Raw genomic sequence first — 144179 nt, forward strand, 5'->3', positions numbered from 1 at the left:
TTACGTTCCTCTGATTATTCAAAACACCCTGGAGATATCATCTAATTAGAGATATTACTAATGAGCTTAGGTGAATGGAGACAGACAGGACTGATTAATAGGCCTGCAGGTAATGACTCAAATCATCGTCCCTTGACTGGTCGTTGGCACAACTACAATTGTAGAACATCAGGATGTGAGAAGACTTCATCACAGCACCAATCCCTCCTCCAGTAAGTGACAACCCAAGTCATCTTCTCAACAGAGCAGATTATTATTGCTAAATGTACATTACATACTATGGGGAAAAGAAGTATTTGATCCTTTGCCGTTTTTGAAAGTTTCCACATGTAGACATAATGGAGCGGTCTGTAATTTTTATCATAGGTTTCATTTCAACTGTTACAGAAGAAAAAAATACCTGAAAATCCCATTGTATCATTGTATGATTCTTAAATAATTAATTTGTATTATATAGCGTAAAATAAGTATTCGATCACCGACCGGCCAGCAGGAAATCTCTCTCCCACAGACCTGTTATTTTTCTTGTAAAAAGCTCCTACTCTGCACTCATTATATTAATTGCATCTGTGTGACCTCGTTACCTGTAAAAAGACATCTGTCTAATCAGTCACACCCCAACCTCTCCACCATGGCCAAGAGCAAAGAGCTGTCTAAGGACACCAGAGACACATTTTAGACCTGCACAAGGCTGGGATGGGCTACAGGACAATAGGCAAGCAGCTTGGTGAGAAGGCAACAACTGTTGCTGCAATTATTATAAAATGGAACTACGATTGGGGTTATTTTTAGAGGAGACTAGGGTTATGGTTATTGTCAGAGAAGGCTAGGGTTATGGTTATTTTTAGAGGGGACCAGGGTTATGGTTATTGTCAGAGAAGGCTAGGGTTATGGTTATTGTCAGAGGGGGCTAGGGTTGTGGATATTGTCAGAGGAGCCTAGGGTTATGGATATTGTTAGAGGAGACTAGGGTTATGGATATTGTTAGAGAAGACTAGGGTTATGGTTATTGTCAGAGGAGGCTAGGGTTATGGATATTATCAGAGGAGACCAGGATTATGGTTATTGTCAGCGAAGACTAGGTTTATGGTTATTGTTAGAGGGGACAAGGTTTATGGTTATTATTAGAGGAGACCAGGGTTATGGTTATTGTTACAGGGCACTAGGGTTATGGTTATTGCCAGAGGAGACTAGGGTTATGGTTATTGTTACAGGGCACTAGGGTTATGGTTATTGCCAGAGGAGACTAGGGTTATGGTTATTGTCAGAGAAGGCTAGGGTTATGGATATTGTTAGAAGAGACTAGGGTTAGGGATATTGTCAGAGGAGGCTAGGGTTATGGTTATTGCTAGAGAAGACTAGGGTTATGGATATTGTTAGAGGAGACTAGGGTTATGGTTATTGTCAGAGGAGACTAGGGTTATGGTTATTGTCAGAGAAGACGAGGGTTATGGATATTGTCAGAGGAGGCTAGGGTTATGGTTATTGTCAGAGAAGACTAGGGTTATGGTTATTGTCAGAGGAGACTAGGGTTATGGTTATTGTCAGAGAAGGCTAGGGTTATGTTTATTGTTAGAGGGCACTGGGGTTATGGATATTGTCAGAGGAGGCTAGGGTTATGGTTATTGCTAGAGAAGACTAGGGTTATGGTTATTGTCAGATGAGACTAGGGTTATGGTTATTGTCAGAGAAGACTAGGGTTATGGTTATTGTCAGAGAAGACTAGGGTTATGGTTATTGTCAGAGGAGACTAGGGTTATGGTTATTGTCAGAGAAGGCTAGGGTTATGGTTATTGTCAGAGGAGGCTAGGGTTATGGATATTGTCAGAGGAGGCTAGGGTTATGGATATTATTAGAGGGCACTAGGTTTATGGTTATTGCTATAAAAGACTAGGGTTATGGTTATTGTCAGAGGAGACTCGGGTTATGGTTATTATTACAGGGCACTAGGGTTATGGTTATTGCCAGAGGAGACTAGGGTTCTGGTTATTGCCAGAGGAAACTAGGGTTATGGTTATTGTCAGAGAAGGCTAGGGTTATGGTTATTGTCAGAGAAGGCTAGGGTTATGGATATTGTTAGAAGAGACTAGGGTTATGGATATTGTCAGAGGAGGCTAGGGTTATGGTTATTGCTAGAGAAGACTAGGGTTATGGATATTGTTAGAGGAGACTAGGGTTATGGTTATTGGCAGAGAAGGCTAGGTTTATGGATATTGTTAGAGGAGACTAGGGTTATGGTTATCGTCAGAGGAGACGAGGGTTATGGTTATTGTCAGAGAAGACTAGGGTTATGGTTATTGTCAGAGGAGACTAGAGTTATGGTTATTGTCAGAGGAGACTAGGCTTATGGTTATTGTCAGAGGAGACTAGGGTTATGGTTATTGTCAGAGAAGGCTAGGGTTATGGATATTGTCAGAGGAGGCTAGGGTTATGGATATTATTAGAGGGCACTAGGTTTATGGTTATTGCTATAAAAGACTAGGGTTATGGATATTGTTAGAGGAGACTAGGGTTATGGTTATTGTCAGATGAGACTAGGGTTATGGTTATTGTCAGAGAAAACGAGGGTTATGGTTATTGTCAGAGAAGACTAGGGTTATGGTTATTGTCAGAGGAGACTAGGGTTATGATTATTGTCAGAGGAGGCTAGGGTTATGGATATTGTCAGAGGAGGCTAGGGTTATGGATATTATTAGAGGGCACTAGGTTTATGGTTATTGCTATAAAAGACTAGGGTTATGGATATTGTTAGAGGAGACTCGGGTTATGGATATTGTCAGAGAAGGCTAGGGTTATGGTTATTGTTAGAGGGCACTAGGGTTATGGTTATTGTTAGAGGAGACTAGGGTTATGGTTATTGTCAGAGGAAACAAGGGTTATGGTTATTGTCAGAGAAGGCTAGGGTTATGGTTATTGTCAGAGGAGACTAGGGTTATGGATATTGTCAGAGAAGGCTAGGGTTATGGTTATTGTCAGAGGAGACTAGGGTTATGGTTATTGTTAGAGGAGACTAGGGTTATGGTTATTGTTAGAGGAGACTAGGGTTATGGTTATTGTCAGAGGAGACTAGGGTTATGGTTATTGTCAGAGAAGACTAGGATTATGGATATTGTCAGAGGAGACTAGGGTTATGGATATTGTCAGAGGAGACTAGGATTATGGATATTGTCAGAGAAGGCTAGGGTTATGGATATTGTCAGAGGAGACTAGAGTTATGGTTATTGCTAGAGGAGACTGGAGTTAACCTCTTAAAAAATATTTCTTTATTATTTTAATAAAAATTAGGTACAAAAATCTGAATAATTAACATCAGACAAATACAGAAAGTGGTTGGTGCAAGTGAACATATAGCCTAGATAGGGAGTACAGTTAATGTAAACTAATTAGTTCTAATTTGTCAAAAGACGGTAGGGAAAGTGGAGATATATTGCCCAACTACATAGACCCTACCTTGCCCTTCCTAAAGACGGAGGGTATCCTAATTTTTTGGATATCCACGCTCCACCGATGACTGACTCTAATTAACCCTGAGCTCCACTAGTAGGGAACCACCACCAAATATTCTCCAAAGTGCTTAAATGGTGACATATAACAGAATAGACATACAATAGACAAGGGTGATGAACTGTATTACAATATAGACACAGTTCTAATAAAAAAACGCAAGATACTGACCTCCTGTCCCTACACAGATAAATAGGGCATAGGAAATAATTATCAATGGCAAAAAGCGGCATCAATTAATAGGTCACAGAAGAGGGGCGTTATTATACACCCCACCCATCTCCATCACCAACGCTTTTCACTCCCTCCTAAACCAGTAACCGTGGGCGATCATCAGGGGAATTTATTAGGAACAAGACCCATTGTTTAGTACAAATAGAATGATGTAATATCAGGCCTCTAAAATAGATAGCAAATGAAGGCTTGATGTATTCAGCAAAAAATAAACCAATAAATGGGGACTCTAATGACCTCAGCAAGGGGCTTAGATAGACCCAAATAAAGCTCACAGGTTGGCCAAGCAGCAGGAAACTGAAAACCTCAATCACCACACTCAATCGGCATTAGTGGGGTGTGCAGATTCAGTTGACACCACGGCGTGATTGTGCATCTGGACCAGTAAGGATACGTGATACTGTCACATTCGGGCTGAATTTCTAATGTGCCGGTTACCTGAATATACAAGGATAACTTGAAGTGTGGTGATTGAGGTTTTCAGTTTCCTGCTGCTTGGCCAACCTGTGAGCTTTATTTGGGTCTATCTAAGCCCCTTGCTGAGGTCATTAGAGTCCCCATTTATTGGTTTACCCAGATACCAAGTCTCATGGCAGCTGTCAACCCAATAACTTTAAGGTAGCCTTTAATGTTCCTGGAGTTCACAGCTGTTGGGAGAACTGGAGATTGTGAACTACCAGAGTTCACAGTCGCCAGGTCTTACCAGAGTTCATAGTCCCCAGATATTCCAACAGCTTCGATATTCAGGAACCTTAAAGGGCCTTAAAGTTACCAAGTTGACAGCTGTCGCAAGACCCAATGGCTGTGAACTCTGGTAAAGTTTACCAGAGTTCACAGCTACTGGGTCTCCTGGTAGCTGTAATGCCTGGAAGCTTTAAAGGAGGGAGCGTTTATGGTTCTTGGAGTTCCCAGCTGTTGGGACACCTGGAGATTAAAAACTCTGATAAGAGTTCTCATCCTTCATATGTTTCAGCAGCTGGGAACTCCAGAAGCCTTAAAGCTTCCCTTTAAATGAGCCTTTAAGGTTCCTAGAGTTCCCAGCTTTTGGGACACCTGGAGGCTGTGAACTCTTACCAGAGGTCATAGCCTCCAGGTGTCCCAACAGCTGAGAACTCCAAGAACCTTAAAGGCTCCCTTAAGGGCTTCTTTAAGGTTTCCAGGCCTCACAGCTAGTAGGAGACCCAGTGGCTGTGAACTCTGGTACTTTACCAGAGTTCACAGCCACTGGGTCTTGTGACAGCTGTCAACTTGGTAACTTTAAGGGACCCTTTAAGGTTCCTGAATATCGAAGCTGTTGGGATACCTGGGGGCTGTGAACTCTGGTAAGACCTGGAGACTGTGAAATCTGGTAAGAGTTCACAACCTCCAGTTCTCCTAACAGCTGTGAATCACACTTTCCTACTGAGAAGGATAATTCCACAGTTTCGGGAAATCTCCTCCTTCCAGTGAATGTCTGCTGAATCTCAAATCAAAAGTTACTGAGTGCCAGCAAAGAAATTCAGACCACACAGAGATAGCTGGTATAAACTCCTCACAGTAAGATCAGGTTCACACCCCTGTGTTTTACTGATACAAGCCTTTTTATAGACCAATAATGCGTTAATCTCTTTGAAAAATTCCTAGCAGTATGCCATAGGCTATTTTAGAAGGACATGCAGAAAGCTTATGATAATATTTATGTCCATATTTGGAATTTTACCTACCGCCCTTCCATTGCTCGCGTTGCCATTGTCATGTGGCACCTCAGTCATAGATCTGAACTTGCGTCATCATCCTTATCAATCTCTTCATTCTGTTCCCTTATATTAGACATCAGCTGCAGGCTCCATCTTGTTACTCATATACAAAAGAAAGCTTGGTTATAGAAAAGCATATAGAAATAAAAATAAAAAATGTTTTATATATATATATATATATATATATATTGTATTCTCACAGTAAAATAAGCATATTTAAAAAATATTTTATTCTCACAGTCCCCGCTAAAATTAGATTTGAATCGGACTGGTCCCGAGCGGGAAGGGTAGTGGAGTCTTCACTGGTATGAGATTTATGATCCCTTTTGGAGCACTCCCCTTTGTAGCCGGATTTCTAAGGACCAGAGGATTCCTATTATCCCTCTTAATTCCCTGTACTGTTATTGTTTTCCTATGGCATCAATATAAACTTCCCTTGATCTCTACTTCCCTTCTATTTCTATGTACACCCGTAGATTGTAAGGCTCCTGCTCCCTCAGAGGCTAAATGAACTGGCATAAGAACCTTGGCCAGATGTTTAGCTGGTGTCTTCACGATCCTCCCACATTACACGTCTGACAGATCTGACAGTCCTGTATAAGTTGGTTAATGATTGAAGATATCCCTGGTGCCAGATAGAGGCCTGTGATCGCCAAAAGTGTTTGGTTCCTTCCTCGACTCCTTGGTACGCAGACTTTCCTCCCTTTTCGCCAAATCCCTTCTGTGTCTTGCTGTGCACCTTTCTCTTTTCATTGAGTTTTTTCTTCAGGTAATGCCTTGTCTTACAAGATCTTGAATTGGTGTAGTCCTCAGACATCATCTTGTTTGTTCTGTTCATCTTTCTTTTGCTGTCTTGTCAAGACAGACTCCTGCTTCCTTTTGAATGTCATAGATGGCCACTTGTTTGGCTGCTTGATCTGCTAGTTGATTCCCTTTAGCTTCATCAGCTTCAGCGTTCTTTATGGGTGCTCCACTGGCTGTTTTGTAGCCTCATAGTGCCCACAGCGACGCATATCTACAGTCCGTGTAGATACTGTTCGTCTTTCATTCTACCAGTTCGCAGGCTTTAGTGAAGGCCTTCAATTCAGCTTCGTGTGCTGACTTGTGTGGAGCAATGGTTCCGCAATAATGATATCCGGAGGCGCCACAACAGAGTAACCTGTGTGAAACCATCCCGTTTCATCCGCGTATCATGAGCTGTCCATAAAAAAGGTCAGATCTGCATCTGGCAATGGTGTCTCTGTAACTTTGGGCAGGTGGGAGCACTCAGATCACATAGATTCAAGGCAATCATGTTCCTGGGTGTCCGGGTCTTCATAGTCAATGTCCATAGGACTGGAGGGGATATCCCATTAAGAGAAGTATTCCCCCTTGAAGAGGAAACAGAGTCAATGGATTGAGAATAATACAGTACTGGAGCATATCGTTGGAGAACAAGAGCAAAGCGCACTGGAGTCTTGTATGTTTTAGCGAGGAGATGCTCTTCTGTTGACTTTGTTAGAGGATAGCCTTGAGGTCATGTGGGGAAGGATCGTGACAGGGTGACCTACAATAATATCATTATTTTTTTCTGGTTCTCCCTTGGTTACCGGAAATAGGGGGGTATTGGCAGGAGAGACGCATCAGATCAGGGCACAGTTTGCAAGGAAGGATTAGATTTATTTCTCAAGGCATTTCTCTTGGTTGGTCTTCAGGGGATATTGAGGTATTCGAGGTATGGTGGCTCCTGGTTTTAGGAAAACCTGTACAGGTGAAACTGGAAGGTGTCCAATGGCATCTGGCCTTTTTGACCAGAGATCTGAAGGGATTTGATTGGAATAGTAATCTGTTATCGGAGGCGGTGCCGTGGCAACGAAGAGGAGTGGGGCGGCTTCGAGAAGGCAGGCATCTTCTGGTGTCAGAGAATCGGGCATAAAAAAGTGCATCCCATCTTCATTATTTACAATTGAAGCTCTAAGTTTCTGTAGGAGATCTGCGCTAAGTAAATGAAGTGTGCAAGTGGGTGAGACAATTCGCCATCAAATGACCTTTTGTGCTTGTGCAACAGGAATAGGATAAGTTAGTGGGGAAGAGACGTGCCTATTGTCAACCCCTACACAGGTCAAGCAATCTGGGGATATCAAAGATAAGTCTTCTAAGTCCTGGAGGCATATAACTAATCTGGCTGCTCCTGTGTCGACCAGGAAAGGCAAGGCTTGCCCATTAACATCAAGAGATACTGTCAATATGGGGCCTGATTTAGAAGAAGTATTGGTGACAATAATATTTGTAAAAGCATTTGACACAAGCTTGCCTACTTCCTATGGACTGGATATTTGTTGTGGATGGTTGTCGTAGTTGTTCTGCGGGTGCCCTCCGTTTCCGATGGGGTGTGGTTCCTGCATACGAGTCCTGCAGTTTCTTCTGACATGTCCATAGTTTCCGCATCTGAAACACATAGCATATTTAAGATTCCTGGGTGGGAGACGTTGTTGTTGCCCACCTGGATATTGTTGTTGAGGTGAATGCACTTGGAGAGGGGGTACATCTGGTGTTGGGTTTGTTGGTCTTGGTTAACAAGAGCATTGTACATAATCGGGGTAGTAGCAGGGGTAAAATTGGTGGAGGCAGATTTTTTTTCTCAATGGACTTAGCAATGAGGAGAACCTGTTTAGTGGGGAGCTCTGGGTATTCGGGTCTGGTGTCATCAATTTTTCGATCTGATAGAGTCCTTAAAGGGAAGGTATCGTAAAAAAAAAAAATAGTAACTGAAAAAATGAAAGTAATAATGTTTAAATGTTTTGTTTGTTTTTAATTGGGCAAAATATAAAAAAAAATTAAAAAGTTTGATATTTTCCACTGTTAAACACTAGGGGGAGCAGCTTCTGAAATCCTACAGAAATTCCACTGTATAAAAAGCTCACATTACAACTGCAGTAAAAGTGGGTGGAGTCTGCTCTCCTGTGTGTGATGGCGCCTCCCCCTCCTAATCTGGGTGTTTACAACAGATAACAGAGAATGACATGCAATGACACAGTGCAGAGCCATTTTGTTGGTGACCAGAAATGTCTAAAGTGTCACCAAGGACAGCAGAAGTATCACACAGGATAGGATGAAAGTGCACACTCCCAGCTGCAATATGAGAGTTTTCACATCCAAATCGGAGAAAGGGTTTAGGAATCATAGCTCTCTAATGCATAGCCTCCTCTTTTACAAGGGACCAAAAGTAATTGGACAAGGGACTCTAAGGGCTGCAATTAACTCTGAAGGCGTCTCCCTCGTTAACCTGTAATCAATGAAGTAGTTAAAAGGTCTGGGGTTGATTACAGGTGTGTGGTTTTGCATTTGGAAGCTGTTGCTGTGACCAGACAACATGCGGTCTAAGGAACTCTCAATTGAGGTGAAGCAGAACATCCTGAGGCTGAAAAAAAAGAAAAAATCCATCAGAGAGATAGCAGACATGCTTGGAGTAGCAAAATCAACAGTCGGGTACATTCTGAGAAAAAAGGAATTGACTGGTGAGCTTGGGAACTCAAAAAGGCCTGGGCGTCCACGGATGACAACAGTGGTGGATGATCGCCGCATACTTTCTTTGGTGAAGAAGAACCCGTTCACAACATCAACTGAAGTCCAGAACACTCTCAGTGAAGTAGGTGTATCTGTCTCTAAGTCAACAGTAAAGAGAAGACTCCATGAAAGTAAATACAAAGGGTTCACATCTAGATGCAAACCATTCATCAATTCCAAAAATAGACAAGCCAGAGTTAAATTTGCTGAAAAACACCTCATGAAGCCAGCTCAGTTCTGGAAAAGTATTCTATGGACAGATGAGACAAAGATCAACCTGTACCAGAATGATGGGAAGAAAAAAGTTTGGAGAAGAAAGGGAATGGCACATGATCCAAGGCACACCACATCCTCTGTAAAACATGGTGGAGGCAACGTGATGGCATGGGCATGCATGGCTTTCAATGGCACTGGGTCACTTGTGTTTATTGATGACATAACAGCAGACAAGAGTAGCCGGATGAATTCTGAAGTGTACCGGGATATACTTTCAGCCCAGATTCAGCCAAATGCCGCAAAGTTGATCGGACGGCGCTTCATAGTACAGATGGACAATGACCCCAAGCATACAGCCAAAGCTACCCAGGAGTTCATGAGTGCAAAAAAGTGGAACATTCTGCAATGGCCAAGTCAATCACTAGATCTTAACCCAATTGAGCATGCATTTCACTTGCTCAAATCCAGACTTAAGACGGAAAGACCCACAAACAAGCAAGACCTGAAGGCTGCGGCTGTAAAGGCCTGGCAAAGCATTAAGAAGGAGGAAACACAGCGTTTGGTGATGTCCATGGGTTCCAGACTTAAGGCAGTGATTGCCTCCAAAGGATTCGCAACAAAATATTGAAAATAAAAATATTTTGTTTGGGTTTGGTTTATTTGTCCAATTACTTTTGACCTCCTAAAATGTGGAGTGTTTGTAAAGAAATGTGACAATTCCTTCAATTTCTATCAGATATTTTTGTTCAAACCTTCAAATTAAACGTTACAATCTGCACTTGAATTCTGTTGTAGAGGTTTCATTTCCAATCCAATGTGGTGGCATGCAGAGCCCAACTCGCGAAAATTGTGTCACTGTCCAAATATTTCTGGACCTAACTGTACACGGCTCAGCAGACAGTATCACACAGGATAGGATTAGATACATGACTCAGCAGACAGTATCACACAGGATAGGATTAGATACACAGCTCAGCAGACAGTATCACACAGGATAGGATTAGATACACAGCCCTGCAGACAGTATCACACAGGATAGGATTATATACATGGCTCAGCAGACAGTATCACACAGGATAGGATTAGATACATGGCTCAGCAGACAGTATCACACAGGATAGGATTAGATACACAGCTCAGCAGACAGTATCACACAGGATAGGATTAGATACACAGCCCTGCAGACAGTATTGTCGCGGGCGGGGAGGAGGGTGTCAGCACACCGCGCTCACCCCTTCTGCTCGGGTCCGGCTGCTCAGTGGTGGCTCGAGCCGTAGGCCGGATCCCGGGGGTTTTCCTCGAGCGGCACTCCTCGCCCGTGAGTGAAAGGGGGGTTTGGGATGTTGGGATAATGTCCGTGACGCCACCCACGGTTGTGGTGATGTGTAGCACCACCGCTGCTTAATGCGGGGATCCCGGGGATGGTGATGGGGAGCAGCCAGGTGTTGTGTTGCCCCTCCGTGGGTAGGGGTTGGTGATCCCGGGGCCCGGTGATGGCTTGGGAGGTGCAGGGCTTGGTGGGCGCAGGGACGCGGGGTCAGCGCTGTGCCTTGCGGCACTGTGGTACTCACTCAGCCTGAGACGTGACACAGTTTGTACGGTAAACCAAACGGCTGGTAGGACGGTCCCACAGACGGCTGCTTTGCTTCCCCGGCAGGTGACGGTGATGTCTCTCTTCCCTGCACCTGTATGTACGGATGGTTGCGATGGGTCCCCACCGGTAACCCGCTCCCCGGCTTCAAGCTGGGCCGGAGGAGCACTACACTTTGCCCGCAGGCGCTGGCCCTCAGAGACTGGTGCCCTGGCGGTGGCGGTGCCTCTGTTGTACAGGTTGGACTGTTGCCTTCAATCGGGACTTGGTTGTTGGGGGAATCTACGTCCCCTTCACTGACGGATTCGGCAAATTTGGCGACTCCAAGCCTTGCCGGGGTCCGAGAGGCCCCTGCCCTGGTGCTGACTGTCTTTCGGAACACTGCTCCAGACCACCGGGCACACAGCCAACGGGGTCCTTCCAGGAACTTCCAAACGGTCCCCCTCCGGACAGTCACCGCCGTTGCTGACCTTGCTGTTCTAGCCCTACACAAAGCTGGGCTCTCAGGCTTGGCACACTCTCTGCTCTGTCACCACTTCTTGCTTTCCTCCTTTTCTACTCTTCTTTCCTCCACTTTCACTTCTCTTATCTGCTCCTCACTCAACTCCGTTGTTTACTCTTGCCCTCCCCGGGCTAATCTGCTGTTGACACAGGCTCACCCTGGGCTCATCTGCCTGGTACTTCCTGCCTCCAGAGCTGTGATCTCCTTGGTGGGCGGAGCCAACCGCTTGGCCCACCCCCTGGTGTGCATCATCAGACTCCTGGAGGAAGGCAACAAGGATTTGTAGTTTAGCTGTGATGTGCCTACCTGGAGTGTGGGGTGTGGTGGTGTTGTGACCTGTGACCCCTGGCTTGCCCAGGGCGACACATTCCCCCTTAGCAAAATGCAGACCGTCCGCGGGCTGCCGTCCTACACCGGTTTTATTTTTCTGTAAAAGGGATAACAGGGTTAAACAAACATAAGCATTTTTAATAAATCTTCCCAAGACGGGAGGCACATTTTACTTTTAACGTTTCAACGGTATACGGTTACGGTTTCCGCTCTCTCCCACCCAAGTAACCTGGCCCTGATGCTGCCCCTAAAGCCCAGGCAGCACCCCTTGACCCACAGTCCAGCACACGGTACCCGAGCGGGATCTGTCCTTCCCTCCAGAGGGTAGCCACCGGTTCCTTTGGTGGCTGGGCCCTGGCCTGCTCTGCTCAGGGCCCTCCCTCCAACCTGCCTCTCCGGAGGCGGCCTGCGGAAATGGTAACGGTACCCAACATATTTACAAGCCACTAACGTTTGTGGTTGCCCTGCAAAGTTCACGGGCTTGTCCATGGATAGTTCCCATGCATTTTTAAACGGTCCCCACGGGGACAACGGTGCCGGCTCCTGCCGGTTGCAAATCACACGGTGAATCAGGTGAACTTCGGATCATTTTCACTTATCATTTTCAACTTTCAAAACTTTGCAAAAAAACAACCACTCCTTCACATTTGCGGACCCCTTTTACTCATAGAACGGTCTCCCTGTACCTAAGTGGGGGTCTACCTAGGTTGGAACGGGTGGACCTTCGGGGCCCGGTGTCAGTGTTGCTAGACAGTGGGGTAGAGGGAACAATCGGTTCCTCCTCCCTGCTATAGTGTGGAGCAGGCGGAGGTGTAGGGGGGCTGGGTACAGGTTCATCCCTGGGCACTGGCACTGGTTCTGGCTCACGGTTAACCGCTTCCACTACTTCTTCATCCACGGGTTGTGGGAACAGTATCACTGGAAGTATCACCGCGCCGTTCTGTGTAGGCCAGTTTGCTGGGAAGTCACCCATTACAGTGTGGATTACCTCTGCTGCCTTCTCCACGGGTGGAGGAACCGGTACTTCAGCCTCTGCCTTCAACGCTGGGGGGCATTTTTTTAGATGGTCCCGGGAAACTGTGGCCAGGGTGCCCCCTTGGTCACGACTGATCTGGTAGGTCTTCCCATCTCCCCATTCTGTGGGTTGTATGACGTAAGGGACTTGCTCCCACTGATCATCCAGCTTGTGGGCTTTTCTCTTCCGTTTCAGCACCACATCTCCTGGCTGGAAAGGACCTGCGGGCGCCTTCTGATTGAACCGGTGCTCTTGCTGTTCTCGACTTCGACTGAGGTTTTTCTCCACATACTCCTGGATTTGCCGGTACTGTGACCTCCTCCGACTTTCCCACTCTGCCGTTGAAGGGAGTGCTTCCGGGGCCTCCAACCCCATCTCCAGATCCACCGGCAGGCGGCCAGGCCGTGCCCTCATCAGATACGCTGGGGTGCACTTTGTCGAGCTGGACGGGATATTATTGTACATGTCGACCAAGTCGGGCAACTTTTCCGGCCACATGTTCCGTTCTTCCAGCGGCAGCGTCTTGAGGAGCCCCAGGACCAAGTGATTCATTTTCTCGCACATGCCGTTGGTTTGGGCGTGGTATGGAGTGGTCCGGATCTTCTTGCAGCCGTACAACTGACAGAATTCATGAAACACTTCTGCTTCAAAAGCCGGGCCTTGGTCAGTCAGCACCTTCTCGGGGTACCCATGGGGTCGGCAAAAATAAGCCTGGAACGCTCGAGCAGCGGTTCGACCAGTCAGGTCCTTAACGGGGACTACCACCATAAATCTTGAGTAGTGGTCTACCATGGTCAATGCGTAGGTGTACCCACTTCGGCTAGGGGTGAGCTTGACATGGTCTAGGGCGACCAGCTCCAGCGGCTGATGGGTGACTATGGGATGTAACGGTGCCCTCTGGCTAGTCTCGTCCTTTCTCCTCAGCGTACAAGGACCGCACTCTCGGCATCAGGCTTCCACCGATTCACGCATCCCAATCCAATAGAACCGCTCCCTCAACAGCATCTCCAGCTTCTTCCACCCGAAGTGGCCAGCACCATCATGGTATGCCCGCAGTACAGTAGCGACATCAGCTTGAGGAACGATTAACTGGCATATTTTCTCATGGGTCTTCGGGTTGATCAGCTCACGGTACAGCCTCCCTTGGTGTAGGTAAAGCCGTTTCCGTTCCTTCCACAAGCGTTGGGCTTCGGCTGGAGCGGCAGGGTCTATTCCCATAGCACCTTGTTCCACCAGAGTCTTGACAAGGCGGACATCCGGTGCTTGGTCCTGGGCGTCCTGCCACTCTTGACTGGGCCGCGGGTCCAGATCCACCCTTTGCTGGCATACTTGTACCCTCTCAGTAGGCGGCTGGTGAAACGCAGGCAACTCGATCTCCTCGAGGTCGTCATCCTCGCACCCCTCTTCTGACAAATGGGGCATCCGGGAGAGTGCATCAGCATTTATGTTGACACGACCAGCTCGGTACTTTATGGTGAAATCATAGTTGGCTAGCCGGGCTACCCACCGCTGCTCCAGCGCGCCCAACTTGGCCGTGTTCAGGTGAGTCAGCGGATTGTTGTCCGTAAACGCGGTGAATTTTGCCGCCGCCAAGTAGTGGCGGAACCGCTCCGTGATAGCCCACACCAACGCCAATAGCTCGAGCTTGAAGGAGCTATAGTTCTCAGGGTTCCTTTCGGTCGGCCAGAGTTTTCGGCTGGCGTAGGCAATCACCTTCTCCTTCCCATCCTGGACCTGGGATAGGACCGCTCCTAGTTCCACGTTACTGGCGTCCGTGTGGAGGATGAACGGGCGCCCATAGTCAGGGTACGCCAGGACCTCTTCTCCGGTCAAGGCCGCCTTCAACTGGCAAAAGGACTCCTCATGCTTGTCCTCCCACGACAGCGGGGCTCCAATGGGTCTACCACCTTTGGTCTGTCCCACGAGGAGATCTTGCCTGGGGGCAGCCATCTTCGTGTACCCCTTTATAAAGCGCCGATAGTACCCCACCAGACCCAGAAACTGCCTTACTTCCTTCACTGTAGTTGGTCTCGGCCAGCTCTGGATGGCAGTGATCTTCTCAGGGTCAGGGGCGACACCATCCGCACTCACCACATGCCCTAGATACTGCACCCTGGGTTTCAGCAGATGGCATTTTGAGGGCTTCAACTTCATCCCGAACTTGGCAAGGGACGCGAACACCTCGGCCAGGTGCTCCAGATGGGCTTCATACGTCTGGGAATAAACAATCACATCATCCAAATACAGCAGGACGGTCTCGAAGTTTAAATGTCCCAGACAGCACTCCATCAACCGTTGGAAGGTCCCGGGGGCATTGCACAGCCCAAACGGCATGCTATTGAATTCGCAGAGCCCCATCGGGGTGGTGAAGGCGGTCTTCTCCCGGTCCTCGGGGGCCACGGCCACTTGCCAGTATCCGCTGGTGAGGTCAAGGGTCGAGAAGTAGTTTGCAGTTCTCAGTGCAGCCAAAGACTCTTCAATACAAGGTAATGGATAGGCATCTTTATGGGTTATCTGATTGATCTTCCGGTAGTCCACACACATCCGCATGGTACCATCCTTCTTCTTAACCAGTACCAACGGAGCGGCCCAGGGACTACAGCTGTCCCGAATAACCCCTGCCTCCTTCATATTCCTCAACATATCTTTGGCACACTGGTAATGTGCAGGGGGAATAGGTCTATACCTCTCCTTGATAGGGGGATGTTCACCTGTGGGAATGTGGTGTTGGACCCCCTTGATCTGCCCAAAGTCTAGGGGGTGCTTACTGAAAACCTGTTCGTACTCCTGCACCACCCTGTGTACCCCTGCCATGTGATGTGTAGGGGTATCATCAGTGCCTACGTGTAGCTGTTGATGCCACTCCTCTGTCTCCCCCCGGGGTGGGGAAGTGCTGGTGGTAGGTGGAAGTGTGGATGGACTGGCTTCATGGATAGTGTGAGGGTCCAGGGTGAGCAGCTTGGCAATGGTGGCATACCGGGGAAGCCTGACTTCTTCCTCTCCACAGTTCAGCACTCTCACAGGCACTCTCCCTTTCTTCACATCCACCACCCCTCGGGCGGCCATCACAGTGGGCCAGTGCTCAGAAGGCATGGGCTCCATCATCGCAGGGTAGTCACGCCCCTGAGGCCCTACTGCTGCCCTACACCAGATCATCATCTCACTCCTAGGGGGCACAGTCAATGGAGCAACATCCATCACTCTTACTCCACCAATCTCCCCTCCTGTTGAGCTTACATGCTGGCGGTACATCAGGGCTCGGATCTCACGCTGCACAGCCCTCTGCCGGCTCCCTGCTGCTGTGGCGGCTAGCTGTTGTAATAGGGTTAACACATCAGCCATGCAGTGCTCCATCACATTGGTTCCCAGCACTATTTTCGGGTTATGATCACTGGGTTCATTCATGATCACAATCATACCCTGGTGTTGCAGTTCGGCTTGCCCCACTGTCATAGCCACTTGCTTATACCCCACCTGGGTCAATGGGAGTCCATTAGCGGCAATCAATGTTATACTATTGTCTGGGGGCGCCAGTTCGTCTACGGCCCAGTACCGCTGGTACAACGTGTACGGTATGGTAGTTACCTGTGATCCAGTGTCCAAGAGAGCCATCACTGGTATGCCGTCCACAGCCACGGGGATGATAGGGCGGGCCCCGATATATTGGTCTCGCCAGTCCGGGGGGCCACGATGTTCTACTCCTGAGGATTGGCCCGGGGCCCCAGGGGTTGCTCGTTTAACGGGCACTGTCGGTAGTAATGACCCGGCTTACGGCACTTGTAGCAGATTGGGGGTCTGCTCCGCGGGTTGTCGGCACTTCTCCGCTGCATCCAAGGAACGTCCTCGGGACTGTCAGCAAGCTGTATCTGCGCCGGAGGCTGAGGTCTGGTCAGAGGTTGTAGGGCAGCCAGGATTTTGGCAAGGTCTCCGTCCATGTGACGGACCTGGGCTGCCAGTTCTTCCACTGTGCTGCTCGGGGCTGCAGGTGTTGGAGAGGTAGATTTGGCTGAGGCCGCCATAACGGGAGCCGTCTCGACGGGCCACGGGGCGGGTTCCAGAACTTCGGTTGCTGGAGGCTGTAGTGCTTTAATGGCCCGCTCCTTTAACACAGCAAAGTCCACATCAGGGTGTTCCAGGGCCCACAGCCGGAGTTGTTTACGATCCTCAGGGGACCTCATCCCCTGCGCAAATTGCTCCACTAACATCTTGTTGCTATCCGCCTCATTAATAGGGTTCACCCGCTTCAGCGTGCGGAGGGCGGTCTGCAGACGTAGAGCATAGTCCCGAATGCTATCCCCAGCTCGTTGCCGGCACTGGTAAAACTGCATCCTCAGCTCGGCTTCAGTCCGGGTCTCAAAGGCAGTCTGTAGCTTCTCAAAGATGGTGGCTACAGAGAGCCGGTCCCCCTCGGCCCAGGTCTCCGCCTCCTGCTCAGCCGCACCGGTTAACTGGCCCAGCACTACCGCCGCACGTTGCTTATCAGTCAGGGGGTACAGCTCTAGCAACGGGTTAAGCTTTTTCCGGAAGGCCTGTAGGGCATCCGGTTTCCCGTCATACTGCGGTAACAAGGCAGCTCCGGGCGCATAGGGCAAGGAAAACGGCATGACCTGAGCGAGCGCGGGGGCCGCGGCACCTCCCGCCGGTACGGCCGGGACCTGGGCAGGCCCATTCCCATCCGCGGGTGCCGCTGCGGCTGCGACCACCGCTCCTCCAACGGCTCCGTCGGGCGCAGACATCTTGTTTCCGTCCCCCTTAGCTCTTTCCGGCCCCTCCTCTCTCGGGGCGGGGTTCTGGCCTTCGCGCCTCTACTGCTCGAGAAGACGCTCGAGCGGGAACTTTTCGCGCCAAAGATGGCGGCTTCTGCAATTTTTCTGCCGGATACCTCCGGCGGTAACAAGGCGCACCTCTACCAGACGGCAGAGCGGTAAGATCCTGTTCGTGACGCCAAGTTGTCGCGGGCGGGGAGGAGGGTGTCAGCACACCGCGCTCACCCCTTCTGCTCGGGTCCGGCTGCTCAGTGGTGGCTCGAGCCGTAGGCCGGATCCCGGGGGTTTTCCTCGAGCGGCACTCCTCGCCCGTGAGTGAAAGGGGGGTTTGGGATGTTGGGATAATGTCCGTGACGCCACCCACGGTTGTGGTGATGTGTAGCACCACCGCTGCTTAATGCGGGGATCCCGGGGATGGTGATGGGGAGCAGCCAGGTGTTGTGTTGCCCCTCCGTGGGTAGGGGTTGGTGATCCCGGGGCCCGGTGATGGCTTGGGAGGTGCAGGGCTTGGTGGGCGCAGGGACGCGGGGTCAGCGCTGTGCCTTGCGGCACTGTGGTACTCACTCAGCCTGAGACGTGACACAGTTTGTACGGTAAACCAAACGGCTGGTAGGACGGTCCCACAGACGGCTGCTTTGCTTCCCCGGCAGGTGACGGTGATGTCTCTCTTCCCTGCACCTGTATGTACGGATGGTTGCGATGGGTCCCCACCGGTAACCCGCTCCCCGGCTTCAAGCTGGGCCGGAGGAGCACTACACTTTGCCCGCAGGCGCTGGCCCTCAGAGACTGGTGCCCTGGCGGTGGCGGTGCCTCTGTTGTACAGGTTGGACTGTTGCCTTCAATCGGGACTTGGTTGTTGGGGGAATCTACGTCCCCTTCACTGACGGATTCGGCAAATTTGGCGACTCCAAGCCTTGCCGGGGTCCGAGAGGCCCCTGCCCTGGTGCTGACTGTCTTTCGGAACACTGCTCCAGACCACCGGGCACACAGCCAACGGGGTCCTTCCAGGAACTTCCAAACGGTCCCCCTCCGGACAGTCACCGCCGTTGCTGACCTTGCTGTTCTGGCCCTACACAAAGCTGGGCTCTCAGGCTTGCACACTCTCTGCTCTGTCACCACCTCTTGCTTTCCTCCTTTTCCACTTTTCTGTTGTTTACTCTAGCCCTTCACTGGACTTCACTCTTCCCCTGCCCGGGGCTATCTGCCTGGTTTTCCCGCCTCCAGAGTTGTGAGCTCCTCGGTGGGCGGAGCCAACCGCCTGGCCCACCCCCTGGTGTGCATCATCAGACTCCTGGAGGAAGGCAACAAGGATTTGTAGTTTAGCTGTGATGTGCCTACCTGGAGTGTGGGGTGTGGTGGTGTTGTGACCTGTGACCCCTGGCTTGCCCAGGGCGACACAGTATCACACAGGATAGGATTAGATACACAGCTGTGCAGACAGTATCACACAGGATAGGATTAGATACACAGCTGTGCAGACAGTATCACAGGATAGGATTAGATACATGTCTCAGCAGATAGTATCACACAGGATAGGATTAGATACGCAGCTGTGCAGACAGTATCACAGGATAGGATTAGATACACAGCTGTGCAGACTGTATCACAGGATAGGATTAGATACACAGCTGTGCAGAAAGTATCACAGGATAGGATTAGATACACAGCTGTGCAGACTGTATCACAGGATAGGATTAGATACACAGCTGTGCAGACAGTATCACAGGATAGGCTTAGATGCACAGCTGTGCAGACAGTATCACAGGATAGGTTAGATACACAGCTCAGTAGACAGTATCACACAGGAGAGGATTAGATACACAGCTCAGCAGACAGTATCACACAGGATAGGATTAAATACACAGCTGTGCAGACAGTATCACAGGATAGGATTAGATACACAGCTCAGCAGATAGTATCACACAGGATAGGATTAGATACACGGCTCAGCAGACAGTATCACACAGGAGAGGATTAGATACACAGCTCAGCAGGCAGTATCACACAGGATAGGTTTAGATACAGCAACTCAGCAGACAGTATCACACAGGAAAGGATTAGATACTGTCTGCTGAGTTGCTGTATCATACAGGATAGGATTGGATACACGGCCCTGCAGACAGTATCACCGGTACACACACAGGCCGACAGGTGACAGGCGGAAGGTGTTTTTGGAGACGGTAGCAGCGCCGAGGCACACAGAGGTAGCAGAGGTGCACACACAGGAGCGGCGGCGGGGGGCAGAGCAGAGGGAGGGGGTGTCATTGCAGACGGTAATGGTGGGGGGGAGGGGCGGCGGTTTCAGCAGTAGCGGTAGCTGGGTAGAGCGAAGGGAGGGGGTGTCATTGGAGTCGGTAGCGGCGGTAGCGGGGGCAGAGCGGAGGGAGGGGGTTTCATTGGCGACGGTAACGGCGGGGGGAGAGTCCATACTCACACATCCCGGCGGTTGACAGGGGTTAAGTGGAGCAAACAGCATACGTTGTGAGCTTCACAATGATGGCACCGATCTCCTCCCTCTGCTGTGATCTTGACAGCCCAGGGGGCACGTCCAGGTCACAGCAGATGCCCACTGTAACGTTAGCAAAGGGGTCGGATTCCGACCCCTGTTCTCTATGCACAGGGGCTGCCATAAAGGAATGAGTTACTGTCGTTACACACACAGCAAATCCAGCATGGCAGCCCCCAGTGCCTCCAGTAAAATAAGAATTACATAAAAACTAAATAAGCTGCGATTTTCATTTTGTATTAGAAATACTTGATTTCATAATCACTATTTTTAATACAAAAATAAAAAACCACGACACCTTCCCTTTAAGTCCTTTGACAAAGGAAGTTATGAAATGAACATCTTGGAACGGGACAGACATGTCATAGTCTTGATCACCAAAGGAAGTGAATAATCTCATGTAGAATTTTTCAGCCGACACATTGTCTTCTTGGGATGCATTGGTGATATTGGTGGAGGAGTGCACCAGGCGATCTTTTGCCCATGCTTGGATTTTGCAGCAGAACTCAACTCCGGATCTGAAATCCTCCGTCGAATCCAGATCTGGTCAAGAGCAGATTGAAAGACTGGGTAAAAAAACAGTACCGGCTTTGATGCTGGGTAAGTTGGATAGATCCTTCCATGTTGCAGAATAGGTTGTACAGATTTACTGAAGTCTTCTGTAGAAAGGCATAGGTTGCTTCTCCGGGTCTGGTAACTGAGTGAGTAGGCTATTTATTTGGACTGGGGTAAAGGGAACATACTTGGGTTTTTCTGGTTTACGGTCCGGAATGTTTTCACCCTTTGGGGCTAATGGGAGCATGACAACAGGTGCTGGTAGGCCGGGCAGTAATTCATCCGATGCCCCTGGGGGTGGTGATGTGGGAATGCGTTCTGACTGCAGTAAGTGACTTAAGTAGTTAGGGGTCAAAGCTGATGGACGAATTGCTTCTTTGAAGTACCGTGCGGTGTCAGGACTTGTAGTGACCAGACAGATTTCGTCTAGTGAGTATATGGGACAGTGACTAATGATTGCATCCACAATAGCTTGTGTGCATTGTTTGACTGGGAAACCAAAAATCCCAGAGCTGATTGCAAGAATGCCTATGGATTGGAGGTGTTTCTTCCTGGTCAGCTCAATTACATGGGATATGGTCAACTGTAGAACCTCCACACAGCACTGGTGTTTGTCGGGGTCATACATTTGTCCGACTACATGTATGATCATATTACAAGAGAGATTTCCTGGTACTGTAACGGCCAGGTCTGTGAATTGGATTTTGCCCTATTTGCTCGGGAGGGGCAGCCAATAAGCCCCGATCAGGGACAGTCTCACTGGGTTCAATAACATCACGTCTTTTACGAAGAGCATTTTTAAAGGCAGGAGTATCAAGAACAACTTGAAGGTAAGTGTGGGAACAGGGTTGCTACATGTTCCGGAGGAATGTAGTAACTTCCATCAGCTGCCAGTAATGCATATAGGGGAACATGGCTGGGACTGGATGTATTCGGCACATAGGGTGTACCAAGATGGCGGCCTGGGGAGGAGCTTACCACATGGGTAACCACGTCACTGAGTGGAGGCAGTTTGATATCAGAAGGGGCGGAAAGTGTGGAAATACAGGTTAGTGTGGGTGAGGGGCGGGCTACCCAACAGGAAGCACAGTGCATGGCTGTGGGAGGGTTTTGTTGGCCGCAGTGTGTGCAGGTGGACCATCGGGGTAATTATAGGCCGGTGGTTGTGGCAGAGACTTGTAGTAAGCATAGCACAATACATTGTCTTTCTTATCACGTACTTCTTCCTCCACATAACCTTCTTTTACAATTGTGCAGGCTACGCTATACCAAGCTTGGGCTGTCCAAAATAATCCTGCATCTTCCAAAATCCCCTTCTGTTCTTTCAATGCCTTATTCCATTATTCATGTTGTAATCGACCCCATTCTGGCATGTTGCAAATTAGCATCAACTTTTTATTTTTGCACGTTTCTTGCCCTCCCGGTGGCTAACCAAATCATGGGCTTTCATGTGTCCGGGGATTAAGCCACCATCGGACACATGATGGTGGCTTAATCCATTTGTTGGGGAATTTTCCGACCAGTTATGATTCCTGAGACAGGACCTAAAACCGTGTCCACTCAGGGGGACATCCAACCAGGCCCTTGATTGGCTTTTTCCCACAAACTCAGAAGATGGCTAGTCCGAAATCTGTAGCAGGATTGTATACCTTATCTGGGCCTTATGACAAGGGGCACTTTGCACCCTACGACATCGCAAGCCAATGCTTGCGATGCCGAGCGCGATAGTCCCCGCCCCCATCGCATCTGCGATATCTAGTGTTAGCTGCCGTAGCGAACATTATCGCTATGGCAGCTTCACATGGACTTACCTGCCCTGCGACATCGCTCTGGCCGGCGAACCGCCTCCTTATTAAGGGGACGGGTCGTGCGGCATCACTGCGACGTCACACGGCAGGCGGCCAATAGCAGCGGAGGGGCGGAGATGAGCGGGATGTAAACATCCCGCCCACCTCCTTCCTTCCGCATAGCTGGCGTGAGCCGCAGGACGCAGGTAGGAGATATTCCTCGCTCCTGCGGCTTCACACACAGCGATGTGTGCTGCCGCATGAACGAGGAACAACATCGTAACATTGGTCCTTCCGAAATTATGGAAATGACCGACGCTACACCGATGATACGATTATGACAATTAGCGCTCGTTCATCGTATCAAAAAGGCTTTACACACTACGATATTGTCTGCGACGCCGGATGTGCGTCACTTTCAATTTGACCCCCACCGACATCGCACCTGCGATGTCGTAGTGTGCAAAGTGCCCCTAAAGCCCGCTTTACACGAATCAATATATCTCACAATACGTCGTTGGGGTCAAGTTGTAAGTGACGCACATCCGGCATCGTTTGTGAGGTATCTGCGTGTGACACCTACGTGCGATCAGGATTGAACGCAAAACCGTTGATCGCAAACACATCGTATCTTTGGCTGGAATTGAACGTTTTGTTGCACGAACCTAGTTAATTGAAACGTGTGACATCCCTCATACGATTTTGATGTCTGAGGCTATGTGCGCAGGTGTGCGCTCTGCACCGCACCTTAAAAAAGGTCCGCTTCAGAGCGCAGCTGAAAAGCTGCGTTCTGAAGCGCCTCACAATGTCTGTCATTCACTAATCTCTGTCAGTCGGTCACTATCTCTGTCCCTCTCTCTCTGTCCATGTCAGTCTATCCCTCTTACCCCCTCTCTCATATACTTACCTATCCCCGATCACCGGCGCGGCGCTGCACGGCATTCACACTGCTCCGGCGGCTTTTACTATTTTGAAAAAGCCGGCCGCTCATTAAACAATCTCGTATTCCCTGCTTTCCCCACCCACCGGCGCCTATGATTGGTTGCAGTGAGACACACCCCCACGCTGAGTCACAGGTGTCTCACTGCACCCAATCACAGCAGCCGGTGGGCGTGTCTACACTGTGCAGTGAAATAAATAACTAAATAATTTAAAAAAACGGCGTGCGGTCCCCCCCAATTTTAAAACCAGCGGGTAACCTCAGTGACAGCTCAGCTGTTCGCGCTATTCCCTTCATTAGCTGCATGGAGCTGACAGGAGCGGCTTTGTCTTCTGCAGGTCCGGTCACCTCCAAGCAGCAGAGCTGGAAGCGCCGCTGGAGCATCCTGGATTACGCCGGACATGGAGGGCTTTTTCGGGCTTATTAAAATGGTGAACGAGGGTATATGTTTGTGTTTTTTATTTCTAATTTAGGGTTTTTTCGGGTGTGTGTGTGTGTTTATTTACTGTAACTTACAGATTAATCATGGAAGGTATCTCGGGGAGACGCCTGACATGATTAATCTAGGACTTATTGGCAGCTATGGGCTGCCATTAACTCCTTATTACCCCGATTGCCAACGCACCAGGGCTAATCGGGAAGAGCCGGGTACAGTTCCAGAACTGTCGCATCTAATGTATGCGGCAATTCCGGGCGGCTGCTGGCTGATATTGTTAGGCTGGGAGACTCCCCATAACGGGGAGCTCCCCATCCTGAGAATACCAGCCTTCAGCCGTATGGCTTTATCTGGCTGGTATTAAAATTGGGGGGGACCGCACGCCGTTTTTTTAAATTATTTAATTATTTATTTCACTGCACAGTGTAGACACGCCCCCCGGCTGCTGTGATTGGGTGCAGTGAGACACCTGTCACTCAGCGTGGGGGCATGTCTCACTTTCACCAATCATAGGCACCGGTGGGCGGGGAAAGCAGGGAATACGAGATTGTTTAATGAGCGGCCGGCTTTTTCAAAATAGTAAAAGCCGCCGGAGCAGTGTGAATGCCGTGCAGCGCCGCGCCGGAGATCGGGGATCGGTGAGTATATGAGAGAGGGCTGCTCAATTCAGTTACTCAGGAGTTTAGCGGTCACCGGTGAGTCCTTCACTGGTGATCGCTAATCAGGACGCGGCACAGACAGAGCCGAAGCATGACAATGAAGTTGGGTGAAGTTAACCCGAGTTCATTCTGATCGTGCGGCTCTTTCTGTGTCTGCTGTCATCTACCATTCAGCTCTGCTACATGGCTGTCTGTGTCTGCTGTCATCTGCCATTCAGCTCTGCTACATGGCTGTCTGTGTCTGCTGTCATCTGCCATTCAGCTCTGCTACATGGCTGTCTGTGTCTGCTGTCATCTGCCATTCAGCTCTGCTACATGGCTGTCTGTGTCTGCTGTTAGCGGCCATGTAGCAGAGCTGAATGGCAGATGACATAGTAAAAACGCATCCCTACACATTGCACACGCTTGGCAAGTCAATAAATTAAAAAAATAAAAAAGGGTGCCCAATGCATACGTCACAGAAAACATGATCTAAAGGATCGCACACAAAATTGATCAATTTAACATAGACTACTGATGCACGTGTGACAGCAAATGAACGACCTATGTGCGATCTCATTAGATCACACATGCCATCTGGGCGTTTCACATCGCAAACGTGATTGCACAACAAATTGCAACGTGTAAAGCAGGCTTAAATCTGCCACTTATTACCAATCAAACATACCTGGTCTACACAATTCACTCTGAAAATCCAGCTTCAGAAAACACAACTAGCTAGATATATCCCCAATTTCACACAGAGAACAATTTTAGCAGACAATCATTTACAACCTTTCCGGGTTCTTTAAGGTCGCCCAGGATGAAGGGGATCCGGTTGTAGAGATAAACCCACAGGACCAACTAGACTACCCCAGGCTAACGGGGCCCGCCAAAGGACACAGATAAGAAAATTATTATAAATCAAAACTCTTACCATACTCCATTGGAGTTGATCAAGTTCCGAGTTGGGCAGCCCGCAGTCACCACATGGACGTCCGATATCGATCTCCGTTCCTTACTGGAGCAATATGAGTCACGGCACAAACTGATAAGGATAGTTCCACAGTTTCGGGAAATCTTCTTCGAGTAAATGTCTACTGAATTGCAAATCGAAAGTTACTGAGTGCCAGCAAAGGAATTCAGACCACACAGAGATAGCTGGTATAAACTCCTCTTAGTAAGAGCAGATGCACACCCCACATATTTTTAATGTGTTGTAGCTGTTCTGTTTTGTCACAAGTCAGCTTATGGGATCACCAGTGAGGTCCTCTGAATTAGGCCTCTTTAGATCTAATCAAGATCGAGCGCTCGGAGAAAAAGACCTGCATTCATGTGAGCATGATCAGTTTTCTGTTTATTTAGCTAAGGTACAGCTTATTTATACCATTTACAGATCAATGTGATATTGCAAAAAAGGCTTCTAGCTGGACTTTACAAGTTGCTCATATGACCTTTACGTTTTAGCAAAACAAAAAAAATGTAGAGACATGCCTATGAGATAAGAAGAAGATAAGGAGAACATTTAGAGACAATAATAATCCTTGAGCTTGTCTCTTATGCCGAAGGCTCCATGACTATGAACTACCACCAGATATACAGTTAGGTCCAGAAATATTTGGACAGTGACACAAGTTTTGTTATTTTAGCTGTTTACAAAAACATGTTCAGAAATACAATTATATATATAATATGGGCTGAAAGTGCACACTCCCAGCTGCAATATGAGAGTTTTCACATCCAAATCGGAGAAAAGGTTTAGGAATCATAGCTCTGTAATGCATAGCCTCCTCTTTTTCAAGGGACCAAAAGTAATTGGACAAGGGACTCTAAGGGCTGCAATTAACTCTGAAGGCGTCTCCCTCGTCAACCTGTAATCAATGAAGTAGTTAAAAGGTCTGGGGTTGATTACAGGTGTGTGGTTTTGCATTTGGAAGCTGTTGCTGTGACCAGACAACATGCGGTCTAAGGAACTCTCAATTGAGGTGAAGCAGAACATCCTGAGGCTGAAAAAAAAGAAAAAATCCATCAGAGAGATAGCAGACATGCTTGGAGTAGCAAAATCAACAGTCGGGTACATTCTGAGAAAAAAGGAATTGACTGGTGAGCTTGGGAACTCAAAAAGTCCTGGGCGTCCACGGATGACAACAGTGGTAGATGATCGCTGCATACTTTCTTTGGTGAAGAAGAACCCGTTCACAACATCAACTGAAGTCCAGAACACTCTCAGTGAAGTAGGTGTATCTGTCTCTAAGTCAACAGTAAAGAGAAGACTCCATGAAAGTAAATACAAAGGGTTCACATCTAAATGCAAACCATTCATCAATTCCAAAAATAGACAGGCCAGAGTTAAATTTGCTGAAAAACACCTCATGAAGCCAGCTCAGTTCTGGAAAAGTATTCTATGGACAGATGAGACAAAGATCAACCTGTACCAGAATGATGGGAAGAAAAAAGTTTGGAGAAGAAAGGGAACGGCACATGATCCAAGGCACACCACATCCTCTGTAAAACATGGTGGAGGCAATGTGATGGCATGGGCATGCATGGCTTTCAATGGCACTGGGTCACTTGTGTTTATTGATGACATAACAGCAGACAAGAGTAGCCGGATGAATTCTGAAGTGTACCGGGATATACTTTCAGCCCAGATTCAGCCAAATGCCGCAAAGTTGATCGGACGGCGCTTCATAGTACAGATGGACAATGACCCCAAGCATATAGCCAAAGCTACCCAGGAGTTCATGAGTGCAAAAAAGTGGAACATTCTGCAATGGCCAAGTCAATCACCAGATCTTAACCCAATTGAGCATGCATTTCACTTGCTCAAATCCAGACTTAAGACGGAAAGACCCACAAACAAGCAAGACCTGAAGGCTGAGGCTGTAAAGGCCTGGCAAAGCATTAAGAAGGAGGAAACCCAGCGTTTGGTGATGTCCATGGGTTCCAGACTTAAGGCATTGATTGCCTCCAAAGGATTCGCAACAAAATATTGAAAATAAAAATATTTTGTTTGGATTTGGTTTATTTGTCCAATTACTTTTGACCTCCTAAAATGTGGAGTGTTTGTAAAGAAATGTGTACAATTCCTACAATTTCTATCAGATATTTTTGTTCAAACCTTCAAATTAAACGTTACAATCTGCACTTGAATTCTGTTGTAGAGGTTTCATTTCAAATCCAATGTGGTGGCATGCAGAGCCCAACTCGCCAAAATTGTGTCACTGTCCAAATATTTCTGGACCTAACTGTACTTACTAATGAAATAAAATATCTTTAATAAAGAAATAAAGAAACTATTAACCCTTCTATATCAATTTCCCCCTTTTGTAAATGGTATAACCTTCACTACAGGGTCAGTAGGCGTCCAAACAGGAGCTGCTGGCTCATGGGCCTAGTACCCATGAGGGGTCTTACTACCACTTCACCCATCCACCCTCAGTGTGGACACCTACTCCCCGTCAGTAGAGGCCATTTGGGGTCCGTAGTAAACTACAGAGGGTTCAATACTGAAACTCTTAGAACATACATTATTCCGTAGTTAAGCTAATGCATATATCAATGCTTTTACAGCTATATAAAGCAATAGACAGAATAACAATATTTGCATACAGGATTGTATAATGCCAGAAACCCAACCTGCTAGGCCCTTAAACCAATTAGCTGGATTCATAAAAGAAAATGTATTTCCCCACCAGGAGTCTTCGCTGGAATCATCCATATATATACATATATACATACACATGTACAGTGCCTACAAGTAGTATTCAACCCCCTGCAGAATTAGCAGGTTTACACATTCGGAATTAAATTGGCATTGTGACATTTGGACTGTAGATCATCCTGGAAGTGTGAAATGCACTGCAGCAAAAAAGAATGTTATTTCTTTTTTTATTTTTTTTTTTAAATTATGAAAAGTTTATTCAGAGGGTCATTTATTATTCAACCCCTCAAATCACAAGAATTCTGTTTGGTTCCCCTAAAGTATTAAGAAGTATTTCAGGCACAAAGAACAATGAGCTTCACATGTTTGGATTAATTATCTCTTTTTCCAGCCTTTTTTGACTAATTAAGACCCTCCCCAAACTTGTGAACTGCACTCATACTTGGTCAACATGGGAAAGACAAAGGAGCATTCCAAGGCCATCAGAGACAAGATCATGGAGGGTCACAAGGCTGGCAAGGGGTACAAAACCCTTTCCAAGGAGTTGGACCTACCTGTCTCCACTGTTGGGAGCATCATCCGGAAGTAGAAGGCTTATGGAACTACTGTTAGCCTTCCACGGCCTGGACAGCCTTTGAAAGTTTCCACCTGTGCCGAGGCCAGGCACATCTGCACTTGCATTGGGATCTGGAATGGATGAAAAGACATGTTTATGCACCACATTAAGTCTTTCCTGTAAGGCCTGGACGTAGGCTGTCATAGTGCCGTGTTGCATCTGTAACACTTGTGGAAAGTAGAGACCTGTTTTTGGGGCACTACCAAAAAGGACTTCAAAAGGAGACAAGCCTATCTTTCTATTTGGAGTGTGTCTGACTGAAAAGAGTGCCAGGGATAAGCACTCTACCCAATTCTTTCCTGTCTCTGCCATGGCCTTTTGAATTTTTAGTTTAAGTTTCCCGTTTAATCTCTCTACTTTTCCACTGCTCTGCGGATGATAAGGGGTATGGAATGCCTGCTCTATTCCCAGGGCCTGCATAATGTCCCTCATTATTTCTCCAGTGAAGTGTGTACCCCTGTCACTTTCTATGGCTTCTGGGATGCCATACCGACAGACTAGTTCCTTCATCAGTTTTTCTGCAGTTGTTTTAGCATTTGCACATTTTACTGGATAGGCCTCAACCCATCCTGAGAAGAGATCTACACATACCTGGACGTATTCATACACTCCTACCTTGGGTAGTTGTATGAAGTCTATTTGCAGTCATTGAAATGGGTAGAGCGGTCTGAGTGTTGGTTTCTTAGGGACTTTTACTGTTTTATCTGGGTTGTGTTGTGCGCAGATAATGCAGGATTGTACGTGTTTGGAGGCTACGTAACTGAAGCCAGGAGCGATCCAGAAGGCATTCACCTGGTTACACATGTGACTTTTTGAGGCATGAGTGGGACCATGTGTTGCTTGTGCCATCATAGGGAACAGGGACCTTGGTGAACACAACCTATCCTTACTTTCCCATACTCCATTTGAGTTCAGCCCAGCTCCCATTTTCTCCCAGTGTTCCTTCTCTGTTTGGGCAGCCTGATGCTGGAGGGATTTCAGGACATCCAGACTCCCTGTGGCTGGGACTTGCTGGCTCCCTGCCACTATCCTCTGATCCCTAGGCCTCTTTGCTGCTGCTTTCGCAGCCGCATCCGCCCTTTTATTGCCCGCTACCTCCAGTGAGTCACCTTTTGTGTGTGCTTTCACCTTAATGATGCCAACCTGGACTGGTAACATTAGTGCCTCCGTTAACCGTTTTACCAATTCTGCATTTTTAATAGGCTTACCAGCTGACGTAAGAAAAGCTCTACTTCTCCAGATAGGGCCAAAATCATGACAGATCCCAAATCCATAATTTGAGTCTGAATAAACATTAATTTTCCTACCTGATCCCGCTCTACACGCCTCAATGAGCGCTCCTCCTGCGTGGACATGTGCGGCGGGAGTGGTTCAGCTCGGATTACCTCATGTGAGGATACTACTGCATATCCAGTGTAGAATCTCTCATCCAGGTGGTATCTGGAGCCATCTACAAAAAACTCAAAATCTGCATTAGGAATAGGTGTATCATAGACATGTGGAAACCTGCTGTCTCCTGACTCATCAGCTCTATGCAGTCATGCTCGTGCGTCATGTCAAAGTATTCATCCTCACTTGCTACCATTGTCACCAATTCCCCCTTTTCTGAATCTACTGGCAAAAGGGTGGCTGGATTCAGAACATTACACCTCTTGAGGGTGACATACTCAGGAATCAGAAGGGCACATTCAAGTCTGAGCTGTCTGGCCATAGACAGGTGTTTCGGTTGGACTTGCACAAGTATAGCATGGATGTCATGCGGGGAGTAAATTGTAAAGGGAAATGTCAATGTGATCTCGCAAGCTTTCCCTAGCAGTACTGCAGCAGCTGCTACAGCACGGACACACGTGGGTGACCCTCTGACAACTGGGTCCAATCGCGCTGAGTAGTTTAAGGGAATGAAAGGAATCAATAGCTTCCTGAGCGAGGTCAAAGGGGTCAGATGACAGACAATCATAGAGGGGTTGCATCATTTGCGAGGCAGACCTTATCCAAGGCCTGCAGTATGACACTAAGCCCAAAAAGGTGCGCAGTTGCCGGTGGGACCTGGGTAAGGAGAGATTTTGGACTGCTTGTTTTCTCTCCTCAGTCAGGTGTCTTGTACCTTCAGAGATACAGTGACCCAAAAATGTTACCTTTTGCTTACAGTACTGTAATTTTTCACGTGAAACTTTGCAACCATTCTCTGCCAGAAAACACAGCAAAGAAATTGTGGCTTCCTTGCAGGACGTCTGGTCTGGACAGCAGAGCAAAAGGTCATCCACGTACTGCAATAGCGTAACCTGTGGATGAGGCGGTTGCCACTGTTCCAGAACTCCTGCCATAGCTGTAGAATAAATGGTAGGTGAATTCATTCCTCCTTGCGGGAGGACTGTCCACATGTACTGTTTCCCCTCATGTGTGAAGGCAAAAAGATACTGACAGTCAGGGTGTAGAGGCACAGAGAAAAATGCCAAATCAATTACTGTAAAACATTTGGAGGTCCCTGGGATTTGTGACAGTAAGATATGTGGGTTTGGAACAATGGATGTTACACTCTGTGACAGCATTGACAGCTCTCAAATCATGCACCATTCTGTATGTATCAGGGAAATCTTTGGGCCCTTTTTTTCTTGATTGGATACAAGGGAGTGTTACAGGGGGAGGACCTTTCTACTAGAGCCCCTGCTTGCACATATTCTCTTATCTCTGGTCAGGGCCATTGATTTGGCTGGGCTTAAGGGATACTGTTTTGTCAAGGGAATTTCAGACACCAATCCCTCCAGTCCCTTCGTGGTCACCAGTTTCCTAGGCCAGAGGCAAAGGAGGAGGGAAGGAAGGAGGAGAGTCAGTCTGCTCCCTCTCCTATTTGGGGTTTTTGCACTGTCTGGCGTAATGTCCATTCTGTCCACAATTCCAGCACTGTACGGTCACTAGGTCACCTGGTGCCCTCCCTCTCTGCTTCCACTGTTTTCCTTGTGCTCTAGCATACATAACTGGTCGCTTGCATTTTGTCAGTTCAACCCCCTTAGCTACTTGCAGAAGGTCTGTTGGGTCCATGTTTCTCCACTCAGGTCTGGCTGTCTGTACTGTATCTCGTAAAACCTTATTCATACCGTTAACGAATATACTCATCAGTATTTTGTCATTAAGGGAGATTCTGACTTTGTACCCCACGTCTGCCACCTCAGCTGTAACCTCCAAAAGTACGTCTCTATACTCTCCCCTTCCTGCTGTATTACGTCAGTCAGGGAAAGAGGGAAAGGTTGGTCTTCAGGGTCAGATAACTGTGTTCTTTCCTCACCGTCAGAGTAATGTCCAGCTTCCGCCCCAAAACTCAATTCCTTCACTACCTCTGTCTCAGTGTCAGCGTCCTCTGTCATCACATGTGATCTGGTTCGAACAGGATTTAGTGCAATCTGCTTAGGGCGAGTAACATTACACGTAGCACAAGTACCTCTCCAGTCTGGGTTTTTCTGACTACAATGTTTACAAGTCCATTCATCTGGTCTGGGTTTCTGATCATGTGAAGGTGGGGCGGTAGCAGTCACAGTTTTTGCTTTTGGTGCATTAAAACATTTATAATACACTTTACATAACAATAATATAATAATACATCCCACTGTTATTTCTTTACATCCACAATGCTGCACCTCTTCCTTGAATCTGTGCCATTTCTCAACATCCAAACATCCGTACTCTGGCATGTCTGCCTTTCTGAGTATTGGTCTGATATTTTTCACTGCTTCCTTGCCTTCTCTTTCTTGCACTATCTGTTTGGCTGTTTTGGATCCCGCTGGAGCCCCACACTGCACACTGAACAAGTTGCCCATGGCTTCAACTTATTCCCACACAGCCCACCTTTCTGCAAATGCCCTCTCAGTGTCCCTGGACCTTGTCAACAGGCCACACGTCTCCTGGCAAGTCAGAATGGGCTCTCAAGTGGTAGCAGGAAGGCTCAATCAGCATTCACTCTCACCTGCTACACTTGTAGGGCGTATTGGGAAGGGTTAAAAACCTCTCTCACCCAATAGACCAGATGACTAAAGCAGGAAGGACCAGGTGTGATAGTTCTCTCACCTGCTAGACCACCTCCATGTAAGTGGGAAGGCCACATGGCTCTCTAACCCACTTAGACCTGATGTGCAGTTGGGTACCCCATGCTGGTCCTTTACAAAGTATTCCAGCAACGAACGTAAACTAGAGTTAAACCAAAACAATCCTCAGAGCTGACTTCTCACAGAGGGCAGAAGACAGAAAATAGCGCAGCTGTTCACTTGCCCCCTCCCAACAGAATAGCAGCGCACAGTTTGTTTAGCAAGAGTCTTATCTCGTCCAGATTCAGCTTTCAAAACGCAATCCTAGCAGAAAATTGAGATTACTTATATACCTTCACAGTACTAATATTCTACTTAAAGGGAAAAACTACTTTGCTATAAAACCTTCATCCCCATTTTGAGGGGAAGAAACACACAATATCTCACTATAAGGACAGATCCCAGGACCACTTGTCTTACTCATTCATTGATTCCAGAAACATATGTAACAATACACCTTCCAAGGATCAGTTAACCTCACATGCAAATAAAATTATCTAAACCGCTCTTGACACTGATGGGAAAAAATACATATGTCAGGTATCCACTCAAATACTCTATATGGCTATGCCCTGTGACGTTTCACAACCGGAACATCTTTTCACAGTCCACAGTATGACCTATAACCATTAGACTTATACATACATATTATTTCACCAAGTCTCTTATCTCAATTACTCATCACTTTGTTATTCAGAGGCTTCTCATCAATATACAACAACTAGTGATGAGCGAGCATGCTTGTAACTACTCGGTACTCGCACGAGTATCACTGTACTCGGGCTGCTCGGCGGGTACCGAGTAATTTTGCAATACTCGTGCTTTACTCGTGGTCTTCATCCCTGCATGTTGGCGCTCTTTTGAGAGCCAGCCCTCATGCAGGGATTGGCTGGCAGACCACTGCAATGCCACAGTCCTGTTAGTTGTGGAATTGCAGTGATTGGCCGGCCTGCACAGCGTGACCGAGCCTTTATACCGGCCGGCGCGCTGTGCTCTGTACACAGCCATCTCATATTCCCTGCTTTCCACGCCCACAGGCGCCTATGATTGGTTGCAGTGAGACACGCCCCCACGCTGAGTGACAGGTGTCACACTGCACCCAATCACAGCAGCCGGTGGGCGTGTCTATACTGTGCAGTAAAATAAATAAATAAATAATTAAAAAAACGGCGTGCGGTCCCCCCCCATTTTAATACCAGCCAGATAAAGCCATACGGCTGAAGGCTGGTATTCTCAGGATGGGGAGCCCCACGTTATGGGGAGCCCCCCACCCTAACAATATCAGTCAGCAGCCGCCCAGAATTGCCGCATACATTAGATGCGACAGTTCTGGGACTGTACCCGGCTCTTCCCGATTTGCCCTGGTGCTTTGGCAAATCGGGGTAATAAGGAGTTAATGGCAGCCCATAGCTGCCACTAAATCCTAGATTAATCATGTCAGGCGTCTCCCCGAGATTCCTTCCATGATTAATCTGTAAATTACAGTTAAAAAACACACACATCCGAAAAATCCTTTATTAGAAATAAAAAACACTAACAAAGTCCCTCATTACCAATTTATTAACCCCGACAAACCCTCCATGTCCGGCGTACTCCACGGACTCCGGCGTCGCGTCCAGCTCTGATGCATGGAAGTGACAGGAGCTGCAGAAGACACCGCCGCTCCGGTCACCTCCACGCAGCTAATGAAGACAGCCGTGCGATCAGCTGAGCTGTCACTGAGGTTACCCGCTGTCACTGGATCCAGTGACGGCGGGTAACCTCAGTGACAGCTCAGCTGATCGCGCTACTCACCTCATTTGCTGCGTGGAAGTGACCGGAGCGGCGGTGTCTTCTGCAGCTCCGGTCACCTCTATGCAGCAGCGCTGGATGCGACGCTGGAACATCCTGGATGACGCCGGACATGGAGGGCTTTTTGGGGCTGATTAAAGTGGTGAACCAGGGTATATGTGTGTGTTTTTATTTATAATAAAGGATTTTTCGGGTGTGTGTGTTTATTTACTGTAACTTACAGATTAATCATGGAGGGTGTCTCATAGACGCCTGACATGATTAATCTAGGACTTATTGGCAGCTATGGGCTGCCATTAACTCCTTATTACCCCGATTTGCCAAAGCACCAGGGCAAATCGGGAAGAGCCGGGTACAGCCCCAGAACTGTCGCATATAATGTATGCGGCCATTCTGGGCGGCTGCTGACTGATATTGTTAGGCTGGGGGGCTCCCCATAACGTGGAGCTCCCCATCCTGAGAATACCAGCCTTCAGCCGTATGGCTTTATCTGGCTGGCATTAAAATGGGGGGGACCGCACGCCGTTTTTTTTTAATTATTTATTAATTTATTTTACTGCACAGTATAGACACGCCCACCGGCTGCTGTGATTGGGTGCAGTGTGACACCTGTCACTCAGCGTGGGGGCGTGTCTCACTGCAACCAATCATAGGCACCGGTGGGCGGGGAAAGCAGGGAATAGGAGATTGTTTAATGAGCGGCCGGCTTTTTCAAAATAGTAAAAGCCGCCGGTCACCTCCACGCAGCTAATGAAGGGAATAGCGCGATCAGCTGCTGTCAGTCAGGTAACTCCCGGCCACCGCTGGATCCAGCGGTGCCGCGATTAACCTCAGTGACAGCAGCTGATCGCTCTACTCACCTCGGTGCATGGAGCTGACTGGAGCGGCGGTGAGTAGCGCGATCAGCTGCTGTCAGTCAGGTAACTCGCGGCCACCGCTGCATCCACCGCTGGATCCAGGTAACCTCAGTGACAGCTCAGCTGATCGCTATACTCATCTCATTAGCTGCGTGGAGGTGACCGGAGCGGCGGTGTCTTCTGCAGCTCCTGTCACTTCCATGCAGCAGAGCTGGACGCGACGCTGGAGGACTGTGGAGTACGCCGGACATGGAGGGTTTGTCGGGGTTAATAAATTGGTAATGAGGGACTTTGTTAGTGTTTTTTATTTCTAATAAAGGATTTTTCGGGTGTGTGTGTTTTTTAACTGTAATTTACAGATTAATCATGGAAGGAATCTCGGGGAGACGCCTGACATGATTAATCTAGGATTTAGTGGCAGCTATGGGCTGCCATTAACTCCTTATTACCCCGATTTGCCAACGCACCAGGGTAAATCGGGAAGAGCCGGGTACAGCCCCAGAACTGTCGCATCTAATGTATGCGGCAATTCTGGGCGGCTGCTGACTGATATTGTTAGGGTGGGGGGCTCCCCATAACGTGGAGCTCCCCATCCTGAGAATACCAGCCTTCAGCCGTATGGCTTTATCTGGCTGGTATTAAAATTGGGGGGACCGCATGCCGTTTTTTTTAATTATTTAATTATTTATTTCACTGCACAGTACACACACACCGGCTGCTGTGATTGGTTGCAGTGAGACAGCTGTCACTCAGTGTGGGAGCGTGTCTCACTGCAACCAATCATAGGCGCCGAAAAGCAGGACAGCAGGGAATAGGAGATTGATTAATGAGCGGCCGGCTTTTTCAAAAGAGGAAAAGCCACCGGAGTTTGAACAGCTGTGCAGCGCCGCGGCAGTGATCGGGGAACGGTAAGTAAGAGAGAGGGGGGGGAACTGACCGACAGACTGTGAGAGGGGGACAGACAAGACAGAGAGAGATAGACCGACGGACTGAGGGAGATAGAATAAAAAAAAAAAAATGACCGACATCGCTAGTAAAAAGCACAAAACGTGCGTTTTGGACATCGGAGTGCCACACAAGGTTTTCATGTAAAATCTTTCATGTATTAATCTCAAAAAGTAACATACACCAGCTCTATCTCACTATTGGGTATGTGCCCTTAACATTTCCGCCATGAAAATTCATTTTGGTGTCATTTTGGAAGGTTTTCTGGTGAGTCCGTAAAAATGGCGTAAAACTCGGACAAAATTGTTCACATCTGTGACTTTTGAGTGATAAATGCTTCAAGGGGTCTTCCCCATGCTGATGCCATGTCATTTGAGCACTCTTCTGAGACTTTTGTGACATTTTTAGGGTTTCTCCATGCTGCCGGGGGGTCATTTCACAAAAATACTCGGGTCTCCCATAGGATAACATTGGGCTCGGTGCTCGGGCCGAGTACACGAGTATCTTGGGAGGCTCGGCCCGAGCTTCGAGCACCCGAGCTTTTTAGTACTCGCTCATCACTAACAACAACCTATTGCCTGCCTACTTTATCTAGGCATTAGTATGGAACCACTTATGAACACATATCCCTAGACCAGTGTATTGCCCATCAAAGATGCAAAGATGGCCAAAGCAAAACACAAAACACAGCAACACAGCAAATGTAATTATACAGAGACTGTCCCAAATTCCGTGCTATGCAATCTATGCAATCAGTTAATGGACGGACAACAGATTATCTTATTACTCTATATTTCAACTCTTATTCAGACATGCATGAGAAAAAAACAATACTCACTGGTGATGCCAGAGTTCTTCAACCGTGTGTACAGCCTTACCCAGAATATTTGGGAAATCAGAGAGAGTGAAATAAAGTGTAAGAATAAAGCTTCTCACCTTGCTGCAGCTGAAATTTCACTGTCTCAAGAGTCCCCAAAACTTCTTCCGAATAGGCTGGTTGGCCACGGCCCCATGTTGGGCGCCAAAAACTGTTGTAGCTGTTCTGTTTTGTCACAAGTCAGCTTATGGGATCACCAGTGAGGTCCTCTGAATTAGGCCTCTTTAGACCTAATCAAGATCGAGCGCTCAGAGAAAAAGACCTGCATTCATGTGAGCATGATCAGTTTTCTGTTTATTTAGCTAAGGTACAGTTTATTTATACCATTTACAGATCAATGTGATATTGCAAAAAAGGCTTCTAGCTGGACTTTACAAGTTGCTCATATGACCTTTAAATTTTAGCAAAACATAAAAAATGTAGAGACATGCCTATGAGATAAGAAGAACATTTAGAGACAATAATAATCCTTGAGCTTGTCTCTTATTCCGAAGGCTCCATGACTATGAACTACCACCAGATATACTTACTAATGAAATAAAATATCTTTAATAAAGAAATAGAGACACTATTAACCCTTCTATATCAATTGTTACAAGCCTTTTTATAGAGCAATAATGAGTTAAACTCTTAACAAAATTCCTAGCAGTATGCCATTGGCTATTTTAGAAGCACATGCAGAAAGCTTATGATAATATTTGTCTATTTTGGGAATTTCCCCTCCAGCCCTTCCATTGCTCACAGGGCCGTTGTCACGTAGCACCTCAGTCATGGATTTGAACTTGCGCAGATGTAGCCCTTATATTAGACATCAGCTGCAGGCTCCATCTTGTTACTCATATACAAAAGAAAGCTTGCTTATAGAAAAGGATATAGAAAAATATACAGTATACATTATATTCTCAGTAAAAATGCATATAGAAAAATATAATGTATTCTCACACTGCCATCCTGACCAGTTGGCGATAACTGTCATGCTGCAAGTGTGAGAGCACGTTCAGACCAACTGATGTCTGACGCACAATGAAAAAACACACAACAACACCAGAAACAAGGGGGGGAACCGGGAAAACAGTTACAATGGTGGGCCCTAACACTAATGAGAGAGTAGATGGGGACACCTCCTATCCTCACCTGTAGCGGTCCCTACTCTCCAAGCCAGTCCCTATACACTTCTACACAACTGTTGCTGAGCAGCACCCTGAAGAGAAAACCTAACGATGCCCTGACTAGTGAGAGGCATTCCCACAGCCTCCAGGTATCCCAACAGCTGGGAACTCCAGTAACCTTAAAGTTTCCCTTAAAGGCTCCTTTAAAAGGGAGCCTTTAAGGTTACTGGAGTTCTCAGCTGTTGAGACATATAGAGGCTGTGAACTAGTACCAGTGTTCACAGCCACTAGGTGTCAAAACAGCCTGTAACTTTATGGGAGCCATTAAGGTTTCTGGAGCTCCTAGCTGTTGGGATATCTGGAGCCTTTGAACTCTTACCAAAGTTCACAGCCTCCAGGTGTTACCAGAGTTCACAGCCTCCAGGTAGCCAATCAGCTGGGAACTCCAGTAATCTTAAAGCTTCCTTTAAAGGCTCGTTTAAGGGAGCCTTTATGGTTCTTAGAGTTCCCAGCTGTTGGGACATATGGAGGCTGTCAACTCTTACCAGAATTCACAGCCTCCAGGTCTTACCAGAGTTCACAGCCTCCAGGTGTCCCAACAGCCTGGTGAAAAAGTATTACTCACCCCTTGTGAGGATGATGGGAAAGTGTTACCCATAGCCTGTCAGGATTACAGGAGAGCATTATCCCCAACCAGTCAGGATTATGTGAAACTGTTATCCCCAACCTGTCAGGATGGCAGGAAAGTGTTATCCATAGCCTGTTAGGATGGCAATAAAATGTTGTCCCCAGCCTCTTAGGATTGTGGAAATGTGTTATACACAAACTGTCAGGATAATGGGAGAGTGTGATCCACAGCCTGTCAGGATGATGGAAAAGTGTTGTTATCCCTTGGGGACGATAGCAGATGTCAGTCTATAGTCATTGAGGGACCATTCGGAGAATTCCACCTCTAAGTCCAAGAATAAGAGGGTATTGTGGGATCCACAGAGGTTGTGCAGGGAGATGGGCTTGGGAGCTGATCTGTAAATTGGTCTCCCATGCCATCTCTAAAAGGGGAGGTGTCATAATGTAATGGTAAAATAGAATTAATTCTATTAGAAATATGGCTTTATCATAATTTGGAAATTATAGCAGTCAACCATCTGACCCCTTATAAGCTAGGACCCCATGGTGTGAACAGGCAATTTAACTGGTTGATCGGCTGGAAAGCAGACACAGTCTGGATTCAGTGTATACAAGAGACTAAAACACAATACTCATGTTGCCTGGGTAGACAAGGCTTTTTATCTTCAAAGGACTGACTGCAGTCAGAATGTCACCAAGTTCCAGTTACAAATATTTGAGTGTTAGTGACAGTCATAGGTCTTAAAGTTATGGGAGACACATTTTTCACATCTTTATTCCAAGGGAATGACATGTGTAGCGCCCCACGCAGCCTAAGGGGTTACCCGTCACCGGACCAGTGGTTTCGTGGGGTTGCCGTGACTGGCCTGACCCAGCTCTGTGGCCCCGTCAGCTACACATAATGACAGGTGCAAGGGGGGATGGAAGGAGGGTGACAGGTCCCTAGGAAGCGTGTTCGGTCGCGGTGGTGACTGGGGTCTTGACCGCCGACCCCTCCTGCAACTGTCCTCTCCCAGGAGCAGTGTTGGACGGGGATGGGGGATGCTTTGCAGCACCACCCATGGTGCGCAGCCAGGAATCAGTCGCCGCAGCGAGATATTGTTGCTCTCTTCCAGGGCTGGTGTTCACGCAGCTCAGGTAGTCCAGCTCCCCACAGGTGAAGCGAGCTCCGGGGAGACGGTGGCGACCGGGGAAGGGGGCCGTTGGCGCCGAAGCGCGGGGCGACGGCGCAGGTAATAACAGGTCGAGGCAGCGACTGCGGGTCCATAACTTTTACTTGCAGTTCATTAGAAGGCTGCCCTCGGGGTACCGGTCACCGCCGTACTGGGCCCCAACCGATCCCGTGTAAGCAAGGAGCAATCACCGGTGTCCGTGAACAGGTAAGACCTTTCTCCTCTGTGCTCATACACCATGCTCTAAATTATTATGCAAATGATATTTTTCTCTGATTTTCCTAACTGGTCGGTGCAAATGACAGTCAGTCTAATAAACGTCATTACCCATTAGAGTATACATGGAATTTAATGAAGAAACCTCCCAATGATAACAGTATAATCTTGAAAATTAAAAAAAACTCAAAATGCACTGTTCCAAATTATTAGGCTCAGTAGAGTTTCTAAACATTTTATATGTTTTAAAGAACTGAAAATGCTCATTTGTGGAATTTTCAGCATTAGGAGGTCACATTCACTGAAATAAAAAGCTATTTAAATCCAAAACATCTTAACAGGCCAAGATACATGTTAACATAGGAACTCTTCTTTGATATCACCTTCACAATTCTTGCATCCATTGAACTGGTGAGTTTTTGGAGAGTTTCTGCTTGAATTTCTTTGCATAATGTCAGAATAGCCTCCCAGAGCTGCTGTTTTGATGTAAACTGCCTTCCACCCTCATAGATCTTTTGCTTGATGATACTCCAACGGTTCTCTATAGGGTTGAGGTCAGGGGAAGATGGTGGCCACATGATGAGTTTATCTCCTTTTATGCCCATAGCAGTCAATGACACAGAGGTATTCTTTGCAGCATGAGATGGTGCATAGTCATGCATGAAGATGATTTTGCTCCTGAAGGCAAGTTTCTGCTTTTTCTACCATGGAAGAAAGTTGTCAGTCATAAACTCCATATACTTTGCAGAGGTCATTTTCACACCTTCAGGAACCCAGAAGGGGCCTACCAGATGTCTCCCCATGTTTCCGGCCCAAAACATGACTCCACCTCCTTGCTGATGTCACAGCCTTGTTGGGACATGGTGGCCATCCACCAACCATCCACTACTCCATCCATCTGGTCCATTCAGGGTTGCTCGACACTCATCATTAAACAAGACTGTTTGAAAATTAGTCTTCATGTATGTCTGGGCCCACTGCAACCATTTCTGCTTGTGAGCACTGGTTAGGGGTTGCCGAATAGTAGCTTTATGCACCACAGAAAGCCTTTGAAGGATCCTACACCTTGAGGTTCGAGGGACTCCAGAGGCACTAGCAGCTTCAAGTATCAGTTTGCTGGTTTGTAATGGCTTTTTAGCAGCTGCTCTCTTAATCCGATGGACTCGCCTGGCAGAAACGTTCCTCATTCTGCCTTTATCAGCACGAACACGTATGTGCTCAGAATCAGCCACAAATCTCTTCACAGTACGATGATCACGCTTTAATTTTCGTGAATATGTAATGTTTTCATCTCTTGTCTAAGGCATTGCCCTATTTGATGCTTTTTGGCAGCAGAGAGATCCTTTTTCTTTCCCATGTTACTTGAAAACTGTGGCCTGCTTAATATTGTGGAACATCCAGTTTTCCTTTCATTGGGCCTCACCTGGCAAACCAATTATCACAGGTGTGACGACATGGACTCCTAGCATGGGTTAACTTTTTTAAAATTCAGCCAGACATGAAGACAGTTTGTTTATAGATGGGGGATAATCCCTCATTGTTCTACAAGACTCTTGGGAGTTTAGTATTGAAGTTTTTGTTGACTCGTAATTGTTTTGGCCACTGAAGGCCAGACACCCAGATAACTCAATTATGCGAACTTCCCATTGTATTACTAAGTGAATTGTTAGATGTGATGTAACTTACCTGTCTCACCCTTGTCTCTGGATATTTGAATATAGCTTGGAATTCATCTAATAAGAGAAGCAATCTTGTACAACCAATCCGATAAGGGCACAGTATATCCGAAGGGAAGGCTATGCCATTAAAAAGGGACTTCTTTAAGTCACCAGTTGTTGACGGATGTTGCATGATCCAGTCTAAGCTCTTAGGAGCTGGCTAGGGGATCAGAACCAGGATGCCTTGTGGACTCGGTCTAGGGACTTTGGCTCCGACTACAGGATCACTTGGCTACATGGCTTCAATCTAGGGACTTCAATTCCGATTGGAGACTATATCCGTAGTCTAGAGATTTCGACTCCGGTTGCCAGGATTATATCATCATACCAGAGACTCTTGCTACATGATACCAATCTAGGACCTGCGGATCCGATTGGCAAGCCATAACCAAACCTGGATTATAACACTATATGGACTTCAGCATTGAATGCAAGGATTCGGCTGAGATATCAAGGACTACCTGAGGAAGGAATCCAGCTTGGGACAATCCAGTCATCTGACTACAGACTTTGCAGTCCTCAGCCAGCTTCCTAAATCTGACGTTATTCCATTCTCGGTGGGTGCCCGCCGAAAGTGGGGTGCTTGGGCCTCACCTGGCCAACCAATTATCACAGGTATCTGAGATTGATTTCAGTGATCCAAAAAACCCTGAGACACAATACCATCAATGAGTTTCATTATTAATCACTAGGACACTTAAATCCAATTTGAATAATAATTTGGAACATGGTGTAGTGTAGTATGTATCTCTGTGGTATGAAGTGACTTGGGGACTCCAGTTCCACGTTGTGTCGAATACAAAATGGGGTTAGTCCGGGGACTACCTAGTCTACCTGCGGCCCTGCAGAATTGATGAAGCAAGATGAAGTATGGCCCATCCTAGGGGTCTGCAACCTGTCTGCGCCGGCCTCCAAGGGGGTGTGCCGCCCCCGTGCCAGCAGCCACCGCTGCTCGTATCCAGACCTTCAGGGGTGGTGGCTCGAGGGTCTCCGGACCCGGGGATCTCGCGGACACGCCGAATAAAATGGGGGATGTAGATGTACGGGCTAGGCCGTAATAGGTTCGTGATGCCACCCACGGTGTGTGATGAGGTGGTATACCACCGCTGCTGTTACGGGGCACCCGGGGGAGATGTTGTGCAACAAGATGTTAACCCCTCCTTGGGCAGGGATGGTGGCCTGGAGACCCAATGGCTCTGGTGCAGGGGGATTGACGACCGCAGAGGGTGCTAGTGGACTCACTGTCAGTAAAATACACAAGTCTCTGGTAAACCAAGGTGGTGGTGGCCGGTGCCGCGGCCGGTTGCGTTTGGGATGCTGGTGGTCTCTATCCTTTTCCTGCACTGTTTAAGTAGAAAAGACTTCCCAGTATGAAACGTAGGAGTCCGCTCCCGGCTGGATGTGGCCTAAGGAGCCGTGCCCGCAGACGCAGGTCCGTGGGATCTATGGGCCTTGGCGGTGACCTCTTATACCTAATCGGTGGGCTGTTGTCTTCTATGAGGGACATTGGGTGGGACAGGACCTCTAGTCCTGGCCTCAGTCGGTTAATTAACCAGTTCCACTTGTTTCTGGCTAGTGGCTTCAGGGTCCGAGTACCCCATTTGTGTCTACGGTTTCCGGGTTGGTTCCCCGTGTCGGTACCGGCAGGCTACAACCCTGGACCGGTCCACCTCGGTTCCACTGAGCCGTCTTCCCGTCTCCTGCTGACGGAGACCACCATCTGCCTCCTAGCCAAGGCACCAGCGCTCCTACCCTGGTAGCTGTCAGTTTGCTTCAGGCCTGACACACAGGTCTGACCTCCACTCCCACTGAACTCTAAACAGAACTGCTTACTTTCCCGCCCCGGGCTGTCTGGACTCCTGGGTGGGCGTGTTCCAACCGCCTGGTCACGCCCACTGGTGTGTCTATCTTTCCCTAAGGGGGGTGACTAGTGTTTAATGGTTGGCTGTGTGTTTCCTAGTGGGGGAAGGTGTTATGCAGGGCCCTATTTGTGACTACCTGGTTTTGCCAGGCCGTCACAGGAGCGGTTCAATAAGCTTCCCCTCGGCTTCCGTGTCCTCCTCAGTCTCACAGGCTCACCCGACGGTTTGCAGCTACTCCCGATCCACCCGGTTCCCGTTCCCTCCAGTCTGCCAGATTCTACGAGTCCATGATGTCCTGGTACTCTCTCTCTCTCCTTCTGTGTCTCTGACTGACTGTTCTGCCCGGTTAGTTCACCCCCGGTGGGAGCTGGGTCAGAGAACCCCTAGGGACCTGTTTTAAGTTTTCTGTCTTAGACTCAAGTGTGTGATTTTCTGTCTGCTTCTCCTCTTCACTCCTAGTGCCCCAACCCTCTGGATGGCTCACTCTGCCCGGGAAGTTCCACACTGCCATGGTAACCACCTCTGCCCTGATTTCAGTGTAAATGCACCTGGTCTCCTGCTTGTGTAACTTGATATAAACACAGGATGTTGAGTAAAGCTCCAGACACCAGCGATTAACTCCCTCTTACCTCAACTCAAATGCAGTTCCCTGTGGCGACCGAGACCCCAGGGCACCACACATGCATATTCTTACATAACTGTGCAGCCTGCACACAAGCCCCAAATTAATATTGGTCAGATGGATGAGGTTGTATAGGCCATATTTCCTATGTATGAAAAGCTAAAATCATGATTGGAAATATGGCAATAAAATCTTCCACCAGGAACTTCCAGTGGGGTAGATGCAAGCACTGACCATACCCAAGCACTGAGCGTACCCGGGCAGCGAGCGTACCAGAGCACTGAGCATACCCGAGCACTGAGCATACCTGAGCACCAAGCGAACCTGAGCACCAAGCGTACCTGAGCACCGAGCGTACCTGAGCACCAAGCATACCTGAGCACCGAGCGAACCTGAGCACCAAGCGTACCTGAGCACCGAGCGTACCTGAGCACCGAGCGTACCCGAGCACTGATCATACCTGAGCACCGAGCATACCTGAGCACCAAGCATACCTGAGCACTGAGCGTACCCGAGCACTGAGCGTACCCGAGCACTGAGCATACCCGAGCACCGAGCATACCCGAGCACTGAGCATACCTGAGCATCGAGCGTACTCAAGCACCAAGAGTACCTGAGCACGAGCGTACCTGAGCACCAAGCATACCTGAGCACCGAGCGTACCCAAGCACCGAGTGTACCCGAGCACAGCAATGCTCAAGCGAGTGGTTTGCACACGTAAATCATCCGCAAGCAAACTCTGTGTTTTCTTGAAACTCTGTGCTCAGTACAAACTCCGAACACCGAGCATCAGGTTCACTCATCTCTAATTATTACACCTCTCTGTTACAATCAAAGCATTTGGCAACTAATTAGTTAATTTTTTTATGTTCAAGTGGGTGTTATCAGACAGTTTTCAATGGGGGTGTGGACTTTTTCTCCCTTTATGATTTACCCAATCATAAAGCGGCAGCAATACACTGAAGAAAGAAGGCCACGCCCCACCATAGGCTAGAGCAGATTTCTCAGAGTGCAAGATTTAAGGAAACTGCCCTGATCTACTGGTGTAACCTAATGCATGGGAGGTTATGATTTCAGAAAAGGTCTCTGTTGGGGGAGGGGCAGCATAGCTGACTTTAGGAGAGTCACATTGCACCTACTTCTATCAACCCTCCTCCTCTCATACATTGTCAGCTCTGCTGTATTGCCACTGCCCCACACTTTGGAGATTAGTCACACTTGTTTGCAGGGAGTGCAGGCTACAACTGTGTGTAAGACATATAATGATAGCCTACTCTGCTCATGTAATGACCTTATCAGAAAGCTGTGACTCTTCTGCTCTAATCTCTCTGCCATTTCTAATCATACAGGAGGTTAGACCGGGAGATCAGTGCTGTATCCTTTCATCTCACACACTGAGAACCTTGCTCTGAGCCATTCTACAGGTGTGGTGTTCTTTCCCCAGTGTGTTGTGCCTGTCTATGATTGGTCAGCATCATACAGGGGGAAGAAGCACACGCCCCCAGTGGAAACTATCTGATCATTTTTGTTATGTCTAAGTGGGTGTTAACTTGTTTAATGGTTAATATCACAGGAAGAAGGAGGAGAAGAGACAAAAATATATTGTGTTCCTCTCTGCAGCCACTGTTACATTGTGTGTCCCGTTTAACATAACATATCTGGTAAAAGGTCCTTTTTAAGGCGATCTTTATACACATTAGCTATCTGTCAGCCGAACGATCATCCTCTGCTCACTCCACCATACACAAGAGCACTCAGTTTAGACTGAACGTTCAGGTGTTTTCACAGGGGAGAGCAGAGAAGGAAAATGCCACAGCTCTGGTTACTGCCTCCCTCCTGAAGGTTGGGCATTAAAATTCAGGCTGCCATAGTCGTACCTGTACCCAAATCATCTATGGAGGGAGAGTAAGGAGGACCTACAGACATCAGCCTGTCGGCCAGTCCCATTTACATCGGCAGCTTCAGCCGACTTTAGACTACTGCATGTGGCCTTTCTAGTGAGAGTGGAGCCACATTCACAGCCCGGGACCACAGCTGGCTACTCGGCCACCACAGAGACATTTCCATTTTCTTGGTTCTTTTGGGATTTTATTCTTGTTATTTGGGGAGGGGGATAGTGTTTTTGCTACTGTTTATTTGCACCTTTTCCCATAGGTTTTATATGGAGATGTATGACCTGTACGGCTTTGTTGTGTCTAGGAGCAGGATGATCTCTGCTGTGAACAGTTCGAATGGCCGCAGTGTCCTGACCCTGGTCCTTGTGGGAATCCCTGGCTGGGAACACTTCTACTCCTGGATATTTTTTCTGTTCTGCTTTATCTATATCACCTCCTTGATTGGGAACAGCACATTGTGGCTTCTTATTAAGACGGAGGAATCGCTGCAGACACCGATGTATGACCTGGTCTCCAGGCTGGCACTCACTGACCTGGGGCTATCTCTGGCCACCCTCCCCACAGTATTGGGAGTGTTTTGTCTCCAGTCGCTCAGACTTCCTGTGCCATTTTGTCTACTCCAGATGTTCTTCATCCATTCCTTGTCTGTTATGGAATCTTCAGTCCTTCTAACTATGGCCTATGACAGGTTTGTTGCGATTTGCAACCCTCTGCGATATTCTTCCCTCCTCACTAGACCACTTATCAGCAGGTTGGGGCTGCTCACAGTTTTACGGGGTGTGGTTGTCATTATGCCGATCCCATTGATGCTACAAGGCTCCAGTCTATGTAAGAGCAATGTATTGTCCCATGCCTTCTGCCTGCATCCCGATGTCATGAGGCTCCTCTGCTCCCTGATGCCAGCTAATAACATATACAGTATATTTGCAGTTTTATCAACCATGGGTCTGGACGCACTTTTCATCACTCTGTCCTATGTCTTCATATTGAGAGCAGTGTGCCGTCTGGGCTCAGCCTCTGAGCGTGGTAAAGCCTTCCACCGGTGTGCTTGTCATATCAGCGTGGTGCTCCTCTTCTACAGCCCCATGATCAGCCTGTCCATGCTTCACAGATTTGGGGATCACAAGACCAATCTTATCCATGTCCCTTTGGCCTACTTGCACTTCCTAATACCACCAACAATAAATCCCATACTGTATGGAGTGAACACTAAATGCCTCTACCAATGCCTGATCCACAGGATACGAAGCGTCCTGTTACACAAGGTCAACAAGACACAGAACTAATGGAGTCAAAGTATCATGACTTGTACAAATATTCTTATCCTAACAGATGATTTTCCAACAACAAATCCTGACCAGGTCCTCTGCCGAATTTTCAAACAAATCCTGACCAGGTCCTCTACCGAATGATCACAACACATCCTGACCAGGTCCCCCGCAAAATGATCACAACAAATCCTGACCAGGTCCCCCACCGAATGATCACAACAAATCCTGACCAGGTCCTCTAACGAATTTTCCAACAAATCTTGACCAGGTCCTCTGCCGAATAATCACATCACAATCCTCATCAATACAGACCAGTGCAGAGAGACGAGAAAGGTCCTGTAGTCATCCCAAGAACTTTGGAAGTCTTGTGGGTTTCACTGTTTACGAAGTCAATGACCCGAAAAAGCCAACAAACAGGGTTCGAGAAACAGAATTAGTGGCCAGATGTTGGATGCTTAGCCCACAAAGCCCTACAGATCACCATGGTACTCCAAGTGAGGAAATTAGGTGAACCAAGGTGTCAATAAAGTGTAGTAGTAAGATGAGGATGACAGGGACAGGTGGTTAGAAAAACAAGTGTAGGGGGAAAGGGCTAATAGTGAGGTAGCAAGGCACTCCTATTGAAGAAGAGAAAAACCCCAAACTGTTGTAAGGACAGTTCACCATGGTGCTCCAAGTGCGGAAAGTTGGTGAAGTAAGGTGTCACTAGGGTATAACAGTGAGAAGTGGAGGACAAGGATGGGTAGTTAGAGTAAGTGGTGTAGGGATAAACAGGTTATGACTAAGTAGAGATGAGTGGGGATCGGGTGCGAATCGAGTACCAACTATAATGGAAGTCAATGGGAAACTCAAGCATTTTTAAACTCTGATGCTCGAGTAATGAGCAGTGGCGAGTAGGCTCGCTCATCATTAGTAGTAAGGCACTCCTACCTGAGGAACAGTGAAACCCCAAACCGCTATTGTAAGGACAGATCAAAACATTGTAGTTTAGTGCCGGTCCACAACCCCCTACAAGACCTGCTGTTCCCCGGGAACACCCTACAAGACCTGCTGTATCATGGGAACCAGGGGCTGGCTGCCAATTTTGGCCTGGGGGCAAGTACAAAGCAGTGGTCCCTGATAAGTGGCCTATACTTATTGGCTCTGATTCATTAAAGAGGTGGTCTTAAACAAAATTTTACTTTTATCCTAAATTTCCGTCATAATCCAATCTTTTTGTAATATACGTTAATGAAAACTTCCCTCTCCTTCCCTCACTATTCTGCTTTATTTTTTATTTTTTTTACTACTTCCTCTCTGATGACACTTAGTTTGAAAATCCCCAATACACCCTGGGATACTAAAACATAATCAGGGGCAGAGGCTGCAGTCAATTCGCAGCCTCCACCCTCTCTCTGAAACAAAGCATCATCAGTGACCTCCATTTCAGGGGCCGGGCTAATCCCCATTCTACTTAGCGTGCACCAGCTGTCAGTTCCAACAGATGCTCAGTAGAATCTTGTCACTGTGCACTATTCTTCTGTGACGACATGGACTCTCATGGGTTAAAGTTTCTTAAAATTCATCCAGACAGGATGATAGATTGTTTATAGACGGGGGATAAGTCCCTCATTGTTTCTACAAGACTCTTGTTGACTCATGTAATTGTGTTGGCCACTGAAAGCCAGACGTATTGTTCTCCAGACTTTTCCAGTAATCATTGTATTGTAGTTGTGTATTGCAAATGTGATTACCTTAGTAGCCATTGTCTAGTCGGTGACTCCCAGACTACATGTATACCCTCAGTCTTTCTGTAGACATCATTTGGATGAACATTGTCCATGCAGCTTGAGATTCATCCAATGGGAGAGGCGCTATTGTCCAACCAATTGATGAGGACGCAGTGTATCTAAGTGGAAGGCTGTGGCTATAAAAGGGACTTCTTTAAGCCACCAGGTTGTGTGTCTCCACAATTGGTGGCAGCAGTGGGATTTGAACCCACGCCTCCAAATTGTGGAGACACGGGGCTCAGTGGGTGCTCTCGTCCACTAAAACCCGCCGCCTTTAGAAAGACAGCGTGGCTCAGGGTTCATCCCAACTGAATGCCGGCCTCCTTTACCGTGGGTGTAACACTACTCAGACAACACAGGGTGAGGGAACCACAATAATTAGACTTTATTGGATCCCCAAACAATTAACGGCACATAACACATAACCAGCAAAACACAAATGTAACAGGCAACAGAGTCTCACCCTTCCGCTGGCTCACCAGGGATTAGAATGTCCTTGCCTCAGAGCTTCCAGGGCCGCTTACTCCAATCCAGCAGCACCCCGCTTTCGGCGGGCACCCACCTAGATAGGAATAGCGCCAGATTTAGGAAGCTGGCTGAGGTCTGCAAAGTCTGTACCAGGTGACCGATTTGTCCCAACCTGGGTTTCTTCCTTAAGTAGTCTCTGGTTTGATGATATAATCCTGGCAGCCGGAGTCGAAATCCCTAGGCTGTGGATATGGTCTCCAACCGGAACCGGAGTCCCTAGATTGAAGCCATAAGATATCCTGATACTCTAGTCAGCTCCGAAGAGCTTAGACTGGATCCATCAGCATCCATCAACAACCTGGTGGCTTAAAGAAGTCCCTTTTACAGCTACAGCCTTCCACTTAGATACACTGCGTCCTCATCGATTGGTTGGACAAGAGTGCCTCTCCCATTGGATGAATCTCAAGCTGCATGGACAATGTTCATCCAAATGATGTCTACAGAAAGACTGAGGGTATACATGTAGTCTGGGAGTCACCGACTAGACAATGGCTACTAAGGTAATCACATTAGCAATACACAACTACAATACAATGATTACTGGAAAAGTCTGGAGAACAATACGTCTGGCTTTCAGTGGCCAACACAATTACATGAGTCAACAAGAGTCTTGTAGAAACAATGAGGGACTTATCCCCCGTCTATAAAAAATCTATCATCCTGTCTGGCTGAATTTTAAGAAACTTTAACCCATAAGAGTCCATGTCGTCACATCTTCTAAGTGCACTCCCTCGCTGGCTCTAATCAGATGTGATGTCCCTTGCGGGGCCAGCGCTGATCTCTGCTTGCTCGTTCTTTACTTACCATGTGCACTCACAGTGTGGTCTACTGCCAGCTTGTCAGTTCTAATCAGAGCCAGCGAGTGAGTGCGCTGCCATTATGCACTGAGAAGAATTCTGCACAGTTACAAGATACTACTGAGCATCCATTGTAATTGACAGACGACATATACTCAATAGAGCAGGGACAAGCCCAGCCCCTGAAATGGAGGTCACTGAAGACAATTCATTTCAGGGAGGGGGAAGAGGCTGTGACAGTGACCTCAGCCTCTGCACTTGATGATGACTTGGTGAAGACACAGCCCTGTTCAATGTCTGTCAGGGGTTAATGTTCTTAATTTGGCCAGACATGGGTCCCTTTTGTGTTTGTTAAGTCATGATTTTCCACCGGACTCATCGGAGCCGTCCAATGTCTGAGGTGGTATATTACCCCCTCAGCCTCTCTGTCTACCTCACTCAGAGGAGAATTATACAGGAGAATTACCTATGCGGATTGGAATTCCACCCAATCAGAGCACAGCCTTATTCCACCAATCCGGTGAGACCACATACCCTGGGATGAGTGCCCGGGAGATATAAAAAGGGGCTGCTTGAGTCACCAGGGTGTTCTTTTTCTACATGCTTTCAATCTAGGGTTTCAGTCCCGGTTAGAAGTCCATTACCCAGCCTGGGCACTTCGGTGCCAGTTAGGGCATCAGAAACTGGATTATATTCTGCAGTAGCACCACCAAGAATCCTAGGATTCGGCTGGAGGAAACCCAGGTTGGAATGATTCGGTTACCTGGCTATGGACCTTGCTGTGCACGTGAAGCTTCCTACGCTTGTCACTATCATATTCCCGGTGGGTGCCTGCCAAAAGCAGGGTGCTGCTGGTGTGGGGTACGTGGCCCTGGAAGCTCCGAAAGCACGAATAGTCTACTCCCTGGTGAGCCAGCGGAAGGGTGAAACTCTGTTGCTTGTTACATTGTGTGGTTTGCATGGTTTTGTGTTATATGCCTTTGATTGTTGGGAATCAATAAAGTCTAATTATTGTGTTCCTCCACCCTGTGTTGTCTGAGTAGTGTTCTGCCCACAGGTAAGGAGTTCAGGCGTTCAGTTGGGATGAGCCCTGGTCCATGCGGTCTTTAGAAAGGCGGCCAGGCCAGTGGATGAGAGCCCCCATTGACCCCCGTGTCCCCACAGGAGAGCACCCACAGATCCCTGTGTCTTCACACCGAGGTTGACCCAGCCACTCCGTTCGAAGTCTGTTTGGTCCACTACTCTCGCCACACCTCCCACAGATGCAGCTTTACTGTTTTCCTTCTCCTTCACTACTACTGACTCAACATGGCTACTCCCTATGTTCTACCACTAATCTCCAACTACAAGAGGATATCCAAATAAAGCCTCAATATTGTACCTACCTATAAGGAACCAGGGAGTAGTTATTCAAAACCCGGCCACTAGATGGCCACAGTATACACTGAAAACAGAATATTAGTTCACTTCACATTGTTCAACTTCTACCATCAGACATTTACCTCAAGGAACAGTGGATTACAGGGTGGAACGGCAGAGCCATACACCCCTGACATGCTTGGTACTCGATTAGCATGTTCAATGTGCTCAATACTCGATTAGCATGCTCAATGTGCTCAGTATTCGATTAGCATACTCGATGTGCTCAGTACTCGATTAGCATGCTCGATGTGCTCGGTATTCGATTAGCATGCTCGATGTGCTCAGTACTCGATTAGCATGCTCAATGTGCTCAGTACTCGATTAGCATGCTCAATGTGCTCAGTACTCGATTAGCATGCTCGATGTGCTCAGTACTCGATTAGTGTGCTTAATGTGCTCAGTATTCGATTAGCATGCTCAATGTGCTCAGTACTCGATTAGCATGCTCGATGTGCTCAGTACTCAATTAGCATGCTCAATGTGCTCAGTACTCGATTAGCATGCTCAATCTTCTCAGTACTCGATTAGCATGCTGCATGTCCTCAGTACTCAATTAGCATGCTGCATGTCCTCAGTACTCGATTAGCATGCTGCATGTCCTCAGTACTCGATTAGCATGCTCGATGTGCTCAGTACTCGATTAGCATGCTCAATGTGCTCAGTACTCGATTAGCATGCTCGATGTGCTCAGTACTCGATTAGCATGCTCAATGTGCTCAGTACTCGATTAGCATGCTCGATGTGCTCAGTACTCAATTAGCATGCTCAATGTGCTCAGTACTCGATTAGCATGCTCAATCTTCTCAGTACTCGATTAGCATGCTGCATGTCCTCAGTACTCGATTAGCATGCTCGATGTCCTCAGTACTCAATTAGCATGCTCAATGTGCTCAGTACTCCATTAGCATGCTCAATCTTCTCAGTACTCGATTAGCATGCTGCATGTCCTCAGTACTCGATTAGCATGCTCAATGTGCTCAGTACTCAATTAGCATGCTCGATGTGCTCAGTACTCGATTAGCATGCTCAATCTGCTCAGTACTCAATTAGCATGCTGGATGTCCTCAGTACTCGATTAGCATGCTTGATGTGCTCAGTACTCGATTAGCATGCTCAATGTGCTCAGTACTCGATTAGCATGCTCGATGTCCTCAGTACTCAATTAGCATGCTCAATGTGCTCAGTACTCCATTAGCATGCTCAATCTTCTCAGTACTCGATTAGCATGCTGCATGTCCTCAGTACTCGATTAGCATGCTCAATGTGCTCAGTACTCAATTAGCATGCTCGATGTGCTCAGTACTCGATTAGCATGCTCAATCTGCTCAGTACTCAATTAGCATGCTCGATGTGCTCAGTACTCGATTAGCATGCTCAATCTGCTCAGTACTCAATTAGCATGCTGGATGTCCTCAGTACTCGATTAGCATGCTTGATGTGCTCAGTACTCGATTAGCATGCTCAATGTGCTCAGTACTCGATTAGCATGCTCGATGTCCTCAGTATTCGATTAGCGTGCTCGATGTGCTCAGTACTCAATTAGCATGCTCGATGTGTGCTCAGTACTCGATTAGCATGCTCGGTGTGCTCAGGACTCAATTGTGTATTCTATTAATAAGGCACCATGGTCCAGTCCTCACCCCGCACGTCTCCCGGCTGTTTTTTTATCAACTAAGCATGCGGGGATTGCCTGCCAATCATGGTAATGCTGTAGCCATCTTGGTCCGTCGCAAAGCGTCCTCGGATCTATATAAGACCCAGAGACAACATATTTGTCACACTCTACCCGGAAATAGTGTAGGGAGAGATTCTGCTGGAGAGGAGACAGTGCGTTATAGCGTGACAGGACCTGCTGGTGCAACAGTAACCAACAGTCCTTTCAAGAGTTAATGGAAAGCTATTCTACCCTCTAATAATACCACTCTAAAGGGTGCTTTATACGCTGCGACATCGCTAGTGATCTCGTTAGCGATGTGACACGCCAGAACGCAGATAAGATTCGCCGAGATCGCACATAGGTCAATTTTTGTAGCGCCGGTCACATGTGCGATCTCGGCAAATCGTATGTGCGATCTGACGTGTTACATCGCTAACGAGATCGCTAGCGATGTCACAGCATGTAAAGCACCCTATAATCTGCAATTAGTATAGGGCAAGCTTCTGAAGTAGGGATAGTGTATCAGAGGCCTGAATGCAGGGATTCTAGCCTTACAGACCGTGCTGCTAAATAAAACCAAAGGTACTTTTCAGGGCTAACTTTAATCTATTCTCTAATAATACCTAAGCTGCATTTAGTGCTGCTCAAGCGATCTCGTTGGGGTCACGGAATTTGTGACGCACATCCGGTCGCTTTAGCGATGTCTTTGCGTGTGACACCTATGAGCGATTTTGAATCGTCGCAAAGACGGTCAAAATCGCTAATCGGTGATATGCCCCACTATTCTCGAATATCTCTGCTGCTCAGTGTACGAAGTTGTTCGTCGCTCCTGCGGCAGCACACATTGCTATGTGTGACACCGCAGGAACAAGGAACCTCACCTTACCTGCGGCCGGCCGCAATGAGGATGGAAGTAGGTGGGCGGGATGTTACGTCCCGCTCATCTCCACCCCTCCGCTTCTATTGGGCGGTGGTTCGGTGACGCTGCTGTGACGTCGCTGTAACGCTGAACGAACCGCCCCCTTAGAAAGGAGGCAGTTCGCCAGTTACAGCGACGTCGCAGAGCAGGTATGTGAGTGTGACGCTGCCATACCGATAATGTTCGCTACGGCAGCGATCACACGATATCGCATGTACGATGGGGGCGGGTGCTTTTGCGCTCAACATCACTAGCAATTGCTAGCGATGTCGTAGAGTGTAAAGCGGCCTTAAGGCTAGCAGCTGAAGATGGGATAGTGTATTAGTGGCCTAAAGGGAATGATTATTGCCTTACAGACTGTGTTGCAGCTATGTAAAATGTCAAACCAAAAGTACCTTTTGGGCCTACATCTGTTCACTTCTAGTCCCTAATCCCTAGTCGCTTTTAGCTGCATGGCATGCGGTAAGGGATGTAGACGTGTATGTCTTGCTGATGGTGGTGCACGCAGGGGCCATGGCCATGAGCCAAGACAAACTGGGCCTGCTGCAGGAGCACAGCAAACACACTTATCATCTAGACCAAGCGTTCTGTCTCACTTTGCAGGGGGACGCAGGACACCACTGCTGAAGCCAGAACAGGGAGAGCAGGTTGTGGGCTGGATGTCAGATAATGCTTCCAGTCTGTTTATCAGGTCCACACTGTCTTCCACATGGTCCAGTTTCACTAGCAAAGAGTTAGGACCACCATCGCGGGTCCCAGGAGACAAGTGATCCCACACTGGGACACTCCGAGGAGCTCTTTACATTTACATGTATTGATTCTGGTTTCTCACCATGCACGTGTAAGGGGTAGTCAGACCCCTGGTAGTGAAGGAGCGGTTTTTCCCCCCTGAAGACGCCACAGTAGTATGGTGGCAAATTGTAAATGTTGATGGTAAAATGTTACCTGTCATAAACTGTTTCCCCACTAGGTGCCAGTGTAGAGCAGTGGTTCCCCTGGTAACAGTGGCAGGGAAGGAAGGGGCAGGGCAGCCTAGGTGGGGAAGGAAGGGTTCTGAATGCAGAGTCCAGTGTGCAGTGAGATGTGAGAGGCGAGCAAGCTCGGTCTGAGGTGACGGGGCAGAGTGTGGGAGTGAGACGAGGCAGTCAGCCTGAGTGAGTACTCTTGGCTAGAAAGCAGAGGAAACCCATGAGAAACGGTGGAAGAGTTGGGACTAGTCCGGAGCCGGTGGTGTGTACTAGAGTGGAGTGCAGCTATCAGGGGGATAACAAGTGGCCCCTGCAGGCGAAGGTTAGTGCCCTGACAAAGAAGTGGAGAGGTGAGAACTTATCCAGAGCCGGTAGTGTGTGCTGGATCTGCCCTACAGTAAATCCGGGTTAGAGCGCAGCTACTAGGGGGTTAACGTATGTCCCCTGCAGGCAAAGGAAAGTGCCCGTAGAGAAAAGGAAACCGTTTTTGTAGAAAAGGACCTGTAACTTGTAACGTACTAAAGTAAACCTGCTGCAAACAAAAAGATGGAAGCTTTGTTTAATAAAACGGTGTTTGGTTTATCTGCTGCCTGCAATTGTCTCTTTCCTGAAAGTGAAGAAGGAGCTGGAGAGCACAGAAAGAACACTGTCATGAATGGGCCCCATGCATTCACACTCTGCCCCAACAACACACCTGTTTTGCAAGTAACGGCCGGGCCGGGGTTCAGCCTGCGGCCCACAAGGCGAGGGGACCCGACTACACCCCCTGAGGCGCCCCCTGCCCCCGTTACACACGGTCCAAAAGGGACATGAGGAGATCATGTGTGATGATGCCCGAATATTTGAGCAGCCACAATGAAAATAAGATGATGGTGGAGAACGGCAATTACTGTCTCACGAGGTGGATGATGATGAAACACAGCTGCCAAAAAGTCATGTTGTTAAGTCAACAATTCAGGAAGAGGATCAGAGTGCTGAAATGGAAGACGAGGTGGTGGACGATGAAGCCACTGACCCAACCTGGGAAGGTGGCATGCAGAGTGAGGACAGCAGTGCAGAGGGGGGTGGGGGGTATGCAGCACCATAACAGGTAGGAGGAGGCAGTGTGGTAGCAAGAGGGAGTGTTCTCCATAGCACACATGCGGCAAGTTCCCTTGTCAAGGATTTGGTGTTACCCAGTCTGGTGCTTTTTTTTAAAAAAAAAAAGTGCAGATGATAAAAAACAGTCATTTTAAACCTGTGCCTTACCAAGATCAGCAGGGCCCTGACAACCACCAGCCTGACCACCACCAGCATGCTCAGGCACATGTCATCCAAGCACCTGACAAACTGGGCCAAACACCTTGGGCCTTAATAAATGTCTGCAGGTAGCACCACTGGCTCTTCTGTTGTGCTACATGATGGTCAAGCCCCGGATGCTTTCCGCTCTGAACCTATTGTTGCACATTCACAACCACCATCAGCAGCCCGTCCATTTCCTTGCCCCAGCACAGGGTGCAGCTGTCCCTACCCCAGGCATTGGAATGCAAGTGGAAATACGCAGCCACCCACAGGTCCAAGCACTAAAATGCTACATTTTCAGACTGCTTGTGTACGGCCCACGTAGCATTAGCCGAGCCAGTCAGATATGGAGCCGCGGTGGCTCGAGTGGTCTCCGGACCCGGGGGGGTCCACACGGACACTCAAATTAAAAAGGAGTGGGGGAGTATATACACGGGATTAGGAAAGTTCGTGACGCCACCCACGGTGCGTGGTAAGATGGTGTACCACCGCTGCTGTTGGGGACGCCCGGTGGTGGTGGTATGGCAGCAAGGTGTTTAAACCCCTCCGTGGGTAGGTGGTTTTTGCCCCGGGAGCCCGGTGATGGTGGTGAAGGGGTGCCGTTGGGGGTAGGAGAAGGGTTTTCAGTGTACTCACTCAGTCCAGAAATAACCACACCGTCAGCTTGTAAACCAGAGTTCTGAGCCCTTGGGTCCATGCCCTTGGTGTTGCGGTTAGTCTGTGACCCTCTCCTTGGCACCTGTGTTTTTTTCTTTGGACCCTCAAGTCTGAAACTTTTCAAGTCCCGCTCACCTGTATGGCTAACGGAGTGAGCTTGCTCTCAGGGTTCACGCGTAGGATTTCTTTGGACTGTATTGGGAAAGTCCTATCCCATCGGTGCACTAGTACCCCGATTTTGGAGCAGGTTGGGGATGACACTTGAAGTCTTCACTCGTCGGGTAAATTACCAGGACGCATGAAGCTACTTCCCGACCTAGGGAGCACGTACCCCGTCGTGCCCTTGCCCCTGCCCGGTGATAGCTCAAGGTGGGCTTACTTCACCTCCTTCTCCTTCCACTACCACTTCACTTCTTCTCTCACTTTCTCACTCTCCCCTACCAAACCCCCATGTGGGCGGACCTATTCCCTTCAGGCCTCCCAATGGTGTGTCTGGTGGGTACAGTGTAAAGTGTTCCTAGGGTTTTGATTGGCTCAGCTGTTAGCAACACCAAAGGACCAGGACCCGTAACCAAGGAGGGTGGATACTGTGCTGAAGGGCAGATTGCACAATACCCTGTGACGACCTGATAGGCCAGGGCGTCACACTTGCCCTGGAAATGTTTGCGTTTAGGCCTGTGGACACTGATTGCGGTGGCCATCCCTTGGTACCTGATCCTCAGCCCTCACTTTTTCTCTTGGTGTGCCATCCCTAACTTACACCAACACGTGTCCCATAACATCATCCATGCCCTGACTAACGTACTTACTGGGATGGTCCACTTAACCTCCGACACCTGGACAAGTGCTTGAGGATGAGGAGCTACATTTCCCTATCTTTTCTTCTCAAAAATATTTTTACAGTTCAAGAGAATTTTTACCACCAGATACATCTGACCGCAATGCGATGAAAGGTCGATCCTACTTATGCTCATCTCTTAATGGGCATTTTTGAAAATATAGCAAGGAGAAAGGACAGGACTCAGCACCAATTCCAGGATAGGAAAAATATAAATCCAACGAAAAATATATAAAAGTGTAGAAACTTTATTCAACGATTAAAAATCCAAGAAAAACATCATCGGTTCCATGAAAACATCATGGCTTGACGCGTTTCGGACAGTTGGAATGTAGATAAGTCCTTAATCATAAGATTGCTTATGATTAAGGACTTATCTACATTCCAACTGTCCGAAACGCGTCAAGCCATGATGTTTTCATGGAACCGATGATGTTTTTCTTTGATTTTTAATCGTTGAATAAAGTTTCTACACTTTTATATATTTTTCGTTGGATTTATATTTTTCCTATCCTGGAATTGGTGCTGAGTCCCGTCCTTTCTCCTTGCTATTGCCTCTACGGACATGCCTGTCCGGTGGACATCCTGCATCCCATCTGAACTGAGCGGATACATATACGGGTGAGCTGAATTTTTCTTTCTTCATTTTTGAAAATATCTTTATATATGATGACCCTAATGAAGAGAGCATAATAGTGTATAAAAGATACATAGACGACCTTTTCTTCATCTGGGATAATTCCACAGGAATGCACCTTTTCTGCTTCTATGAACCCATCTATCACGGATAGTTAAGACATTACAATACAATAATTGCATCTGCACAAACAAGAAGCTGCGACAGTCATATTCATTACAGCAGCGAGCGTCATATAGAATGGCGTTATACTATTCCACAGAATCAATATAAAAGACGGAAAAATGGAAACACATTTCATGGACCGAGCAAACATTCTCCAAGAAACAGCTTTATCCCAAAAGTACTCTAACAAATTGACTGAGTGGTAAATATAATAACTGGTGATGGATGAATATACTCGGCACTATTCGTTACTTGCATGAATATTAACCCCTTAACCTCCGAGCGATTTTCCGTTTTTTTGTTTTTATTTTTTTTCCTCCCCTTCTTCCGAGAGCCATGACTTGTTTATTTTTCGTCAATCTTGCCATATGAGGGCTTATTTGTTTGCGGGACGCCATCTAGTGTACTGGAAAACTGAAAAAAATTCCAAGTGCGGAAAAATTGCAAAAAAGTGCGACTGCATGATTGTTTTTGGGATATTTGATTCACCATGTTCACTATATGGTAAAACTTATGTGTCACTGTGATATCACAGGTCAGTACAAGTTCATAGACACCAAACTTGTATATGTTTATGTAGCGCCCCTGAGACCATCAGGGTGCTACAAGGTTCTGCATCTCCACCAGGATGCAGGGCCTACCCCTTTAGGGACCCAGAACCCCAATGCTTTTACCAACAAAAACCCAGGTAATCCTAGTTTTCCCCAACAATCCCCCATACAATGGTACTTAGCTAGGGTGGGACCATGGATGGCCGCCTAGAGGTGGAGCCACTGCAGTCCACTAGTTGACTAGGTGGGAGGGGCAGACTGTAGAGAGTAGTCAGAACATGTGTGACTGTGGAAGTGTGAAGGTGGAAGAAAATTGACACCCTGACTCGGATTGACGGTGACCTGGTACCCAGGAGAGGTGGTTGCCGGTGGAGTATGGTGGATTGTCCCGGAACTACGCACCGACAGGTTACAGGACCCTAGGACAGGAAAGAACTTCAAGCTGACCTGTTAACACCCCTGCACAGCAAAGGGGACCATCAAGGACCTTGTTGACTCTAAAGAATTTGAAGACTCAGTAGCAAAGAGAGAGCCGGGGACAGGACCAGAGACTCCAACCCCACAGGGCTCAAGCTACCATCAGGCAGACAGAGGTGGACAAACCACAAACTGGTGACCCCCAGTGTTCCATATCATGGGGACCCACTTACCAAAGACAGGTGCAGGGGAAGAAGGTACCAGAGAAACCAGACTCGCACTGGGACGAAGGGGACCTGGAGGCGAAACCAGCCGGCCTCTGGCAACATGTTACCACCTACCAGCAGTGAGTAAACCAGTTGCACTGAATACCTGTCTGGACTCCTTCTTCCGACATCTACTGCACCATACACCTGCTGGTGCAATACCCTACTTGCGGAGGGACTACCATACTAGCTGCTCATACCATCAGCCATCAGTATCAGTAGAGATACTCTGCAGCGGTGGCCCCTTATATTTAGCCGCAACACTGCAAGTGGCGTCACAAATAACTTCATTCACAAATCCCCTGTAAATATTCCCATTATAAAAAGGGCCTAGGGCATGGAACTGGGTAACGGCCACCATCGTGACATTCCCAGGATGTACACTACCCGGAACAGAGTACCCCATATCCCTGGGTGCTACAACCCTTTTCCCTGGAGTCTCGAACAGGATTGAACTGGACCCAGTCAAGCCGGGTGACGTGTGCCTTAAACGTTGTATTATATGGACTGAACTTTATTGTTTGAAAAACCGCCGCCATTTTGAAGTGAAAAATACCTGCGCCACAGCAGACCAAAAGGCGTGAAAAAAAAACTCTGCCCACTATGCCTGTGAGCGCGGGCAGAAGCAGGCAGTAACCTGACCCAGAAGTTCCCAAAGGTGCTCGAGTCCGCGAGAGAGTGGTGAAAAACACCAAGGGGGAACGGAAAATGCAGGCGCCTGATAGCAGGAACGCAGCGGGCCCAGCTCCGGTAGATCAAGCGGCAGCACCCGGAGCTGGAGCGGTGGTACCGATCATGCCGATTACACTGCCGTATATCCCCAGAGCGGCGTGGCTGCCCCAATATGATGGCAAACCAGACGTCTTACTCGAGTTAAAAAAGAAAATATGTACCATGTTGGACATGTATGCAATGATCGGTAAGCAACGGGCATCTGTTGTGCTGGGACAGTTAACGGGTGAAGCAGAACTGGAGGTGTTAACCTTGGTCAGATGTGGATCGGGAATCTGTGCCCACCATCTTTGAAGAATAAAGACTGCTTTTGAAACCCGCACAGAAGCAGAGCTGCGGAAGGACTTTTATAATTGCAGGCAGCGGCCCCAGGATAACATGAGAGACTATGTGTTAAAATTGAAGCTGCACTACGAGCTCTGAAACACATAGATCCCATTGATAACCAGTCAGGAAACAAAATGATGGTTGAACAATTCCTGCAAGGATTACAATCCGTAGAGGACCGCAAACATCCCACAGGCCCAAGAACACCCAAACCTGGACTTTGATATTTTAAAAGTCCGAGCAATAAAAGCCCTGCAGTCCCCTGCAACCACAGACTCTGTTTCCCAGTCCTGGCTCACCAGTGCCTCACCAATATGGATAGAACCCCCTTCCTCAACTATGGCAGGAGCTAATGAGCAGGCTGCGCCCCCTGGTGCTCCAACTGACTTGTGTTCCCATCCTGAAAGTGATGCAGATCCAGCCGGATTCCAAGCCATTGGAAAAGATCCAGTTAGCTGATTGCCCTGAGGACGTCCCCTGGATGCGAGGTAGGAGAAACCCATCGTCCAGAGGGAGGAGCAGTGACCACCACAACTCATCTAGACAACACATCTGCCGTAGGTGATTCTAGGTACCAATTTGATTGAAAACTGTTTAGGAGAAGTATTGTTCTTACTCCAACAGATTGCTGAAACTGCAGGTGCCGGGTAGCAGAGGGCCCTGCAGAGAGAAATCAGCGCCCTCCTCCTGCAAAGACAACAGGAAACCCTGCCTGGTGGAGAAATTGGTACTGTACGGGTAATAGAACCTGGCCCCATTATAATACCACCCAGAAGTGAAATGATGATCTGGTGTCAGGCGGCCATAGGCTTAAAGGGGCAGGACTACCAGGCGGTAGTGGAGCCCATCTATTCAGAAAATTGGGCAACAGTTCTGACAGCCAGGGGAGTGGTTGATGTCCACCGGGGAAGAATACCCGTGTGCGTATTAAATTGTGGGGAGGAGGAAACCAAATTGCCCAGGTACGCCACCATTACCAAATTGTTCACAGTAACAGATGACTCCATCCAGACAGTGGAATCCCTGATACCATCAGAGCCAGCGGAGGTTGACAACCCCCAACAATAGTTAGAAGATTGGTGTCAAGAGTTACATGTAAGTACTGATTCCAAACCTACACACCAGAAACAAAGGGTTTAAGTCTTTAGTAAACATCCACTAGACTATGGGAGAATCAAAGGGGTACACGATCACATACCCACAGGAAAGCACGCTTCCATTAAAGAGAGGTACAGACCTATACCACCCAAACATTACTAGTGTGCCAATGAGATGCTAGTGAACATGAAGGAGGCTGGGGTTATCAGAGACAGTTGTAACCCCTGGGAAGCTCCATTGGTTTTGGTGCAAAAGAAGGATGGCACCATGAGAATGTGTGTGGACTATAGGCAGATCAACCAGATAACCGACAAGGTTGACTATCCACTACCACGTATAGAAGAATTCCTGGCTGCATTAAAGGCTGCTAACTAATTTTCCACCTTAGATATCACCAGTGGCTATTGGCAAGTCTCCGTCGCAGAGGAGGACCGGGAGAAAACTGCATTTACCACCAAGATGGCATTGTGTGAGTTTAACAGCATGCCCTTTGGACTGCAATGCACCTGGAACGTTTCAAAGGTTGATGGAATGTTGTCTGGACACCGCAACTTCGAGACAGTACTGCTCTACCTGGATGACGTGATTGTTTACTTGAAGACCTACGAGAATCATCTAGAACACATGGCTGAGGTATTCGAGGCACTATCCAGGTATGGAATGAAGTTGAAACCATCAAAGTGTCACCTGTTGAAACCCAGGGTCCAATACCTTGGACACATTGTCAGTGCAGAAGGATTGGCACCAGACCCAGAAAAAGTAACAGCCATCAAGAACTGGCCACGACCAACTACTGTCAAGGAAGTCCGTTAGTTCCTGGGCCTGGTAGGGTACTACCGAGATTCCTCAAAGGCTACACAAAGATGGCAGCCCCCTAACAGGAACTCCTGGTAGGTCAAACCAAAAAGGGGAAAACCTCTGGTCCTCCATTTGGATGGGGTGATGAAGAAGAAAACTCTTTCATCCAGATGAAGTTGGCCCTGACTGGTGATGAAATCCTGGCATACCCTGACTACAATCTGCCCTTTGTGCTATACACAGATGCTAGCAATTTGGGAGTAGGAGCTGTGTTGTCCCAGGTACAGAATGGTAAAGAGAGAGTGATTGTGCAAGCAGGAAGCTTTGCCCAATGGAGAGGAACCCTGAGAATTACAGTTCCTTCAAGTTGGAGTTCCTGGCGTTGGACTGGGCTGTCACAGAGCGGTTTAAACATTACCTGGCCGCCGCGAAGTTTAACAACCCCCTGACCCACTTGAATACAGCGAAATTGGGTGCATTGGAGCAGCAGTGGGTAGCTCGAATAGCAAATTATGATTTCACCATCAAATATCATGCTGGTCGCAAGAATGCCAACGCAGATGCATTATCCAGGATGCCTCACCTGCCAGAAGAGGGAGAAGATGTGGATGAGTTGGAAGAGATTGAATTACCAGCTTTCCACCGTCCTAGTGTGGCGCCCCAGGACCTGGTCGCCACAACAGCATTGCCCTCCCAAAGGGTTAATGCTGAGCCTGGAGGTAATTGGGAGATCTATTGGCCAGTACGTTTAACACCCAACGCAGTTCTCCCTCCGGCCAGCAGGGGGAGCTCTGAACCTGGAACTTCAGGGAGCATTCCTTAAGTCTAGCTGGAGGGAGGAAGTGTAGGCAGTCTGTAGGGATAAGTGGAAGGAAGCAGACGCAGAGTGAGCTGTCCTGCAGAACTGGGGCCTAGAGCTAGAGTAGCTTGGCCCAGGGAAGCAGGAGTAGCTGAGAGGCAGCAGAGAGACTCGGACATCGGAGTCTGTGGTTGCCAGGGTATAAAATCCGTCCCTGGTAGCCGAATCCGGAGGGCAGGAGAGCTGCAAGCACCTGGCCCAGAAGCAACCTGAAGGAACAGCTGCAATCCAAGGGCCCGGTGTGGACTCCAGCAGAGAAGCCCCAGAGAGGGCCTGCGCAGTCTACCCCACAGAAAAAGGGGCGAACCACCGGTCCCAGCAGCAAGAGGGCAATTGCTAACCCAAAGTGCAGTGTCCTAAACAGCAAAGAAAGATTAAGGAGTAGGCCTCATACTCAACTGGCCAAAGATCACCCCAGGCACTTCCAGGCCGGCCTGGTCATCTTTACCATCTGTGACGGTCTCCCTGGACTAAACTTCTGCCGAGTAAAAGAGGAGAAGGTAAAGAGACTACTGTTTGTGCCTGTTTCTTTCATTGCTTGTCGGCCCTGCACCGTGCTAGTCACACAACACCATAGACTTCCACAAGCACCAACTGTGTCCCGGGGCACCGCTCCACCTGTGGGGAGCAGTACCACCATCGCTGCCACTTCATCACCCCGGAGGCCTCACACAGCAGCGGCGGCTTAATAGCCGCATACCACAGGTGGCGTCACGAACACAAACTTAAAGTCATCAGCCACATATTCTACTGACACCCACCAGGGCCACGGAGCCGGGCCCAGCCACCACTGACTACCACCGGACTAGTCCGGCCCGGCACCGGGTGTCCCATAGCCCTGGGGTGGGCGAGTCACTAGTGCCTCCCAGTACCAACATGTCTATAACAAGCATCAAGAGGCTGCATTAAACCCGTTACCTCATCATGGTTGGAAAGAGACTCAGGATAGTGACCCTGCTGTGAAGCTGGTCAAGGAACTGATCACTCAACCAGATGCGCACCTAAGACCTGATGCTCCACCTGATGCTCAACAATTGTGGAAAGAAAGAAGCAGGTTATGCATCCACAGAGGTAAACTATGCAGAAGTGTTACCAACCCTAAAACTCATGAACGAGTGTGTCAAGTGGTGATACCCAGAAGCCACATCCAGATGATGTTAGAAGCTTATGCGACGCCCTGGACTAGCCAGGTAGTCAAACACAACATCACACACACCCCCTCCCCTGGATAGTCAACAACAGTCAAACAAAATCCTTGTTGCCTCCTCCAGGGTCTGATGTCCACACCAGGTGGGGTGGAGCCAGGCGGTTGGCCCCACCCACCGAGGAGTTCACAGGCCTGGAGGCGGGAAAAAGCAGAGAGTTCAGTTTGGAGTTGGAAGGGAGAGGACAGAAACTGTGAGTGTCTGGGTAGGAGCCCAGGCACTGTCAGCAAGGTCGGCAGATGGTGGTGGCCGTCTGCAGGAGGTGGTACAAGTCAGCGGAACCGTAGGACCGGGGACGGGCGGTGGCCCGCCGGTACCGAGCTAGGGAGCAGAGTTGTACCAAGCACACCAAGGCAGGGCCATCGGACCCCGACTAGGCTAGGAGCCGCCGACAACGGTCAAATCCGAGAGTGACCGGAACCCCAGGGGTTCCCTAACACCCAAGACCTGACAGAAGGCAACCGTCCACACAGTGAGGATAAAAAGCCACCGCCATAGGCTAGAGATCCAAGGGCCAGCGCCTGCGGGCAAACGGGCTCCTTCGGTACATACACGCCGGGGAGCGGACTACCGTTGGGAAACCATCGGCGTCAATACATTCTACAAAGGTGCAAGGAAAGACAGCCACCATCAATCTGTCCGGGGATAGCAAAGACACTGCAGCCGGATGCGGGACCCGTCCATTCAGCCGTTTGGTTTACCAGAGACTCTGTGAATCTGTGCCTGAGTGAGTACAACCGTGCCATCTGGCAACGCGCCGCGCTGCCTCCGCAACCCTGCACCCCAGCTATCCTGCCTCCCCGTACCACCACCGGGCCCCGGGATCACCAACCCCTACCCACGGAGGGGGAACCAACATCCTAGCTGCTCCCTGCCATCGCTCCCGGGATCCCCGTCACCAGCAGCGGTGGTGCCCATTATCACCACGACCCGTGGGTGGCGTCACAAACTATCTCCCCAAACAAACCAACCCCCTTTTCACTCGTGGGCAAGGAGCACTGCTCGAGTCCCCGGGTCCGGCCCACCGCTCGAGCCACCGAGCAGCAGCAGCCCCGGACCCGAGCGTAGCGAGCGCGGCTCCTCCGCCCGTGACAACTTGGCGTCACGAACAGGATTAGAACCAATCTACCTACCGGTAGAAGTGCGCTTTGCAGTCCCCGTCGGCGGCGTCCGGCCGAAAAATTTGAAGTTCCACCATCTTGGGCGCAAAGATTTCCCGCTTGAGCGTCTTCCCCGAGCAGTGAAGCCCCACCCCCAGAAGGAGAAAGTGCTAGAAAGAACCAAGGGGGGGCGGGTGCAGGTGTGCCTGATGTAGCCGAAGGTATAAAGAGCAGGGACGCCAGGACTCTGCTACACATCCGGTTCCTGGAAGCACACGCGCCAGTATGTCCGTCCCGTCCGGCAAGGCTGAGATCCCAGAGCCCACGCCCGGAACAGCGGCGTGGGTGGAGGCCCGGACCGCGCAGATGTTCTGCCACCTGCAGGCCTAGGTCCGGTTCTTAATGGAACGATCGGTGGCCGAAATGGAGGAAATAGCGGCGGCCGTGCGGAGACGTGTGGTGGAGACAGTGTTGGAGGAGCGGGTAAGTGACCCACGCCCCTGTGTCCTTGAAGGACTGGTCGCTGCGGCTGAGGGACCCGGTCTGTGTCCGTTCACCCTGCTGCTTACCCCACCATCCGCTTCGGTTGTTGCTGCCCCGCCATTAGGCCCGCTGCCCCCAACACCGGTAGCGGAGTTCAACCCGTCCGCCCTAGAGGACCAGCCTGTAGGTGTTGTCTGTTAATGGCCCGTACTGATCCCGCTGCCATGGAAGATCCCACGGGAGGTGCCCGTCCGTGAAAGGAAGCCGTTGGTCCAGGAAGTGGCCGCACCCATGAAAGTCCCGGTTCCGGCAGTCCGTCCGGCCACGGAAGTGGAAGCCACGGGCAGGAAGGCCCCGCCGGTGAGGCCTGTTGTCCCAGAACCCCACGCCTCGGCTGAGGCTGCGCCGGGCCGTCGCTGCAAGGCAGCATCCCAGGCCGCATCACCGCAGGACCCCCCGAAGAGGATACCGGTCGTGGCCGGTGTGGGGGAGGTCCAGCGGGGCCCGACCCAAGCGCAGGGGCACGCAAACGTCCCCTACTGGGACAGAGAGTCGAACCCACTGGGCCACGAGATTGCCGCCCGAGAGCTGCAGAGGTCCGAAGTGCTGGCTCGCACCATAAGAGAAAAAGACAATCTCCGCAATGCCACCTTCCGGGTGCGGGGCCCGGTTTACGAAGGCCAGGTCAGACGGTTTGACCCTCAACGTGGATATGGCTTCGTCTACGAACCGGGCCTGGAGGCCGAGATATTTGTGGCCGTGATGTGAACTCCCATTTACCAACGGGCCACCCGGGTCGTAACCTGCAACCGGGCGACCTGGTGACTTACACCCGACATTGTGGGGAGAGGGGCTGGTTTGCCCTAGATGTGAAGCAGAGGGAAGGCCGCGGTGTCCAGATGCGGTCCCAGTCCCCTCCCCCGCCGTCCCGTCCGGATGTGGAGCCGGAGGAGGCATATGAGGAGGGCGACCTCAAATAATGGCAGCGGTCCTCCATTGCAACCCAGTTGTCCCCGTTGTGACCCTCAGCACCTTGTTTTGTTTGAATGAATGAACACCAATTATCCGAATAACTTACCTGATTTGTACCGTCCATAAAAGGAGAAAGTTGTCCCCGTTGGGACCATCAGTATGTTCTATTCCTAGTCTGCCGTGCTACTACTTTGCAACTGCCTACATGAGAAACTACTCATGAACAAGGCCGAGAACTTGCAGGCCAACCACGAACTTGTGGTCTTGTAAATAATTTGTGGGCTGTATTCCGTTGCCGCCTCCGGAGAGGCAGATTGGAGGGAGGACCCGCAGCAGAGAAGGCTGGGGTCCAGTCACCACCAGGACCAGTGACCATCCTCCGGGGGTCAGGGGTCCCCATGGACGTGGGGTCCCCTGAAATGACAGTCGGGTGCGAGACACCGTACCCGTTCCCGCTCAGGTGACCTGGACCAGGACTGAGGTAAAGGGGTGCTGCCCATTTCTTAGGGGCAGCATCAAGGTGTAGGTTGCTTGGGTGGGGGAGCGGAAAAACATGAACCCGTCCATTATTAATAAAAATGTTTTCACCATTTGTAACGTTTAAGAGAAAAGCCTCCCATAAGGGAAGAATGAAAAATATGCTTATGTTATATGTTTTCAATGTTAAATTACTATTTTTCAGAAATAAAACCGGTGATGGACGGGCAGCCCGCGGATGGTCTGCATTTCACCAAGGGGGAATGTGACGCCCTGGACTAGCCAGGTAGTCACAAACACAACATCACACACACCCCCTCCCCTGGATAGTCAACAACAGTCAAACAAAATCCTTGTTGCCTCATCCAGGGTCTGATGTCCACACCAGGTGGGGCGGAGCCAGGCGGTTGGCCCTACCCACCGAGGAGTTCACAGGCCTGGAGGCGGTAAAAAGCAGAGAGTTCAGTTTGGAGTTGGAAGGGAGAGGACAGAAACTGTGAGTGTCTGGGTAGGAGCCCAGGCACTATCATTAAGGTCGGCAGACGGTGGTGGCCATCTGCAGGAGGTGGTACAAGTCAGCAGAACCATAGGACCGGGGACGGGCGGTGGCCCGCCAGTAACGAGCCGGGGAGCAGAGTTGTACCAAGCACACCAAGGCAGGGTCATCGGACCCCGACTAGGCTAGGAGCCGCCGACAATGGTCAAATCCGAGAGTGACCGGAACCCCAGGGGTTCCCTAACACCCAAGACCCGACAGAAGGCAACCGTCCCCACAGTGAGGATAAAAAGCAACCGCCATAGGCTAGAGATCCAAGGGCCAGCGCCTGCGGGCAAACGGGCTCCTTCGGTACATACACGCCGGGGAGCGGACTACCGTTGGGAAACCATCGGAGTCAATAGATTCTACAAAGGTGCAGGGAAAGACAGCCACCATCAACCTGTCCGGGGAGAGCAAAGACACTGCAGCCGGCTGCGGGACCCGTCCGTTCAGCCGTTTGGTTTACCAGAGACTCTGTGAATCTGTGCCTGAGTGAGTACAACCGTGCCACCCGGCACCGCGCCGCGCTGCCTCCGCAACCCTGCACCCCAGCTATCCTGCCTCCCCGTACTGCCACCGGGCCCCGGGATCACCAACCCCTACCCACGGAGGGGGAACCGACATCCTAGCTGCTCCCTGCCATCGCTCCCGGGATCCCCGTCACCAGCAGCGGTGGTGCCCATTATCACCATGATCCGTGGGTGGCGTCATGAACTATCTCCCCAAACAAACCAACCCCCTTTTCACTCGTGGGCGAGGAGCACTGCTCGAGTCCCCGGGTCCGGCCCACCACTCGAGCCAACGAGCAGCAGCAGCCCCGGACCAGAGCGTAGCAAGCGCGGCCCCTCCGCCCGCGACACTTACCATGATCGAGCAGAACACTTTGGCTGGAAGAAATTGGAAGCATTGCTGCAAGACTGATTCTATTGGATTGCAATGAGAAACTCCATAGAAAACTGGTGTAGAAACTGTGGTCCTTGTGCACTGAGAAGGAAGGATTGCAACAGCCAGAAAGTGCCACTGCAGCCCATTTTTACCAAACAGCCTCTGGAATTCGTAGCCCTGGATCACATGAAGCTGACACCCAGTAGATCAGGCTATGCCTTGACAATAGTAGATCATTACTCCAGGTTCTTAGTGGTCATCCCAGTTAAAGCCTTAACACCAAAAACAACAGCAAAAGCCTTTTAAGCGCAGTTCTGCAGACCACATGGATACCCTGAACAGGTATTAACAGACAAGGACCTGCATTTGAATTTGAAATCTTTCAGGAGTTCTGCAACCTGTATGGATGCAAGAAGATTTGCACTACTCCGTACCATGCACAAACCAACTGCATGTGTGAACGCATGAATCAAATTGTCATTGAATTACTGAAGACTCTCCCACTAGAGGAAAGAAACCTGTGGCCTGAGAAGCTACCAGACCTAGTGGATATCTACAATAACATCCCAGTAAGTTCAACAAACACCAGCTTATCTCATGAGAGCAAGACCTGGAAAGCTACCAGTTGATTTGGAAATGGAAGTCATCATGCCCCCAGAACTTGAATCCTCTGAAAATGACTGGAATACTATCCGCCAAGCGCAATACAAGAAGATCCAAGAATGCGTTGAGAATAGCTTGAACCAGAGTCAACAAAAACAGGAAAAAGACTTTAACAAGAAAGCAAAAGCTGCTCCCTTTGTACCAGGAGAAATGGTACTAAAAAGAAAGAGAATTCACAAACTAGATGATCAATGGGAAGCAGAACCTTACACAGTGTTAGGCTATGTGCGCACGTTGCGTACAGGCCCTGCAGAAATTTCTGTAACGATTTGAAAGGCACACGTGCGCTTCAAATCGCTGTAGAAACAAAAGCCGATTTCATGCGCTCTGCATGTAGCCCCTCCCAGCCCCACCCATAGACAGAGCAGAGACTTCATGCAGAGCGCACGAAAGAAGTGACGACACGCGCTTCGGGCAGCAGCCGAAGCGCTGCGCTCTAAAACGCCACGTGCGCATGTCTCCTACACAATCTTCATAGATTATGCAGGGGACACAGGACACATGCAGTTATGCTGCGGTGCAGATCGCAGCGTAACTGCATGTAATTACGCAACGTGCGCACATAGCCTTACCCTCAAGCAGAGATAACAAGCAAACCTGTGTCATTACCAAAGATCAAGGAAAAACTACATCTACAGTACCTATAGACCATTTAAAGAAATGTCCAGGGCAACTCAAAACTCAAGAAGAGATTCCCAGTATTCCTGAAGTACAAGTACCAAAAGAGAAAGGTGATACACACAATACTTGGAGATTTTCCTGAGAACTGGCCTCAATATAACGGCGCTATCCTTGTACCAGTGTTGACGTTACCACAAGTGGAAGAAACCCATCAAGAAATCATCCCAGAAGAAAAAATTCCAGTTCCAGAAGAACCAGCTGTAGCAACCCCAGAAGAGTCTACAGAAAGTACACTTCAAGATACTCAACCCAGAAGATTGAGAAGTGACAAACACTTAGTAACACTAGAGTGAAACAAACACTGCATACCAGAGGCAAATTGACACACCAGGTTTACGTAGGTCTACACGTACCAACCTAGGTCAACCTCTGCTCAGGTACAGAAAGTAAAGCAAAAATGTAAATATGTAAAAATGTAAATGTTGATTTAACCTGCCTTTTGAGTGTTGTGAAAATTGACAATTGAAAAAGTTACCAGTTTTAAAATGTTTTTGATATAAAAATAGACCCAGGCTGCAGGAGTGGCAGCAGCCAACACAAACTTGTGTCATTGTAAATAATTACACCAGTTGTGCCCCACCAGGGTACACCCTTCCAGCGGACATTGCTGTGGGCACCGCCACCAGGAGAAGCCGGGTGCAGGAAAGGTCTGCGACAAAGGCGTCCGAGACCTGGTCACCAGTGAAACCGGTGACCTGCCTCCTTAAAAGGGTTCTAGGACCAGGATCTTTGGGTGGTGGGTGCAGGGAGGGATACCCAGGTTGTAACATTTAAGCAATGCACCTCCCCTGCGTGGGATGGACCTGTTAATGTTTCCATGTAAATAAAAAGAAAATAAAAATGTGTAACCGGTTTACCATGAAGCCCGAGGACGTGCTGGAATTAACCAAGGGGGAATGTAGTGCCCCTTAGACCATCAGAGTGCTACAAAGTTTTGCATCCCCACCAGGATCCAGGGCCTACTCCCTTAGGGACAAAAAAAATAAGTGCCAGTACCAATAAAAACCCAGGTAATCCCAGTTTTCCCCAACAATCCCCCATACAATGGTACTTAGCTAGGGTGGGACCATGGATGGCTGCCTAGAGGTGGAGCCACTCCAGTCCACTAGTTGACCAGGTGGCAGGGGCAGACTGTGGAGAGTAGTCAGAACGTGTGTGACTGTGGAAATGTGAAGGTGGAAGAGAAGTGACACCCTGACTCGGGTTGACGGTGACCTGGTACCCAAGAGAGGTGGTTGCCGGTGGACTACGCACCGACAGAGTACAGGACCTAGCACAGGAAAGAGTTCCAAGCTGACCTGCACAGCAAAAGGGGACCATCAAGGACCTTGCTGACCCTAAAGAATCCAAAGACTCAGTAGCAAAGAGAGATCCGGGACAGGACCAGAGAATCCAACCCCATAGGGTTCACGCTACCGTCAGGCGGACAGAGGCGGACAGCATCCCCGTACATATACGGCCCGGGACCGAGTACCCCATAGCCCTGGGCGAGACAGAAGGTGAATGTTAGAAGTTTAGAGACAGATGAGTGAGAAGTGTCAATGGGAATGTTGAAGTCACCCATGATGATGGTGGAGATGTCGGTGGAAAGGAAATGAAGTAGCCAGGTGGTGAAATGGTTGAGAAAGGTTGTGGGTGGCCCGGGGGGGGAGGGCTGTTAATGACAGCCAGTCAGAGGTTGGAGGCAGAGTAAATGCAGATGGAGTACACCTCAAAGAGGGAAGCATAACTGAGGGTGGCAGTGGAATTGGGGTAAAGGAGCATTTGTCACACAGGAGCAAACCAACTCCTCCACCATGCTTGTTACTGGTGCATGGGGTGTGAGACAGATGGAAGCCACCACAAAAAGTGCAGCAGGAGAGGCAGTGTCAGAGGGGGTGAGCCAGGAGAGGCAGTGTCAGAGGGGGTGAGCCAGGAGAGACAGGGTGAGAGGGGGTGAGCCAGGAGAGGCAGTGTCAGAGAGGGTGAGCCGGGAGAGGCAGTGTCAAAGGGGGTGAGCCAGGAGAGGCAGTGTCAAAGGGGGTGAGCCGGGAGAGGTAGTGTCAAAGGGGGTGAGCCAGGAGAGGCAGTGTGAGAGGGGGTGAGCCGGGAGAGGCAATGTCAGAGGGGGTGAGCCAGAAGAGTCAGTGTGAGAGGGGGGTGAGCCAGGAGAGGCAGTGTCAGAGGGGTGAGCCAGGAGATGCAGTGTCAGAGGGGGTGAGCCAGGAGAGGCAGTGTCATAGGGGGGTGAGCCAGGAGAGGCAGCGTCAGAGCGGGTGAGCCGGGAGAAGCAGCGTCAGGGGGGGCGAGCCAGGAGAGGCTGATTCAGAGGGGGCGCGCCAGAAGAGGCAGCGTCAGAGGAGGTGAGCCAGGAGAGACAGCGTCAGAGGAGGTGAGCCAGGAGATGCTGTGTCGGAGGGGGAGAGCCAGGAGAGGCAGCGTCAGAGGAGGTGAGCCAGGAGAGGCAGGGTCAGAGGGGGGTGAGCCAGGAGAGGCAGTGTCAGAGGGGGCGAGCCAGGAGAGGCTGATTAAGGGGGCGAGCCAGGGGAGACCGTGTCAGAGGGGGTGAGCCATGTTTCAGTGATGTCGTTGAAGGAAAGTTTAGAAGTAATGAAAGATCATGGATGTAGGAAAGTTTATTACAGACAGAGTGAGCGTTCCATAGAGCTCCTGTTAGGGGGACTGGAGGAGCGGTGGCTGGGGAAGTGGGAGGAGCGTGGGTTGGGGGAGCGGAGGCTGGGATATTGTGTATGAGGTTAGATGTGTAGCGCCCCTGAGACCCTCAGGGCACTACAGGGAACTGTATCCTCTTGGGGATGCAGGACCTACCCCCTTGACCTGTAACACCAGTGCCAGCAACAGCAATACACACCTAAAGATCTCAGTTGCCACTCACACCAGAGCTAGTGGGAGGGCCACCCAGTGGGCAGAGCGAACCCAGGGACTAGACCACCTAGAGAACAGGAAGCAGTCTGCCAGGATGTAGTGAGGAGAGCAGCCGTGCCTCTGCTGGGTCTGTGTAACAGTGATTCAAGGGCATGGGAGTCAGGTTGCCAGCCAGGGCAAGGGAGTACCTCTGGGCAGGAGTCAAAACCCCAGGGACGGTACAAGGGAGCCCCACTGGAATCTGGGCAAGTACGGGGCACAGGGCCCTAGGTCAAGTGCAAGTTTCAGACTGTTTGGCAAATACCTGCACGGTGAGGGCTCTCCAGGGGCCTCATTGACCTTTCAGATCCGGGGGCATCAGCAGTAAACTAGGATCAGGGTTCAGACACTTACCTCCCCGCAGGGTCCGCACTGCCAGCCGAATGGAGAGACTGCTGTATTACAGCCGGGGGACCCCCAAAGTTCTAAGCTTCGGGGTCTCAACCACACTGAGAGTGCCGGGGGAAGAGCAACCTGAGTCACTATCTGGCACTGGCAATACAGGGACCGGAACCACCATAGCTGCCACTATCACCATCCCTGGGAGTACCCACGTTGAGAAGCGGCGGTTCCCTATTCTTAACCACAACCCGCAGGTGGCATCATGAACATTAACTCTATTATGCCCTGTAAATACCCCCTTTTATTAAGCGTCCCCAGGGCACGGGACTGGGCAACGACCAACAAACATTCCCGTTTGCAACCACCCGGGACCGAGTACCTTCTTCCCTGGGTGACACAGCTTAAAATTGGCGTCACGAACAGGATACGGACAAGGCCCGTTAACACGGGTCACATGTGCCTTAAGAACTGTATTATATGGACTGTTTCTGTAAAGACTGTCGCCATCTTGAATGCTGAAAAAGCTGCTACGAGCGCTGGCGGAAGTCACCAGTAACCGGACCCGGAAGCGCCCAGAGTGCCCCAGTCCCCACGAGAGTGCTGAAAGATGACCGGAGGGGACTGGCTAGACGGGGGCATGGGAGACGACAAGGGGTCGCATGCCTGTGACCACCAAGATGTCTGCCCCTCCAGTCCGCGAGCACGGATGGCTTGGCTGCGGAGATGTGCTCTGGAGAGCCGAGAGACTGGAGGCGGAGGTCCAACGGCTGTACTGGACCCTGAGGCCGGAACCTCTGTGAATCGCAGAATGGGAAGCGAAAATGATGGAGGTAGTGGCAGCCATGCGGGCTCGAGAAAGTGGAGCGCCGCCAGACCAGACTGCACCATCCTCCCAGGCCCCAGGATTCCTCCTTGACCAGGCAGCATCACCGCTAGAACCAGTGAGACCAGAAGTGGTCACATCACCTTCCCCGCTGGGGAAGGAGCAAGCCTCAGTCCCTGATTCGGGATCAGCAATCCAGACCCTGTTGGAGTCGGGAGTCGCAGGGAAGGTTACCGCCGGTGCTGATGATCGTCCACGGGTACTGCGCCCAGCCGCTGTAAAAGCAATGGCAGGTCTGGGCCAAAGCTGGAATGGGTGATGCGTGCAGGGGGAGAGTTCGTCCGCGTTTTGCTAACACGATAGACGGTGTGTGATATGGAGGTGCTAAAACCAGAAGAGGCTGTACATCAACCTGCTGCGGTGCCCTTCCAAGCCTCTGCACCTGCGACAGCATCAACACCCCAGCGGCCGCTGGGGGGCTATAAAAATGTGTGTACCCAGTGCACCCAAACCTCGAATGCTGATCTGAGGAGGCCAGGTGATCCAGTTGGCCCCCTTATTGAATGGTGTACTCACAGCAAAAAAGGGCAACCAGTCCAGTTAGCCCAGGCCAACACATCTAATGCACAAACAGGAGAAAAATACATTTTTGGGGGAGCTTTTATCTCCTCTTCTTGTTGCTATTTTTGATATTTATCAGTGTAGGGACCCGCAAGCGTGAGGATCCGTGATGAGGATTGTGGGCTTACGTACATTGGCCAATTTACAAACTAATACCTCACATATATTTTATATGTATTTTTTTGCACTTTGATTATGCGGGGTGCAGCCGGGCCTCTTAATACGGCCGTGCATAGTGGAATTTCTGTCCCTTACGTGCTGCAGTGAGTAGTGTCCGGGTAACCCGCCTAATCTAATAGTAAGCGCGTGGTAATAGGTTGCTGGCTGGACACCATGCATATACAAGTGTGAACAGTGCCCTATGTGCGCCACTAGTGTGCAATTTACCTTGCACCTGTGAAGTGTCCATCATGGTGAGAGGCTTGTCTGCAGCCTGTTTGTGAATAGATGTGTTGGCCTGGGCTAACTGGACTGGTTGCCCTTTTTTGCTGTGAGTACATTTTATAATACATTTTTGGGGGAGTTTTTATCTCCTCTTCTTGTTGCTATTTTTGATTTTTCTTATTGAATGGTGGTAGCTGAACCACGCTACCCCAGCAGTTGATACAGTTGTTAATGTTGAAATGTTACATTTCTGCTAATAATTTAAAAATGTGTACCTAATTTGAAAAAGTTGAATCATTTGGGACAGTCACCTGATTTTCCACGTTAAGTTAAAGTTAAAAATGGACCATGGCTGCAGGACTAGCAACAGCCAACACGAACTTGTGCTCTTTGTAAATAGTTGCACCCAAGGTGCCTACCAGAGTAGTCCTCTGCAACATCAGGACATTAATCCCACCACCATGGAGAGGAAGGTTGGAGCAAAGGTCTGGGATAGAGATGGCCCAGACCTGGTCACCAATGGGACCGGTGACCTGCCTTGTAATACTATTGTATGAACTGAGGTTTTCGATTGCGTTAGGGCAATGACAACCAGAGACGGGTTCTTGGTGCAAAGACGTTTATAATATGCAACCAACAATATGTACACAGAACAGAACATAAACACAGTAAATACCTGCCAGGTTCGGAACAAAGGGGAATTCCCGGGGCCGCGCACCGGACTCCTCCAGGGAGACCACCAGGAGCGAACCCCTATACAGGGGCTGTCTGGCGATCACCCCAGAAGGCCTAAATGCGCAGCAGCCGGGACATGAAAGGGCAACAGGTATAGTCCAAAAATGTCCGTACGTGAAGTGAGTCCTACGGTGGATATAAAACGGAAGGAACAGGGCAGAAGTGCCGACCAGAGATGGCAGACGGAGTCCAGGCACAGCTTGATGAGACCAGGTGAAGTCCAGAGCCGGTGTCGGGTGTTTCAACAGGATCCAAATAGCAATCAGGAACCAAGAGCAGCAGGGCAGGAGTAGACAGGAAGCAGTATACTCAGGCAACTAGACTAAGCTTAGGGACGGGCTTTTAAACAGATGAACAGGAAGTAGGGCAACAGAACAGAAAACTCCATGTTAACAAAGGGCAAGATCCTTCAGAAGAAAACTGGAAATCCCGGAACTCTGACATGCCTCCTCAAGGGATTTTGGGGAACCAGGACCTTTTTGGGTGGTAGGTTGATGAGGGGATACTCAAAGTTCATAACTGTCACGATCAGGGGGTAGGAAGCGGAAATTACGCCCTTCCTTTCTACCACCCCTCCAACCGACAGAGCACGTGATGCGCTCTCTAGCGCCCCTCTTATAGTCAGGCCAATTATGAAATTGCCGGACAATAAGCAAGGAGGCCGCTATTCTACTATGCCGATGACTGAAGGGCTCCCGGTGAGAGTAAGGTATATATTCCCCTGACCTCAGCGGATGGAAATATATCTAAACCTCCCCAAATCTCACTGGCCGCCCCACAATGATCCTTGGCATAAACTCGCTGCCACCAACCGATTTACGGTAACTATTAGCCGAACACACAGACGTGGGATTCAAGATCGAGATAACAGAACAGCCCAAGATTAATTATATAATTTAATCGGCCTACGCCACACTAGAAACTACAATATATACAATATGGAATCTACAGAATATATACATAGATAGGTCAGAGTACATTTACAAGTAAGTTATGGATTACAAACAGGCATACAGTTCAAGCAGTTACGTTGTGCGTCTGGCCACGGAGGGGCGCTGCTAGACCAGGGTTCCAGGAACTTCCTCACAGGTCTTTCCAGACACAGACCCCCGAGCAAAGAACAAGCCAAAATGTCTGAACTGTGGTTATCAACCTGCTACAATCCATGTCCCCTCCCCGTTTGGTGACTTCACAGGAGTGTACAGCTCCACCCTTGTACTGTGTCTAAAATAGTATCCCCAAGGGATTATTGGCCATAACTTTGTCTGGGAACGTCGTAGGCGGACGCCAATGCTCTCATTTTCAGAGTTATGAATTTACCTTCAAAATGGTAGGACACGGGGGGCGGAGCTAGCCGATGGCGTGTTAGGACGCAGTGAGAGGGAGCTCCCGCAGACACACGGCAGAAACCTGAATCCACAGGCACTCACCGGGTCCCAGGTCGCTGTAATGGCCCGCAGGAGAGGGCGGGCGACGGGCACACAAATCCCTGAAGGAGAAAGCACCGATATCGCCCGTTTCTTCGGGGCCACAGCTCCTCAGCCAGACACTGCAGCAGCTCACAAGATGGCGCCGGCAGACAGAGAGACAGGAGGTAACGCTCAGCAGACATGCAGCGGAGCGGCCTCACAGCCTCAACAGGTGGGAGCAGACATGCCAGCCTTAAGCCCAGACATACAGCAGCAGAGCACCACAGAGGGGAATATTGAAAAACCCTCATCCCAGTCTCAGCAACGATCCCTAAGTGAGCTGCAGGCAGAACAATGCCACAACACACCATCACTGCAGACCCCAGCAGTCATAGGGAACAGACCTGCAGCACCCGGAGAAGAGCCTATAACACCACTACAACTGCATGCATCATCTAAAGAGCAAAGATCCCCTAACTTAAATACCACCACCCGCAGAAACAAGGGAGAAAAGAATAAACTAGACCAGGTACAGACACAAGAGGAGGACTGGGACTAGAAAGCACATATCAGATCCATCCCAACCAGACAGGAAACTGATTCTTTACTGGGGAAACTAAGAGAATCCCATAAGCAAGACATGGCCTCTATACAATCAGAGATCAAGCAGATTGGCCAGCAGGTAGCAGCTACAGAGGAGACGCAGGAGCAGATATTTTCCCATATAGAATCACACCAACAAGTCCTAACAGAACATACGGTCCAGATACAGGACATTCTGACCCATTTAGATGACATCGAGAACAGACACCGCCGAAATAATCTAAGGATCAGAGGCCTCACAGAAGCAGTGGAACCATCACAGCTGGAAGATTGGGCACAAAAATTCTTCACCAGTCTTCTCCAACGTGATCCAGGACAACACATAGAACTAGACCGCATCCACAGATCCTTGGGTCCCAAATCCCCTGATCCGGCCAGACCAAGAGATGTGATATGTCGGATCCACTTCTATAAAGAAAAGGAGGCCATACTACAAAGATGCAGAGATAAGGGAGCGGGTACATATAAAGGGTCGCCCCTGATTGTCCTACCAGATCTAGCACGAAGGACACTGCAACTGCGCAAGGCCTTAAGACCACTACTCCAGTCCCTTAAAGATAAAGATATTCCATACCGCTGGGGATACCCTTTCCAACTTATAGCAAAGAAAAATGGGAAGTCGGCGGTCCTCCGATCCTTGGGAGATCTACCCAATTTCTTAGGGACTTTTGAACTGCCAATGATCAGCTTACCAGATTGGCCAACCCCGGGAGGTCCCACACCCTTAACACCGAGGGAGCAATGGCGACAAGTCCAGAGCAGACGAGCCGGAGGATCCCCCCGAGATGTGCACCGTTGATCATCCGGAGAAAACTTACTAGAAGAACCAGGAGACGAGACGCATGTTGATTATATTTGATTATTCACCTGTTTATAGAGCGTAACTTTATCAGGATCTTTCCCCTCCCCTTTTTTTTTTCTCCCCCCTTTCCCTCTTCTTCTTCCCCCTCCCTCTCTTTCTTACTCACTTTCTTTCCTCTCCCATACCGCTCATCTCCTCACACTCTCCATACACACACTACTTCACAACAACCAGATCATTTTCATTTAACCCCCCCCTACACACAATCACAAAGGCCATATGCCCCCACGCTACCCTCACTTATTTCTCCCTCCCCTCTTCCGGGACATGCCATTATACACACTCCCTCACACACTCTTTACACTCCATCTTTCCATTACCCAATCCACCTCACACCGCCTGGCCCTCTGCCTTGCACTATTCTCTGTCTTATACTGGTTTGTTTTTTTTTGTTTTTTTGTTTTTTTTTTCTTTCTCCCCTCCTCCTCTCCCCATCTGATATTGAGCTCTGGTTTAACTACACTTCGGGCTGAGTTTGTTGTCTTGTGCCCTCTAAATGCCATACGTTTTATATGTTCTATATTCGAAATGTACCAAACATTGCTGGGTCTGGGGGGGAGGGGGAATAGAACAGAGACTGACCGATACTAGACTAAATTTGTGGATTGACACTCATAATACTTGTAGGGTTCTGCCGTGGGAACGGGGGAGCCCCTGACAGGCTGTAGGCTTCCCCGTACCCCTACTAGGGATGTGACAGAGCGTCACAGTAGACAATAGTCTATTAGTAGAAACTTAGGATCAGTAGGCACTCTAGTCCTACTTAGCCTATCTAGCTTTTTTCTTTCTTCGCTATCCTCTTTTTGCTCTTTTTCCTCTTCCTTCGGTTTACCCTACCTCTTACTCGCCCTCTTCTCTGATGTCCCACCTAACCTTTTGTACCTATTTGTACCTATAATACCAAAGGTTTAAATAAACCTGAAAAGAGGAGTCAAATCTTGTACCGCCTTCACAGGAAGGGAGTTAAAATAGCCCTATTTCAAGAGACACATTTCTTAGCCTCTAACACACCTAAATGTAAAACCAAAAATTACCCGATATGGTTCCATAGCCCACACCCTGATAGGAAGGTATGTGGGGTTTCCATAGCCTTCCACAAGACATTCCAACCAATAATTCTTGACACACTCGTCAGCCCGGAGGGACGTTGGTTATTTATTAAAATATCTTTTTTAAACAACACCTACACTATTGCTAACACTTATTTTCCGAATCAAGCCCAGGTATCCTTTGGACTGGAGACTCTGGAGAAACTTGCAGAGTTCGCGGATGGCACCTGTATCATTTTGGGAGGAGACTTCCATCTCGTACTGGACCCGGCTCTTGACTCGTCCTCTGGTAGGTCTGCAATCCCCTCCTCGGCACTACGTAGATTGAAAAAGGAACTGACATCCCTTAAATTAGTTGACCTTTGGAGAGTCTTACATCCCGGAGTCAGAGACTACAGCTTTCATTCCACAGTTCATAATAGCTACACTAGATTGGACCACATCGTTATTTCTCACGACCTGCTAGACAAATCCCCGGGCTGTTCAATGGATGTCTTTCTTTGGTCCGACCACGCGCCAGTATATGGGGAAGTTGGGGTAAGAGACAGAAGGGGAGTGGGACACACTTGGAGACTGAATGACAATCTGCTCAAGAATGAGCAGTGTCTGGAGGATATCCATAAAACTATTGCAAACTTCAAAGTAGACCATGCGGCAGATCCCACACCTGCCCCGGTCAAATGGGAGGCGCTGAAATGTATGATTCGGGGGGGTTGCATATCCCATGGTGCCAGAATTAAAAAAGAAAATGCAAGGGAACTAAAAGAGCTATTACTGCAATTAGGTCACAAAGAAACGATAAATAAATCCAGGTCCAGTGATATCCTTAAAACAGAAATATCTAACATCCGGCACCAAATACTATCTATCCTTGATCGAAAAACACTATGCGCCAGAGATAAATTTCGTAGGAATTTTTTTGAGTTTGGAGATAAAAGTGGGCGATTGTTGGCTAGAACCCTACACCCCAGACATACACAAACCCCAATACTTGCGTTAAACTCGCAGACAGGAACCCAGATCCACTCCACTTCTGACATATTAGAAGAATTTAGAACCTACTATGCTAAGCTGTATAACATCCCAACACCACATGCCCCATTATCTGATGCGAGACACCATGACATTTTGGAATATCTCAACAAATATGCACCTGACCCCCTTGAGGATGTGGAGGCTGGAGACTTAGATGAGGATTTCTCAGATGCAGAGCTAAGCGATGCCATTAAAACTCTTAAGGTTGGTAAATGTCCCGGTCCTGACGGGTTCACTCCCCGGTTTTACAAATTATGTGGAGAGGCATGTAGCCCTATAATGTTGACAGCTTTTAACTCTATAACTAACACATGCCAGTTCCATAAACAGACACTCCAAGCCCGAATCACCGTAATCCCAAAACCTGGTAGGGACTCCATGGCTTGTTCCAATTACAGACCTATCTCACTAATAAATGTGGATATTAAATTATACTCTAAAATGATAGCCTTGAGATTAGGCCCTCTTATCCCCAAACTGATACACAAAGATCAGGTGGGATTTGTGCCTGGGAGGGAGGCACGGGACAACACTATTAGAACCCTGTCTCTGGTGGCTCAGGCAAGTCAGCGCCAAACCCCAATGTGCCTCTTGACAGTGGATGCTGAAAAAGCATTTGATAGAGTCCATTGGGGTTTTCTAAAGGCCACACTGCGGGCAATCAGTGTCCGTCCGCGCTTGTTACAATGGGTTAAAGCACTATACCACGAACCAACGGCGCAAGTGGGCGTGAACTGGCGCCTGCCAGCTCCATTTAATATTAGAAATGGCACCAGACAGGGATGCCCCCTGTCACCATACCTATATATCTTAGTGATGGAGTCCCTGGCAAACGCGCTCAGGAAAAATCCTTCGGTGAAAGGGATACAGATAGGACAAATAACCCATAAACTGGCATTGTTTGCGGACGACCTTTTGATATATGTGACACAGCCGAGGATCAGCCTACCTGTTATATTACAGGAGTTTGAGACTTTTGGTAGACTTTCCAACTTTAAAGTAAACCTACAAAAAACAGAGATCTTAAACGTATCGCTGCCAACTGCAGAAGAGAATATCCTCAAATCAGCCTTCCCCTTTAAGTGGAACAGTAATTACATTAAATATCTAGGGATTAGGGTTTCCCCTAAACACCAAGACCTATATGACTATAATTTCCCAGACCTCCTAAAAAATATAGAAAAAGACCTCATGGCTTGGCATAACCTACCTATCTCGTGGTTTGGCAGAGTCAACACAATAAAAATGGATGTTCTACCCAAAATACTATATATGTTTCAAACCATTCCATTGAACCTGGGAGAAAATTTCTTCCTCAAATTAAAGAAGATGATTAGCAATTTTATATGGCGCGGTACCAGACCTCGACTGAAACATACCATGCTAAATAAATCCCGTTGGGACGGAGGGGTGGGGCTACCGGACTTTAAAGCATACCATGCCGCGGCAGTGGGCAACTGCATACTGGATCTCCTTCACAATAAAGACAGAAAATTGTGGGTGGAGATTGAGTGTGATTTAAACCCGACTATGACACAAGGAATCTTCTGGTTGCCATCTGGAACCAGGCTGGAGACTTTGGGAGTTTCCCCGATCCTCTTATCTTTGGCTACCGCGTGGAGGAAGGCTAATAGGCGATTTGGACTGACAGAGGAACCGGGTCCTATGACGCCACTGGTGGGCAACGCCGCGTTCCAGTGTTGGCTTCATGAGCCCCATCCTAGCCTGATTTCAACGCCGACAGGAGGAATCCCACGAGTCAAAGATGCAATTACCCAACAGGGTTGCAGATCATTGATGTCCCTGATCGGTGAGAGGCCGAGAGAATCAAGTCATTGGTTTCAATACCTGCAATTACGCAGTTTTATAGACTCACTGACTCCGGGATCCGAGATTCATAGGGATCTGACTCCATTTGAAAAGCTATGTTTCCTCCAAGAAACACCTCCTCACACAGTCTCGCTAATCTACAACATAACAGGGTCCGGGGGGGTTGGAGATGACCTGCCGGAGTACGTTAGGCATTGGCAATCAGAACTGAGCCAGACCTTCCCTAAAGCACAGTGGTATAAGTCATTTAACTTAACACACAAATCCACTATTTCTTGTAGAATGCAGGAACTCAACTATAAAATCCTCTCACGGTGGTACAGGACACCCGCTAGATTGCACAAAATGTTCCCAGAAGTCCCGGACACTTGTTGGAGGTGTCACACCTCGGTGGGCACAATGCTGCATGTTTGGTGGACATGTCCAGGGATGCAGGGGCTATGGGAAGAGGTCTTTGCTCTCTACAACCATTTGCATCACACGGAAATTACACCCTCACCGGAAGTGGCTCTATTGTCAATGTATACGGGAGCAATCTCCAAGGTGAAGAGGGGTCTGCTATCGTACTTCATGATTTCAATGAGGCAGATCATACCGAAACATTGGAGGTCCACGTATGTGCTGGGGAGAGCAGACTGGGTGGAGGCCGTTGATACCCTTCGACGTCTAGAGGAGATGAGAGCTTTCGATGAAGGGAGAGACTCCCTATGCTTCTCTACCTGGTACCCATGGCTCCAATTTAGAGAGACACAGCAATTCCAAACTTGGCTGCTTACAGGTACTTTACCCCAATGAATGTTGAGGTGGGGTGGGCTGGATTCCCCAATAAGAAGGCGGTGTGGCATCACGTCACAGAACCTCCCCTCCCTTCTCCGTTCCTCCTTTTTCCTCGGCTCCTCCTTCCCCTTTTCTCTTCTCATTTTTTTCTTTTTCTACCTTTTTTTCTTCTAATTGATATGCATAGGTTTTCATGTTCATATTTACAAGACTTTACAGAAGGATGTTGCCTTCCATATTCTAAATAGAACAAGATAAAGGATTATCATACATTTAGTTCTTGAGGTTACTTGGGATAGCATATAGATATTATTTTGTGCAAGATATGTGACAATTCTACTGTACTTTATGTGTAGGAGACTCATAGGCCCAGGTTATGTTATAACCTTTCCATATTGTGTAAAATTGGGCAACACGAAATATCTATGTACACTGTTTGTTATATAAAGTTTTGAAATAATAAAGAAATATTAAACGAAAATGATAGGACACATGGCTGGTCTGCTGGTTCCCCACTGGCCCATATCACGTTTGGGATACTTCTAAAGGTCCCACCTCTATATAAAATATATGCTAGCATTGTCCGCATGCTGGGACGCCATTTTTCTGCTTGCTATATTTATAGGAAGGAGGGCTCACGAGATATTACACATATTCTACTGGAGCCTGGCTGTCTGGAGACTTCAAAGCCTGCTAGGTAGATACATACTTTTACCACAGTGTCATTGAGGGGGGTCTTCCTGAGTCTTTTGATGCTTCCCAGGGCTAACAGCTCAGCTAATCTCCATATCATAGGAGATTGCCTCTGGCTGTGTAGTTGGATTTGACACCTTTCCTTTGACACTAATCTGCAAAGGATTGACATCAGGGAGCGATGAGTGAAATTATGACTGAACATCATAATTCCTCTTCATATCCCAGGATTTGCCTCACACCTCCCCCCTTTAGAGGGCGCTAGGGGGCAGCACACTCAGGTGTTCCCCGTGCGCCTGTCCGCGACCTCTCCTTGTCGGGACAGCCCATCTGCGTTACCATGGTCACGGCCCTTCTTGTGGCGAATGGTGAAGTTATACTGCTGGAGCGCAAAGCTCCATCGCAACAACCTCCCATTCGTCCCGGAGACTGTGTGTAACCAGCTGAGGGGATTGTGGTCCATCTCCACGATGAAGTGGCACGCTTACAAATAGGGTTGCAGGCACTGCAGAGCCAACACTATGGCTAGGCATTCCTTTTCCATCGTGGAGTAGGCCACCTCCCTCGGCAACAGCTTCCTGCTCAGATACAAGACTGGGTGCTCCTGGCTCGCACAGTCCACCTGGCTAAGCACTGCACCGAGGCCGAAGTCACTGGTGTCGGTCTGTACTACAAACGGCCGCGTGAAGTCGGCTGCCTGTAGTACTGGTGAGCTGGACAGGGCATCCTTGAGGGCCCGGAAGGCTGTCTCGCAGTCCACTGTCCAATCGACTACAGAGGGCAACTTCTTCTGGGTGAGGTCCATCAGGGGCTTTGCCAGGCTACTATAGTGTGGAACAAACCTCCTATAGTACCCGGCAGTCCCCAAGAAGGACATCACCTGCTTCTTGGTTCTGGGGGTGGGCCAGGACGTGATGGCCTCCACTTTCTCAGGCTCAGGCTTCAGAGCTCCCCCGCCTACCCGGTAACCCAGGTAGAGGACCTCACTCATGGCCAGCTGACACTTTCCCGGCTTGATGGTCAAACCTGCCTGGTGGATCCGCCTGAGCACCTGTGCTAGATGCTCTAGGTGGTCCTCCCAGGTGGGACTGAAGATGGCAATGTCATCCAGGTACGCGGCCGCGTACCCTTCAAGTCCCTTGAGCAGGGTGTTGACCATCCACTGGAAAGTGGCAGGGGCATTCCTCATTCCGAAGGGCATCACCGTGGACTCGTACAATCCACATGGGGTAATAAAGGCAGAGCGCTCCCTGGCCTCGCGAGTCAGGGGGATATGCCAATATCCCCGGCTCAGATCCATGATGGTCAGGTACTGAGCCCCGGCCAACTGATCGAACAGGTCATTGATACGTGGCATTGGGTACGCATCGGCAACCAAGAAAGCATTGAGCCCCCTGTAGTCCATGCAGAACCGAGTGGTTCGGTCCTTCTTTGGGACGAGGACTACAGGCGAGGCCCAAGCGCTGTTGGATGCCTGAATCACCCCCAGCTTCAGCATCTCGTCAATCTCCTGGCGCATGTATTGCTGCACCTCCAGGGAGACCCAATATGCTGAACACTGGATCGGGGGATGATCCCCAGTGTCCATGTGATGGACGGCCAACTCAGTCCTTCCGGGCCGGTTGGTAAACAACCCCCGGAAGGGGTGTAGGGTGGCCCACAGCTGGGACCGTTGGTCCTCCAAAACCTGGTGGCCAAGCTCCACATCCTCGATGGATCCACCTGCCCTAACCTGGGCTAGCATATCCAAGAGGGTTTCCGCCTCTCCCTCCTCGGGCAGGTTGCACACGGGGAGCGCACATGCCTCCCGCTCATGATGTGCCTTCATCATGTTCACATGGAAGGCCTTCCACCTTCCACGGGCAGGGTCCAGGGTGACCAGGTATGTTACAGGGTTGAGCTGCTGGTACACGAGGTATGGGCCTTCCTAGGCTGCCTGAATCTTATCCTGTGGTACGGGGACCAGTACCCACACCTTTTGACCCACTTGGTAGGTCCTCTCACAAGCATTCTGGTTGTACCAACGCTTATGATCGGCCTGGGCTTGAGCCATATTGTCGTGCACCAGCTGCATCAAGGCCTGCATTCTGTCCCAGAAGCACACGACATACTCAATGACAGACACTCCAGGGGTGGCCAAATCTCCTTCCCAAGCCTCTTTCACCAGAGCCAGTAGGCCCCGTACACATCGCCCGTACAGGAGCTCAAAAGGTGAGAACCCCGTTGAGGCCTGTGGAACCTCGCGGTAAGCAAATAACAGGTGTGGGAGATACCGCTTCCAGTCATGCCCATAGGAGTCGACCAACATCTTAAGCATCTGCTTTAAGGTGCCATTGAACTGCTCGCACAGGCCATTAGTCTGTGGATGGTACGGGCTGGCCACCAGATGTTGCACCTCGATTTGCTTACAGAGGGACTCCATCAGCTGCGACATGAATTGGGTCCCCCGGTCAGTGAGCATTTCCTGGGGAAAACCCACTCGGGAGAAAATCTCCAGCAATGCAGTGGCCACTTTGTCAGCCCGAATGGACGACAAGGCTACCGCTTCAGGGTACCGGGTGGCATAGTCTACTACCGTCAGTATGAAGCGTTTCCCGGAGCTGCTGGGGATGGCCAGCGGGCCGACCAGATCCACAGCCACCCTCCTGAAAGGCTCATCTATGATGGGCAAAGATACCAGTGGGGCTTTGGGGCCTGGTGACAGGTGTCACACGAACGGCAGTAGGTAACCACATCGGCCCCAATCTTTGGCCAGCAGAAATGCTGGGTTAACCTGGCCTTGGTCTTAGCGATCCCTAGGTGTCCGGCCATTGGAATCTCATGTGCAATCCGCAACAACTCCGTCCGGAATGGATAGGGTACCACCAACTGTCGGTCCCTGGGCCACGCCTCTGGTGAACCCTGCTGGACCGTGACTTGGTACAGCCGTCCTTGGTCCCAGACCACTCGCTCTGGGTCCGAGTCCGAGGGAGGCTGTGCCGCCTGCTCCTTAAGAGCTTTCAGGCTGTAGTCAGCTTCTAACACTGCCTGAAACCCCTGACTAGATGTGGCCAGAATCGACGAGACTGTCACATCTTCGGTCAGTACTCCGGGACCTGTGTCCTGGCCTCCGCCTGACTCGGCTGCCACTTGGTCAGAAGGGGAAGAGCAATCGGACCTCCGGGAGGCCTCTTGGGTTCCAGCACTCCCACTGCGGGTGACAGCGGCCACAGCCGCTCTTACCGCGGGTCGTGCCTGCTCCTCCTCCGTTCCTGACCAAGTCGCCAGTTCAGGCAGATTTACCTGGCTTCCTGACACCCCGGTTGTGGGGGAACCCTGCACCGAGATCTTACCTGGGAGCACTTCCGCTCCTCGTCCAGCCCCAATCTCACCTGCCTGTTCACTCCCTGCAGCAACAGAACCCCGCTATGAAATCTCTGGTGACCCCGCATTTGCTGTGGTAGCCCCCACCCCACACACTGGTTCTCCCCCTGCAGTACCCTGCTCTCTGCTTATCCCTGCAGAGGGCAACAGATCCCAGCTCACTGGCTGATCACTGAGCACCAGACCTGGGACTCTCCACACGGACCTCAGAAGATACCTGCTGCTGGGGATCACTGTTACCCCATTGTGGGATGTTAACCAGGTCTTTGGGTCTGTTGGTCCCTGCCTATTAATGCAGGAGACAGTATTGACCCAGCATAGTGTTACTACAGGGTGATCGTCTGCCTGGAAGTATCCACTTCCCTAGATCTAAGCAAGGTTGCTTTTGTGGTGATTACATTAGCCACACTTGACAGTCAAAGGTGTTGTGAACTTATAGACTATTCATAGAAAAATATACAGAAAAATATATACAAGAAAATCAGAGTAATCTGGAGCCTGAGACCAAGGTCCAGCTATCCCCTGGGCATACCGGTGACTGATTACGGATAAGAGAACTATCCCTTGGGGAGGCAATGTCCTCATCCTGATACATCTCAGGACACACTAGCTGTGAAGCAATACTTCTTCATCTCAGATACCCCTCAAAGTGGCAAAGAGGACTTTACCAGTATGGAATTGCCAAACAGAATTTCTTTCAAGATACAGTTGCAAAGCCCCTGATGAGCCCTCAATTTTTAAAAGGGTGAAACGCGTTGGACAGTCTTTGAAATAACTAATTGGGTATTTCTTGAATAGCAAATCATCACATATACAGTTAGGTCCAGAAATATTTGGACAGTGACACAATTTTCGCGAGTTGGGCTCTGCATGCCACCACATTGGATTTGAAATGAAACCTCTACAACAGAATTCATGTGCAGATTGTAACGTTTAATTTGAAGGTTTGAACAAAAATATCTGATAGAAATTGTAGGAATTGTACACATTTCTTTACAAACACTCCACATTTTAGGAGGTCAAAAGTAATTGGACAAATAAACCAAACCCAAACAAAATATTTTTATTTTCAATATTTTGTTGCGAATCCTTTGGAGGCAATCACTGCCTTAAGTCTGGAACCCATGGACATCACCAAACGCTGGGTTTCCCCCTTCTTAATGCTTTGCCAGGCCTTTACAGCCGCAGCCTTCAGGTCTTGCTTGTTTGTGGGTCTTTCCGTCTTAAGTCTGGATTTGAGCAAGTGAAATGCATGCTCAATTGGGTTAAGATCTGGTGATTGACTTGGCCATTGCAGAATGTTCCACTTTTTTGCACTCATGAACTCCTGGGTAGCTTTGGCTGTATGCTTTGGGTCATTGTCCATCTGTACTATGAAGCGCCGTCCGATCAACTTTGCGGCATTTGGCTGAATCTGGGCTGAAAGTATATCCCGGTACACTTCAGAATTCATCCGGCTACTCTTGTCTGCTGTTATGTCATCAATAAACACAAGTGACCCAGTGCCATTGAAAGCCATACATGCCCATGCCATCACGTTGCCTCCACCATGTTTTACAGAGGATGTGGTGTGCCTTGGATCATGTGCCGTTCCCTTTCTTCTCCACACTTTTTTCTTCCCATCATTCTGGTACAGGTTGATCTTTGTCTCATCTGTCCATAGAATACTTTTCCAGAACTGAGCTGGCTTCATGAGGTGTTTTTCAGCAAATGTAACTCTGGCCTGTCTATTTTTGGAATTGATGAATGGTTTGCATCTAGATGTGAACCCTTTGTATTTACTTTCATGGAGTCTTCTCTTTACTGTTGACTTAGAGACAGATACACCTACTTCACTGAGAGTGTTCTGGACTTCAGTTGATGTTGTGAACGGGTTCTTCTTCACCAAAGAAAGTATGCGGCGATCATCCACCACTGTTGTCATCCGTGGACGCCCAGGCCTTTTTGAGTTCCCAAGCTCACCAGTCAATTCCTTTTTTCTCAGAATGTACCCGACTGTTGATTTTGCTACTCCAAGCATGTCTGCTATCTCTCTGATGGATTTTTTCTTTTTTTTCAGCCTCAGGATGTTCTGCTTCACCTCAATTGAGAGTTCCTTAGACCGCATGTTGTCTGGTCACAGCAACAGCTTCCAAATGCAAAACCACACACCTGTAATCAACCCCAGACCTTTTAACTACTTCATTGATTACAGGTTAACGAGGGAGACGCCTTCAGAGTTAATTGCAGCCCTTAGAGTCCCTTGTCCAATTACTTTTGGTCCCTTGAAAAAGAGGAGGCTATGCATTACAGAGCTATGATTCCTAAACCCTTTCTCCGATTTGGATGTGAATACTCTCATATTGCAGCTGGGAGTGTGCACTTTCAGCCCATATTATATATATAATTGTATTTCTGAACATGTTTTTGTAAACAGCTAAAATAACAAAACTTGTGTCACTGTCCAAATATTTCTGGACCTAACTGTATCTATCTATCTATATCTGCTACTGAGCACACAGACCTATTGACAGTCTCTGACCAGGGCCGGCGTCAGCACCCGGCAAACCCGGGCAAATGCCGGGGCCCTGGAGAGCCGGGGGGGCCCACTCGGCCTCGTCAGTTCTCCTGTCCCTTGGCCGGGGCCCACTCGCCTTTACAGTTCTGCGGTCCCTGGCCGAGTTCCGGGGACCGCAGTCCTCGGCAGCAATCTGCGGCGCCGTCACTTTAAGGCGCGCAGACATCCTGGTTTGAATTTCATCTGTGGGCGGAGCTACCGCCTTCTCAGTCCCACAGATGAAGGAGGCGAGCTTCTGTCCGGCGCTGTGTGGGCCCCCTCTCCACCGTGACCTAATCGGGTAAGTGCCCTCCCCGCCTCCCCATTATAGGCCCCGGTGAGCTGCTTCAATCCCCCCAGATGTATGCCCTGGCCCCTGCCAATCCCCCCCGCCGATTCCGCGGGTGCTGTACCCACCGAGCCGCGGGTGTGGGCCCCGCCGAGCCGCGGGTGCTGTCGCCGCCGAGCCGCGGGTGTGGGCCCCGCCGAGCCGCGGGTGCTGTCGCCGCCGAGCCGCGGGTGTGGGCCCCGCCGAGCCGCGGGTGCTGTCGCCGCCGAGCCGCGGGTGTGGGCCCCGCCGAGCCGCGGGTGCTGCCGCGGGTGCTGTCCCCGCCGAGCCGCGGGTGTGGGCCCCGCCGAGCCGCGGGTGCTGCTGCGGGTGCTGTCCCCGCCGAGCCGCGGGTGTGGGCCCCACAGAGCAGCAGAGTTGTGTGCATTTGTCTGAATGTAGCAGAGTTGTGTGTGTTTGTCTGTATGTAGCAGAGTTGTATGTGTTTGTCTGTATGTAGTAGAGTTGTATGTGTTTGTCTGTATGTAGCAGAGTTGTATGTGTTTGTCTGTATGTAGTAGAGTTGTGTGTGTTTGTCTGTATGTAGCAGAGTTGTATGTGTTTGTCTGTATGTAGCAGAGTTGTATGTGTTTGTCTGTATGTAGTAGAGTTGTGTGTGTTTGTCTGTATGTAGCAGAGTTGTATGTGTTTGTCTGTATGTAGCAGAGTTGTATGTGTTTGTCTGTATGTAGTAGAGTTGTGTGTGTTTGTCTGTATGTAGCAGAGTTGTGTATGTGTTTGTCTGTATGTAGTAGAGTTGTGTGTGTTTGTCTGTATGTAGCAGAGTTGTATGTGTTTGTCTGTATGTAGCAGAGTTGTGTGTGTTTGTCTGTATGTAGCAGAGTTGTGTGTGTTTGTCTGTATGTAGCAGAGTTGTGTGTGTTTGTCTGTATGTAGCAGAGTTGTGTGTGTTTGTCTGTATGTAGCAGAGTTGTGTGTGTTTGTATGTAGCAGAGTTGTGTGTGTTTGTCTGTATGTAGCAGAGTTGTATGTGTTTGTCTGTATGTAGTAGAGTTGTATGTGTTTGTCTGTATGTAGCAGAGTTGTATGTGTTTGTCTGTATGTAGCAGAGTTGTATGTGTTTGTCTGTATGTAGTAGAGTTGTGTGTGTTTGTCTGTATGTAGCAGAGTTGTGTATGTGTTTGTCTGTATGTAGCAGAGTTGTGTATGTGTTTGTCTGTATGTAGCAGAGTTGTGTGTGTTTGTCTGTATGTAGCAGAGTTGTGTGTGTTTGTCTGTATGTAGCAGAGTTGTGTATGTGTTTGTCTGTATGTAGCAGAGTTGTATGTGTTTGTATGTAGCAGAGTTGTGTGTTTGTCTGTATGTAGTAGAGTTGTGTTTGTCTGTATGTAGCAGAGTTGTGTGTGTTTGTCTGTATGTAGCAGAGTTGTATGTGTTTGTCTGTATGTAGCAGAGTTGTGTGTGTTTGTATGTAGCAGAGTTGTGTGTGTTTGTCTGTATGTAGCAGAGTTGTGTGTGTTTGTCTGTATGTAGCAGAGTTGTGTGTGTTTGTATGTAGCAGAGTTGTATGTGTTTGTATGTAGCAGAGTTGTGTGTGTTTGTATGTAGCAGAGTTGTGTGTGTTTGTCTGTATGTAGCAGAGTTGTGTGTGTTTGTCTGTATGTAGCAGAGTTGTGTGTGTTTGTCTGTATGTAGCAGAGTTGTGTGTGTGTTTGTATGTAGCAGAGTTGTGTGTGTGTTTGTCTGTACGTAGCAGAGTTGTGTGTGTTTGTCTGTATGTAGCAGAGTTGTGTGTGTTTGTATGTAGCAGAGTTGTGTGTGTTTGTCTGTATGTAGCAGAGTTGTGTGTGTTTGTCTGTTTGTAGCAGAGTTGTGTGTGTTTGTCTGTATGTAGCAGAGTTGTGTGTGTTTGTCTGTATGTAGCTGAGTTGTGTGTGTTTGTCTGTATGTAGCTGAGTTGTGTGTGTTTGTCTGTATGTAGCAGAGTTGTGTGTGTTTGTCTGTCTGTATGTAGCAGACTTGTGTGTGTGTGTGTCTGTCTGTATGCAGCAGACTTGTGTTTGTGTGTGTGTGTGTGTCTGTCTGTAAGTGTATATGACTGTATAGATTTGTCTGTTTATATGTATTTTTGTGAGTTTGTCTTTAAATATGTATATGTACGTGTTCGTATCGGTGTCTGTGTGTGGATGGGGCCCACTGGGACTCTTCCGCCCGGGGCCCACAAAAACCTGGAGCCGGCCCTGTCTCTGACCCTAAGGCCCTAAACCCCCTAGGTCAAACTGGTGATACAGACAAATTAGCCATTATTGACTGAGCACCTCTTCCTCACTGTGGTGTTACTATTGTTGGGGTTGATTCATTCTTTAGAGGGATTGCACTCGTTAATCAGTAGGGAGGGCAACCCAGGGTCAGTCGTCGTGGAACGGGGGCGTCTGTATATGTAGGACGCCGACCCCCGTAGTAGAGGCAGGAAAAAGGACAGGGTTAATTATCCTCCCTTTTTCCCCCCTGTTTTTATGAAATTTATGTATGTATGTTCAGTTGATATTAACAAAGCACATTTTTATAAAAAAGTAGTAAAAATTTTGCTTGAACGTAATATTTACTTTAATATTGGAATTGGTATACAACTGATCACAGGTAAAGGCATTGTCACACCCTTCTCCCACCCCCTCCCCTGTCACAGCTGCAGCTGTGTGTGTGGTGTCAGTGTAAGCAGAAGACCCCGAGCTCACTCCCTCCTCCCTTACATCACGTACAGATAACACATCAACATTGTCAGGGGGTATGTCAGTACTGGATGAAAGATCAGCCCTTGGGGATTCGGGAGCCTCAAACTGGGAGGTTATCCGCCCCAAATCTGTCCCAAGTAACACTTTGGCGCGAATCCGATCAGTTATCCCCACCTCTTTCACCCCTCATCCTGCGCCCCAATCCAAATAAACCTTGGCGACGGGCAGCGCTGGGTCAATGCCTCCAATCCCGGAGACAGCGAGGGTTTTTCCGGGCACGAAGTCTTGGGGGGACACCATCTCAGGCTGTATGAGGGTCACCTCAGCGGCGCTGTCTCGCAATCCCATGGTCGTAGACCGGCCGACTGTGACGGGCTGTAAGTTGTCCCAGGACCTACCACCACCCCCACCCACACACCACACTGTGGGCGGTTTTTGGGACGGGGATGGGGCCTTGGGACGCTGAGGGCACATGGCCTTGAAGTGTCTGGGTTGGTTGCCCTGGTGGCACCACCTTGGTTCTGCCACGGGCCTGGAGAGGGGAGTTGGGGGGGACACCCCCTGCAGTCTAGGGGCAGGTAGGGCAGTCGCAGAAATCATCTTACCCCCTCTCCAGGTGCTGCTGGCGGCCACTCTCTTGGCCTAAGGGGCCCGATTGTTGGTATAATCATCCGCCAGGGTGGCCATAGCAGTGGACCCCTTTGGCTTCTGGTCTCAGATGAACTGGCAGAGATTCTCAGGGCAGTTCCACAAGAGTTGCTCCGTGATGAACAAATCCAGGATCTCCGGTCCGGTGGAAAGCTGCAGGCCTTGGGTCCAGTGGTCGGCAGCTCTGGCAAGTGCCCGCCGGTGGTCAGCCCAGGAGTCCTTTGGTCCCTTCTGCAGGCTTCGTAACTTCTTGCGGTAGGACTCCGGAGTAAGGTTGTACTGTTGGATCAGGGCCCGCTTGATGGTGTCATAGCCCTGATCTGCCTCAGCAGGCAACTCCCCAAGGATTTCCAGGGCCTTACTCCTAAATGGGGGATCAGGTATTTGGCCCACTGGTTCTTGTCCATATGGTGCTGCCGGCAAGTCCGTTCAAAGGCCGTCAGAAAAGAATCCAAGTCTCCATCCTTCTCCAGCACTGGGAAGTCCTCAACATGGACCTTTGGAAGCTTGGTGTCTCGATGGTCACGGGTGGCTGATGAGGGCCGGAGCTGAGCTAGCTGCAGCTGGTGGTCACGCTCTGCCTTGCGCTCTCGCTCTGCAGCCTCACGCGCTGCCTTGCGGTCTGCCATGAGGTCCTGGTAGCCCTCCCGGTCTCCAGCCTGGAGTAGGGCCATAGCCAGTTGTAGCAGGGCATCCGAGCCTGCCAGGCTCGGTGGATTGGCAAGTGGTGATCTGTGGCAGCTGAAGAGCCTCGTGATTCACTGTCCATTGCAGAGCGGAGGGCTGGCATCTGGCTCCCTGAGGACATTTGGGTGAGCTCCTCCTCATCTTGTCCATAATTGCCTGGTTGTGCGATGTCCTCTGCAGAGCTGTTATCGGGCGTCGGGCTCTTGGCGGGCTCGTGGACAACCTCGTCATTGCGGTCCACAGCACCGTCCTCCACCTCCCCGCCTCTGGCCAGAGCATCGTCCATTTCTTTAGCTTTGTGGCTCCTGGTGCCCTCAGCCATTCTTGCAGACTTTGGTCACTGACACAGAACTGCCACCTGATGCGCCCACACACCTTACAGTATCTGCACTCTGACACTCTAGTGTTGAGCTGGTCTGAAGACCCTGGATCCTGATCTGGCCAAGTTTATCTCGAAGGCCCCCTGTATTACATACAGGAGGGGTCGGTCTATAGGGGATAAACTTGTGCACAGTATGTATCAGGGGCCACGCCCAGAAGGCACGTGGTTAGATAGACAAGTGGTAGGTATGTATCGATGCGGTAACTGTAGTTTTTGCGACTCGATGGAACACTGTAAGATGGTGAGAAGTTCAGCAAATGGGAAAAAGTTCTTTTTGCGGAATTTCTTTAACTGTAAGACAATGGGGGTTGTATATAGGGCTACTTGCACGTGTCCCTTTGATTACGTGGTTAAAACCCTACGTGAGCTGCGGAGACATGTGGGTGAGCACCTGTCGGATATTCGAAACAAACGTGACACTCCTATTGCTCGACACATGAATGGTGTACACCAAGGTGACACTAAATTCATATATTTTTCAGCACTAGAGCTTGTCAGACGTAGTCCGAGGGGTGGTGATTTTGACAGGGTTCTGGTACAGAGGGAATCGGCTTGGATATTTAGAATGGGATCACTAGCTCCGGGGGGGGGCTCAATGAGCAGCTCTCCTTTAACTGTTTCCTCCCCACTTAATTATTGATAGGCCCATTTATTCTAGAAGACAGGTGTCGTGCTTAGGAAGAATTAATCCCCCTTTTGGGAGATTACCCATATTAAAGGGAAATATTTGAAGTATCATATTCATTTGTTGGAGAAACTTTAACTGATATGTAATTTTCTAAGTCAATGAATTGATGGGGGGATCCTAAAACTTAAACCATCATGGTGTCTGGTCTTGGATTATATTGATTTTGCCAGCATCGGACCTGCTAACTGCATGTGGATGATACGTATTTAGTTAGCATGAATTGGTGACTACTGATTGTATATGTATAATGTGAATGTTTTTATTATTATTGTTATGGCTGCATTTGCATTTATATGTGCGTGGGATCCCTATCTTTAAAATTGCTATGTATATATGCTGCCTCTTTGAATGCCCTTATGTCATCTTAAAAGCTGTGGACTTTCTAAGTTCCTTGTGTATCTCAGTGCGGCTGCGTCTCATTGTAAATGCCCTTATGTCATCTTACAAGCTTGGACTTTCTAAGTTCCTTGTGTATCTCAGTGCAGCTGCGTCTCATTGTAAATGCCCTTATGTCATCTTACAAGCTGTGGACTTTCTAAGTTCCTTGTGTATCTCAGTGCAGCTGCGTCTCATTGTAAATGCCCTTATGTCATCTTACAAGCTTGGACTTTCTAAGTTCCTTCTGTATCTCAGTGCGGTTGCGTCTCATATTGCTTCAAACACGCCCACTCTTGATCATGTGACCGCGTGAGCTCACGATGAGGAAGGCGTTGCTTAGTACTGTGAAGGGTTTCCCTTCACATTACGTAGCTGGGGCATGCGCACTGGTGGCGCCGGCGGCGCATGCGCAGCTGAGACTGCGGTGACGCTGAATGGGGGAAGAGGGGGGGTTTCCCCACAGCTGTTTGGTTTTAGTTAGGGCTATTTAAGGCAGCGGGGAATATACAGCTCCATGACGCCTGGAGGACGGGAGCATGTCATCAAGACAGTATTGACTGTAGTGCTGCTGATCTGTTTGTCTGGCGCCATGGACCTGCATACCCCATATTATACTATCTGACAAGTGAGTTATCTATCTATTTTGTTACCGGTTTGATGGAATTTTGTGCACTTGTTGTATCCTTATGTCTGTTTGTCTATGTATGTCCGATGAAAAGCTGATAAGACTATACTTACCTTCCCAGCCTCCTGATGAACCACATGCCTGTGTGGGGAAACGTGTCGAGGTGGAGACGTCTTAAATTAATATGAAATGGTTGGCGGTTCACTACATTGATTAAAGGACCTATTTTCCAACGCCTTGTGTGGATACTCCTGAATGAATATATCTGACTGTGACCACAGAATCAGCACGAACGTGCCAGCATAGTCACATTGGGAGCTACCGAGTTAAGTTTGGCTTATACATTCTGTGTCCTTCGGTGAACCAGCAATTGGCTATATATGTTAAATTGTATCAATTTGTCTTCTATTTCATTGTAAACCCTGTTCTTGATATTCAAGATCAGGGGTTGCCATTTAGTTGGCTTAAGACAATTGATCAATGTAATGTCAGTATGCACAAAATGGTGTGGTGTAAAAAAAACTTTTTTTACTTGAATAAAAATAAAAATTATTTTCATATAATTGGGGATTATTATACGTGTAATTAGACTGGTCTGAAGACCCCAGCAGCCACAGCTGCTACTGGCAGTCTTTAGTGTCTGGGAGTATGGGTCTCACACTCACACACACTATTATCTCGATCCCACCGCTTGCCACCAATATGTCGCGATCGGGAGGCAGGAAGCGGAAATTACGCCCTTCCTTTCTACCACCCGTCCGACTGACAGAGCACGTGATGCGCTCTCTAGCGCCCCTCTTATAGTCAGGCCAATTATGGAATTGCCGGACAATAAGCAAGGAGGCCGCTATTCTACTATGCCGATGACTGAAGGGCTCCCGGTGAGAGTAAGGTATATATTCCCCCGACCTCAGCGGATGGAAATATATCTAAACCTCCCCAAATCTCACCGGCCACCCCACAATGATCCTTGGCATAAACTCGCTGCCACCAACCGATTTACGGTAACTATTCGCCGAGCACACAGACGTGGAATTCAAGATCGAGATAACAGAACAGCCCAAGATTAATTATATAATTTAATCGGCCTAAGCCACACTAGAAACTACAATATATACAACATGGAATCTACAGAATATATACATAGATAGGTCAGAGTACATTTACAAGTAAGTTATGGATTACAAACAGGCATACAGTTCAAGCAGTTACCTTGTGCATCTGGCCACAGGGGGGCGCTGCTAGACCAGGGTTCCAGGAACTTCCTTGTTGTGAATGTTAGTTATGTTTTGGCTGCTGGGAGGCTCCCTCTGGTGGCCAGGAATGGTTTGGACTTGGACCAGGTGTGTTGTGCAGTGGGTGTTTCCTTTGCTAACTCTCTGCTTATTTAAATCCTGGTCTGATTGCAGGCTGTTGCCGGATGTCAGTTGTTCTTTGTATCTCCAGCCTGCTTAATCCTGCTCTACACCACATCCACTCCAGATAAAGTGCTTGCTCTTTATTTATTGTCTGGTTCTTTTGTTTATCTGGGTTTGTCATTTGTTGTGGTTGGTTTCAGTTTATTTCCTTCCAGGGATTTTCCCCCTCAGTGGATTGTTGGGGAACTCCCTGCAGTTATGTTTGGAGTATAGCTCCTTTGGGTCATGTGTTTGTGGCTTGTTGACTTTGTTATGCTTCTTGTTTTCTGTTCATTGGTATGACAAGGGCACCTGGTATAGGACGGAGTTCAGATCGAGCGATCTGAGGGCCTTTTTGTACTATCAGGAAGTTGGTATTTTGCAGGGTTTTTCTCTGGCCACCATCAGTCCCTTTCCTGTCCTTTCCTATTTTAGTCAGCGGGGGCCTCACCTTTTGCTAATCCTGTCATCTACCTGTGTATTGTGTTTTTCCTATATCACCGCAGTCTTTGAATGTGGGGGGCTAGCTATTCTTGTCTATTTTCTGAGGCAGAGAGTTATTCATCTTTCCTACCTTTAGGATAGATAGTTCTCCGGCTGGGTTCGCGGTGCACAGGATGTTAGTTCACCCCTCGGCTACTTCTAGTTGTGATGGTTAGTAAGGGGATGGCGGCCAGATTAGTTGCCAATGCTCTTGTCACCTTTTACCAATGAGTTATGGTGGTCTTCCATGGTTCCGGATCATAACAGTACATCCGGCCAACAAATTTAAAGGGTACTCTTAAGACGGGAAAAAAAAAAAAGCTGCTGAGAACTTTTTTTTTTTTTTAGGTGTTTTTCCTCTTCTTCTTTGGGTTCTGTGGAAGATTCCTTTTGTCTAGCATGGATGAATTGGGTGAGCGTGTTGCTCATCTTGATGCTAAGGTTCGTCGTATAGAGTCTTATCTTGCACAGACTCCCCTTGCAGAGCCTAAGATTCCTGTTCCTGAATTTTTTTCGGGAGATAGGTCGATATTTTTGAGCTTCAAAAATAATTGTAAATTATTTTTTGACCTGCGCCCTAAGTCCTCAGGGAATCCCGTACAGCAGGTTAAGATTGTCATCTCCTTGCTGCATGGTGACCCTCAGGACTGGGCCTTCTCTTTAGCGTCTGATGATCCGATTCTCAGTGATGTGGACTCCTTTTTTCAGGCCTTGGGATTATTATATGATGAACCCAATATTGCGGACCACGCAGAAAAGGTCTTGTTGTCCTTAACTCAGGGTTTGGATTCTGCAGAAACATTTTGTCAGAAATTTCGTAAGTGGGCGGTCCTTACTAAATGGAATGATGATGCTCTTGTGGCTCTTTTTCGCAAGGGTATTGCGGATGCTGTGAAGGATGTAATGGTAGGATTTCCCGTCACTTCTGGTCTTGATGCCTCTATGACCTTGGCCAATTCAGATTGATAGGCGTTTATGTGAGCGCAGGAAGATACCTGCTGGTTTTGTGCCTGTGGAACAGCCTTTGGAGCCTATGGAGTGTGATAGGGTCCTTTCTAATGCTAGTCGGCAGGGGTTCAGACGGAAGAATAGACTGTGCTTCTATTGTGGAGACGCTTCTCGTAACATCTCTGTCTGCCCTAAACGTGAAAGGAGATTGGCTACTTCTGTTACTGTGGGTTCTTTGCAACCAAAGTTTCTTTTGTCTGTCACATTGATTTGCTCATTGTCCTCCTTTTCTGCATTTGCCTTTGTGGACTCAGGGGCAGCGCTCAATTTGATGGATTTTGGGTTTGCTAGGGATTGTGGTTTCCCCATGGTTCCTTTGCAAACTCCTATTCCTTTAAGGGGCATTGATGCTACCCCTTTGGCAGAACATAAACCCCAATTTTGGACCCAGGTGCCTATGAGAGTTGCACCAGCGCATCAGGAAACTTGTACATTTTTAGTATTGCATAATCTACAGGATACCTTGGTACTGGGATTTCCGTGGTTGCAGACCCATAATCCGGTTCTTGACTGGAGATCCTTGTCGGTAGCTAGTTGGGGTTGTCAAGGTTTGCATCAGGACCTTTCCGTGTCCTCCATGTCTGCTCAGGCAGTTGATTTTCCGGCCTTCTTGTCTGATTTCCGTGATGTATTTAATGACCAGGAATCTGATTCTCTGCCCCCACACCGGGACTGTGACTGTGCCATTGAGTTGGTGCCCGGTTGTAAATTTCCCAAGGAGCGGATTTTCAACTTGTCTGTGCCCGAACATGATGCCATGCGGTCATACATCAGGGAATCATTGGAGAAGGGGCACATTCGTCCCTCATCTTCTCCTTTGGGTGCCGGCTTCTTCTTTGTTGCTAAGAAAGATGGTTCGTTGAGGCCTTGTATTGATTACCGTCTTCTTAATAAAATTACGGTCAAATATCAGTACCCTTTGCCTCTGATGTCTGATCTGTTCTCTAGAGTGAAGAGTGCCAAATGGTTTACGAAACTGGATCTCAAGGGTGCGTATAATCTCATCGGTATTAAGGAGGGTGATGAATGGAAGACGGCTTTTAATACTCCTGAGGGGCATTTTGAGTACCTAGTGATGCCTTTTGGGCTCACTAATGCACCCTCCGTCTTCCAGGCCTTCATGAATATTTTTCGGGACCTTATTGGTAAATTTTTGATTTTGTATTTGGATGACATCTTGATTTTTTCTGATGATTGGGACTCTCATGTTGGGCAAGTACGGGATGATTTTCAAATACTTAAGGATAATGCACTGTACGTTAAGGGGTCAAAGTGCCTCTTTGGGGTGCAAAGGATTTCCTTTTTGGGCTTCATCCTGTCTCCCTTCGCTATTGAAATGGACCCGGTTAAGGTTCAGGCTATTTACGACTGGGTGCAACCGACTTCTCTAAAATCCCTGCAGCGGTTTGTGGGGTTTGCTAATTTTTACCGTAAATTTATAGCCAATTTTTCTGCCATTGTCAAACCTCTGACAGATTTGACAAAGAAGGGAGCTGATGCTGAGCATTGGACCCCTGAGGCTATTGTGGCCTTCCAGGATTTTAAAAGGCGATTCACTTCTGCCCCAGTTCTGCATCAGCCTGATGTGTCTCGCCCATTTCAAGTTGAGATCGATGCCTCGGAGATCGGAGCAGGTGCTGTTCTGTCTCAACGAGACGCTACTTCGGGTAAACTTAAGCCCTGTGCCTTTTTCTCTCAGAAGTTTGCTCCTTCTGAATGGAATTATGATGTGGGGAACCGGGAATTATTGGCTATGAAGTGGGCATTTGAAGAGTGGAGGCATTGGTTGGAGGGGGCTAGGCATCAAGTTGTGGTGCTTACGGACCACAAGAATCTCATCTATCTGGAATCGGCCAAGAGGTTGAATCCTCGGCAGGCCAGGTGGGCTTTGTTTTTTACCCGGTTTAATTTTGTGGTCTCTTTTTTGCCGGGCACCAAGAATGTTAAGGCTGATGCCCTTTCCAGGAGTTTCTGCGCTGACTCTTTGGAGGTTGTCGAACCGTCTACTATCCTGAATGATGGTGTAGTTTTCTCGGCTATTTCGCCTGATCTGCGGTTGGCACTGGCGGAATTTCAGGGGGATAAACCTGAGAGATGTGCTACAGGGAAACTGTTTGTCCCAGACCAATTGAGAGACCGAGTTGTCTCTGAGGTTCATTGCTCTGTTTTGGCTGGTCATCCTGGCATTTTTGGTACTCGAGATCTTGTGCGACGCTCTTTTTGGTGGCCTTCCCTGTCCCGAGATGTCCGTCGTTTTGTGCAGTCATGTGGAGTTTGTTCTAGGTCCAAGCCCTGTTGTTCACATTCTAGTGGGCTATTATTGCCTTTGCCTGTACCTAAGAAACCTTGGACGCACATCTCTATGGATTTTATTTCAGAGCTTCCCGTCTCTCAGAAAATGACTGTGATTTTGGTGATCTGTGATTCTCCAAGATGGTCCACTTGGTTCCCCTATCTAAGTTGCCGTCTTCATCAGAGTTGGTGCCTTTGTTTTTCCAACATGTTGTTCGTTTGCATGGTATTCCCGAAAACATTGTTTCTGACAGAGGGGTGCAGTTTGCATCCAGGTTTTGGGGGATTTTTTGCTCCAAATTGGGTGTTCAGCTGTCTTTCTCCTCGGCGTTTCATCCTCAGACCAACGGTCAGACTGAAAGGGCTAACCAGACCCTGGAGACCTATTTACGGTGTTTGTTTCTGTGGATCAGGATGACTGGGTTTCGTTTTTGCCTTTGGCTGAATTTGCCCTTAACAATAGAGCTAGCTCTACCACGTTGGTGTCCCCCTTTTTCTGCAATTTTTGGTATCACCCTAGGTTCCTCTCAGGGCAGCTTGAGGCATCTGACTGTCCGGGGGTGGATTCGGTGGTCAACAGAATGCAGCAGATTTGGGGGCAGGTAGTGGATAAATTGTTTCAGTCCCAAGAAACTGCCCAAAAGTTTGCCAACCGGTGTCGGACTGTTGGTCCCCGGTTTAAAGTAGGGGACGTGGTGTGGTTGTCCTCTAAACATATTCCTATGAGAGTTCCGTCTCCTAAATTTAAGCCCAGATTTATTGGACCTTATAAGATTTCGGAGATTATTAACCCTGTATCTTTCCGTTTGACTCTGCCTGCGTCATTTAAGATTTACAATGTCTTCCATAAGTCCTTGTTGAAGAAACATGTGGAGCCAGCAGTTCCTGCAGCAGCGCCTCCTGACCCTGTTTTGGTACAAGGGGATCTGGAGTATGAGGTTGAAAAAAATCTGGATTCCCGTCGCAGTAGGCGTCAGCTTCAGTACCTTGTGAAATGGAAGGGTTATGGGCAGGAGGATAACTCTTGGGTTGTGGCTTCTGACATTCATGCGGACAGGTTGGTTCGCGCCTTCCATCATGCTCATCCCGAGCGACCCGGTGGCATGGGTGAGGGTTCGGTGACCCCTCCTCAAGGGGGGGTACTGTTGTGAATGTTAGTTATGTTTTGGCTGCTGGGAGGCTCCCTCTGGTGGCCAGGAATGGTTTGGACTTGGACCAGGTGTGTTGTGCAGTGGGTGTTTCCTTTGCTAACTCTCTGCTTATTTAAATCCTGGTCTGATTGCAGGCTGTTGCCGGATGTCAGTTGTTCTTTGTATCTCCAGCCTGCTTAATCCTGCTCTACACCACATCTTTCCCAGATAAGTGCTTGCTCTTTATTTATTGTCTGGTTCTTTTGTTTATCTGGGTTTGTCATTTGCTGTGGTTGGTTTCAGTTTATTTGCTTGCAGGGATTTTCCCCCTTAGTGGATTGTTGAGGAACTCCCTGCAGTTCTGTGTAGAGTATAGCTCCTTTGGGTCATGTGTTTGTGGCTTGTTGACTTTGTTATGCTTCTTGTTTTCTGTTCATTGGTATGACAAGGGCACCTGGTATAGGACGGAGTTCAGATCGTGCGATCTGAGGGCCTTTTTGTACTATCAGGAAGTTGGTATTTTGCAGGGGTTTTCTCTGGCCACCATCAGTCCCTTTCCTGTCCTTTCCTATTTTAGTCAGCGGGGGCCTCACCTTTTGCTAATCCTGTCATCTACCTGTGTATTGTGTTTTTCCTATATCACCGCAGTCTTTGAATGTTGGGGTCTAGCTATTCTTGTCTATTTTCTGAGGCAGAGAGTTATTCATCTTTCCTACCTTTAGGATAGTTAGTTCTCCGGCTGGGTTCGTGGTGCACAGGATGTTAGTTCACCCCTCGGCTACTTCTAGTTGTGATGGTTAGTAAGGGGATGGCGGTCAGATTAGTTGCCAATGCTCTTGTCACCTTTTGCCAATGATTTGTGGTGGTCTTCCATGGTTCCGGATCATAACACTTCCTCACAGGTCTTTCCAGACACAGACCCTCGAGCAAAGAACAAGCCAAAATGTCTGAACTGTGGTTATCAACCTGTTACAATCCATGTCCCCTCCCGTTTGGTGACTTCACAGGAGTGTACAGCTCCACCCTTGTCCTGTATCTAAAATAGTATCCCCAAGGGATTATTGGCCATAACTTTGCCTGGGAACGTCGTAGGCGGACGCCAATGCTCTCATTTTCACAGTTATGAATTTACCTTCAAAATGATAGGACACATGGCTGGTCTGCTGGTTCCCCACTGGCCCATATCACGTTTGGGATACTTCTAAAGGTCCCACCTCTATATAAAATATGTGCTAGCATTGTCCGCATGTTGGGACACCATTTTTCTGCTTGCCATATTTATAGGAAGCACGGCTCACGAGATATTACACTTATTCTACTGGAGCCTGGCTGTCTGGAGACTTCAAAGCCTTCTAGGTAGATACAAACTTTTACCACAGTGTCACTGAGGGGGGTCTTCCTGGGTCTTTTGATGCTTCCCAGGGCTAACAGCTCAGCTAATCTCCATATCATAGGAGATTGCCTCTGGCTGTGTAGTTGGATTTGACACATTTCCTTTAACAACAATCTGCAAAGGATTTCTGTGTGTGAAGGGAGAAGGGATGGGTGACAACGGGAGCGATTAGAGAAATTATGACTGAACATCATAATTCCTCTTCATATCCCAGGATTTGCCTCACAATAACATTATAAGAAATGTGCCTCCCCTGCGCGGAAAGAATGTTATGCATTAACCTTTTTACTTCTTTATTCCGGTTCAATAAAACTCTGCTCGCTTACAGCCTGAGTACCTGCTGTGTTTAACCAAGGGGGAATGTAGCGCCCCTGAGACCCTCAGGGCACTACAGTGAACTGCATCCTCTTGGGGATGCAGGACCTACCCACTGGGACCTGTAACACCAGTGCCAGCAACACACACCTAAAGATCCCAGTTGCCACTCACACCAGGGCTAGTGGGAGGGCCACCCAGTGGGCAGAGCGAACCCAGGGACTAAACCACCTGGTGGGATGGGGCAGGCCAGTCTGTGAGAGAACAGGAAGTAGTCTGCCAGGATGTAGTGAGGAGAGCAGACGTGCCTCAGGCTGGGTGTGTGTAACAGTGACTCAGGGGCACGGGAGTCAGATTGCCAGCCAGGGCAAGCAAGTACATCTGGGCAGGAGTCAAGACCCCAGGGACGGTATGAGAGAGCCCTACTGGAATCTGGGCACGTACGGGGCACAGAGCCATAGGTCAAGTGCAAGTTTCAGACTGTTTGGCAAATACCTGCACGTTGAGGGCTTTCCAGGGGCCTCACTGACCTTTCAGATTCGAGGGCATCAGCAGTAAACTAGGATCGAGGTTCGGACACTTACCTGCACGCAAGGTCCACACTGCCAGCCGAACGGAAAAACCGCTGTATCACAGCCGGGGGACCCACCAAAGTTCCAAGCTTCGGGGTCTCAACTACACTGAGAGTGCTGGGGGAAGAGCAACCTGAGTCATTATCTGGCACTGGCAATACAGGGACCGGAACCAGCAAGCCGAGGGTCCATGTGAGTAGAAACTGTTAAAGTTAACCTGCTGTGGTCTCCATCATTATACACCATACAACTCCCAGGCACAGCCCTACATGTGGAGGGCCTACCATCATAGCTGCCACTATCACCATCCCTGGGAGTACCCACGTTGAGCAGCGGTGGTTCCCTATTCTTAACCACAACCCGCAGATGGCGTCACGAACATTAACTCTATTATCCCCTGTAAATACCCCCTTTTATTAAGCGTCCCCAGGGCACGAGACTGGGCAACGGCCACCTGAAGTAACATTCCCGTTTGCAACCGCCCGGGACTGAGTAGCCCCTTCCCTGGGTGACACAGATGGGTTGCGGAAATTTGTGATAGATCGTGGATGGGGATAGAAGTGACTGTGGGGATGTGGTGAGGAGGGCAAGGATTTGGAGAGATATCACCAACAGTGAACAGAAGCAGAGAGAGTGTTAGTAGGTGGGAGCTGTGGAGACACGGGGGTCAGTGGGTGCTCTCGTCCGCTGAACCGGCCACCTTTAGAAAGACAGCATGGCCCATGGCTCATCCCAACTGAACGACGACCTCCTTAACCGTGGATGGAACACTACTAAGACAACACAGGATGAGGGAATATTAAGACTTTATTGGATCCCCAAACAATTAACGGCACATAGCACATAACCAGCAAAACACACAAATGTAACAGGCAACAGAGTCTCACCCTTCCGCTGGCTCACCAGGGATTAGATTGTTCATGCATCGGGGTTTCCAGGGCCAGCTACTCCGAGAAAAGAATAGTGGCAATCATAGGAAGCTTACCGAGCACAGCAAAGTCTGTAGCCAGGTGACCAAATTGTCCCAACCTGGGTTTCTTCCTTAAGTAGTCTCTGGTATGATGATATGATATAATCCTGGCAGCCGGAGTCGAAATCCCTAGACTGCGGTTATGGTCTCCAATCGGAATCGTAGCCCCTAGATTGAAGCCATGTACCAAGTGATCCTCTAGTTGGAGCCGAGTCCACAAGGCATCCTGGTTCTGATCCTCTAGCCAGCTCCTAAGAGCTTAGACTGGATCATGCAACATCCATCAACCCTGGTGACTCCAAGAAGTCCCCTTTTGTAGCCATAGCCTTCCCTTAGGATATACTGTGCCCTTATCGGATTGGTTGTAAAAGGTTGCTTCTCTTACTGGATGAATTTCAAGCTGTGTACAGAATATCCCAGTAATAATGGTCAATGGCAGAGATAGCTAAGTTAAATCGCATCCAGCAAACACATCGCAATACAATGGGTATCTGGCCTTCAGTGGCCAAAACAATTACATGAGTCAACAAAAACTTCAATACTAAACTCCCAAGAGTCTTGTAGAACAATGAGGGATTATCCCCCATCTATAAACAAACTGTCTTCATGTCTGGCTGAATTTTAAGAAAGTTAATCCATGCTAGGCACTGAGAGTCCATGTCTTCACATTCTTCCCCCTTCTTAATATTAGCCAGACAGGATGGGCTTCCGATCACCCTTCTTCTCATGACGGGATTGTCCTTTTTAATGGTGATGTCAGCAACAGAGGCCCACATCTATACACCTCCCCCAGGTTGAGGAGACATATTGCGGACAAGCACTAAGGTGGGGTCCATGAGTTGGGCTTGCATAAATTTCTTACTATCAATCTTCCCCCAGTCAATAGCCACAGTCTGGTTAGGCTTACTCATGGTTGTTGGCTCAGAAGTGGATGATGGAGACTGGGAATGTGAATTATCCTTGGAAAAGATGTTAAAAAGATCCACATCAAGGTCCTGCTTGGCTTGGAAGTGGGTGATGGCTGCGACAAACTGGCTGGATAGTCCTGGTCCCAGGTCATACTCCAAAATAACTGGTGTGAGCAGGTAATCCCCAAGCCCCACTTCCACTTCCCTCTGGCTGGTATCCGAAACAACAGGCTTGGTGGGGCCATCAATGAACCCCACTTCAATTTCCTCCTGGTTAGTCCCCAAAATAACAGAAGTGGGGAGACCATCCATGAGCCCTACATCAACTTCCTCCTGGTTAGTCCCCAAAATACCAGGTGTGGGGAGGCTGTCCACAAGTCTCACATCAACCTCTCCCTGGTCATTTCCCAAAATAACTGGTCTGGGGACGCTGTCCATAAGCACGACCTCGACCACTCCCTGGTCGGTCCTTAGGTCCAACTGCACACATGCCAGAGGTATGTCCGTGCACTGGCCCTCAGCCAGGGAGATGGATAATTGGGAATCTGGTAAATGGTCTTCTGAGGAAACAATAACTGGGCTTACCAGGGTAATGGAGGAACCAGTGTCTCGTAGTCCCTGGCTCTGTATGTCACAGACCTTGTCGTGCTGAGCTGGCAGATGGGCTTCAAGCATGGGGCCTCGGTTTTGGAGACAATCTTTATCCATATGTCCAAGGCGCCCACATGTATAACAGCGCTGTAGATTGGGCAAGTCACAGACCCTGTTTGTAGACCTTTGTTTTGGTGCAGCTTCTGCTGGGTAGTGGGACCATCCTTCTCGAGTGGCTGGTGTTAGCAGTATGGCAGCTGGAACCCCATAAAAAAATTCCAGAACAGAAGCCCTCTTTTCTCTTGAGGATTTAGGCCCCAATGCGGCCAACAACTCTGTGGCTCGGGCTACTTGGGACCAAGTTGATTCCCGATTGTCACTAGTTCCACGATGTGGCACATAGTTTAAATCCTCTAGGTCAATATCGGCGGGGTCCTCATCGCCCTCTGCATCATTCTGGGCATCCCAACGAACTAATTTCCGGATCAAGTCTGACCGAGTGTCAGCGTTCCCGTAGTCAACCTTTTACTTCTGGCATAGAACCTGTAGCATCAATTTACTGCTGCGGCCGTAACTCCTCTCCGGTCCTTGTCCCATGTCTGAGCTGGTGAGGTTGGACATGGCAGCGTCCGAAACCTGAATGCCTCCCCTATGGCCTGCTGGGTATGCTTATGTGCCTCCATGGTTGTTGAGCCCTGGACGGTGTCCGTGAACACCAGTCCTCTGCAGCTCCCCTGGATAAACCAGGCTGAGTAGTATCCCACCGCTGCCACCAAGTGTGGAGACACGGGGGTCAGTTGGTGCTCTCATCCACTGGCCCGGCCGCCATTAGAAAGACAGCGTGGCCCAGGGCTCATCCCAACTGAACGCCGGCCTCCTTAACCGTGGGTGTAACACTACTCAGACAACACAGGGTGAGGGAATCACAATATTAAGACTTTATTGGATCCCCAAACAATTAACGGCACATAGCACATAACCAGCAAAACACACAAATGTAACAGGCAACAGAGTCTCACCCTTCCGCTTGCTCACCAGGGATTACATTGTTCGTGCATCGGGGTTTCCAGGGCCAGCTACTCCGAGAAAAGAATAGTGGCAAGCATAGGAAGCTTACCGAGCACAGCAAAGTCTGTAGCCTGGTGACCAAATTGTCCCAAGCTGGATTCCTTCCTTAGGTAGTCCTTGATAGCTCAGCCGAATCCCTGCATTCGATGCTGAGGTCCATGTAGTGTTATAATCCAGGTTCAGCTTGGCAATCAGATCCGCAGATTCTAGATTGGTAGTATGTAGCAAGAGTCTCTCTGGGCAATGGACATTCCTCCTTCTTATGCCCCTGAGCTCTCCATACAGACCATTGGGGTCTTCACAATTGGTGGAAAAGACTGGGCTCTTATTGGCTAGATTTCAAGCCATATTAAAATATCCAGAGACAAGGGTGAGACAGGTGAGGGTTACATCACATCTAGCAATTCACTTCGTAATACAATGGGAAGATCGCATAATTGAGTTATCTGGGTGTCTGGCCTTCAGTGGCCAAAACAATTACATGAGTCAACAAAAACTTCAATACCAAACCCCCAAGAGTCTTGTAGAACAATGAGGGATTATCCCCCATCTATAAACAAACTGTCTTCATGTCTGGCTGAATTTTAAGAAAGTTAACCCATGCTAGGCACTGAGAATCTATGTCATCACAGGAGCAGAAGAGGCTATGAGGTGGCCATGTGTGTCTGGTGACACAGGAACAGATCTGAGGAGGAGGTCAGATGGGTGGGGAGGATGGAGGTACAAATGAATGGGGAGGATGGAGGGAAAGATGGGTGGGGAGGATGGAGCGAGAGATGGGTGGGGAGAATGGAGAGAGAGATGGGTGGAGAGGATGGAGAGAGAGATGGGTGGAGAGGATGGAGCGAGAGATGGGTAGGGAGGATGGAGCGAGAGATGTGTGGGGAGGATGGAGCGAGAGATGGGTGGGGAGGATGGAGCGAGAGATGGGTGGGGAGGATGGAGCGAGAGATGGGTGGGGAGGATGGAGCGAGAGATGGGTGGGGAGGATGGAGGGAGAGATGGGTGGGGAGGATGGAGCGAGAGACGGGCGGGGAGGACGGAGCGAGAGACTGGCGGGGAGGACGGAGCGAGAGACTGGCGGGGAGGACTGAGGGATAGACAGGCGGGGAGGATGGAGGGAGAGACGGGAGAGGACGGAGGGAGAGATGGATGGAGCGAGAGATGGGTGGGGAGGATGGAGCGAGAGACGAGCGGGGAGGATAAAGCGAGAGATGGGTGGGGAGAATGAAGCGGATGGGGAGGATAAAGCGAAAGACGGGCGAGGAGGACGGTGGGAGAGACGGGCGTGGAGGACAGAGGGAGAGACGGGCGGGGAGGACGGAGGGAGAGACGGGCGGGGAGGACGGAGGGAGAGACGGGTGGGGAGGACGGAGGGAGAGACGGGCGGGGAGGACTGAGGGAGAGACGAGCGGGGAGGACGGAGGGAGAGACGGGTGGGGAGGACGGAGCGAGAGACGGGTGGAGTGGACGGAGCAAGAGACGGGCGGGGAGGACGGAGGGAGAGATGTGTAGCACCCAGGAATATGGGGTACTCGGTTCCGGGCAGTGTATGTCTTGGGGATGTTACAATGGTGGCCATTACCCGGTTCTGTGCCCTGGGCCCTTTTTGTAATGGGGATATTTACGGGGGAAAACTGAGCTGTAACAAAAAAACAGTAAACATGCAACATTACAAGCATGTAAATGGCAGCCTCTAGACAAGAAAAAAACAAAGAGAAAAATTGTATGAAAAATACCCTGAATAATAATGAATAAACTGCAAGTGCTTAATAACAGGGTACTTAGTATATACATTTTTGCAAAAACGTAAGAAGCCATCCCACCTCGTGACGGTGTACCCATCTGGGACGGTCCCTAACCAACTAAAGTTAAAACCATTATACATACCTGACTTGTGTCTATGAAAACTCCAATGTGAATGGTAACAAGTGGTCAGCGGGGTCCCAGATTAAATACACAGCAAAGTGGGAAGCAATTAGTTGTTCAGCCTCAGTATAACGGTACATATGGGTACACCGTCACAAGGCGGCGGTCATACGGGCGGCCTCCATTCCTCATCATACGGGCGGCCTCCATTCCTCATCATACGGGCGGCCTCCATTCCTCATCATACGGGCGGCCTCCATTCCTCATCATACGGGCGGCGTCCATTACTCATCATACGGGCGGCCTCCCTTACTCATCATACGGGCGGCCTCCATTACTCATCATAAGGGCGGCCTCCATTACTCATCATACGGGCGGCCTCCATTACTCATCATACGGGCGGCCTCCATTATTTATCATACGGGCGATCTCCATTCCTCATCATACGGGCGGCCTCCATTACTCATCATAGGGGCAGCCTCCATTACTCATCATACGGGCAGCCTCCATTATTCCTCATACGGGCGGCCTCCATTATTCATCATACGGGCGGCCTCCATTCCTCATCATACGGGCGGCCTCCATTCCTCATCATACGGGCGGCGTCCATTACTCATCATACGGGCGGCCTCCATTATTCATCATACGGGCGGCCTCCATTATTCATCATACGGGCGGCCTCCATTCCTCATCATACGGGCGGCCTCCATTATTCATCATACGGGCAGCCTCCATTATTCATCATACGGGCAGCCTCCCTTACTCATCATACGGGCGGCCTCCATTACTCATCATAGGGGCGGCCTCCATTACTCATCATAGGGGCGGCCTCCATTACTCATCATACGGGCGGCCTCCATTACTCATCATACGAGCAGCCTCCATTACTCATCATACGGGCGGCCTCTATTACTCATCATACGGGTGGCCTCCATTACTCATCATACAGGCGGCCTCCATTATTCATCATACGGGCAGCCTCCATTCCTTATCATACGGGCGGCCTCCATTATTCATCATACGGGCAGCCTCCCTTACTCATCATACGGGCGGCCTCCATTACTCATCATAAGGGCGGCCTCCATTACTCATCATAAGGGCGGCCTCCATTACTCATCATACGGGTGGCCTCCATTACTCATCATACGGGCGGCCTCCATTATTCATCATACGGGCGATCTCCATTCCTCATCATACGGGCGGCCTCCATTACTCATCATAGGGGCAGCCTCCATTACTCATCATACGGGCAGCCTCCATTATTCATCATACGGGCGGCCTCCATTCCTCATCATACGGGCGGCCTCCATTCCTCATCATACGGGCGGCCTCCATTCCTCATCATACGGGCGGCGTCCATTACTCATCATACGGGCAGCCTCCCTTACTCATCATACGGGCGGCCTCCATTACTCATCATACGGACGGCCTCCATTACTCATCATACAGGCGTCCTCTATTACTCATCATACGGCGGCCTCCATTACTCATCATACGGGCGGCCTCCATCACTCATCGTACTCACCACCTATAGAGAAGCAGAGCTTTGGATAGTGGAACTTTAAGTGTCCATGTGTCTCCAGTCTTTAGAGCAGCGGTGCGTGGATCGTGGGTACATTTCCTTAAATCTCTGAAATATGTGATTCACACAAAATTCCCAATAGAAAATTCCCTGTAATGAGGCAGAGGGGGTCACTTTGACCTCATGTCTGGCCTGTGGTCTGGGGTACATTTTTTATGTGTCTTTTTAGGCGTGCATTAAAGTGCGGTCATCAACCGTTTTGTGCACCTTTTGAAAAGATGGACACCGCTGAACAGAGGCCAGACAGAGTCCGGAGTAACTCTGCTGTCTCATTAGTGAATGGATGTGTTGCGGGTTTCACCTGAATTATTGTTATTTATTATTATAGCGCCATTTATTCCATGGCGCTTTACAAGTGAAACACATATACATAAAAACAAGTACAACAATCATTAGCAATACAAAACAGACTGGTACAGGAGGAGAGAGGACCTTGCCCGCGAGGGCTCACAGTCTACAGGAGGAGAGGACACTGCCCGCGAGGGCTCACAGTCTACAGGGAATGGGTGATGGTGCAATAGGTGAGGACAGAGCTGGTTGCGCAGTGGTGTACTGGACTGAGGGCTATTGTAGGTTGTAGGCTTGTCGGAAGAGATGGGTCTTGAGGTTCCTCTTGAAACTTTCCACGGTAGGGGAGAGTCTGATATGCTGGGATAGAACATTCCAGAGTATGGGGGAGGCACGGGAGAAATCTTGTATGTGATTGTGGGAAGAGGAGATAAGAGAGGAGTAGAGAAGGAGATCTTGTGTGGATCTGAGGTTGCGTGCAAGTAGGTAGCGGGAGACTAGGTCACAGATGTAAGGAGGAGACAGGTTGTGGATGGCTTTGTATGTCATGGTTAGTGTTTTGAACTTGAGTCTTTGAGCAATGGGAAGCCAGTGAAGGGATTGGCAGAGTGGTGAGGCTGGGGAATAGCGATGGGAGAGGTGGATTAAGCGGGCCGCAGAGTTTAGGATAGATTGGAGGGGTGCAAGAGTGTTGGAAGGGAGGCCACAGAGAAGGAGGTTGCAGTAGTCGAGGCGGGAGATGATGAGGGCATGCACTAATGTTTTTGCTGATTCCTGGTTAAGGAAAGCACGAATCCGGGAGATATTTTTGAGTTGTAGTCTGCATGAGGTGAAGAGGGCTTGGATGTGTGGCTTAAAGGATAGAGCAGAGTCGGGGGTTACTCCAAGGCAATGAGCTTGTGAGACTGGGGAGAGTGAACAGCCATCAACTTTGATGGATAGTCTTGTTGGAGGAGTTGAATGAGGAGGAAAGACAATGAATTCTGTTTTGTCCATGTTCAGTTTTAGAAATCGAGCAGAGAAGAAGGATGAAATAGCAGACAGACATTGTGGGATTCTGGTTAGTAGAGAGGTGATGTCAGGTCCAGAGAGGTAGATCTGCGTACCATTGGCATAGAGATGATACTGAAAGCCGTGGTCCTTTATCAGCTGTCCCAGGCCGGAGGCGTAGATGGAGAACAGCAGGGGTCCTAAAACTGAACCTTGGGGGACACCAACAGATAGGGGTCAAGATGAGGAAATGGTGTGAGAGGGAGAGACGCTGATAGTTTGGTCGGTTAGGTATGAGGAGATCCAAGATAGAGCCAAGTCTGTGATGTCCAGAGATGAGAGAATTTGTAGTAGAACGGAATGGTCTACTGTGACAAAGGCAGAGGACAGGTCCAAGAGGAGGAGGAAAGAGTAGTGTTGCTTGGCTTTTGCGGTTAGTAGGTTATTGGTGACTTTAGTTAGGGCAGTTTCGGTGGAATGATGCGGTCGGAAGCCAGATTGTAGCTGGTCAAAGAGGGAGCAGGAGGAGAGGTATGAGGACAATTCAAGATGGACATGCTGTTCCAGTAGTTTTGAGGCATAGGGGAGAAGGGATATGGGGCGATAGTTTGACACAGAGGAAGGGTTAAGGGAGGGCTTTTTGAGGATGGATGTGATCGAAGCATGTTTAAAGCATGAAGATAATACACCAGTTGTGAGTGATAGGTTGAAGAGATGGGTTAGGGTCAGGATGAGGACTGCGGTGAGATTGGGGATGAGGTGCGATGGGAGTGGATCAAGAAGGCAAGTTGTGAAATGTGATCTTGAGAGTAGAGTGGAAAGATGATCTTCTGTCAGGGTGGAGAAGCTGGATTTGGAGGAAGAGGGATGAGTAGCGATGATGAGGAGCTGTGGTGATTGTGGCCCAAAGCTTGCTCTGATGTTGTCAATCTTCCGCTTGAAGAAAGAGGCAAAGTCTTCAGCTGAGAGGAGAGGAGAGGGAGGTGGTGCCAGGGGACGGAGGTGAGGAGAGGGAGGTGGTGCTAGAGGACAGAGGAGAGGGAGGTGGTGCTAGAGGACAGAAGAGAGGAGAGAGGAGGGAGGTGGTGCTGGAGGACGGAGGAGAGGAGAGGGGAGGGAGGTGGTGCTGGAGGACGGAGGAGAGGAGAGGAGAGGGAGGTGGTGCTGGAGGACGGAGGAGAGGGGAGGGAGGTGGTGCTGGAGGATGGAGGAGAGAGGTGAAAGTGTTGAATAGCTGTTTAGGGTTGTGAAATAGCGAGGATATGAGGGATGAGAAGTAGGTTTGTTTTGCAGCAGTGAGTGTGGACTTGAAAGTGGTGAGGGCCTGTTTGTATGTAGTGAAGTGCTCAGTGGAATGAGACCTCTTCTATCTGCGCTCAGCAATTCTGAAAGCCCATCTCAATTATTTAGTCTGGCTCGTGTGTAAGGCTATGTGCGCACGTTGCGTACTAGCCCTGCAGAAATTTCTGCAGCGATCTGAAGAGCACAGGTGCGCTTCAAATCGCTGCAGAAAATGTCCGTAGAGAAAAAAAAAAAGCCGATTCCATGCGCTCTGCCTGCAGCTCCTCCCATAGACAGAGCAGGAGCTGCCGGCAGAGCGCACGGAAGAAGTGACATGTCACTTCTTAGAACGCAGCGCTTCAGGCAGCAGCCGAAGCGCTGCGCTCTAATACGCCAGGTGCGCACGGCCCCTGCACAATCTCCATAGACTGTGCAGGGGACGCAGGACGCATGCAGTTACGCTGCGCTACAAAGCGCAGCGTCACTGCATGTATTTACGCAACGTGCGCACATAGCCTAAGGGTTGCCTGTTGATTATGCAAGTTTTGGTTTGCGTGAGGGGGGGGCAGCTGATTAAAGAGCTGCAGAGATTGTAGTGTTAGGCCTCCGCCACACATCCGTGAAAACCACGTCCGTGTAAAACAGGCCGTTTTTCGGGTCCGTTTTCCGTTTTTTAGGTCCGTTTTTATGGTATGTGTGGCCTGCGTGTGTATCCCGTATGCTAGCCGTATGTGCGTGTGGAATGTCCGTGTGTGCGTGAGTGAAATAACTGACATGTGTGTGTGTTGTCCGTGTGAAATGTACGTGTGTGATGCAAAATGTCGTTACTACATGTCGGAAGACAGAGTAGCGGGATGAGAATGAACTCGGGTGAACTTCACCCGACTTCATTGTCATGCTGCGGCTCTGTCTTTGTGCCATGTACTGATTAGCGGTCACCTGTGAAGGATTCACCGGTGACCGCTAATCCCCCGAGTGACTGAAGTGTCCCCCCCTCTCTCATACTCACCGTTCCCCGATCACCGGCGCTGCACGGCGTTCACACTGCTCCGGCGGCTTTTTCTAATTTGAAAAGTCGGCCGCTCATTAAACAATCTCGTATTCCCTGCTTTTCCCGCCCACCGGCGCCTATGATTGGTTGCAGTGAGACACGCCCCCACGCTGAGTGACAGGTGTCTCACTGCACCCAATCACAGCAGCCGGTGGGCGTGTCACTATGGAGTATAGAAATAAATAAATAAATAATTAAAAAAAAACGGCGTGCGGTTCCCCCCAAATTTAATACCAGCCAGATAAAGCCATACGGCTGAAGGCTGGTATTCTCAGGATGGGGAGCTCCACGTTATGGGGAGCCCCCCAGCCTAACAATATCAGTCAGCAGCCGCCCAGAATGGCCGCATACATTAGATGCGACAGTTCTGGGACTGTACCCGGCTCTTCCCGATTTGCCCTGGTGCGTTGGCAAATCGGGGTAATAAAGAGTTATTGGCAGCCCATAGCTGCCAATAAGTCCTAGATTAATCATGTCAGGCTTCTCCCTGAGATACCATCCATGATTAATCTGTAAATTACAGTTAAAAAACACACACACACACCTGAAAAAATCCTTTATTAGAAATAAAAAACACTAACAAAGTCCCTCATCACCAATTTATTAACCCCGACAAAGCCCTCCATGTCCGGCGTAATCCAGAATGGTCCAGTGTCGCTTCCAGCTCTGCTGCATGAAGGTGACAGGAGCAGCAGAAGACACCGCCGCTCCTGTCACCTCCACGCAGCTAATGAAGGCAATAGCGCAATCAGCTGAGCTGTTACTGAGGTTACCTGGATCCAGCGGTGGCCGCGGGTAACTTCAGTGACAGCAGCTGATTGCGCTACTCATCTCATTAGCTGCGTGGAGGTGACCGGAGCGGCGGTGTCTTCTGCTGCTCCTGTCACCTGCATGCATCAGAGCTGGATGCGACGCTGGAGGTCCGTGGATTACGCCGGACATGGAGGGTTTGTTGGGGTTAATAAATTGGTGATGAGGGAATTTGTTTGTGTTTTTTATTTATAATAAAGGATTTTTCGTGTGTGTGTGTTTTTTTACTGTCACTTACAGATTAATCATGGAAGGTATCTCGTGGAGACGCCTGACATGATTAATCTAGGACTTATTGGCAGCTATGGGCTGCCAATAACTCCTTATTACCCCGATTTGCCAACGCATCAGGGTAAATCGGGAAGAGCCGGGTACAGCCCCAGAACTGTCGCATATAATGTATGCGGCAATTCTGGGCGGCTGCTGACTGATATTGTTAGGGTGGGGGGCTCCCCATAACGTGGAGCTCCCCATCCTGAGAATACCAGCCTTCAGCCGTATGGCTTTATCTGGCTGGTATTAAAATGGGGGGGGACCGCACGCCGATTTTTTTAATTATTTATTTATTTATTTCACTGCACAGTATAGACACGCCCACCGGCTGCTGTGATTGGGTGCAGTGAGACAGCTGTCACTCAGCGTGCTGGGCGTGTGTGACTGCAACCAATCACAGGCGCCGGTGGGCGGGTAAAGCAGGGAATACAAGATTGATTAATGGGCGGCCGGCTTTTTCAAAATAGTAAAAGCCGCCGGAGTTATTATAACAGCCGTGCAGCGCCGCGCCGGAGATCGGGGAACGGTAAGTATGAGAGAGGGGGGGGAACTGACCGACAGACAGCTAGAGGGACAGATAAGACAGAGAGACCGACCGACGGACTGAGGGAGAGAACGAAACAGAAAAAGAAAAAAGACCGACATCACATGAAAAAAGCACAAAACGTACAGGGAACAAACAGAGATGCGTCCGTGTCACTCGGACGTGCGCACAGACCCATTGACTTTCATTGGGTCCGTGCTGCGTTTTGCGTGCAGAAAACGGACATGCTGGCGTGAGACACGGACCAAAAAACGCATCACGGAGACGGACTCACGGACATAACCAAAAACGCAATTGTAACCGCTGAGATATAATAACATTGGTGCACGTTTGGCCGTGTCTCCAGTATACACGGAAACGGACCAAACACGCACGTGTTTCACGGATGTGTGTTTCAGGCCTTATATAAAGTTGCAGCAGCATCTGCATCGTATAAGGAAGCAATGTCTGCAAGAGGGAAAAGGGACTGAGAAAGGGCGTGTAAATCAATGTGTTTGATATTTCTGCGACGGTGTGGAAGTTTGTGGAGAGGGGGTTGCGTACTTGGAGAAGAGAGGGAAGAGAATGTGAGTAGGTTGTGGTCAGACAGGGGGAGAGGCGAGTTAGAGAGGTTAGATAGGGAACAGAGGCAAGTGAAGGGGAGGTCCAGCGTGTGGCCATCTTTGTGAGTAGCTGCAGAGGACCATTGGGTGAGGCCGAAGGAGGAAGTAAGTGTTAAAAATTTAGAGACAGATGAGTGGGAAGTGTCGATGGAGATGTTGAAATCGCCCATGATGATAGTGGGGATGTCGGTGGAAAGGAAATGTAGTAGCCAGGTGGTGAAATGGTCAAAAAAAGGCGGTGACTGACCCTGGATTGTGGTAAATGACTGCCAGTTGGAGGTTGGAGGGGGAGTAGATGCGGACAGAGTGCACCTCAAAAGAGGGAAGAGTAACAGAGGGTGGTAGTGGAATTGGTGTAAAGGAGCATTTGTCGGACAGGAGCAAACCAACTCCACCTTGCTTGTTTCTGGGGCGGGGGTTATGAGACAGATGGAGACCACCATAAGAAAATGCAGCAGAAGAAGCTGTGCCAGAGGGGGTGAGCCAGGAGAGGCAGTGCCAGAGGGGGTGAGCCAGGAGAGGCAGTGCCAGAGGGGGTGAGCCAGGAGAGGCAGTGTCAGAGGGGGTGAGCCAGGAGAGGCAGTGCCAGAGGGGGTGAGCCAGGAGAGGCAGTGCCAGAGGGGGTGAGCCAGGAGAGGCAGTGCCAGAGGGGGTGAGCCAGGAGAGGCAGTGCCAGAGGGGGTGAGCCAGGAGAGGCAGTGCCAGAGGGGGTGAGCCAAGAGAGGCAGTACCAGAGGGGGTGAGCCAGGAGAGGCAGCGTCAGAGTGGGTGAGCCAGGAGAGGCAGTGTCAGAGGGGGTGAGCCAGGAGAGGCAGTGTCAAAAGGGGTGAGCCATTACGGACAGTAGTAGAAAAGCAGGTTTAAATACCGCGCCAAACCACAGGAGTACAGATGAAATTAATAGATCTCTTTTCTTTATTTTCACAGGTCTACGCGTTTCAAGGACATATCCGTCCTCTTCCTCAGGACAAATGCAGAGAATACTATAGCGAAACAGAGGCTACAGGCTCTCATATACAGTTAGGTCCAGAAATATTTGGACAGTGACACAATTTTCGCGGGTTGGGCTCTGCATGCCACCACATTGGATTTGAAATGAAACCTCTACAACAGAATTCAAGTGCAGATTGTAACGTTTAATTTGAAGGTTTGAACAAAAATATCTGATAGAAATTGTAGGAATTGTTCACATTTCTTTACAAACACTCCACATTTTAGGAGGTCAAAAGTAATTGGACAAATAAACCAAACCCAAACAAAATATTTTTATTTTCAATATTTTGTGGCGAATCCTTTGGAGGCAATCACTGCCTTAAGTCTGGAACCCATGGACATCACCAAACGCTGGGTTTCCTCCTTCTTAATGCTTTGCCAGGCCTTTTCAGCTGCAGCCTTCAGTTCTTGCTTGTTTGTGGGTCTTTCCGTCTTAAGTCTGGATTTGAGCAAGTGAAATGCATGCTCAATTGGGTTAAGATCTGGTGATTGACTTGGCCATTGCAGAATGTTCCACTTTTTTGCACTCATGAACTCCTGGGTAGCTTTGGCTGTATGCTTGGGGTCATTGTCCATCTGTACTATGAAGCGCCGTCCGATCAACTTTGCGGCATTTGGCTGAATCTGGGCTGAAAGTATATCCCGGTACACTTCAGAATTCATCCTGCTACTCTTGTCTGCTGTTATGTCATCAATAAACACAAGTGACCCAGTGCCATTGAAAGCCATGCATGCCCATGCCATCACGTTGCCTCCACCATGTTTTACAGAGGATGTGGTGTGCCTTGGATCATGTGCCGTTCCCTTTCTTCTCCAAACTTTTTTCTTCCCATCATTCTGGTACAGGTTGATCTTTGTCTCATCTGTCCATAGAATACTTTTCCAGAACTGAGCTGGCTTCATGAGGTGTTTTTCAGCAAATTTAACTCTGGCCTGTCTATTTTTGGAATTGATGAATGGTTTGCATCTAGATGTGAACCCTTTGTATTTACTTTCATGGAGTCTTCTCTTTACTGTTGACTTAGAGACAGATACACCTACTTCACTGAGAGTGTTCTGGACTTCAGTTGATGTTGTAAACGGGTTCTTCTTCACCAAAGAAAGTATGCGGCGATCATCCACCACTGTTGTCATCCGTGGACGCCCAGGCCTTTTTGAGTTCCCAAGCTCACCAGTCAATTCCTTTTTTCTCAGAATGTACCCGACTGTTGATTTTGCTACTCCAAGCATGTCTGCTATCTCTCTGATGGATTTTTTCTTTTTTTTCAGCCTCAGGATGTTCTGCTTCACCTCAATTGAGAGTTCCTTAGACCGCATGTTGTCTGGTCACAGCAACAGCTTCCAAATGCAAAACCACACACCTGTAATCAACCCCAGACCTTTTAACTACTTCATTGATTACAGGTTAACGAGGGAGACGCCTTCAGAGTTAATTGCAGCCCTTAGAGTCCCTTGTCCAATTACTTTTGGTCCCTTGAAAAAGAAGAGGCTATGCATTACAGAGCTATGATTCCTAAACCCTTTCTCCGATTTGGATGTGAAAACTCTCATATTGCAGCTGGGAGTGTGCACTTTCAGCCCATATTATATATAGTATATAATTGTATTTCTGAACATGTTTTTGTAAACAGCTAAAATAACAAAACTTGTGTCACTGTCCAAATATTTCTGGCCCTGACTGTATGTGTAAGAAAAAAGCCACGTATGCATTAATTGCGTCATCAACCTCCTCATGACTCATAGGCACGTGGAGGAGTGAATAAAGTTCAAAGTGTTGATAGAACAGAAAAAAAGAGAAAAAAAGAAGAAAAAAAGAAAAAGAGGAAAAAGAAGAAAAAAAGGGGGGTGAAAGCAAAGAAAAGGAAAGAGGATAAAGAAGAAAGTGTGGAAAAATGAAATGAATAAATGGATAAATAAAATATAGTGATTGGGACTCAAATATCATTAAAAAACTGTGTGGGAACCTACGGATCCACAATATAACATGTGCATGTCTTAATAAAAATATGTGTGATGAATTTAATAAATGAACAAAAATGTACTGTGATGGTTATCACTATCTTTTGGAATAGCATATAGAAAATGTGAAAAAAACTGAATGACGGATTAACTTAAAAAACATGACATAGGATCACTGTGCCAGAGCAGTGTGAGCAGCTCTGCGGTAGAAAGATTTACAAGGGAAAAAACAACAGGGCGGGAGCGGTAACACCCGCTATAGGAGCGAATAGAAGTTGACAGCGTGGGAAAAAGTGATGTGCGCCTGCGCGAAAGGTGAAGTGAGGTGAGAGCGTGCAGGGAACAGTGAGCGCCTGCGCGAAAGGGTGACTAGAGGTTAATACCGTGGGAAAAAGGACATTGCGCTTGCGCGAAAAGGAAACAAAAAAGGGGGGTAGAAGCCGTGTAGATAATAATCCGCGGTCAGCGGGTAGGGGCTAGGATGGTGATTAAAAGCAAAAATGAGAGTGGGTGAAAAGGAAAAAAACGAAAAAAACAAGAAAGGAAAGAGACCAGGGAAATTGAATGGATGAGAATAGGACTCTGGGTCAGAAGGGGGAGAATGCGTTCACTAAATTAGCGGGATCCCTATATAAAAATGTATATATAGAAAGGGATACTTAAGGGGGAATTAAAAAAACCTGGAAACACATGAGATTTATAAAGCATATATATATATATATGCATATAGATAAAAAGGGTTATAATTACTATAAAAATATTTTAATATTAGGATAAAAAGGGAAAGGGAAGAAATTAAAATTTAAAAAAATGCACATTTGAGTATGAAATGGTCAACCAAAAAAATATATAATAAAAATTGGCGAAATAGTATAGAAAAATCGTGAGAAAGATTCCCAACAACGGGTAATATTATAAGTTCGTGAAAATATAGTGAAAAATATATATGTATTTAAAATGGCATATATATATAAAAAGAATAAATATATAAAAATATATAAAAAATGTGAAAAGGTAAAACCACATGTGGACGTGGGGGATATCTATATGTATGTCCATGTAAGAGTGAACAGGATAGAATAGGGTGATATGCATGTGCATAACTGAAAGGTATACATTAGTTGAGCCGAAAAATACATGACAATGGCAAATATGAAATACAAATGTATATGAAAATATGTGAAAATATTATTAATAATAAAATGAAAAAATCGCGAAAAAAGATAAAAATATTGTAGAAAACACATTAAAAACAAAAAAAATTTTTTCTTAATGAAGTCTGATGTGTAACAATAAAATTAGAACGACAAGTCAGTTATCAGATTCAAGCCCATAGGCTTCAGAGTATCCAGTTTATGTATCCAGAATGATTCCTTTTTGTTGAGAACATCCATTCTGTTAGGACTATTAGAAGGGACTTGCTCAATGGGCGTGATGGTGAAAGCCATGGTCTTATTATGAGACAAAGTGCAGTGTTTGGAAAGTCCATGGAGCATATAGCCAGTCCTGATGTTATGCCTGTGTGAATTGAGGCGGTTGTGAAGAGCTTGGCATGTCCTACCTATGTACTGTTTGCCACAATTACAGTCAATAAGATATATCACAAAATTTGATTGGCAGGTAAGATGAGTCTTAATTAAAAAAACTTCTGTGCCGTCTGAGGACTTAAAGCTCGTGCGTTTGTGGCAAATAGTTTTGCAACAAAGGCAATTTTTTGAACCGCATCGATAAGACCCTGGAGGGGCAATAAGGTTAACAGTTCTCGGGAGGGCAGTTCTAAGGCGGCTGGGGGCTAAAACGTTCTTTATGCTGGGAGCTCTTCTGAATGTGATGCCCGGGATAGGGGGAAGGATAGTCTTGAGAAAAGGGTCATTCAATAATATACTCCAATGTCTGGTAAAGATGTTCCTGATTTTTACATTATCACTACTATAAGTGGTCAAAAAGTTAAGATTAAAAGGACTCTCATTATTTCCAAGGACAGGGGAAGAAAGGGTTTTTGGTGTGATCAAATCCTTTTGTTCCAAGATGGCAGAATTGTGATATGCTCTTTGGATGAGGGATTTAGGATATTTCTTTTCCAAAAAACGATCTCTAAGGACTTTCACCTGTAGGTTAAAATCATCCAAACGGGAACAATTTTTCCTGATGCGTTTATATTGATTGGTTGGAATATTTTTCAGCCATTTAATGTAATGTTCACTGTTGTAGTGTATGTAACCATTGGCGTCCACTTGCTTAAAATATGTTTTGGTCAATATTTTATTGTCGGAATGGAAAATGGTGAGATCCAAGAAATTGATTTCGGACTTATGATAAGCGGAGGTGAAATCAAGACCCCAGTTGTTCTGGTCCAGATGTTGTAAAAAGGAGTCAATATTGCAGTTCTTGTTGTCCCAAATGAAGATCAAATCATCTATATAACGTTTGTACAGAATTATCTCACCCTTAAAAATGCTATTCTGGATATATAATTGCTCAAAAATTCCATGAATTCCCCTGTCCTTGGAAATAATGAGAGTCCTTTTAATCTTAACTTTTTGACCACTTATAGTAGTGATAATGTAAAAATCAGGAACATCTTTACCAGACATTGGAGTATATTATTGAATGACCCTTTTCTCAAGACTATCCTTCCCCCTATCCCGGGCATCACATTCAGAAGAGCTCCCAGCATAAAGAACGTTTTAGCCCCCAGCCGCCTTAGAACTGCCCTCCCGAGAACTGTTAACCTTATTGCCCCTCCAGGGTCTTATCGATGCGGTTCAAAAAATTGCCTTTGTTGCAAAACTATTTGCCACAAACGCACGAGCTTTAAGTCCTCAGACGGCACAGAAGTTTTTTTAATTAAGACTCATCTTACCTGCCAATCAAATTTTGTGATATATCTTATTGACTGTAATTGTGGCAAACAGTACATAGGTAGGACATGCCAAGCTCTTCACAACCGCCTCAATTCACACAGGCATAACATCAGGACTGGCTATATGCTCCATGGACTTTCCAAACACTGCACTTTGTCTCATAATAAGACCATGGCTTTCACCATCACGCCCATTGAGCAAGTCCCTTCTAATAGTCCTAACAGAATGGATGTTCTCAACAAAAAGGAATCATTCTGGATACATAAACTGGATACTCTGAAGCCTATGGGCTTGAATCTGATAACTGACTTGTCGTTCTAATTTTATTGTTACACATCAGACTTCATTAAGAAAAAATTTTTTTTGTTTTTAATGTGTTTTCTACAATATTTTTATCTTTTTTCGCGATTTTTTCATTTTATTATTAATAATATTTTCACATATTTTCATATACATTTGTATTTCATATTTGCCATTGTCATGTATTTTTCGGCTCAACTAATGTATACCTTTCAGTTATGCACATGCATATCACCCTATTCTATCCTGTTCACTCTTACATGGACATACATATAGATATCCCCCACGTCCACATGTGGTTTTACCTTTTCACATTTTTTATATATTTTTATATATTTATTCTTTTTATATATATATGCCATTTTAAATACATATATATTTTTCACTATATTTTCACGAACTTATAATATTACCCGTTGTTGGGAATCTTTCTCACGATTTTTCTATACTATTTCGCCAATTTTTATTATATATTTTTTTGGTTGACCATTTCATACTCAAATGTGCATTTTTTTAAATTTTAATTTCTTCCCTTTCCCTTTTTATCCTAATATTAAAATATTTTTATAGTAATTATAACCCTTTTTATCTATATGCATATATATATATATATGCTTTATAAATCTCATGTGTTTCCAGGTTTTTTTAATTCCCCCTTAAGTATCCCTTTCTATATATACATTTTTATATAGGGATCCCGCTAATTTAGTGAACGCATTCTCCCCCTTCTGACCCAGAGTCCTATTCTCATCCATTCAATTTCCCTGGTCTCTTTCCTTTCTTGTTTTTTTCGTTTTTTTCCTTTTCACCCACTCTCATTTTTGCTTTTAATCACCATCCTAGCCCCTACCCGCTGACCGCGGATTATTATCTACACGGCTTCTACCCCCCTTTTTTTGTTTCCTTTTCGCGCAAGCGCAATGTCCTTTTTCCCACGGTATTAACCTCTAGTCACCCTTTCGCGCAGGCGCTCACTGTTCCCTGCACGCTCTCACCTCACTTCACCTTTCGCGCAGGCGCACATCACTTTTTCCCACGCTGTCAACTTCTATTCGCTCCTATAGCGGGTGTTACCGCTCCCGCCCTGTTGTTTTTTCCCTTGTAAATCTTTCTACCGCAGAGCTGCTCACACTGCTCTGGCACAGTGATCCTATGTCATGTTTTTTAAGTTAATCCGTCATTCAGTTTTTTTCACATTTTCTATATGCTATTCCAAAAGATAGTGATAACCATCACAGTACATTTTTGTTCATTTATTAAATTCATCACACATATTTTTATTAAGACATGCACATGTTATATTGTGGATCCGTAGGTTCCCACACAGTTTTTTAATGATATTTGAGTCCCAATCACTATATTTTATTTATCCATTTATTCATTTCATTTTTCCACACTTTCTTCTTTATCCTCTTTCCTTTTCTTTGCTTTCACCCCCCTTTTTTTCCTCTTTTTCCTCTTTTTCTTTTTTTCTTTTTTTCTTCTTTTTTTCTCTTTTTTTCTGTTCTATCAACACTTTGAACTTTATTCACTCCTCCACGTGCCTATGAGTCTTGAGGAGGTTGATGACGCAATTAATGCATATGTGGCTTTTTTCTTACACATATATGAGAGCCTGTAGCCTCTGTTTCGCTATAGTATTCTCTGCATTTGTCCTGAGGAAGAGGACGGATATGTCCTTGAAACGCGTAGACCTGTGAAAATAAAGAAAAGAGATCTATTAATTTCATCTGTACTCCTGTGGTTTGGCGCGGTATTTAAACCTGCTTTTCTCCTACTGTCCGTAATTACTCCGTTTTGCGGGACTGCTGCCTTCCACGTTACTTTTATGCTGACAAAGGGGTTGTGACTGTCACAACCTCATCAGGTGAGTGTCCCTTCTTACATTCACCTCACACTGTTATACCGGGTAAGACCCTATTTGCGCCTTTTCTTCCCACAGCCTTTTTCCAAAAGGGGTGAGCCGGGAGATGCAGTGTCAGAGGGGGTGAGCCGGGAGAGGCAGCGTCAGAGTGGGTCAGCCAGGAGAGGCAGTGTCAGAGGGGGTGAGCCAGGAGAGGCAGTGTCAGAGGGGGTGAGCCAGGAGAGGCTGTGCCAGAGGGGGTGAGCCAGGAGAGGCTGTGCCAGGGGGGGTGAGCCAGGAGAGGCTGTGCCAGAGGGGGTGAGCCAGGAGCGGCAGTGCCAGAGGGGGTGAGCCAGGAGCGGCAGTGCCAGAGGGGGTGAGCCAGGAGCGGCAGTGCCAGAGGGGGTGAGCAAGGAGCGGCAGTGCCAGAGGGGGTGAGCCAGGAGCGGCAGTGCCAGAGGGGGTGAGCCAGGAGAGGCAGTGCCAGAGGGGGTGAGCCAGGAGAGGCAGCGTCAGTGTTGGTGAGCCAGGAGGGGCTGTGTCGAGGGGGTGAGCCAGGAGGGGCTGTGTCAGAGGGGGTTAGCCAGGAGGGGCTGTGTCAGAGGGGGTGAGCCAGGAGAGGCAGTGCGAGAGGGGTGAGCCAGGAGAGGCAGCATCAGAAAGGGTGAGCCAGGAGAGGCTGTGTCGAGGGGGTGAGCCAGGAGGGGCTGTGTCAGAGGGGGTGAGCCAGGAGGGGCTGTGTCAGAGTGGGTGAGCCAGGAGGGGCTGTGTCAGAGTGGGTGAGCCAGGAGAGGCCGTGTCAGAGGGGGTGAACCAGGAGAGGCAGCGTCAGAAAGGGTGAGCCAGGAGAGGCAGTGCGAGAGGGGGTGAGCCGGGAGAGGCAGTGCGAGAGGGGGTGAGCCAAGAGGGGCTGTGTCAGAGGGGGTGAGCCAAGAGGGGCTGTATCAGAGGGGGTTAGCCAGGAGGGGCAGTGTCAGAGGGGGTGAGCCAGGAGAGGCAGTGCGAGAGGGGTGAGCCAGGAGAGGCAGCATCAGAAAGGGTGAGCCAGGAGAGGCTGTGTCGAGGGGGTGAGCCAGGAGGGGCTGTGTCAGAGGGGGTGAGCCAGGAGGGGCTGTGTCAGAGTGGGTGAGCCAGGAGAGGCAGTGTCAGAGGGGGTGAACCAGGAGAGGCAGCGTCAGAAAGGGTGAGCCAGGAGAGGCAGTGCGAGAGGGGGTGAGCCGGGAGAGGCAGTGCGAGAGGGGGTGAGCCAAGAGGGGCTGTGTCAGAGGGGGTGAGCCAAGAGGGGCTGTATCAGAGGGGGTTAGCCAGGAGGGGCAGTGTCAGAGGGGGTGAGCCAGGAGAGGCAGTGCGAGAGGGGTGAGCCAGGAGAGGCAGCATCAGAAAGGGTGAGCCAGGAGAGGCTGTGTCGAGGGGGTGAGCCAGGAGGGGCTGTGTCAGAGGGGGTGAGCCAGGAGGGGCTGTGTCAGAGTGGGTGAGCCAGGAGAGGCCGTGTCAGAGGGGGTGAACCAGGAGAGGCAGCATCAGAAAGGGTGAGCCAGGAGAGGCAGTGCGAGAGGGGGTGAGCCGGGAGAGGCAGTGCGAGAGGGGGTGAGCCAAGAGGGGCTGTGTCAGAGGGGGTGAGCCAGGAGGGGCTGTATCAGAGGGGGTTAGCCAGGAGGGGCAGTGTCAGAGGGGGTGAGCCAGGAGAGGCAGTGCGAGAGGGGTGAGCCAGGAGAGGCAGCATCAGAAAGGGTGAGCCAGGAGAGGCTGTGTCGAGGGGGTGAGCCAGGAGGGGCTGTGTCAGAGGGGGTGAGCCAGGAGGGGCTGTGTCAGAGTGGGTGAGCCAGGAGAGGCCGTGTCAGAGGGGGTGAACCAGGAGAGGCAGCGTCAGAAAGGGTGAGCCAGGAGAGGCAGTGCGAGAGGGGGTGAGCCGGGAGAGGCAGTGCGAGAGGGGGTGAGCCAAGAGGGGCTGTGTCAGAGGGGGTGAGCCAGGAGGGGCTGTATCAGAGGGGGTGAGCCAGGAGAGGCAGTGCCAGAGGGGGTGAGCCAGGAGAGGCAGTGCCAGAGGGGGTGAGCCAGGAGAGGCAGTGCCAGAGGGGGTGAGCCAGGAGAGGCAGCGTCAGAGGGGGTGAACCAGGAGAGGCAGCGTCAGAAAGGGTGAGCCAGGAGAGGCAGTGCGAGAGGGGGTGAGCCGGGAGAGGCAGTGCGAGAGGGGGTGAGCCAAGAGGGGCTGTGTCAGAGGGGGTGAGCCAGGAGGGGCTGTATCAGAGGGGGTGAGCCAGGAGAGGCAGTGCCAGAGGGGGTGAGCCAGGAGAGGCAGTGCCAGAGGGGGTGAGCCAGGAGAGGCCGTGTCAGAGGGGGTGAACCAGGAGAGGCAGCGTCAGAAAGGGTGAGCCAGGAGAGGCAGTGCGAGAGGGGGTGAGCCGGGAGAGGCAGTGCGAGAGGGGGTGAGCCAAGAGGGGCTGTGTCAGAGGGGGTGAGCCAGGAGGGGCTGTATCAGAGGGGGTGAGCCAGGAGAGGCAGTGCCAGAGGGGGTGAGCCAGGAGAGGCAGTGCCAGAGGGGGTGAGCCAGGAGAGGCAGTGCCAGAGGGGGTGAGCCAGGAGAGGCAGTGCCAGAGGGGGTGAGCCAGGAGAGGCAGTGCCAGAGGGGGTGAGCCAGGAGAGGCAGCGTCAGAGGGGGTGAGCCAGGAGAGGCAGCGTCAGAGGGGGTGAGCCGGGAGATGCAGTGTCAGAGGGGGTAAGCCGGGAGAGGCAGCGTCAGAGGGGGTGAGCCAGGAGAGGCAGCGTCAGAGGGGGTGAGCCAGGAGAGGCAGTGTCAGAGGGGGTGAGCCAGGAGAGGCTGTGACAGAGGGGGTGAGCCAGGAGAGGCAGTGCCAGAGGGGGTGAGCCAGGAGAGGCAGTGCCAGAGGGGGTGAGCCAGGAGAGGCAGTGCCAGAGGGGGTGAGCCAGGAGAGGCAGTGCCAGAGGGGGTGAGCCAGGAGAGGCAGTGCCAGAGGGGGTGAGCCAGGAGAGGCAGTGCCAGAGGGGGTGAGCCAGGAGAGGCAGCGTCAGTGTGAGTGAGCCAGGAAAGGCAGTGTCAGAGGGGGTGAGCCAGGAAAGGCAGTGTCAGAGGGGGTGAGCCAGGAGAGGCAGTGTGAGAGGGGGTGAGCCGGGAGAGGCAGTGCGAGAGGGGGTGAGCCAAGAGGGGCTGTGTCAGAGGGGGTGAGCCAGGAGGGGCTGTATCAGAGGGGGTGAGCCAGGAGAGGCAGTGCCAGAGGGGGTGAGCCAGGAGAGGCAGTGCCAGAGGGGGTGAGCCGGAAGAGGCAGTGCCAGAGGGGGTGAGCCGGGAGAGGCAGTGTCAGAGGGGGTGAGCCGGGAGAGGCAGCGTCAGAGGGGGTGAGCCAGGAGAGGCAGTGTCAGAGGGGGTGAGCCAGGAAAGGCAGTGTCAGAGGGGGTGAATCAGGAGAGGCAGTGTCAGAGGGGGTGAGCCAGGAAAGGCAGTGTCAGAGGGGGGGAGCCAGAAGAGGCAGTGTCAGAGGGGATGAGCCAGCGTGTAAATCAATGTGTTTGATATTTCTGCGAGGGTGTGGAAGTTTGTGGAGGGGGGGTTGCATACTTGGAGAAGAGAGGGAAGAGAATGTGAGTAGGTTGTGGTCAGACAGGGGGAGTGGCGCATTAGAGAGGTTAGATAGGGAACAGAGGAAAGAGAAGATGAGGTCCAGTGTGTGGCCATCTTTGTGAGTAGCTGCAGAGGACCATTGGGTGAGGCCGAAGGAGGAAGTAAGTGTTAAAAATTTAGAGACAGATGAGTGGGAAGTGTCGATGGAGATGTTGAAATCGCCCATGATGATAGTGGTGGTGGGGTCAGAGGGGGTGAGCCAGGAGAGGCAGTGTCAGAGGGGGTGAGCCGGGAGATGCAGTGTCAGAGGGGGTGAGCCAGGAGAGGCAGTGTCAGAGGGGGTGAGCCAGGAGAGGCAGTGTCAGAGGGGGTGAGCCAGGAGAGGCTGTGTCGAGGGGGTGAGCCAGGAGGGGCTGTGTCAGAGGGGGTGAGCCAGGAGGGGCTGTGTCAGAGTGGGTGAGCCAGGAGAGGCAGTGTCAGAGGGGGTGAACCAGGAGAGGCAGCGTCAGAAAGGGTGATCCAGGAGAGGCAGTACGAGAGGGGGTGAGCCGGGAGAGGCAGTGCGAGAGGGGGTGAGCCAAGAGGGGCTGTGTCAGAGGGGGTGAGCCAGGAGAGGCAGTGTCAGAGGGGGTGAACCAGGAGAGGCAGCGTCAGAAAGGGTGAGCCAGGAGAGGCAGTGCAAGAGGGGGTGAGCCGGGAGAGGCAGTGCGAGAGGGGGTGAGCCAAGAGGGGCTGTGTCAGAGGGGGTGAGTGTAAAATAGTGAGTTTATGGAGATTGATTCATAGACTGGATTACATATATTCATAAATATATGTATATTATCGCCCATCCCTTTAAGGAAAGTCTGTGTGTTGGAAAATGCTAAACCAAGAGTTTGAGATGGTAAGAACCAAACTCATCTGTTAGTCGTCCATCAAAGCCATCTGACATTGTTTGTCAAAGTTGTCAAAGTAGTGCTATATATTGTTTAGAATGTTGGGCTATGAGCTGAAATAGCTATGAGAAACGTTTTACTGTAAGTTACTGTTACACTGAGGTCAAAGCTCAGCGAGCTTCAAAGGAATTATAAATAAGACTGAAGTAGGTTTTGTTACAGGTCTCTAGTGCGCAAGTACACTTATTTCGCGGGTAAAATGTACCACGTGACATGATGTAATGCTCAAACTAAAATAAGGATAGTTAGTTTTTGTGTTACCATGTAAAGAGATAAGGACAATCAGGAGGAGGGGTTTTGGGTTATAAAAGAAGCCCACACTTCAAAGGTAGTGGAGAAGGAGGGAGGAGAAAGACGGACTCACCAACCCGACCAGACGATCTACAGACAGAGAGACGGCTTACTACATCACAGCTATGTAAGAGATATGAACTGTTATTTTTTCTATCTGTCTCCATCTATTAACTCAAGCCAAGACAGTTATTTTTCTCTAATGACTGTAACCCTCCAATTCTTATCTGAATAAATCCATAATATGTTTTTGACCTATCTTCGCTCCAATCATTATATACTGGCTATGCAGTTGTCGCCGTAAACCCATTATTTAACATTTGGCGAGCACCAGCCTGAATGATTGTGAACCACAGCTGTTTTCTGTGAAAGGTGATTTTTTTCACGCTGCCTATTATTGCAGAAGGACTTTTTTTTTTTTTTTTTTTTCTTTTTCTCTTTCTCACGTCATTCCCTGCCCTTTGTCCAAGAAGGGGGGTCTGTGAGTTTGGGAGTAATCTTTCTGTCCAAAGTGCTGCAGGCAAAGACGATACACTGTGTCCACATCACGAGCCTAAGAGAGGGTTAACGTGACAAGCTGCAAGGAGGTCGTATGTGTCAAGCCTTGACGGTTGGAGCCATTCTCAGGACCATCCATCCAGTCGGTTGAAGCCATTCTGAGGACCATCCATCCAACAGACGGTTGAAGCCATTCAAGGACAAGCATCACATACTGGTGAGAAATGGATTTTATTCATGATTATTCTAGTAACTGTCATGTAGAGTATTCTTTTGATCATACACATAGTGACGCACAGTTATGGTCAAATCTGTACCGGCAATGTGAACTTGAGAATTCTAAGCTAGATAAAAAGTTTTTTACTGTAAATCGGTTACAGAAAAAGATACAGAATGTATTGGGTATGGTATACACTTACAACTCCATGGTGGGTGGGGCACAGCCATATGCACACACTATCTGCATGGTGACTGACACACCCATAACAACAGGCACGTCCAATACAACAGACACACACGTCACAGATTCAGAGACAACAGATTGTCCAAATTGTTCGATATTAGCAGAACATATCGAACATCTGGAGGATCAGTTGGAAACAAGAGCAGATTTAATATCAAAACTACGGAAAGATATTAAATATGTATCTGTTAATACGAGACAGAACAAGACAGAAGCTTTAGGTTCAGACGTACCGGACGGGCTGAATACGGCCGAGGACGAGACTCTGAATGAGGGGGAACTTCGGAAAAAGAAGTTACATGATAAGGCTGCCCGTCTTAACATTAAAATCCATGACCAATTAATGAAAATCATTAAAGACATACCGAAATATGATGATAAAATGGACGCCTTCCATAATGCGGACATTTTTGAGTCACATTCGGATAAATATAATCTAACAAATGAACAGAGAAACAAGATTTATAGGGTATGGCTTCCCTCCCACATGGCAAAAAGGTTACAAGCAACACCTAGGACTGACGAACACAATGACCTGATCCATGACACAAAGGAAGATAGGCTGAGACAGTTAATTCTCTTTACCACAGGAGAGACTACCCCAACAGTCGAATTGTTAGAAAACCTTAAGACACACATACAGGAGGATCCATTTGTCTTTGTCGTTAAATTTGAACAGGCCTACAAAATGATAATGGAAATCGGATCTGATCAAGAACCGCCTTCCATGATCAAGGCCTTTGTTAAAAAGTTTAAATATTTGGACCCTGCTTCATTCGAAATAGCTTCTAGAATGGAAAGTCTACAAGAGGTCACGTCATTTATTGATAGAATACGTAGACGAATGAAGCAAAATCAGGTAAAATCAAAAATAGCCATGATAGAAGGGACCACTGACACATTAGTATCCCAGGAAAAACAGATCAAAAACAACAAAAGACCGGTGTTGAATTCTAAAAACAAGAATTCAGGGGGGGGTAACAGGAAAAGCACAATTCATTGCTTTTTCTGCGGCCAACCCGGACACCTGAAGTGGGAATGCAAGAAATTCCTGAGGGCGGGAGTTGAGGAAAGGCTGGGTAAGGAGAATGGACTGATGCCAAACACATCCAGTGCCCCTCCCCCATCTTCAGCACCTCCACCTTTATACACGCCCACTCATACTGACAACAGAAATAACCAATCACCATATGCACCTCTGACCAGACAGATAAGGGAAATGTCCATACAGGGATTGGATGGAAGGGGCAAGACACCTGTTGCTCTTCTCCCTTCTCCATCATCCTGACTGGCAAAGCCGGTCCCCAGGCTTCATCCACTGGAATTTGTCACTCGAGTTTCAATGGATAGCTGTGGTCGACCATTTTTAAAGGTAAATCTTGAAGGTCAGGAAATAACATTTCTCCTTGATACAGGTGCGCAATTGAGTGTCACAAATGTTGATTTACATTTAAAGCCAGATTCCCCTGTATGCACAATTGTTGGTTTCAGTGGTAAAAATGGAACAAAGGTGACTTTAGCGCAGGATGTTTCTTTGGAAATACCTGGTTTTTTGAAAACGAAAATGGATATTTGGTGTTGTCAGGATACTGAGAATATAATTGGCACTGATTTTATGGAAAAGCATGGCTGGATTATTGATTTGGGTAACAAAACAGTTTGGAAAGATTCTAACGGTTGTAAGGCGGTAGTTATTGATCCAGATGAATATAGTCATGTCGGGACCATTTGTTTGACCGATGTAGTGTCAGCAGATCATTTGTGGCCTGAAACTGGTGGTGACGAAGTATTGACTGAGTTAGTACAACGGTTTCCTTCTTTATGGGCTCAGTACAGGAATGAGGTTGGAACAATGAAGGATGTAATTGTCAAAATTGAAGGCCGAGACCCACCTCCTCAGCGTCAGTATAAGTTGCCTCCGGAGTCAGTTGCTCCGATGTCGAAGATTATACAGGAATTGTTGGCTCAAGGTGTCATACGAAAGGCAAATTCGGTTTGTAACAATCCATTGTGGTGTGTTCTGAAAAGCGATGGTAGCTATAGGATGTTGTTGGACTTGAGGATGTTCAATAAGTGTACTCCCAATGTAGCACCGATTGTAGCTGATACACATGACATGATGTCGAGATTGGATGCTAAGGCAAGGTATTTCTCAGTATTGGATATCAGTAATGGTTTTTTCAGTATACCGATTGAGCAAAGTTGCCAATATCGATTTGCATTCAACCACCTCGATCAGCAATATGTATGCTGTAGGCTTCCTCAGGGGGCTAGTATGTCGCCAAGCATTTTTCATCAGGCGCTAGCGAACGTTTTGTCGAAATTTTCTCGTCCGGAATGTTTATTGCAATATGTGGACGATATCTTGTTGAGTACGGAGGACAAGGAGATGCACGTGATCCTACTGGCAGAATTGTTTGAGCTGCTGCATGATGCAGGTTTAAAACTGAATACCAAAAAGGTCAAGCTGATGCAGACTGAGGTCAGGTTTTTAGGAGTTCTGCTAAGTCCAGGTACACGGCGACCCCTACAGGACAGAATAGAGGCAATTGCATCTCTTCCAATTCCAACATCACACAAGGCACTAAGACATTTTTTAGGGCTTGTAAATTACTCAAGGGATTTCATTGAAAATTTTGCTGACAAAGCCAGACCTTTGTATGATCTTTTAAAAGGTGACAATGATGATTATTTTGGTCCCTGGAGTGTCGAACAGGAAAAAGCCTTCACACAATTGAAACATGATCTACAACACGCACCTGCGTTAAGTATGGTGGAAAAGAACGCACCTTTTGCGCTTCAAGCACACACTTCAGAGACAAGTATCTCTGTGGTTTTGCTGCAGCTGCAAGGGGGGGAATGGAGAATCTTGGGGTACTTCTCTAAGCTTCTCTCACCTGTTGAGAGGGGGTTTGAGGTGTGCGCAAGACACCTGGTGGGAGTGTATTTTGCAATAAAAATCACTCAACACATCATCGGGTTCCAAAAGGTTATTCTCCAAACGCCACATTCCACACTGAAACTTCTCTTTGAGAAAAACATCCCAGGTGTGTCAAATCAGAGATTTGCCCATTGGTTGCTCTCATTGTCTCCAAATCAAATTGAGGTAGATTATAAGGCCAAGTATGTTCTTCCTCAATTGATGCAGTATGAAGGACAAACCCATGATTGCATAGAAACGTTCCATGAACCAAGTCCATCTCTCTTCAGACGACAGTCGGAAGACGCAGATGAACCTGTGTTTGTAGACGGTTCTAGATTTTTTCTGGAAGGACACTATCACACAGGATATGGAATTTTCTATTCCAAGCGAGGACAAGTGGTAAAACACAAGTTACCAAGTCATTTCTCAGCTCAAAGGGCAGAGATAGAAGCGGTAAGAATGGTCCTACAGCTGAATGAAGCTGATGATCAAACTCCAATGGTAATCTACAGTGATAGCTCCTATGTTGTCAGATCCCTAACCGATTACCTGCCTGTTTGGGAAAGGAGAGGCTACGTGGACTCGTCCAACAAAGCCTTGCTGCACCGCGAAACTCTAGAATCAATTTTTGAGATGGCATCTAGGGCCCCAAATAGATTTGCTATAGTGAAAGTCGCTGCACATAAAAGATCTGATGACGAGTTATCTGTAGGAAATGCAACCGCAGATGCTCTAGCCAAAGAAGCTGCCCTGACAGGAGAGGAAGTGTTTGACTCTGAACCTTCTGAGATTTCAGCGGTTCAGAGAGCAGACACGTACATACCTTCATTTGCAGAAGAACAGAGAAAAGATCCTTCTCTTGTTATTTTTCTGGATGATCCAAAACCTCCTTTCATCTGTGAAAATGGGGTTTTGTGTCACAGTTCAAATGAAGAATTGCGTCCAGTTGTACCAAAACATCTACAGGTAGAATTCACTCGATACAACCATGAGAGTTTAGGTCACTTGGGACAACAGAAATTGTTAGTCATTCTCAAGGAGAAATTTTATTGGGAAAAAATGGACGAAACAGTTCAAAGTGTTGTACTATCATGTCTCATTTGTGCCCAAATAAATCCAAGACCTAAAGGACAGAAGCCACCACTTCTACGGATCGCACCTGCAGATGGTCCATGGTCTACACTGCAGATAGACTATATTGGTCCTTTACCCTCAGGTAAACATGGTCTCAGGTATGCATTGATTGTGGTAGATGTGTTCTCAAAATGGGTAGAAATATTACCTGTTAGGAAAGATGATGCTTTGTCCACAGCAAGGGAATTGGTACAACATGTCTTTTGTACTTGGGGGATCCCAAGGATGATTACCTCCGATCGAGGTAGCCACTTCACAGGTAAAATCATGCAAACTGCTTGTGCTATTCTAGGGGCGCGACAGCAATTTCATGTCCCCTATCATCCACAATCTGCGGGAATTGTGGAAAGAATGAATAGGACAATCAAGTCCAGAATTGCAAAGATGCTTTTGGACAAAGGTAACACTTGGGTTGACAAGGTTCCTTTCATACTGATGAGTATAAGAGGTTCAATCTCTTCTACAACTCAATTCACTCCGTTTGAGTTGATGACGGGAAGAAAAATGCCATTGTGGTTTCCACATGAGCCATTTTTATCCACTCCACAAAAAGATGCTATCTCAAGGTCCCAATGGTTGAGATCGCTACAGGAGAACCTGAAAGCGATTCTGCCATATGCGGCATCGAGAATGCAGAAAATGGAGCCACCCTATGAGTCCAAATTCAAGAAAGGTGCTCTAGTGATGATCAAAACCTTTCGCAAGAGTGGACCATGGGAGTGTAATTGGGAAGGTCCTTTTGAAGTCCTTGAGACTATGGGACAAGTCATGATTCTTGTGCACCGAGTGTCAAATGTGGTAAAAAAGACCCGGAAAACACAAAAAGTGTGGATTCACGTTGACCAGTGCAAAATATTTGTGACAAAATAATGATACTGCATTTCTTTCCAGGAAGAAATGGTTTCCTATACGAACTGGAATAAAGAACCTAAAGACTGTGAAGGAAAGATGACATCAAGCCTTCTGGAGAAAGAACATCTTCCCAAGCTCAAGACAAGCTTCTACGTGATGGGATCTAAGTTCCTGCTGCTTTGCTTCATTTTCATCATTATTTACATGTTACATCAAGGAACAATCGCCAATGATGTGAATGAACAGACTAGAGAGATTCAACATTCTCGAAGACCAAGAGGATCAGATACACGGAACTTACTGACAGAGGACATCACGGACAATTCTGTGGAGATAACAGGAAATATCTGCATGGGATATGGAACAAAATGTTGCATTGAATTACATTTCATACACGACACAGACATAATATTACATGCGATTGCAGGACCTAAAACTAGATTCACACAATTACAAGGAGAATATGTACACAATAATAAAACTGGTACATGGGAATGTTCTCCTACAGATGTACTATACTGGAACATAGAGATCAGAGGTGATGAACCTGCTGTATGGTCCGGTGATATTACAAATGACATGATTGCAAGGGGAAAGTTTGGAAGATCCAAAACAGAAATTTTGTTAAAAACTCAGGTTTTTGGGAAAATTCTGGATCCTTCTTTACTCTCCATCACAGAAGGAGATAAAGATTGGGTCAAAACATGGAATTTCCAGATAACACGGGAACCTGTGCAAGTTCAGGTATCTGTAGTGTTTACCGCTACTAACACTATAGTTCCGGAAATAAGGGTTTCACCACAGACAGTACATAATAAAGTAAATACATTGCCCATAATGTTAAAATGTGACACAAGGTTGAAATTGCCTTCTGAGTCTTTGTTGACATGGACCAAAAATTCATCGTTTTTGGGAAGTTTTTTAAACAGTCCAACTAATGTCATTCACAGAGGTCAGATTGGTAATATCAGGTGGATGGATGATACGTTCATTTTTTCCATAGAGAATCCATCTTCCAGGGACTCTGGAATTTACCAGTGTTGCGTTGAAACAAAGACACATTACAGACATTGTAAAGACGTTAGTGTGAATATTTGGTCAGCAGCAGATAGTGCATGCACAGACACGAGGTTCATGCCGTCTTCTCCTTTCCAAATTAATCAATTTCAGTCCAAGTCCTTATTAAGGGATGGAGAATTTATGACAATGGTGTGGATTTTCAATATGTCTCATTGGAAGATCTCTACCAGGTTTCCTCAGTGTCAATCACATCTCATAAACATGGAGATGGGGATAGAACAGTGGTTTGGGAAAAGAACTACTCAGACTAGGAGTAAGAGAGGAGTGTTAGAAGGAATTCTGGGAGGAATTGGGACAGTGGGAAGTCTGACTAATGCCATGAATATACAGACACTTAAGTCAGATTTGGATAATATTGGTTTTATTGGAGGAAAAGGTGTAAAGGTTCAGAAGAGTCTGAATCAACTTCTTGAAAAGATGGTAATGAATACAGCTGCTGTACTAGGCTCTACCGTGTCACATCTACAGGATGCTACATTAGCTCTCGTGGAAAGCACACACGAAACACAAGTGGCTAAAGCGTGCCTGGAGATACAGGTAGAGTACTCTTCTAATTTAAAGTTGATTGCACAAGCTTTACAGAGTGGAATTACTCCACTGGGAATACTGCGAAATTTACCTGTAGAGTATGATTTTGCATTGAATCATACGGATTTGTGGGTAAATAAGTGGTTAGGATGTGAACGAAACATTTGTGTTGGCACATCACTAATCCCGGTGATTGGAAGAGAAGGAACTATTGTTCCTGTTACAGTTTTGGGTATACCTGTGAGCAACACACAACAAGTGTTCTATCAACTGCAGTACACAGATTTTGCATTTGATGGAGTGAACACTGAACAAGTAGACATTTCTTCATGTTTGCATTTTGTTTCTAAGGTGATGTGTTTACCTGGACAGGATAAGGTGATTTATCATTCATGTTTTCATAATCATTCTTCTTGTCATGCGAGAATAGAGACTGTACAGACACTACATGATCTGGTGACTCCAGTAAGTCCAACTAAGATATGTTTTCAGGTCATGTCTGAGACAGAGAAGGTTTCTGTTTACTATTCTGCTTGTGTACATAAGGAAAACCTACCTATGGGTTTGTATTGTATAGAAGGAGATGTGAGATCTCTTTCAAAGAAGGAAGGAAGTTTTAATATCACTTCTATAGGAAAGAGAAATTTAACGGCATTTCCGATACAATTCAATTTATCACAGATAAATGATTTTCCTTGGGATATGTGGACAAGTGAAATAAAGAAAGACAAGGGTTTGTTAGATTTATTAACGAAACAGTTAAAGGAAGCAGAAATTATATTCAGGCATGAACAAGGTGAATTAAGTGATATTGAACACGAATGGAATGGAATGTCAGGTAGAACTTGGTGGAAGAGTTTTAGTAAATCTGTACATTCCTGGTCTCAGTCATCTTTTCAGTCAGCGGTTGGTAATGTTTTATTTAATCCCATCATAATCATATTTTTATTAGTTTTGATGTGTATTATATATCAAGTTTTTGTGATGTGTAGAATTCAGAAGATATATAGGAACATAAAAATAGAAATGAAAAAGGAAGATAACATTCTTAGAGGAATGTTAAATCGCAAGATGACTTTTTGACAGAAAGTTGCAGATTGGTTTATCAAGTCAAATATTGGTCTAGAATTTCCAACAAGAATGTATGTGATACGAATGATGACACGAATGAGTTAGGGTTTCCCGGGGTTCATCAAACTTCCATATAAGGGGGGACTGTAAAATAGTGAGTTTATGGAGATTGATTCATAGACTGGATTACATATATTCATAAATATATGTATATTATCGCCCATCCCTTTAAGGAAAGTCTGTGTGTTGGAAAATGCTAAACCAAGAGTTTGAGATGGTAAGAACCAAACTCATCTGTTAGTCGTCCATCAAAGCCATCTGACATTGTTTGTCAAAGTTGTCAAAGTAGTGCTATATATTGTTTAGAATGTTGGGCTATGAGCTGAAATAGCTATGAGAAACGTTTTACTGTAAGTTACTGTTACACTGAGGTCAAAGCTCAGCGAGCTTCAAAGGAATTATAAATAAGACTGAAGTAGGTTTTGTTACAGGTCTCTAGTGCGCAAGTACACTTATTTCGCGGGTAAAATGTACCACGTGACATGATGTAATGCTCAAACTAAAATAAGGATAGTTAGTTTTTGTGTTACCATGTAAAGAGATAAGGACAATCAGGAGGAGGGGTTTTGGGTTATAAAAGAAGCCCACACTTCAAAGGTAGTGGAGAAGGAGGGAGGAGAAAGACGGACTCACCAACCCGACCAGACGATCTACAGACAGAGAGACGGCTTACTACATCACAGCTATGTAAGAGATATGAACTGTTATTTTTTCTATCTGTCTCCATCTATTAACTCAAGCCAAGACAGTTATTTTTCTCTAATGACTGTAACCCTCCAATTCTTATCTGAATAAATCCATAATATGTTTTTGACCTATCTTCGCTCCAATCATTATATACTGGCTATGCAGTTGTCGCCGTAAACCCATTATTTAACAGTGAGCCAGGAAAGGCAGTGTCAGAGGGGGTGAATCAGGAGAGGCAGTGTCAGAGGGGGTGAGCCAGGAAAGGCAGTGTCAGAGGGGGTGAGCCAGGAGAGGCAGTGTCAGAGGGGGGGAGCCAGGAGAGGCAGTGTCAGAGGGGATGAGCCAGGAGAGGCAGTGTCAGAGGGGGTGAGTCAGGAGAGGCAGTGCGAGAGGGGGTGAGCCGGGAGAGGCAGTGCGAGAGGGTGTGAGCCAAGAGGGGCTGTGTCAGAGGGGGTGAGCCAGGAGGGGCTGTATCAGAGGGGGTGAGCCTGGAGAGGCAGTGCCAGAGGGGGTGAGCCAGAAGAGGCAGTGCCAGAGGGGGTGAGCCAAGAGAGGCAGTACCAGAGGGGGTGAGCCAGGAGAGGCAGCGTCAGAGTGGGTGAGCCAGGAGAGGCAGTGTCAGAGGGGGTGAGCCAGGAGAGGCAGTGTCAGAGGGGGTGAGCCGGGAGAGGCAGCGTCAGAGGGGGTGAGCCAGGAGAGGCAGTGTCAGAGGGGGTGAGCCAGGAGCGGCAGTGCCAGAGGGGGTGAGCCAGGAGCGGCAGTGCCAGAGGGGGTGAGCCAGGAGAGGCAGTGTCAGAGGTGGTGAGCCAGGAGAGGCAGCGTCAGTGTTGGTGAGCCAGGAGGGGCTGTGTCGAGGGGGTGAGCCAGGAGGGGCTGTGTCAGAGGGGGTGAGCCAGGAGGGGCAGTGTCAGAGGGGGTGAGCCAGGAGAGGCAGTGCGAGAGGGGTGAGCCAGGAGAGGCAGCATCAGAAAGGGTGAGCCAGGACAGGCTGTGTCGAGGGGGTGAGCCAGGAGGGGCTGTGTCAGAGGGGGTGAGCCAGGAGAGGCAGTGTCAGAGGGGGTGAGCCAGGAGAGGCTGTGCCAGAGGGGGTGAGCCAGGAGAGGCAGTGTCAGAGGGGATGAGCCAGGAGAGGCAGTGTCAGAGGGGGTGAGCCAGGAGAGGCAGTGCCAGAGGGGGTGAGCCAGGAGAGGCAGCGTCAGTGTGAGTGAGCCAGGAGGGGCTGTGTCGAGGGGGTGTGCCAGGAGGGGCTGTGTCAGAGGGGGTGAGCCAGGAGGGGCAGTGTCAGAGGGGGTGAGCCAGGAGAGGCAGTGCGAGAGGGGGTGAACCAGGAGAGGCAGCGTCAGAAAGGGTGAGCCGGGAGAGGCAGTGTGAGAGGGGGTGAGCTGGGAGAGGCAGTGCGAGAGGGGGTGAGCCAAGAGGGGCTGTGTCAGAGGGGGTCAGCCAGGAGAGGCAGCGTCAGAGGGGGTGAGCCAGGAAAGGCAGTGTCAGAGGGGGTGAATCAGGAGAGGCAGTGTCAGAGGGGGTGAGCCAGGAAAGGCAGTGTCAGAGGGGGGGAGCCAGGAGAGGCAGTGTCAGAGGGGGGGAGCCAGGAGGGGCTGTGTCGAGGGGGTGAGCCAGGAAAGGCAGTGTCAGAGGTGGGGAGCCAAGAGAGGCAGTGTCAGAGGGGGTTAGCCAGGAGAGGCAGTGTCAGAGGGGGTGAGCCAGGAGAGGCAGTGTCAGAGGGGGTGAACCAGGAGAGGCAGTGTCAGAGGGGGTGAACCAGGAGAGGCAGTGTCAGAGGGGGTGAGCCAGGAGAGGCAGTGTTAGAGGAGGTGAGCCAGGAGGGGCAGTGTCAGAAAGGGTGAGCCAGGAGAGGCAGTGCGAGAGGGGGTGAGCCGGGAGAGGCAGTGCGAGAGGGGGTGAGCCAAGAGGGGCTGTGTCAGAGGTGGTGAACCAGGAGAGGCAGTGTCAGAGGGGGTGAGCCAGGAAAGGCAGTGTCAGAGGTGGGGAGCCAAGAGAGGCAGTGTCAGAGGGGATGAGCCAGGAGAGGCAGTGTCAGAGGGGGTGAGCCAGGAGAGGCAGTGCGAGAGGGGGTGAGCCAGGAGAGGCAGCATCAGAGGGGGTGAGCATGGAGAGGCAGCGTCAGAAAGGGTGAGCCAGGAGAAGCAGTGCGAGAGGGGGTGAGCCAGGAGAGGCAGTGCGAGAGGGGGTGAGCCAGGAGAGGCAGTGTCAGAGGGGGTGAGCCAGGAGGGGCTGTGTCGAGGGGGTGAGCCAGGAGGGGCTGTGTCAGAGGGGGTGAGCCAGGAGGGGCTGTGTCAGAGGGGGTGAGCCAGGAGAGGCAGTGTCAGAGGGGGTTAGCCAGGAGAGGCAGTGTCAGAGGGGGTTAGCCAGGAGAGGCAGTGTCAGAGGGGGTGAGCCAGGAGAGGCAGTGTCAGAGGGGGTGAGCCAGGAGAGGCAGTGTCAGAGGGGGTGAGCCAGGAGAGGCAGTGTCAGAGGGGGTGAGCCAGGAGAGGCAGTGTCAGAGGGGGTGAGCCAGGAGGGGCTGTGTCAGAGGAGGTGAGCCAGGAGGGGCAGTGTCAGAGGGTGTGAGCCAGGAGAGGCAGCGTCAGAAAGGGTGAGCCAGGAGAAGCAGTGCGAGAGGGGGTGAGCCAGGAGGGGCTGTGTCGAGGGGCTGAGCAAGGAGGGGCTGTGTCAGAGGGGGTGAGCCAGGAGGGGCAGTGTCAGAGGGGGTGAGCCAGGAGAGGCAGTGTCAGAGGGGGTGAACCAGGAGAGGCAGCGTCAGAAAGGGTGAGCCAGGAGAGGCAGTGTCAGAAAGGGTGAGCCGGGAGAGGCATTGCGAGAGGGGGTGAGCCAAGAGGGGCTGTGTCAGAGGGGGTCAGCCAGGAGAGGCAGTGTCAGAGGGGGTGAACCAGGAGAGGCAGTGTCAGAGGGGGTGAGCCAGGAGAGGCAGTGTCAGAGGGGGGGAGCCAGGAGAGGCAGTGTCAGAGGGGATGAGCCAGGAGAGGCAGTGCCAGAGGGGG

Source organism: Anomaloglossus baeobatrachus, chromosome 1 (genome assembly GCF_048569485.1).
Source record: "Anomaloglossus baeobatrachus isolate aAnoBae1 chromosome 1, aAnoBae1.hap1, whole genome shotgun sequence".
Taxonomy (NCBI): Eukaryota; Metazoa; Chordata; class Amphibia; order Anura; family Aromobatidae; genus Anomaloglossus; species Anomaloglossus baeobatrachus.